This window comes from Melopsittacus undulatus, chromosome 2, assembly GCF_012275295.1.
Source record: "Melopsittacus undulatus isolate bMelUnd1 chromosome 2, bMelUnd1.mat.Z, whole genome shotgun sequence".
Taxonomy (NCBI): domain Eukaryota; kingdom Metazoa; phylum Chordata; class Aves; order Psittaciformes; family Psittaculidae; genus Melopsittacus; species Melopsittacus undulatus.
In genome coordinates this window covers 117,620,366-117,764,544 of record NC_047528.1, presented here as the reverse complement: position 1 = coordinate 117,764,544, position 144,179 = coordinate 117,620,366, and the positions used below count along the sequence as shown (strand labels likewise).

General features: G+C 39.6%; 3 protein-coding genes across 9 annotated transcripts; 1 reads left to right on the top strand and 2 right to left on the bottom strand.

Moving 5' to 3' along the window:
• Positions 1–82,662: 82,662 nt before the first annotated feature.
• On the bottom strand, positions 82,663–106,502 carry PROS1 (protein S). The gene is made up of 15 exons (XM_034059953.1): positions 106,372–106,502; positions 102,395–102,552; positions 101,250–101,274; positions 100,844–100,930; positions 99,251–99,373; positions 98,976–99,098; positions 97,633–97,758; positions 96,160–96,281; positions 94,752–94,870; positions 92,481–92,670; positions 91,353–91,520; positions 90,089–90,257; positions 88,313–88,461; positions 87,347–87,560; positions 82,663–85,107 (listed from the first exon to the last, which is right to left on the bottom strand). The coding sequence occupies exons 1-15, from the start codon at positions 106,439–106,441 to the stop codon at positions 84,962–84,964; spliced, it is 1,989 nt and encodes a 662-aa protein (XP_033915844.1). The 5' UTR covers positions 106,442–106,502; the 3' UTR covers positions 82,663–84,961.
• A 472-nt stretch (positions 106,503–106,974) lies between these two features.
• On the top strand, positions 106,975–143,346 carry ARL13B (ARF like GTPase 13B). Of its 7 annotated transcripts, XM_034074441.1 has the most exons (12): positions 106,975–107,119; positions 110,387–110,550; positions 111,444–111,510; positions 112,922–113,171; positions 132,260–132,365; positions 134,454–134,656; positions 135,420–135,516; positions 136,673–136,904; positions 137,366–137,482; positions 137,931–137,999; positions 139,666–139,709; positions 141,296–143,346. In XM_034074441.1, exons 2-11 carry the CDS (start codon positions 110,482–110,484, stop codon positions 139,671–139,673), a joined length of 1,218 nt encoding a protein of 405 aa, XP_033930332.1. In that variant the 5' UTR covers positions 106,975–107,119; positions 110,387–110,481; the 3' UTR covers positions 139,674–139,709; positions 141,296–143,346. The 7 variants fall into 7 exon arrangements, with proteins under 7 accessions (XP_033930332.1, XP_033930329.1, XP_033930331.1 ...); XM_034074438.1 differs by lacking the exon at positions 139,666–139,709 and having other exon boundaries at positions 110,390–110,550; XM_034074440.1 differs by lacking the exon at positions 139,666–139,709 and having other exon boundaries at positions 110,390–110,550; positions 111,440–111,510.
• On the bottom strand, positions 117,498–118,700 carry STX19 (syntaxin 19). The gene has a single exon (XM_005151832.3). The coding sequence runs from the start codon at positions 118,628–118,630 to the stop codon at positions 117,752–117,754; it is 879 nt and encodes a 292-aa protein (XP_005151889.2). The 5' UTR covers positions 118,631–118,700; the 3' UTR covers positions 117,498–117,751.
• Positions 143,347–144,179: the final 833 nt, after the last annotated feature.

Here is a 144,179-nt window from a genome sequence, read left to right as displayed (position 1 = left end):
GTTCTTTTCTAAAAGAAGTCTGTAGTTGCTTGGGTATTGTCTCCTTGCTGCCTACTCGGTTTCTCACAAGTAGGTTAACATGCAATTACCTTGATATTAGAGCAACCCAACCACTTGTTAACATGACTGAATATTTAAAGTTCATATAGCAGATTAATGTAAGCAAGTTTTCAAAACAGTTACAGTCCAGAAGTACATGGAAATACTGCATCAATCAAAACTAATGGAAGTTGCCATAAATATAAATGGACCGGTGCTTAAGATGACCTAATGTTAAATATGCATGTGCTTTCTGGTATTGACTTGAAATGATTTTAGCCATTTTGAAAGGTGATAATTAAAGTTTTAAGTTCCTTTGACAGATGAATAATAATCATATTTTTCTGAGGTTAAGTTAGTATATGGAACATGATTTTTTTAACTGTAAAAAGCAGTATTTATCTGTAAAGAGAAGCAGCAAAGCAGTTTAAAAACCAGATCTCAGCTCTATTAATTTCTCTTTACATAATGATTGTTCTTGCTTTGGATTAATTGAAAAGAAGTAATATTTTGAGGGGAAAAAAAGCAGATATTGTCTCATATAAGGTGAGAACTTAGGTACACTTAAGGCCGAATCTTCACTTCTGGTGATCACTTATTGCTCCATTAAGAAGTCCTGTATAGGACTCCTTGCACCCCATTTTCTTTCAGATGCAGAAATGGATTCTCCTACACAGATTTCAAAGCAGAGGAAATAAATGCTAGACGGTGAATGTGAAGAATATGACTTGAAGCACCACAGGAAAATCGAAACTAGGATTATCAAACACAGCTTCACACCTAAATACTTCTGTGTTGATGTGATAGCTGGAAAAGAGTTTTGACAGCTAACAATGTCCAAAATCAAGATATTCTTTGGATTTCTGATAGAGAATGCTTAGGCATTCACAGAGTCCACCTTAATTACAGATGATGCTCTGCAGCCTTGGTCCCCTATCAGATTCTCCTGGCATGTTAAGGTCTGATCAGGGTCTCTGGTGAGACGCCTAGGACTATTGATCATTCAGCTAATGATACTGGGAGATGAAGAAATGATCTAGATAGTTTTGCCTTGTGTAAGCAAAAATACAGGCTGCTTTTGACATGCAGTGTTTAAAATAGTGCCTTGGCTCTGAAAGCATAAGGGTTTGTGAAGAGCATTGGCAAGGTGATTGTTTCGCTGAAGCAGAAGCTAATTCCAGGGTTGTGCAGGAAAGAAAAAGAATGTGGATTTCTCCTAGGGCCTTTCAGTATTGGAAAGGCTGTGCAGAGCCTTCCTTGTCCTTCTTGATTCACTGGTGTGAACTGAAGACTAGGAAGAAACTGTCTTCACAAACAGGTCCAGGAAATGTAAAGACACAGATTATATTGATTGGTAAGGTCCTTCCCCCCTAACTCTCCACTCTTCTGCATCCCCCCATTGCACTGCCCACAATACTTAGCACAGTAAAGTGCCTGAACCCTCAATTATTACACTGTGGCTACAGCAGTAATGCCAGCTATTTGGCAGAGGTTAGAAACTCTTGGGAAGTCGCAGAGCAACGAAGTGAAACACCTCAACAGTGTAAAAGAAATCTGAATGTTTTAGTCATTTCACAAGTGGCTGCTTCTACAACAGGATGTTATATGCCATTAAATGAATTTAATAATTGCCTCCACTGAAGTTAATGGAATGATGTGAGTATAAACACAGTGCAGGAACACAATCCAGTCGAGCAGTCAGCCTTACAGAGGGAATGATGTCATCTCCAAAGAGGATATCAGATGCTCCTCTAATTTACAGTGGGAACCTTGTTCTTTCAATGCTTGCTGCAGTTCTGAAAAATGCCTATAGGTTACATTAGCTCAGTGCTGCTGCCACTGCCCTGTTCCTACACTGTGCTCCGTATTAGAACTGAGTTTTCCCTCCTGAGGAAGAGCTCTGTCCCACTGAGCAACTGAAGGGGAACAGAGGCTGAAGCCAGGACTAGGCAGGGGACAAGTGCAAAGCTGTGGCTCAGTAATGATGACCATGTCATTAGAGAAGTGCAGTGTAGTAAATGCATGAAAAGACCCTTTCAAAGCAGCTATGCTAATTCCTTACTATTACTGAAAGTAGAACAAACAAAATGGATGCTCCAGTAAGTTATTTACATTAGTGTGCTTCAAAGCAGATGGAGGGCTTTATATCCCATTATGAAAGGCATGCAAGTTACAGTGACATGGGTCCTAATTATGAGCAACTTAAACTACACCATCTGCATGTAACAAAGCTCCATATGTACGGGTATGATCTAGCTTGGCTGCCTGTATTTGTTAGTAACACGTGCAAAATAGATACCAACAAGCAGAATCTAAAGATATTTTGGCAGGCTTTGTGGGAAGAACTGGAAATGTTTGTGGTGTCCCTTCTACCTTCACTGACCAAACAAAACTAGAGGCAACAATGGTCCCAGGACAGAATTGTTGCCTCTTTTTGAGAGGGTCATTGATACATACACATTTATTTGCCAAATTCAGCATATTGGTCACCCAGTCTTAGTCAATACTTTCTTCTTTTTCTTTTTTTATCCTTTTTTCCCCTTCTTTTATGTTTTGGCAGAAAACTTCACGTCTTCTTCCCCTATGCAATCTGTGCAGACAGTATGTAATTTTAGATGTCCATATTCAAAGCCCAATCCTATTGCCACTGACAGCACACTGCTATGCAAATTTCAGCATAAGGGATACGTAGACTTCAGTTTAATGAAGAATAAGAAAATTAATCCTTTGGAAAAAGAAGTTTCATTGAGCCAAACAGCCTTGGTTACCCAGGACAAAAACCAGCATCCGAATCTTTGACCCATAAGGGGGTTCTTCTGTGCTGTGCAATAAGAATTGTTTTGCAGTTTCTTCAGAGCATTTAACACAGTCTGTAACTGAGAAGGGATTTAGCAGGGGAACACTTATTTTCACCTGATATTAGCAGTTAGTTCCGCTGGAGAAAACTCTAGGACTTGAGCTGCACTTAGCTGGTTCTTCCCCTGAAATGTGAGTACTTTCAATAGATGCTGCTTCTAGATGGTGTTTGGAACTTATTGGTTGAAAAAGGCAAAATTCCAGGTGAACCAAAGACAATTTTTGGTATGTTTTCATGTGGAAAAAGGGTGGAGGTAGTGAGATATGTATGTGCCTTTTGCTGTCACAGGTGATCTCCACTGAACTCTTCTGACTCCGGCTGCATAGCTCTGGAAAAGCAACACAGGACTAAGTCTTCTAGACTTCACCTTCTCACGGTTGTACCCTCACATGTTCTTTCCCTATCCCACGTAGCAAGACTGATCTGAAGCAGAGTGAATTGCTGGTAAACCCTGAGGGTAAGAGACATTTTGCTTTAGGGGGGTTTTGTGAATCATCTTTTAAGGAGAGATGGCAGTAGCTGAGGTAGCTATTCTACTGGATTCACTATTTTCAGGCTGGATTGTGTGTCATTATGAGGCAAACACAAAACACTGAATTATCAAAAGGAAAAATACAAGTGAAGTCTTTCTAGGAAAAGTAAATGGAGAATATAACATGATTGAAAAGTGAGGGAGGGGATACGGAAGTCTGGATGTGAGAGATTGGGCTGACTCTAATAGATTCCCTCCACCCCTGTTTCCCCCCTTTCCATTCTGCTGCCTCTGATATGGAGATTTACGCTGACCTATGGGCTTTTACATCTTGCAATTTGCCAGCTCTTTGATAGAACACACATTCTCAGTGGCCACTTAATTCCTTTCTGATTAGTATTAGATGACACCAGCAATCAGAGGGCCTTTGATTCAATAGGACAAAAGGGAGAATGGAAATGTACGTTTTTCACCCTGCCACAGCATTGCCATAGTTCCATGAGCTGGCTGTAATCCTGGTTTATTTCTTCTCTTGTTCTTTAGTGATGTTAGAAAACCAGCTTTAAGGCTAAACAAGAACAAGATAAGTTCTTTTGCTGTTTGAATACCAAGGGACTAAATCTTTTTATCTCTAACTTCAGCTATGGGAAGTAAAAAACCTTTTCTGTACTGACACAAAATAGGATGGGGCCATTCTACTTTTCCTGAAGCATTTTCATTTCTTAAATGACACACATTTAGCCACATAAAACAGTTAAGAAGTGTAAGGAGAAAATGTGACTATTTTCAGAAAGATGACACTAGAGAAGAGGCAGGAAACACAGAGAGCATTAGATGCTGATGCTTCTAACAGCCTCCTTTATCAAACCAAATCTTGGTTTGGGTGATGGGGTAGAAGTCTCAGCATTCAGCCTTCTGCAGAGGAATTGAGTTAAAGACACAATTATAGGAGGCACAGGCAGTGAAACCACCTTTAGTTAAAGTAGAGGGCTGAGGTAACTGTGGAAATACAGCCACCATTAACACTGGAAGGTTTCTCCAGTAGAATAATCTTCAGTCATTTTGAAGCTGCCAATGTTGGAAAATTTCAGGCAGATTTAGAACACTATCAAAATAACCTGTCCTCATATTATGCTATTTAACCATAATAAAAAATGTTCTCACGTTGTGTGATCAAAGCTGTTGTCAGCTTTGTAATTACCGAAGCGAAGGATTCTATCTCATATTTACAGGAGAGACTTAAGCAGAATAAATAGGTAAAAAAAGCACAAGGTTTTTAATCTGATAAAAGTTCTTTTGACAGGATTCCACCTCAAGAAAACTTTTGGAACATTCTGGGTTTGTACAGGACAAAACCAAGTCTCTAACCTCATAATCTAAGTGTATCTACCAGGTACGTGTAGTTTTTATTTGCATTCCTGTTTTCATGAATGAACTTATGCAATAACCACAGTATCTCTGTCTGTTACTTGTATAAATCATCAGGTACAGAAGAAGTCTTGTCTAGCTGCAGACATGGTGCTTCAGGTGTCAAACTGCTTAACTCTTCAGCAAAGATCTATCTTCTCAAAGGAGCTACTGGGTCATCTGTGACCCTGGCCAAACAGAGCCTGGGAAACTAAGGAATCATTGCTTGTATAAAAACTACACTTGCAACTCCCGTTGTAATTAGAGGCACTTGAGCATCTCCCTACGTATGTAGTGGGAGAAGAAATCCTTGGTGGTTTGGGGTAACTGAAGGAAATAACATGGGAATAGATGCTAGAACTGTTTAGCTATGAAGGGAAGGGAAAACTGTCAAAATCAGAGTAATGGAAGTCACAAATAAAAAAGAATATGATTCATTGAACACTTAAAATGGTGTAAATTTTTTGCTGAGCTCTTCTGTTTTATGTAAACATGCATCCTCCATACGTGTCCTGCAATCTCAGCTCTGCCCCTGTGGAATGCAGTGCATCTGTGCATGGCTGCCTGAAGAGTGTGGGGTCTCATGCCATAAATATTGACTCACACTTTATTCTAAAGTTCACATCTTGGATTGCCTGGGAACAGAAAGAAAGTTCCACAAAGTTATGTGAAAGGTTTTCTTGGAGCTTCTGCCTAAGTAACCAGACACATTATTATTATGAGCCTAGGACCTGGCTTTAACATTCTTGATATCCATCTTTAATTGCAAGGAATGAGAACATGCCATGACTAAAACCACTAAACTGTGGGGAGCTTTTTCTCTCTCATTTTATGTGTTTTAAAACTAAGCCATCCAGGATTCTGTTTTGCATTTTTATTCTTTTAACTGGAATGAATGTGATCCCTGACCAGTTTGGGGTTTTTGGGGGGGTGGGTGTCCATGTTCTCCAATAGAGAATAAAGAAACTGACAGATGATGCTTGTTTGCTCCTACACTTCCTGAAGTAGCTGCTCATTTTTAATAACTTCAGAGTTTTATACTTAGGTTGAGAAGTTCTATTTTGGGTGTCCATAATTTGACAGGAACACTGGTTTTAGGGAATTTTGCAATGCAGGAATACTTGTCCAGTTTCCCTTCACCTCACTGAAGTGTTTTTTGGGAAGCTGACTGCACATTCCCTGCAGGAACACTTCCACACACCCAGAGAAAATGGGAAGTTTATCCAAGCTACCAAGCCTGCACTCTGACTTGCTGTGTTTGTGAAGCTGCTTGACAACTCCTTGTTGCAAGGAGAGGCAGAGATCAGCTGCCTGCTAGAATAAGCTTCCAGCCCTGCAGTGGCTTCAGGGTGAGGGATTACAGGGTCTGTAAGTGTAATCCACCTGCCTGAGTTCCCACTGTGGAGCCAAATCAAATCTATAGTTAATCCATGTGGAGTAATCATTGCTGTAAAGCCATGGCCAGGTGGAAGGATTACAGATAGACTGAGAAAGGTTAAATTCATTTTTAAGGTTACAATTGACTGTTGTCCATAAATAAGCATGTAACGCAGAAACCTGCCAACAGTTTCAATCTGTGTTTTTTCATTCCCTTTCCATGGTAGTAAACAGAGAGAAAACCTATTTTGGCTTAGTTAATGGAATTCATTAATAACTATTAGCAAATTTTGTTTAGGAATGTTTTACATTTCTGAATATAACTGCATGAATATGTACAACTGAGAGAAGAGCATATGGTTTAAGTTGCTAACAGAGGATTAAGATGACGAGAGTCAAGCTACTAGGAAAAGGAGACGCAGCTTAAATCACCTGTCTTGATTTTATTCAGAGCAGTCTGAGTGCTAAATCAGAATTCTGCACAGCATTAGTGAGAGCAAAAAGCAGGTTTGTTTTTAAGATTGTGGTAGTTTATGAAAGGGATTCAATAAGACAGCTCTGCATAATCAGGATCTAGTTGCAGTGACCCAGGAGACCCCTTCTAGTTTTGTGCCCCTATAGCTAATACTTAAAAGGCAGAGCCATAATGGGGTTTTTCAGCTACCTGGAAAAAAAGTATCTCTACTTTATAAACTGAATGCCCTTGTTAAATCTGCTGAGATATGTGTAGGAAGGTATCTACTGACAGTTGAAGATCTTTAACCTGCCAGTGAATCATCCATCACTAAATGCTGGATAGAATTAGCAAAGTCAATATGGTTTTCTCTATGTCCTCTTAGTAGGTAAGACTCAAACATCCTGCATGTGATATACAATCCTCTTGTGTATCTCTACAGCTACTTCTCTGACCTTGACTATGAACTTGTGGTCAATCAGGTGAAGTTCTTTGTGTTTTCTGTGTGGTAAGTAGGGGATATTGTTTTTGAACTGCTCATTTCTTATTATTGTGTTGTAATTAAAAGAATCTTGAAGAGAAACAGAGTTCTTGAAGCACTGTGGAGATCGCACTGTGTGGCCAGCAGGAGGAATAGCAATATATAGTTAAACAACTGAGAAAACACAGGTGAGCCTGGATTTTGTAATGTACTTATGTTGAGCACAAGGATGAGGGGAACAGTCCAGCACACAAACAAGTAATTGTTCCACAGGTGAGGATGATGCATTTACACTGTGTTTAGAGGATCGGTGCTCTTTTAACATAGAAGATTTAAGTATTTTTTAATATGACCTTATTACTTTTTCATTTTGCTATTAAACCCCCAGTCTGGTTACTGAAAACAGACCAACATTAGAAGTTTTCACTTCACAGGAAAGTGTTCAAAATTAGTTTGGGGTGACTTGATTTACTGTGCTCAAACAAAGCAAACATCTTGTCTTTTTTAATGGAGATATATTTAACATTTCAATAGAGTTGAAAAAGAGCCTATTAGCTATAAACAAAAAATGTTTTACTTGAAATTAACAGCTGCCATAGTGATTTTAACCATCTTAGAACTTTCTTAAAACTCTATCCTGCTGGACAATATTTGACTGTTTCATTTGTTATTAAGTAGAATAAAACCCTTCTGATGAATGGTTGGACATGGGCAGAGAAGGGTTTTGATTTCACTCCAGTGATTCATATAGCAAAGCAGTAGTAATGAAACTTGGGCTTCTGTGATGAATTGCAGTCTGTGTAAAAAGAAAACAGTTGTGGTTTTTACCTTTCTTTTTGTTTTTCCTTCGCTTCAACAATTTCATATGAAATCAGGTGATGAAAATATGAAACATTCTAGAACAGTTACTTGTAGCACAAAGATGTTGTGAATTATACAAACAAATTAAATACTATTTAGGAAATATTAATTTATATTCTGTTATCCTTTGATGCATGGGTAGTTAATTTAATCATGGGCATAGTTTATAAAAGGAATTGAGACTGAAGGTGTTGAACCTAGGTCATCAAAAAGCCAATTTTAAGTACTGTTCTTTCTGTAGTCAGTCGCTGTGTGATTATTCTAAAGTGTGTATGGCAGAAACAATAATTGTCTCTTATGGAAGCAGGTCCCTGCTGACTTCCAGTTTTCCACACATCTCCTCTACCCACCAGCACACTGGAACATCCTCACTGAAAGAAGCTGCTGAAGAGATTGTTACATGCTGTGAGGCTGTGCGGGTTGGACCATATTCTACATGGAAGCCTGATCTGTGCCATCATTCAATATGTAGAAGCAAGCAGCCACAGACCCTGGCCACCTGGACGCTTGTGCCAGCCTCATTGCTTTGCTTGGATGTGAACCTAGGTGCAGACACCTTCTCTCCAGCTCAAAACTTCAGACAATCCTCCCCCATGGGTGCTTCTGTGCCAAACCTCCCCCACAGAAATTAAATGGCTCCTCATAGCATTACTAGTGGGAAGGAGTGAGACTGGGAGAAGCAGAGGACCAGCTTTCTGTTGAAAGCAGTGGTGGATTTCCCTATTCAGCTTAGAGGTTATAGCATCCAATGGGGAAAGCCAACACAGAGAATCACTACTTTGGTTTTGGAAAGATAAGACCACCAAAATACCACATGAGGACCAGAGATCTTCAGCTGGTAGAAATCATCACTGGTAAGCTGATGTCAAAGGAGCAGAAGCACTGATTTACACCAGCTGAGGCCAGGGGACAGGCCAGTGTTGGGTCAGAGACTATATAAAGTACAGATGAGCTCCTGGAAGACAAGCATTTAGTTTCACTGATGCAGAACTACATTTCATTTGCCAGCATGGATTGAGGGTAGTTATCAACTTTATTTATAATGGTGAGTACAGAAATTCATCAAGGAGAGCTTTCCTCACAGTCTTTGTTTTATATATGTAGTAGAAGTGAAAAATAACCAGTGGAAGTGAAATGGGTTCCTTTATGTGGCATTGGGTGTTTTATGTTAGTGTATTATAAAATAGCAAACACACAGATAGGCATTATTTATCTGGGTTAATGGTATCATATGCCATTTATAAACTTATGATTTATTAAGCACCAAAGAACAGCAAGCTCATTAGCATCTGTCAATTAGCCTGCATGGATCAAACAGCTTGTCTGCTGATGTACTATTTGTCTCATGAAATTAGAAAACTGTGATCTAACTTTTGCTGTGATTCACCTAACCTTTTCAGATTAACTGGTACAGCTTGAGATGATGTATTTACAACTACAGTATGATTGGCATTGATTTCTAGATGGATTTCTCATAGAGGCCTCCTTGAAGCTGAGGAATATCAACTGCCCCAGGACCACAGACCTCAAGTGCCCACATCCTAACCAGGCTGCCTGTTGTAAGTCCTTCAGAGCTATGACTACCTTGTGTCTTTATAGGGTATTGCTGCAGGGAATCTTAGGGCAAATAACTCAGTGAATTGAGCTATTTCAGCAAAACATTTGGAGTTTTTTTGTTGGGAGGAGCAAGATGAATTTTGAAAATTGGAAATGTTTCCAGAAACCTGAGGTCCTTTCTTGAGACTATTTTTTACAGGTGTTTCTCATCAAGGTAAGATATGTCAGTATGCTTTTCAATGATGATGTGGAAGGTGACTGTGCTTAGCCACAGCTGGAACTGTGTTATATCTGCCCTAGCTACAGCAGGGCACCTGAACTCAGGTGTTCTGCTTCTTACCTGAGTGCCTTAGCCTGTGCCCTATGGAGGTAGGACTTACCTCTGTTCTTAAGTAGGCTGCCTTCAGAGGCACCACAAAGGTTTCAAGAGATGTTTTATTAACAAAGACAAATTCACCGAGAGTTGCTGAGCTCAATGTAGTACAAGTAGTAGTTTCTTCAGCATCTTGGCTTTTCCTGTTTTGGTAGGATTGTTGCTCCTGCAAGGACTGTAAGTAATCTTTTGTTTCTCTCCCTCACTGAGGCTTGTTTTCTCTGTTTAGCCTAGGTACAAGGGAAGTGGTTGCACTCCACACCATTAGAGGAAAGAGGATTTGAAGCTACGAAATGCCCTTACCTCTACTCTTCTGGAACTTTCTGATAACAACTAAGTAAGTGGATGCCTCATGTTCACCATCTGCAAAAGGTACCTGACTTGTCTCAGTACAATAGTGTGAAATAAGTAAATTCTGGAATGTTAGAAATATTCTTGGGACAAGAAAAAATATGTCTATGATAAATTTTACCTGTTTATGCTCTTTTGCATTTTTCCTTCCATTTAATTTTATATACTAAATCTATACTACATATGATATGCTATATATAATGTGTATATTTATATACACTATGTACACTATATTATATACTTATATATTAATTTGATATATATTATATGTAAACTTCTATAAAAGAAGGACAAGGGACCAAGGCTTACTTATGTATTTTATCTATTTCTCTTGGAATAGCCATCAACTGAGTTTGTGCAAACATTATAGGAAAATGGAGCAAGTTTCTGAGGTGATTAACATGGTCTTGAATGTAATACCAGGTAGATTTGCCCTGAAAGGAGTTTTGGTTCTTGACTATTAGTTGGCTATTACTTTTTGGGTTTATTTCTTGGTCTGTGTTTGGTTGGTTGCCAGGTTTGTTGGTTGGGTTTTGTTGTTTGGTTGGTTCAGGTTTCAGTGGTTCTGTTCTTTAGTTGGTTCCTTTTCTTTTTGTAACTGGGTAACAGAGGACCCTGTAACACATTTCAGGAGTAAAATTTAACTGTGTTAACCAGCTAAGATTTTATGTTCTATTTTAAATAACCCCTTCTTCTACCTACTTCTTACAATGATCTGGTATTTCTGGTTTCAGTAAGAGGAAAAAGATTGCATCATGTATTGACACGATGTGACACCACACAACCTTCCAAAATCCTTTTGCAGTGCATCTTTATTGCTCTCTTTAAAGCATGCTTAAGGCAAAGCAGTATGTGCTTGCAGCCGTTACCCTGCTGCTATGCCTCTTGCATTCAAAACTTTGGGATTGCACAATACCAGGTGAAGGTTAATGTGCTCTGCTGTGCATAATGTGCATATACAGAATGAGGGTGTTCTACTACATGCTTTCGTATTAATGCCTTCGTTGTTATGGATAGTGCTAAGTCAGAAGCTTTGTTGTATTTGAGTATCTTTAGTGTTTGAGCAGTTTCTCTTTCTTCATCTCTCTCTGATGTTTATGCTTTTCATCTTCATGGAAGATGATGTTCTGTATCTAGTATGTTCAGTGGAGTTTGTTAATCTAGGATCTCAGAGCTTCCCAAATATTAATGAATTTGTTTCCATATCATTTAGTTTCCCTATACAGACAGGAAAGAATTTAGTGTTGTAACAGTTAAGCTAAAATTACTATATCAAACTTTGTGGCTGAGGAGAAAGGGCAGTACTGGATAAGAAACTCTTTGCACTTATTTGCATATACAAATACTTCATTAAGATTTTTAGTTGTTATAATTACACTGGATTAGAAAACAATAAAGCAAAAGTACTGCACTGTCTTTTGGTAGCTCCCCTTATGTGGTATCAAGGCGCTTATACTGCACAGTCTGCTCCCATGTATTCACCACAAAAGATGATGCTTGTAAAAGAACAATCATGCTAAATGTCTCTATATTTTCCTTAGGACTGTTATTACATGTAATGTAAATTTTATATGAACATATTTGCTTGTGATTTCCAGTGGTTTTCACCTCAAACCATGAGGTGTCTTCCCTATGGACTTAGATATTCTGTATCCTATTTAAATATGCATGCTTTTAGCTGGATAGTTCCTATTACTTGATCACTTTCTAATCCACATGCTTTTATTTCTGTCTAACACTTTTTTTTTGCTGTAAGGCAGAATGCAGTCATAGATCATTTTATATGCCCCTCATTATGTTTACATGACTCTCCAAAATGAGATCTTGCACTTTTCTCAAGGTTATTTATATGTTCTACTTAAATGGATGAACCCTGTGATACTGTGGCAGCCGATGATGTCTGGCATCATTTAAGTTCTAGTAACAACTGGTGGTATTGGCATATTATTGATTGTGCTTACTGAAAATCATGTTTTACTGGTGTGAAGTGATTTGTCTCTCCAAAGTACACCTGTGCTCCAGTTGATCGGTGTACGCATAGCATGTTTAAGGCAGTGATGCTCAGGAAATACAAGGTTTTGATGAAACTGGAACTTCTCTGAACTGAATTCGGGTTTTAAAACCCCCCCAAAAATCCTATTCCCTTTGTTCAGACTATTTTTGTTTATATGTTCCACAGTGCAGTCCCAGAAATGCTGTTTCAGAGTGAGAGGCTGGATTCACAGAGCGCACATGCAGGTGAACAATCTGGCTTGGGAAGCATGTGCAGCCAAGAAGGTAGTAACTTCATAGGTGGTCCAGGCAAATGCTCTGTGTTCATGGTTTATACCATACACTAGATCCTTTGTAAACTTGTGGGTGCTGCTAAGTGTGAGGCACGCAGTATTTTGGAAGTGATTGTGTTTAAAACAAGTACTTCAGCTAGTCCTAAGCAGCGCTTGATCTGCATCAGTGATACTTCGGTTGGTTTTTGGTGTCTGATTTGGTGCAGGCAGATGTAACAACTACTACACAACAGCAGCTTTCCTCAAAGACCAGAAGTTTGCACTATTCCAGTTTCTTGTTTTTGTGAATATTTGCCAGGATCCAAAGAGGAGACCAAAGTCTGCAGTGGTGGGATTTTTGCTTTTAATGTTACTGCTTCAAAAGCAGGGTAAAGAGCCCAGTAAGGTGCATCTCCTTTAACACCCCACATATCAAGTCAGTCCTGATTCCCCCCCCGCTAACCTGCTTGTGCCACCTACTATCCCAGCTAGCTCTTATAAAGAACTTATTCCTTACTGCTTATCATTTCTACTGGAAGGTCATAGCTTTCAAATGAGACTAGTGTAAAAGTCAGTGCAATGAGAAATACTGTACTCCCCATAACAAGTTCACACGTTCAGAGCAGAAACCTATCTCACCATTTGGAGTCATTCTAGTAAGTGAAGATATGTGATATTGAATCCCCATCATATTCCTTCCTGCTTCTGCCTTGCTTGACACTGATTTGACATTTTTCTAGGCCACAGAGGCAAGATGTTTTTAATTACTTTGAGCATATTTTTTTCCCAAAGGTTTTGATTTTCCTGATGAGCTTTGAGGTTCTTGTCTGAATCTTCAAGTTTTATCCCAAATTGTATGGGTATTTGGGGATATTTGCTAGATTACTTTAACTCTAGCATATGTATAAGGAATAACTGCACAACTCTAGGCTTCTGTGCTTAACAGCATATGTCATTGTCAGAACCGCTTTGTACCAGTGTGTTTTCAGTTTCACACTGAGGTAAGCATCTTTGGTGGAGATGGATGGTGAGGTGCAAGCAAATTAGGAGGTGGTATCTACTGGCTTCTTGAGAGTGAAATGTGTTAGTGTAAAAATATTCTAAGTTGCCCTTTCTGACAGAACTTACAACTAGCACTTCTTTTAGCTCTTTTTGGCTTGCGTATAGCACAGTAAGCTCTACTACATCACTGCTCTGTTTCTTCTCCTTTGCAAATACCCTTTCTATTGTTAGCAGGCTGTTCAGATGGTGCACAATCCCCTTTGGATTGTGTTCAGCAGTACTAAATATCACAGCAGCATACTCTCTTGACTTTGCTGATGTTAAAAAAGAAAATGTTTGTTCTAGCATTTCTTTTTTCCTATCCTATTTATTTCTGTGGATATTCTTTAAGCAAGCCTCATAGATTTTACACATGGAGCTTGCCAAAGCAGGTATTTCAGAGGTCAGCTGGTTGGCTACAAAGATAGTGAGGCCTGAAGCAAGCTCCAGTAAACACGTGATGAAAGGAATGGCCTCTTGACAATGTGTATGACAACACTGATGAATGCATTACCTAGAAGCAAATTCTGCAGGGTACTGTGGTCAGGTGTCAAAAATGCTTACCAAGGTACAATTTTACTCTCTTGTGGGGGGCGAGGAAGGAGCCCCTCCATGTATTAACTTTCTCTCTTCCTTATTCTTCTGTTACAATTTCCCTACAGTGACATCCTCACTTACTGCAATAGCACTGATGAAAACCAGTCGTGAGCTGGGTCACAGAGGCACTGGGATTGTACAGATACAGCATAAAATCAGTCCCAAAGGGTTTATTCATTAGGCAAGCATTTTTATCTGTCTCATCTCCTGTCTTAGCTTTTGAGGCCATTGTCTGACATCTTGTCAAACATGCAGTCCTCCAAAGTTGTTTCAAGTCAGTCCCCTTTGAAATATTTATATTACAGTTTCATCTGCAAACTCTGTATGTAGGACAATTGGGCTTTAATATATATGTAACAGGATAACATCTCAATATAGTTTTAATAGGATAAGTCTTCACTCGGATCACGGATTGAAATGGGGTCATGAATTGGCACAGCGCTAATCCATTTGTAAAAGGAAAATGAGAAATGGCCTGTTTGTGACATTCTCATAACCCAAGTGAAGATTGTTATCCTGCTCGGCTCATGTTGATGGGGGATTGGGGAGGACATAATCTAGCAGCTGAATAAGGATGACCTTGGTCTGCAGAAAGGCACTTTTGTTAACAAATTTGTCAGTGCTCACAGTTTCCATTCTCATGCTTTTTCATTCCTATTCCATCCCTCTAAATTGCTTAACGCTTTGTGTCAGGCAGACTGTGAATCCGTCTGCAGTATGTGTCTCAATCCTTCAGGTGAATCCTGCAGAGGACCTTTTCCTCTCCCTGGACACATGAAATCAGGCAGATAACCTGTCTGTTATTCTGGACAGCATTATCAGCTGTCCTGGTGATGCTCTAATTTAAAGTGTTTGGTTGGGGTTTTCTTATTGTATTGGTGCTTCCTTTATTAGTGGGGGTTTGATTTGGGTTTTGTTTTCTCCATCATACAGCACTACTGGTTTTTCTCTTACTGGCACATGAAAGTTGATGCTCACTTGACTAGGGGGAGCTGCTTAAAAATTGAAGTGCTATTATGTCACTGCTGCAAGCAGTAGTACTCTGTCAGCTTGTAGCACATGAAGGTCTGCCTCATGGTTTAAAAAAAGGCCATGAGTAATAATGATTTCAAAACTCAGTTAACGAAGGTAGTTCTCTTTCTTTAAAAGGGTTGTAGTGTTCTGAACTGATTCCTGTCATAGCGAATGGAAGTGTTCATTTGAATGTTGTTAACTAATGGTTGCTGAAACCATTTTTACCTGTATCTCACTCTCACTATTAAAACATCTTCATTTTTTATGAAATGCTCTCTACACACACTAATTTACAGCAAAATGTCCCTTATTTTTAGCAATTATTAAGCCAAAAGAGTACATTTGTGACATTATTAAAGCATCATCAACCTACAAATTAGTTACCTTATCTGTTCTCTGTCTGCATAATCCTCATACCCCCATCACCGTGTTTACAAATCCAAATGAATATTATGCAGCCCAGATCTAATTAATTTTGGATTAGCCTTCCAGACACATGTAGTTCTGATCAAAACAATCTGCATCCTCTCTTTTCTGATTAGGATGAAGCCTGACCCCTGGAGTATTCCAGTTGTCAGGGGACGTGCTGGAACATGAATACCAACAAGCAGGTTAATCCTTAGGCTGTCACTCTCTCCTGTATATGCAGTATCCTGTGTTTTGTTGCAAGAAACCCTGGGGATCTAGGTAATGTCAGTGAGCAAATCAGTATTGTGTGGGGCTCAGGTGAGACGGATATCTGACTAGATGTTAAAGCAATCCAGCATGATGTATAATGAAAATAATCCACTGAAAAAAACCTTTCAAATCCATCTGGCATTCTATCGTGCTCTTCTCGAAGAGAAAGCCAGCTTGAAGATATATTGGAAAGGAAAGCTGAGCTGCTGTAAAGTTCTAAACTGGCTAAGGAGAAATTTGGCTGATGGTGACTGGGTAATCTATTTGGTTTCATGCATCCTCTCATAGGATGCATGATCTGGGATTTCAATGTTCATGGCACAATCAAGGCTAGCATGGAAAAAATGGCTTCCCCCTGCCCCTTATGTCAAAATGGGGTTTGCAACAGGACGCTTCAAGTCTCACAGTTAAAGCTCTCAATCAACCATAGTGTTTTGAAGTTCAGTAATATGGTTTTTGTTGTAAGATAACTTCATTATAATCATTTAAACAGAAATTCTTGCTAGACCTTCTCCTTAGCTATGCTCTCTCGCAGTTTAAAACAAACCTTAAGCACCAAACCCTGTAGTCTTCAGGGTGTGTGTTTACCCTACAGTAATTCAGTGGTCTGGCTGCATGTGACACTGCATATAGACAGAGAGAGAGATCATAAGAGTTTGGCAGACTGGGCTCTTAAGAACAAGCTTTTGCCTTGGCAAAGCACATGCACAAGGCACTTTATTGTTGTGCTTCCTCCTTAGAAACCTACTGACCTCCATGCCTATAAGTGCTTTAGTAAGTAGGGCAGTTCAGTAAGAGTAGCACTGGAGAGGAAAACACTCGGTGCTAGGAACCTGATGTCAATGTTAACCTATTTCACAAGGCTGCTTCATGCTAGCTGCAGCCTGGTCCTGTGGCCTAATTGTTGAATCGCATTAGATGTGGTGCTGAAATGGATCTTCTCTTTGACTTGATCTAGACTGGATCCAGTTTGTGTGTTCCAAGTCTTCTGCAAAATGTGAATCAAAGTTCAGTAACTGCAGAAGACTGACAGATTCAGTTTAAAGCTGTATTCCTAAGTCATCTAAAATACTAAGGCAGATAGATACACCTGTAGGTATAAAGCTAGCTCCTTACAAGACTAAATAATTTTTATAACCATTTTTACAATACCTGAACTCCCCATAAAGGGTCTTACATATGGCTTAGTCTTATATATGGCATAATGTCCAATCACATATAATGAAACATGAACTAACAAACAACAGAAACCACTTGGTATTCTGTTCTAAGCACTAAGGTGATATCTATCCTCCAGGCCTTACCTCAGTGAACTGCACCCCATGACTTGTTTCATACTATGTTGGCAATCTGAGTGTAAAGCCTGCCTTTGGCACCATGTTTGAATAAGGAATTCTTTTGCTGGGATGTGATGGAAAGGACCCTCCTTCTATTTGGCTGAGGAAGCCACTGGTATTAGTAAATTCCCTTTGTTTTTCCTAGGAACAGGAATATTCTGCAATACAATGAACTTCTAAGGCAATAATGAATGTCCAGAGCTAAAAGTTCCCATTCTTGGGTTGAGTATCTTAACTTTGATAATGTCTTGTGTTATTTCCTGTCCAATCTTCACTCATACAAGAGCTCTCCTGCAATTGAAGTTTTTCCATGTTCACAGCAATAAAGAGAAGATTTAGCTTCTTGTGTGCAGGTCTGTATGTGACATCTGTTCATTTGAGTTTCTGATTTGGAGGCAACTGAGCTACTTGATGGCTGGGTTTGAGGTACTACAGCTGCCCAGTGGCACAGCTTAAGTTTGGAGGTTGAAGTAGAGAGCTGAGCATCTCTTTGCTTATCCCATCATCTGGGCTTTCCTGGGAAGATCAAGTATATCTTTTTCCTTTCTAAGTGAAGGTGAAAGTTTAACAAATCTGCTGATAAATGCAAGGCAGTTTATTTGTCTTCCCTACAAACATAACCTTTGTGTTTCATGTTGAGATTAGATTTGTCTATCTTCAATTTCTATCATTGGTCTTGCTATATACCTCTTTGTGAGATTGAACCCCTGCGCCTTACTATTGTTCCTCTTCTGGGTATTGGTAGCAACATGCACTGATTGAGTCACCTTTTTAGCCTTCTTTTCAATAAACTGCATGGATTGAGTTCCTTGATCCTTACTTTAGAAGGCTTATTTTCTAGGATCTCATTTCCTGTATGCCTGCATTGTTCATGACCTGCAGCTGTCAACACTGTATGCAGTGCTTTTAGAAAGACCTGATACTGTTGTGCAGAGGCAAGATGACGTCCTTGCTTCTCTGTGCCCTTCTAGATATAGAAGGGATGAACTTGCCCTTCTCATCCAGTCTCTGTGCTTTAAAGTAGGCTCACAACTGTTCTGGCAGAACAACATTGGTTTTGGTGAACAGGGTTACTTTGGAGATGTTTTTGGTTTGTGTTGTTTGTTTGGGCTGGGGGGGTTGATTTTCTGGAGTTTGTTGGTTTTTTGGTTGGTTGGTTTTAGTTTTGGGGGGTTTTTTGTTTGTTTAAAAAAATCAAAACCCAAAAAACCCACAAAATAAAACCTATAATGCTCCTTTCTCCCTCTATTCCCACTCAATACAATTGTTTAGGATTGATAGCTCTTTACATTGTATAGAGGATTGCTTCATTGATTCTTTGTCTTCAAACAAGAAGTCCCCTTGCTTCCATTTACCTCATAGTTTCTCAGTTACTCTCTTTTCTGTGGCTAGTCAGCACGCTATTGCTCTGTGTTTTTGAAAGCACTTGAGGTAAAGGAAGCAAAATGCTAACCAAGGAATATAACAATGGTCAAATGCATAAATGTAACAATGGTCACAAATACATAAATATGCAATTGAACACATGCAAAAATCAAACCAACTGAGCATTATTAACCTGGACTGAGTTTAAAATTTCATAGCAAAAAGTAATTTTCAATTGTCTACCTTTTTGTTTTCAGCAGTAGAAACTAAATCCTTAGCAACAAGTCAGAAAGTTTCTGTGCTGGGAGATAAATCAGTCAGGATGGGTAATATCTCCAAGCCTCTCTTTCACTGGAGTTTTGAAGGTGCCTGGGAAAACAATAGTAATTGAAAAGTGAAGATATTGTGCATACAAATGTTCCATAAAATGCGATCATGAGTTTGCTGTTAGCATAAAGCCATTTGCCAACATAGGTGGTCTGCAAAGAATTTTCCTTTGAAAGCTGTTATTCCAAACAAAACTCAATTACTTTCTTTTTTTCCCCAGAACAGTCTGTAACCACAGGGTAGGATAGAAGAGGTAGCACATGAATATTTTTGCATTTGAATGCAGATAAAATCCTGTTGGGTTTTCCCATCAAACCAGGGTCATTATCACTCAGCCATGTTCCCTCGGAGCACAGAGCTCATTCACTTGGACTTAAGGTCACCCAGTGGGTCACAGCTACTGACATGAGCTTCTTACCAGATCATGGAGACAGTCAGTGTCAGCAATTAAATGACTTTTCCCCTTTCTATGCCCTGAGGTACCAAACTTGTAGATCAATGTCAGGTTTTATGCCATTTTCCCAGTTACACTGAATTCACCATGACAAGGCAGCTATATTTATATATCATTGAAAACGCTATTGAGCTGCCATCTCTTTTGTGCCTCTCTTTAATGAGTTATTCTCCAAGGCTGTAGAGTAACTGATTAAGCTGGTGTTACAGGTATCTTTGATGTAAGATACCTCTGTACATGTGTTGAGTGAGACGCTGCAGGTCTTTCTCTCTGTATTTCAGTTGGGTTTAGCTTTTGTAAATACACAAATGTACCTGGTAGCTGCAGTGCCCTGCAACTATGGAAAAAAATCATATACCTTTTCTATAAGTAGATTTACAGGAGCTGCAGGCTGCAGTATGCTGTTGGTAAATATATGCAAATCTGCATCTATTTGTATGCTGCCAAAAATGATTAAGGAACAGAGATGCCCAAATACCTTGGGGGAAAAATTCGTCTCTAAGGCCCAGCGGCTGCACATACTTAAGCATGGGCTTAATTCTGTATGTGTGCTCAGCATTACTGTGAGTGTAATAGATGTGGTGTTAGCATATATAGAAGTGAAAGCATGAGTAAATCTTGCAGAGAAAGAGGTTTATGTGTGAACCTCAGTGTAAATTGAACAAACCTTGTTATGCACAAAAGAATGTGACCCTCAAATCTGCTAGGTGGTGGAGCTGGGTTTGGATTGTTTTCCGCTTTGGAGCTAATCTGGAATCAGTCTTTGAATAGGAGGAACTGGAAAGGAGAGGAAATGAGGCTGCAAAAGCAATATAACGATCAAGAAGTGCCAAAAATAAATTGAAGCTGATCGCTCTTGTGTTCATTTCTTATTTTACCTGTGCTGTTGCCTGGTCAGTCATCACTGGATGGAGCAGTTGATTTGTTGGGACTGTAGCAGTATATGGGACTGTACCATATTGCCCCTCACTCTCCCCTAAAGCGACATGGCTGAAATGCTTTTTATAACTAGCAACTTCTGATTTTGTATGAAAAGCAAGGTCTGCAGATATTTGAATTAATGTGGTTATGTTTGGGTGTTCTCAGTATTCAGAATCTCTTTGTGGTCTTACAAACTTTCAGAGAGTCAGATCCATTGTGCCAGACACCATATGGTTACTTTAGTGTGTGACTGTCAGTTCCTCACTGAGAACTACGGAACGCATCTTTCACCCCACTAAAGTGACTGCTCTAATACAGCCATCTACTTGAAGCTTGAATTTAAGCAGCAAGCTAACAAAAGCCTGAAAGAAATTAATGAGAGGAATTAAGATTAAGTGTAAACTAGCAAATATGCATATTGGACAGAAGTGGGAGAAAAAAATCAGCTGAAATTAATGCTATGACAACTCCTCTTTTAGTTTGATAAAACAACCCATGGAAAAGATTAATTACACTGCTAAGTACTGCAGCTTCTAGTAGCTAAAAAACCCAGAGGGCTCAATTCATCTTTGTGTTTTGTCTTTAGAAGTGAGTGTCAAATGATGATGCAAGATATGAAACACTGATGGATAGGATTGAGTCCTGTGCCTGAATGATTATGACACTGTAAATCTGTGCTGTTCTCCTGACCTTGGTGTAACATTAGTTTATGGCAGCTGAGAATTTGGCCCCTTGTTGAGGTTATATAATCTTTCTCAAGAGAACAATCAGCATTGCTCTGTGGAAGGTACTGAAGGAAAACCTGAAATCTAGACAGGAAGGTGAACTCGGTCTCTTGTGTACGGAGCATAAAGGTAAACTAATGTGTCATGATGGGAAGGAACATGTGCTGCTCCATGTACAAAAGAAGGTCTCAATCCCACTGTTTGTTTTACATATAATACATATTTAACCAACCTCCTGACTAAAGCAAAGGGCAGAATTTACCCTGGGGGGTTACATTTTCCATAGGAATGTACATAACTCCAGGTCAAACACCACCTGAGTCATAGGAACCCTGAGTTGTGGTGATGGGCACTGTCTAGCTTAACTGCTGAACGGGGTTGAAGCCTTGGACTTCAGAAACACTTTCTGACCAGCAACCCCAGACATGTTACAGGGCCTGATTAGTCTTAACTCAGTTGTAATTAAAAACTCAGCTCACCCCTTCTATTATTAAAGACTACAACAACAAGAATTCAATTTTAATAGGATCATAAAAACTATTTTTTTCTGAATAACAGCTTCTTTTTCTGGACTCTTGGTCTCTCAAGTCACAGAGGGAGTAAACTAGCATCAGGAACTGGTACAATACAGTAAGAGACGACTCTCATATTAGTATGGTTGCTTTAGATTGTAGTTTATGATACCTGCTTCCCTGTATGCATTTCATAGGAGTTTGGAATTTTGATACCACTGTCTTTTACTGGAAACTTATGAAAAGTCAGCAGAAGTTTGCTTACTTAGATAGAATACAGGCCTTAAACAGAAGTGTTGCTCTTTGGAGGCAGCCTTAAAATGAATGAGGGTCTTGTGATGGGTGAATAAGCACCACCCTTGCTTTGGGGTTACCTATAGGGCTCATGTACTTCTGTCCTCGGAACAGTCTATCACACTGCAGCAAAAAAGGAGTGTCATGAGCTCCAGCACTGTCTTCTATCCACAGGAAAACTGAAACAGTTGCTTCACGTGTATTCTTGCCTTCAAGGAGCAGCAAAAAAGGCTAAGATGCCCCTGAAGAGCAGGGAAGAGGAGAGGTCAAGATATTAAACCCCTCTGATCTCTTTCTCCTGTACATGATATAACAGAGTATAGAAGAAATAGCATTTTGTTGAAGCGATTTAGTCTTTAGTACAATGGCTACCAAGTCTGTCCAGCCATTTGAGTCAGCAGTGAGGACTGTGCCTTCCTTTCTGCCTTTGCCATGCAGTGCAGTTTCACTGAGGCAGGATGTAGAGATGACAACCCAAGAAGAGTCACAATGGTGAGGAATGTCCAAAGTGGAACTACAGGGCTGCTTGGGAGAGGACTTATTTCACATCATTACATAAATGTAGACTTTGTTTTAATATCAGACGGAGTTCAACTAGCTATTCCCCACGAGGTCTTTTTGAGCTCTCCTGTGAGAATACAGCTTGTTCTTGCTGTCTAACAAAAACACCCTAATCCTTGATAAATCTCTGTCATTCTGGTTATACCAGACAGATACTGACTTGTTTCATTTTGCAATCATAATGAAAAGTGCTGGGATTGCAGAAGCCTTACAGCTGCTGCCATCTCATGAACAACTTCGCTAAGTGTTCATTTGAAGCAGTTTATCACTACACCAGAGGATGTTCCTCCTCCCCTGCAATGCTGCGCTGCTATCACAATGTTCTACAAAGACTGTTTCTCTCCCCTTCTTCTGAACTGCACAAGGACATTAGCATGAAAACGAGGACTTTGTTTCTTAAGTGTTCATCCATTCCTCTAGCTTATCCTCCCACCTGAAGTCCTCATCTGTGGCATCAATGAGTTGCAGTGGAAATTGGTTTGATGAGGCTGTTTAAGTGCAATCCACTTCCATATTATATGCAATAATATCTCTATAATTATAGACCTCCCTTTATTATTATGGCATCTTTTAACACTTTTGAAGTTCCCTCAGTCTCATAATTCAGCTTCATTGACCAGAAGACAAAGAAATCCACCAGCTGCAGAGTTAAAATCATGATGCTGTTGGCTTTAATCTCTCTTTAATCATTAAAATATAAATTAGCTTTTGTGCTCACTACTTTCCACACAGCTTTTTCTTCTGGGTTTCTCTCATCCTCTGCCTCTCATCCTCTGCTCACAACTGCCACCTGCGTCTTCTGGTGGCCTGCCTTGTGCCAGGAAGGAGATTCCTTCCCAGTGTTTGTCAAGAACAAGGGTGCAGGGACTGACAGCAAGAAATGATAGTAAAGACAAGTGTGTGTGAACAAGTACAAAGGAGTAAGCCAAAGAGTAAGGACATCTCTGATAAAGAGTCCTCTTTTAGTATGTCAGTTTATAGTGGGGTATCCCTTTAGGTAAGAAGGAAGCAAAGCCTTTTTGGAGCACTGCTGAAACCTTTAGTGCAGCCCCCAAGTGCTGTATTTCCTTGCAGAAAGACCAGTGATATGCCTGACAGTCCCTGAAAAGCAGACTCCCTTGAGTTGAAATCTCTTGTATTGTACTGAGGCTATTTTTGGTTATCATATGTCAATGGCTTAGAATGCATACAGATATGAGGACTGAGTGACACATGTCTTTGGTAACTGCTAAAACTCTTTTTTTAATATATGTTATTTCTAGGTGAAAAATATCTGTTTTTGTAACTTAGCAAAATACATAAATATACATTATTTGGCCACGATTATTGTTGCCTGAGATCCTGTATCAGGAATAGGTTTTTCTGCTTACAGCTGCATCTCCATCCCAGCAAAGAAAAAAACTGTGGAGGTAAGGATACATCCCTTTGAATGGGATGGAACATTTCAAACATCAGAATTTGATGCATGGCTCTTAAGGCTCACGACTCTATACAGTAAACTCTTCTAAAGTCCATGGGACTAATGTCTTCTGGTATCTGAGCACCTCTGAATGTATAAGTACACCAGACAGGAAAATCCAAGCAAAAAGGTCATGGAAAGATGCAACTAGTGCTTAAGTGTGTGACAAGTCCCATTGATTCAATGTGACTCTTCAAGGGCTTAAAATTGAGCATTTGCTTATGTACTTGCAGCTGCTAGTTCAGGATTTCAGACTTTACTCCTGACAGTTTTGGCAATAGGAGAAAACAAATGTATTCATTGTTCAGCTATGGGAAGCAGAGAGGAAAAGTCAGGGAGTTGGGGCGATGGACACCTCTAAAAATGAAGAACAATGTGTGCAAGAGCTCTAGCTAAAGACAGTGCTTTACTGAGTCATGAGAAAGGCTGAACTCATGGCAAAATCATGCAGTGTATTCAACTTAATTGTATCCCTCATGGAGTCCCTAAATGATGTGCAAAGGGATCATCTTAATTAAGAAAGGCTCAACCTGTTGGCTTAAAGCTTAGAAAATTGCAGTTCTTTCTTATGCTTAATATCTGAGCTACTTTCCACATTTCCTAAACGTAAGAGACAAATTTTAAAGCTCAAATCAAGGAAACTTATTCTGTGTCTGGATATTGTGTATTCATGATTTCTCCTCAAACATTGAACATGATATGGTTTGGTTCATGGCCAAGTCTTGAAACCAAGATATCTTCTTATTAAAAGCAAACACAAAAAAAACCTCCATAAAGGCTAAAAAAGTCTATCTTCTGTGATACTGCTCAGGCTACATGAATTAGACATGTGAAGCTATGGTTATATTGAAAACAGATTTTACTCAGATAAATGCTGAGGAAACAATTTTGCACTCTGCCAGAACTCTAAAAATACTTCTCCTAATTTTGACAATAGTAAGAAAATCTTGGTTTGCTTTACCATGAATTAAAACTGGCAATACATAATTTGTGTTGTCCTAAAAGGATATGCAGAACTCTATTTATCTTTTATTTCAGTCAGTATAGAGTTGGAAAAGGACAACAGAAATAAGCGACAGGAGATGTACTTGGGTATTTGACCATAACCCCAGTAAAGAAGACTCAGTGTGGTTTATTCTATCTTGGATACTGAAAAGGCAAGCACATATGGTTTCTAAGGGTGCCAGAGTATTGCCTCCAATGCAACAGGGACATCCTTTGTAGTGGCATGGCCACCTGTGCTGACAGCAAAGTAGTCAGACTTTGTGCCAAAGGGAAGAGCAACATTCAAGGAGTGGTTGGAGGCTGAACAGCCCTGGGCAAAGGCACAGCAGAGCTGCAGGGCTGTGCTTCTGAAGAACTGACCTAGGCACCCGTTTAAGTAACTGCAGTGGGATAACTGCAGTGGAGTGGGACTGATGTAAAGAGGACAAAACTCCCTGCAGTAGAAGACAGTATGAGAGCATTTTCCTATTGAAGCAGGTCAGAAATAGGTACCTATAAAGATTGTGCCTTCATTTCTATCTATTTAAAAAGGTTCTTTGGAGCTTTTAGACAGATCTTTTCTACAATTACTCATTTGCACTAGCAAAAATTACTCATTTTTGCTAGTTTTCCTTACCACTTAATGGTATTACTTATCCTAAGAGGAAGCTTGTCAGCCTTACCTTCCCACACATCCCTCTTAAATACTGGAGTGAAACAAACATAGCTCCATAAATGGCTGTTTGTAAGGGTTGCTTTTGAGTGCAGCGCTGAGAAAAGTTGGTTGTTTCAGTGCATGAAGCTTTCATTTATATGTGGAACAAGCACAGCAGGATTAGTAATGGGAGAAAATAAGATCTCAAACACATTTGTGTTAGAGGGTAGTTCACAGAATCATGGAATTGTGGAAGCAGGAAATAACCTCTGGAGATGTTTAAGCTCAACCCTTACTCAAAACAGGGTCAGCTGCAGCAGGTTGCTCAGGCTATGCTTAGTCAGGTTTCTAGTATTTCTAAGGATGGAGATTTCATAGTCCTTTTGAGCAACCTGTGACAGTATTTAGACACTCTTGAAAACATCCTGAAAACCCAAACCAACCAAACAACACTGAAAATAACCGAATAAGTTTTAATTATACTTACATGTTTACTTGTATTTCAACTTGTGCCCTTTGTTGCCTCTTGAAGTTTCACTGGGCTCCACTGAAAAGGGCCTAGCTTTGGTTTATTTGCTTCTATCAGACATGTTTACACACTGATAAGGTCCCCTTGAGTCTTTTCAGAGCTTAATGGTCCCAGCTGCCTCTGTTGCTCCTTGTCCCTTAATTATCTTCACAGCCCTTTGCTGGACTCAATCCAGTAAGTCCATTTCACTTCCACTTTCCATTATGCTTAGCGATCCTCCCCAGGAATTGAAATGTTGGGTCTGGAGCTTAAAGTAATTCTGCCATCACTAACCATAGTGTTATTCCTATTATTTATCACCCCAGAGTCCCAAGGGTGTTAGTGCCATACAGCTGACCAGTATCTTGGCTTTACAATGAGGAGTATTCTTCTGCAAAAGCAACACACCTGGTTAGCCCTACATGGAGGATGGTTTTCCTCTCAGTCCTAAGGCAGTGCAGGTATTGTTTCACACAGGAGGATGTTGGAATACTTCCCAGAAACATCTAAAAATATTGAATTGCAAAGAATTTAGTTGTGCCTTTGTTAGAAACAAGTGAAAATGGATTTGACCCTTTCCAAGGATTTAATTGAGGCTTGATCAGGTGTTAGATGGGTTGGAGTCCTAAGCTCCAGGTGTCTTTTGTGTTGATGTTTCAAAGAAATCTCAACTCTTAAAACAGGCAAAAAAGAAAGAAAAAACCCAAACAAAACACCGAAAAATCAAACTGAAGACAAAATACAGTGAACTTGCATATAAGTTTGTGTATTTTAGTTGAAGTTATTTTTACTTCATACTATTCTTTCATTTTAAATCTTAATTTTTCTTTGTCCTTTAAGTAGTTTATTTGTCTGGATATGTCAAATAAGAGGGATGCTGCATGCTGCCAGGTGGGATAGTTTGACAGCTACTTGAGTGAAATGTAGTATTCTTATACTGGGTATATTGTGAATAAATTAGGTGTCACTGAGTTTTATGCTTTTCGTGTTTAACAAGAGCTACATAGTGCAAATGGGGAAGTCTTCAAAAACAGGCAAATAGGATATTAATTGAAAATACTAGGTATGTTTTACTTTTGAAGCTTACTTTAATTGTTTTCAATGTAGTATTAAACTGCTGGTTATATGGGATGTTTGATAACTAGCAAGCTTAATGCAGTGAAGAGTGAGTGACTGGTGAATCACTTGTTTCTGTGTTTAATCAGTTCTCTATATTACAATGGGGATGCAACAGAGCAAATGAAGCATTGCCTGCAGATGGGTGAATATACTTCTCTGAATATAACATTGACTCCTACGTATAGAGGGAGGTTCCTGTATTACTCAAAGTGCTAAAATGTTCCCATTTGGTTGTAATAGGTTTTGACAAGTTTTATAAGCACGTCCTCTTCCACAGAAGTGCAGAGGGGGAATCTTGCAGAACAAACAACTAGTCTTTTGAATTCTGAAAGGAAGCACCAAGTGGGTGTGTTTGTTGTGTGTGAATGTATGATTTATACCTCAAACATGAACCCATACATATATGCATTGGTAAGATGGAGAGAATTTTCAAAGTGCCTTTTTTTTCTCTGTAATAAGAAATGCATTTACCATTCTGCAATTCTTCCAGCTGTCTGTAGTATGGTGATTTATGAGAAAGGATTGTTAGTTTGATTTAGAGTGAAGTACATTCACTTTATGGTAGATATTTCCCGTTATCTTTGAGAAGACCACCCCAATAACATGTTTCTATACCCTCCCAGATCCATTAGAACCTGCTTAATGGCTCTCAAGCAAAGTCCCAGGCTCTGATTCCCTTTTGTGTTCTGCCTTCTGGGCCATGCAGGAGGGAAAATGAGGTACAAGAGGGAGCAGGTGGTACAGGACCCAACAGCAAATGGGCTATAAATTTGGGGAGAACAATGTAGATAGAAGCAATTAATTTTATAGTGAAGCAGACTATTCCTTCCGTTAATCACAGCTGCTCAGGTCTCACTGTGAAGAAGAAAGGAAGGATGATAGGCAGATATTTGTAATACAGTGAAATAAACCTTACCTAATTTACTATTTAAAGGGTCCTGTGTTAAAAGGTGTGGCTATTTAAATACCAGCTTTAGGGGAACATTAACTTTTCCTCTTTAGAAAATGTCCTGTGAGCAGAAACTGCTGTATGAAACGGTATGTCCTGTATTTAGAAGAGGGGGGATTACAGGGGGATCATTTTCAGTCCTTTAGACTCTTAGTGGAAGCTGGAGACCTCTGCAATGAGGGAGCATTCCACCCAAGAGCAAGGGAAAGAGGAATGAGGTCATTGAGAGTCATGGGGTTTACAAATAGGCCATGAGACATCATTCCAAGTTATTATGAAAAGCAAGTACATGTTTGCAATGACTGTGTTTATGTGGAAATCCCCTGCCTTAGTCTGAATATTTCTCTTGGAACCATTTGACCCCCAGAGGGAGTCTTCAAGAAATAAGTTTGGAAGAAATATATACATTTGGTCCACTACAGCTTGTTGAGTCAGATGTTTGCATTTGTCACTCCCCTTCCTTATATAAGGACTGGGCTCAGCTGCTCATGAGGGTTTGCTAGCCAGACTGAGCAAACTGGTTATTCTGAGCTATGTTTCCTACCTGGTTTGCTCTCCAGGAGACCTGACACTTTGGCCTCTGTTAGCTGTTGTGTTCAAAGTTGTAAACTGCTTGGGGTAAGTACAGGAGGCTTGAACTGTCTAGTGGCTGTTCAGTGAATGAGCTTGAACCTGAGTGGCAGCTGAAGGGAAAATGGATGGTATCTCCAAATCCCCCCAAGGGAGAAGATATTGAAGTTTAATGACTAAATACTCAATAACTTTGTAGATCAAACCCAAGAGGGAAAAAAATGAAATTAATCATTTTAAACTGTGGTGGAAAATACAGTGGCCCAATAGAGTTTTACTTTCCTTTCTTTTTTGTTTTTTATTAGCTAGTAAAATAGAGTAAGGTTTTCCACCAAAGGTGAGGCACCATTTTCAGCCCAACAATAGCCCAGTTGTTGCCAAACAAGAAGCATCAATATTATATTATTATAGTCCAGGAAAATTTGAAATTATTAAATATGAACCAAAATAGTCTCATTTTTATCCATTTTACATATAGTTAGGTGGGTTTTTATTTTCTCATATGATTTTCTTGTGTTGTTCTCCACTCTCTGCAAGAATCTGGCTGTACCTAACCTGCCTTGAGGAAGGTATTGTCTAATTTAAAAGGCTTATGTAGACTATAGAATTCAGTTACAGGTTTCTCATTGTTCTGCACGAGTAATACATTTTTTAACTCAGCCTATTGGGAAAATAACTGATGTGGCTTCCATAAGTGCCCCAACTGACTCAGCATGAGCCAATGAAGTAGTTCAGAATCATAAATGAGATTTAAACATCAGTTTATTTGATGTCCCAGAAAATTATGATACTTATTTTGTGCCTTCTGCTATCCAAGTGTTTTGGATTGGATTTTGTCCATGTCCCTGAGCATGAAGGGTGGAAAGATACTATTTTCAAAAAGTCTTCTTTTTATCTTTGATTTCCAGAAAGGTAGCTTTCAAATACCTGGCATTGGAAGGGCAGCATCATTATCCAAGGTGATGGGTGACATAGCAGCTGCCATGATTTGCCTAATTAGCAGGTATTTTTCCTCCTCCTATACTTTGTGTCCAGTCTGCTCCTCTTATATCTTCAGGATTTAGCATGACCAAATAGCTTGGAAAATACATCCTTACACACATGAGGAATGGAGGGCTACATAAGACCTCTCAGAGCTGAATGCAGCAGCAACAGCATGCATAAAGGAATATGTCACAGTCACTGCCAAATCATTCCTTTACAGCTTGAGTTTCCTGTTCCAAGTATACACAGTTCTGCACATTTGCATGCTCATTTTTCAAGCTCTATCTTTTACATGGCTGACTTCTACTGTTACCTGAATGGCACATTTGATGTAGGTTATGTCCCTTCTCTGCACAAGAGAGAAGTACTTCAGGGGCTCTCATGCAAGTGTCTACCCAGCCAGTCATGACTGCATGCTCTTGGAGGCCCACACCACTTTACTGAAAAGAAGGATGCTGCAGTAGCCAAGGCCATGGTAGTGATCTGGATAGCCTGCTGTCTGCTTCCACCTCCTTACCTTTTTCCTATACAGTAATAACAAATTATAGCTATTTTGGGCATTATTCTCAAAGTAATGTAGTTAGAGATAAGGTGTGTATTGTGTCTTGGACTTCACTTCCATTTTAATGCTATGAGATTTCAAGCCTGCCACACTGGGCTTATAGGTACATCTTAGTCTGGTGCTTATTTTGCACATATGCAGGGTGGTTCTTCTGGCAGCTGTGTGTGCTCTGTGCAAGCTGCACTGCTTTCACTTAGACAAGAACCACCCAGTTAGTCTGAGACAGTTGAGCCTCGGCATTTTAATAGATCTGTGTGCTTTTAGCCCTCATCACGTTGTTATACCCAGGAGAAGGCAATTTTAATTTTCATATTGAATAGTAATGCTCTAAACTAAACATATTGCTTTGAATCAAAGCAGCCCAAACTTGAAAGCATTCATAAAGTAGAAACAGGTGTAGTCAGCTGTTTAAATACTTCGCAAGTTGTTTGACACATTGCCACAGTAGTCTGATTCACATTTGAAAGTTAGGCATTTGCATAAGTGGAGTGAGATCATAAATCATTTTGGACAGTGTGTTATTATTTTGTTAGTTCCTGTGGATTGATGGAAACAAGTAGCTGCACCAAAGCAATGTAAGCCGGTTCTGAACATGTATACGTGTTTATGATCATTAAAGCAAAGAAAGTAAGAGAAAACAATTTTTCATTGACAAGGATAATAAAAATCAGACGAGTTTATTCCCCAGTAGTGTTATTTTTGTGTTTCCTGTTGGTAAACTGAGAGTTGCTGGGTTGAAGTGGCTCAAATGTTTATTTAAATAGTCAATAGTTAATATGACATTAAAGAAAGTCCAGGCATTGTGTTTGCAGAAGTGAATTCCAGATGCTACAGAGCACTCTGAATCATGCGCTATCTGGATTTTCTCGTTGTCTCTTGAATAAATGTTCCACACCATGACCTATGATCCTTGTTTCCTAGAAGTACGCACTACTCTGTGTTTTATGACATGCTGCAGAATGGCTGAAAATATTAATCTTAAAAAAAGATAATTTAATAGAGGAAGAAGGGAGAGAGCCAAGCATTATGTTATAGTTTTTTTGATGAATGGTCTATATTTCATCTTTATGCACTCGAGCCAAGAGAGTAACTCATCTCTTTGCATAAACATATGGTGGCTTTGTTTTTAGGCAGATCTGTGACAGTAGTGAGTGAGTGACTTTCCAGGCTCTGACAGTTGTCATATTCATGGGTAGCAGGACTGCCAATGAACATACATATTAACATGGTTATTCAAATTCTCTGTAACACCAGAGTACTGGATTCATAAACTGGTTCTCCTAAAAAGTTGAGTGCTATTGCAGTTCTTTTTGCTCAGGGGTTTCTGTTTGGGGCTTTTTGCTTGCTATTTTTACAGTTTTTGAACTCTTTATTTTGGAGCCAACATATACAATAGAATCTGATTGCCTTTGATCCAAAGTAGTCAAAGATACAGGATTTCAACAACTGCAGTCTTTTTTCTGGGGAATAGATCTGCTTGTGTTGTTTAACACTGGGGGCTGACTTGCATATTTACTCAATAGACAATAAATACGGGAGACTGGGAAATGGAAAGCAAAATGAACATCATGACTGTCTTTTGCTTTACAAAGACCATCTGACAGATTCACTCTTGCTTCCTGATAGGTGAAGTAGGTAAGAAAGGGAAAACAGTGCAGGAAACAGACTTGAATAACAAGTTATAATGTTAAAGATTTTCTGGAGAAGGAAGAGCCTATGGCATGCTGTGCTGAGAAACCTTTATTCAAACATATAAAAGGAAAGGAATATTTTTATTAGGCAGTTAGTGTTTTACAGTCAGTAAAATAGGATCAGGCAATTGAGATCAGGTATAAAGAAACCCAATCCTCCATTTCTTGAAAACACTCTAACATTTCAAAAGGGAAACTATCATTAAAAGCAAAACAACAGCTTCATCATGCAGAAAAGGGAAAGGGAAATTCCTATCTTTCTTTTTGTGATGAAAAGAAGGATATGTCCTTGCCTTCTGCTCACTTCTGCACTTGCATGTTGTCAGTGCTGGTAGCCACCATCCATACAGTTGCAGCATGCTCAAACATGATTAGTCTCAGTCTTGCTAGTTAGATTTCAAAACACAGATTTTCCAGGGGGGAGATATGAGTACAACAGTTAACTTGACTGTTAACTGTTATACTTCACTGTTTGTAAGTGCTGCTTCCTGAAACTTTAATACTGCCTACCCCGTATCCTACTTTTCCACAGGAATTGACAATTGGATGGTGGGGCAGAATTCTCTGCTTCCAATCTCCACGTGTCAAAGCTTATTTAAATGCAAATAGTAACCTTAAATGCTTTTTTGCTATCTAAGAACCCCAAAAGGTCTAACTGAACCGATAGGCTGAAGATTTTTCTATCAGTTTATGACATTTCTTGGAATCAGATCCAAAACAAATCTGGGTAAAAACTAATAAACTATGCATTTCTAGATGGTATAAATATCACTGAACTTATAGTTTATCAAGTTAGCAGAAAAGGTAAGTGTAACAGATAGCAAAAGGTGGCAACCAGTTCTGTTGCCATCTTCCAGCTCATTTTGTTCCCAGCACATTGAGGTTAATCTCATTTGTTCCAGACCACTCTTGTGCATAAATTTACTTCTTCTTTGGCATCAGGAGGTGGATTTGCTTTTGTGTGCAGCCTTCGCCCTAAACTGTGGAGTTAAATGATCACAAAGAATCACAACTGAATTAGAAGTAGCAGCAGAAGTGATGAAGTTTTCATCTCAGGTAAAATTAGAACTGATGCAATGAATAGCAGTACTTCAGGCAACAGCTAAACTGGGTAAACTTCCCATGTTCTGGGTGGCAAGATCAGTGGTATAGTTTGTAATTTTCATCTTAATTCTGCCATATATACCTGTATGGACAATGATCAACTCACAGGGCAAATAGGAGGTATGTTCTTCTTTTAGAGCTTCCAGTTTCCTGAATTTTCACAGCTGAAAAAGTGTGGTTTTGGTATATTGTCCATTTTTCTGATGAGGAGATTGGGTTGAATACAGGGACATGCACTAAATTAGTGTAATAGAGAGCTTCAATAGCACTGGGTGCCTCCAAATTTTACTGTCACTAAACAAATGTAAGTTTGCTGAATGCAAATTATTTTAATCAAATCAGGATGTTTTAGAGACCAAAAGCTTAAATGGGATCAAAAAAGGATTAGGCAAACTTACAAAGGAGTCATGAATTATTAAACACAATGGTTCACCAGTTCATTGAATGAAGTCCTTAATCTGCTGTTCAATAAGATAAGGAACACTGTACATTTGCTTTGATTCTTCAGTATTTCCCTTAAGTACCCAGTGTTGATCAGACTGCGAGAAAAATATCTGGCTCCGTGTTGGATCTGTTGGCCTGACTTTATAGCTAGTACACTGTGATGTTTTCACCGTCAAACCAGGTAGATCTCTGCAAAGGGAAAGCAATTTATTGTCATCCCATGTGTGACTGTTGAGAAACAGTTTGCTAGGGTTAAGATGATTGAGAAGTCTCCTACAAGCATCCAGAGAAGCTATGCTGCAAAGCCATGGTTTAGGACATGGTCCTTTCTTCCTGTTGTTCTTATCCAGGGCATTTAACTGAAATATTTCTGTCTTCTACTTTTGACTTTCTCAGCAGCTCCAGTTACCCAAATTAGATCACTTCTCTATTAGAGTTATTCCTCCATAGAGGATTTCTGAAAGAGGTAATGTGTATGTCAGCCCATGTTTTCCTCTGAAGGAAACTGCCCTGTACTTGCTTATAAGCAAATATAATCCTTGGTTTAAGTGATGGTTTCCTAAACAATTAAGCAACATAAAGATTCAGGGATAAAACAGAAGTCTGGTTTAGATGTTTCTTCTCTGTAGCCACAGGTCAAATCTGTATGTGTTCTTTGGGCAAATAAGGCCACAGACAAGTCCTAAGAAGCATTATTGATGACTGTGAGTTTCACTTTGGAGAATAACTTCTAATTTCTTTCTAACTAAAAGGAAATTGTATGGGATCCTTCTTCTAGAGACATAGCCAGACAATGCAATTGTTTATTCCACCTGGGACGATTCCACCACTGGCATCAGCCAATGACAGACATTCATATGATACATTAATCTCTATTTTGACCATTGCAAAAATTCCTTTTTTCCTCTAAATCTGTTTCATGGTAGCTAAATTATACCTGAAAACTTCCAATTTTTCATTTGCAATATGAAACATGAGAGTCTGTAAATGGATTCAAGTTGTGTGTGTTGACTGACCCTTACACAGGCAGTAATTACTATCACTAGTCAGCAGTTTCTCTGGCAATTATTCCCCATGCTGTGTTAGTTGAGCTCTTATAGCTGAGATAGACAGATGTTCTATGAAATTTCGAGTGAAGATTATGCTTTTTTGCCAGACCTACTGGTACAATCAGATCTAAAGCATAATTTGCTAACCTCAACTTTTATTTGACCTATTAGCTGATACAGTGGAAGATACTATGTCTTCCCATGAGCTAATTAAACTAATAGCTTGACTACTGTTTTTCATGCTACTGCCCTCATCCTTTGACACACACAAAGTGGATCTGTATAACTCAAATTCATTGATAATCCATATAGATTTAGGGGGGGTTTTAGCTCAGATTTTGGCTGGACAGGACACAACTGAGATTGGTAGCAAGATACTGATGCTTCTAAGAAACAGAGAACACACCTGTAAGAGGCATATTTCAATAAACCAATGTTTGAGTGTATAATGATTGGCTGTACAATGAATTTAAGTATAAATGTTGTTAAATCAAAACCTGATCGCAGTTGTCCTGCAGCATTACAAGATGTCCTCTATTAATTTCACATCTAAAAACACAGCTGTGATAGAAATCATTTAAAGTTTGAGATACCCAAATTTGAAAGTATCATAAAAATACAAAGCAGGAATATTTGTAACAGTTGTCTTCATTTGAGCCATAAGTCTTAGCTCCAAAGAACAGGCAGCTGGGCACACTAGTGACACACTGAAGTCTTGCTAACATATCCTCATGAGAAGCTCTGGATTACCTGCCTTTGTCTCTCTCTCTTTGCAGTGTGACTGTGTATTTTGTAGTGTAGTTACTGTGTTGTTTCTCACATAAATGGAGGCTGCCATATTTCTGCATGTGATGGTATCTTGCCGCGGAATGAGGCAATGTAACCAGCTCTGCACCTCAAGGTACATCTTGGGTTTTGTGCTTATTCAGCATCCTCAAGAAAAACAGGCCATCAGGCAGGTGATGAGCATCCAGAATAACAGTGATTTGAGGGGCTGGGGGCTCTATGTTGGGAGTTGAGGCAATTAGGAACCTGATTGGAAAATGAGCTTTTCAGACAACTTAAATTTGATTGGGCTACTGTTGGGCTCTCTGTTAAGGACTGTCTTTCACAGAAGTTATCCCCAGTGCTTTGAGGCACAGAGCAGGAGAAGGTAGGTCTCTCTAAATCAACTCACATAATCATCTCTAGTTTGTGGGCAGAGTTTTCCCTGTTCCTTTGAGAACTTCAATTATGGGAAGATTACAGAAGTAGCTGTAGGAGATGTTCTCCAGTACCTTGGGTATTAATTCAAAGAGGAATGAGTGAAAAAATAATTTGAAGTCTGACATTAATCTTTGAATTTGTAGAAGAGCAATTGTTAGCACATTCCCTACTGGTTTATTTTCCCTGTTGGATTCAGAATAGGTTTGAACAGTTGGTTATTCAGCACAGAGTTAGCATTTCTGTTCTGTATAGCTGGCATAAAATATTGCTATCAAGAGTCTCTTTGGATCAGTAATTATGTTTCTCCTGCATCTTCCAGTAGGTTTTAAAGGGGGCAGAACAGGGTGAAAAGCTGGTCTTGGAAATAGAACTATTCTACTATGTTTGAGTAACATCAGTCGGTTGATGGATCAAAACCAGAGTTTAATACAGTGAAGCTGAGTCTGTTTATAACATCTAATTCCTTTTTTTTTAATTTAAAAGCCTGGGAGTTTTAAATCCTACCTGTGTGTGTTTAAAGCCTTATGAATGAAGCTGGGTTTACAACTACTGTATGAAGTTCAGGAGCATAAAGTTTTGTCTGTGTGGCCTTATCTCCTCAGAATGATCCTATTTTAGGTCACTGTCTCTGTGACAACAGCATTCAGATCTAGCTCCTACAAATCTGACCCAAGACTAAACTGTATCCTTAGGCAGTCTTGCATTGTGAGCATTAAATCTTTGCAAACTGCAAATGATATTTCCTTCATTAATTTCTAGAATTCCCCAAGTTATCAATTACACAAAGCCAAATGTTCAGTATTGAAAATGCCCAGTGGATTTGTATTTTAATTTCTCTAAGCTCTTCATCATTGTTCAGAGGTAGTATGTGTGATTTACAGACACTTTAAAATCCCTTGGAATTGTGAAATTATCACCATATTGGGAATCACTCTTCCACAATTTACATGAGAGGCAAGGTGGACAATTTGCAAAGGCAAGGCTGAAACAAATGTATACTGTACTCTGACCAAGAGGAGCAGTAACAGCTCAGGATAATATGACAAATGTATTTGTTTCTGGTTTCCCAGCTTAGATGAAGTCTATATGTATGAGCTGGGACCAAAAGGTCCCTTTAGTTCAGCTGTTCTTAATGTTATGCAGTCTCTATACCATGTTGTATAGCAATGGGGAAAAACAAGTTTCCATTTCAAATTGCAAAATACTAGGTAAGAGAGCAAGCACATACAAATCCTGGCTTAACACTACATGCTTTGTTCTTAAACCCTTATTCACAACAAGGGTTCCCATCAGAACCAAGCTATCTTTGAAGACCTGGAAAATTCCCTTTGAAGTTTGATGAAAAACAGACCTTTGCATGAGTTATTTTCACAAGAAGAGTATAGGGCACAAGTCAAATTATTAAACTCCCTTAGGGATGCTCAGACAATTGCAGTGCTGGATTGACTGGGTGTCCTGAAGCGTACGTGAAGAGTTCAGACTGTGTTTGCTGATGGCACTGTCTTGTCCCAATGGAGTTTTTGACTTTTCCATCTGAAGGGCAAGTGAAAGGGAGACCGCATTAATACATCTCAGTATATTGCTACTTGACATTTCAGCACAAAAAATTCAAACAGAAATGAAGAGATATTGCTACTTTTATCTTGGCAATTTTTGGAACTTCACCGACTTGATCTAGAGGAAGCAAAAGCAGGTAGTGTGGTGGCCCTTTTGGACCCTCTCTGGGTTTAGGATTTTCTTGTTGTTAGGATGGTTGTCTTGGCATCCTAAAAGAGGCACAAGATCACTGCTTCATACCCATGTGAATAAATATAAGCAAAGGCTGCATACTTTCTTCAAGATGCTCTGCCTTCAAATTTTTCATTTACTTTTGGTAAGAAACTGGTTTTAAGTATTCCTTCTTTGGGATGCACAGCATCCTTACCATGAGTGTTTTCTGTTCTAAGTCTTTTCACAAGGAGCAGACACACAGGTGCTTTTAAATAACATATAAGGGGTCTGTATGCAGAATTCTGCAGACCTTCAGGTTTGCTCCAGCAGTGTAACAAGTACGAGGAATCTAAACAAAAGCTTTTGTCACCTTTCTGAAGGAAAGGATTTATTCTGGTGTCTTGAGGAAAGTTTGGAAGTCCATTTCCATGGTTTTGCTGGGGGTAAATGGGTGAGATTTGCTTTTTACCTAGGCCTTTTACTCAGTTATATACTAGTAACTAGCAGTGTCTGTACAGCTCTTACTATTTGATTGTTTTAATGGTAAAATGACACAGATGAGCTTCTGATGTACTTGTGCTAAGGAACATTTTCTTTGACAAATAGTCCTACTGAACTGGGAAGGGAGGAAGTAGATTAAATATTGGGGTTTGGAATCTGACCATAAATAAATGGTGACTTTTTTATTGTTTCAAGTTTCTTATCTCTGAAGTTTCCTGGGGTAGATTCAAGATGTCCAAAATTAAGATCATTGCTCCTTAGTGTAAATTCAAAGAGAAATTAATCTGTCTGAATTTATTTCCCACAACTTTAATGTTTTCAAGATGGTGTTCTCCATCACAGTCTGAGCTTCACCAAAGCCAGTGGAATGGGGCCAGTGGTAAATATTGTCTGCAATTCCAAGAAGGAAACTTCCTTCACAGAAGATGACTATTGCAGTTTTTAATTTAAGCTTTAGTTTTTCGAGGCGGAGATTTAGAAAGTCAAAAGCACATCTGGGGATGTTTTATACACTGGAGGATTTTCCCAATGAAAATGTAAAGCTTGTCTTGTGTTATGTCCAAAATTTCATCTTAATTAGCATTTGCATTCCCTATAAGCAGCTATATTTTATGTTTGTTTTGACATTGGAGATATACTGTTAATTAAATGTCAGGAAAAGCAAAGGTGGTTGAGAAAAAGAATGACATAAAATATGTACATATGAAAATATGTATATGTATGTGTGTGCGTGTGAAGCTAAGTAGTTTCTTTTGCTCTCAGAGGCAGCATTGAGCTCATTGTTGAGCTTTTTTGCTTCCTAGAACTCAATGGGAAGAATTACCTTGGGAGTTTAATGGAAGGGTCAATGAACTGAGCAGAATGTTTTTGTACTGTCTTCAGTAACCAGCTTCTTCAGCTTTCGTTCTGAAGGTGAACTCTGATCAATCATTCTTCTCTTTATAGTAAAAGGCTTTTGGGATGTCTTAGAGCTTGTTTGGTTTGGGGATGTTTTTGCTATTGTTTTTATTTTATAATCATTAGCTTCAGTTATCCTTAACCCAGCTGTCAGAAACACTGATATATGGACAAGATGCAGTAGCTGTGACTGGAGTTCTTGTTCTTTCTTGAGATACACAGTTGCCTGAAGTTCATAGGTGCAAACACTCAATTTTGTAAGCCTTACCTAAATTTGAGTTAAAAGTCTGAAATGGGAGCAGTCATCAGCTTTTTTGATCAGTCATTGAATACGGCTAATAATAATTATATACTATGATATGGTGACACAGTATTCAGTTCTGCAAATGTTTGTCCTATGCTTAGTGATCCATTTACTTCCTTGCATAAAATGCTCATTGTGAACTGAAACATATGCAGAAATTGTGAATGTTAGTCCTGAAGGAGATTCCTAAGTCCCTCCTCTTGTCCTATACAGGGACTAATGAGCATAGCAAGGATCATGTAGATGGAGCCAAACTCATTTTCTAGGTACTGGGCCAGAAGACAATCAGCCCACTAGAGTTTCTCATACTTTTGCATGTATGACTTCTTGTTTATCTTTACACTGCCAATGATATTGGCCCAAGTTACATTCTAGCATGTGAACAGGATTATTTTCCATGTACTCTGCCATTATACAGTCCTCTTACAGCAAATCTACCCTGCCACCCCATGCATACACGGAGATACTGTTTTCTTATACCAGCTCTTAGAGTAGAGGAAGCAATACTACCTTCTGGAGAGGGAAAACAGTATTCTACTTGTCCCATCAAGTTATAATCCCTCGAGATAATTAATAACCTACACATTTACTATATGACATCAATCACTGAATTTGAATGATACACAGAGTTTTAAGGTAGGAAAAAAATCCCACCAGAGCATCAAACTATAGCCTTTTTGTAAATGGTTGTTCTGCCCCTGTCTGTATCCTGAAAAGGGAGACAGTCAAGTCACAGCAGTGTACAGATAGGATGAGATTTAGAATGCGAAAATCACAACAGACATCTTATTCAGCACCAGATAACAGTCAAGTGAAAAATTTCATTTAAGAATAGGGTCTTGGTCCAAACCCTTCTGGAGACTGTTTCTGTATACCTGAGGAGCTGCTTCCCTCTACAGGACCATGCCTGACCATGACAGCTATGGAATAACAGAAATACCAGCTGCAAAATGGAAACTAACAGGCAGCAGGAGCAGTACTTTCTCACAGATGGTTTGAGCCATGCTGTTTACTCCTGGAATGTATTAGGGATGCAATCAGTTCAGCTGGAAAAGAAAATGGTTTCCTTTAATTGATTTAACTTTGCCTCAAGTAAATAAGCTTCACTGAGGAGGGGAGAAATGCATAACATAGGTACTGTATGTTAACTGCTTTTACACATGTTTTTAAGCAGTGCTATTGTCAACATGTGAAACAGTTTAAATTACCTTGCAGAAGATTTGGTAGCAGAATATACACGTTTTCCAGTGGGAAAGCAGGTATACTTCACGTGCATTCTGCTTACTGTAATACTGGTGACATCTTGCACATTTGTGGATGCGTGTAGAGTAAGACATCAATGTGGTGGGTTGAGATGGGTTTTGCCACCTCAATGCTGCCAGGCTGCCTGTGGACTTGATGACTTGCCTGACCTCCAGCTCTTTGCCTTTTGCCTCATTTTAGGTGAGATCTCACTAAGAAGGAAATTATGTCTCCCTTATATTCATATGATGTCCATGACAACAAAAAGCTTTTTAAATTACAGCCCCTGGGTTGTACATAAAGAGTACATAGATAATCTTTGTCTTTTGGGGGAACCTTATGTGTAATACACAATTTATATTGGTCTTTTGTAATTCTCTTGTATTCTTTAGATGCCTGTCATAGACTAAGTCTTTGCTGTCCCCTATATATAAAGATGTGGGATACTCCTTTGAGGAGCCAGTCTGTAACTTTCAAAGCTCTTGCCTTTAAAGATTTACTCAGCTACTCACACTCTGTTCCTTGTTTGTAAGTAGAGTTAAAATGTTAGTATTTTTTCTCATATTAAGCACAGGATATTAAGTACTTTTAGGAATGAGCAGCATCTTAAGTTTAAAAATTAGGACAATCACTATATGGTGTCTAAAGAAAGCTTTTCTCTCCGTAAGCTTCATAGTCCTTTGCCATACAGTAATGAAGGCATTAAAAGAGATATAGAAAATAACTTTGGATTAAATGATTGATAATTGAATTTGCAATGTTTGAATTGAGAATTTAACAAATAGCAGAGCATGCTTTTGAAGAAAGGCAAACTTTAGTGCGCTCAATGACCCAAAGTTTAAATAGCTTTCTAATGTTGGGTTGACCCAGAATGTCTGTAATTGCCCCAGTGTTGTGTGATCTATGTGATGTTGTGGGGATATGAGAAGACTCTTGTTTCAAAAATCTTTGTTGGTGATATATGTAAAGATAAAGCAAGAGTTAATGACTAACTCTAACTTGGCTAGAATCTATGTATTAAAATACATAGGAAAAGGCTTTGCAGCTATATAAATAAATAAATAGGACTGATTTCATGCTGCAGTGAGAGCATGACTTGACTTCCCCCATTCCCCAGAACTAAAGGAGGTAATCAGCTTAGGTAAGATGAACAACCTTTGTCCCAGGAGTGTGAAACAATTGGAAAAGGTGTAATCCTGGTAGCAAGGAGTGTGTTGAGACAGCCAGCCAGATATGTCTGGAAAATATCAACTATAATACCTATATTGCAAACTGGGTGAGAGAAATGATCCATGTATCTGTATGCATCTGTAGTATTGAGGGATTAAAAGAAGAAAAATTTGAAGGAACTAAATGTATTGAAATACATAGAAAACATCTGTCATTACAGCACAGGGTGTAGATCAGTACAGATTAATCACTCTTATAAATTAATAAGATTAATAATAATTAATAAGGTTAAATATAATTAATAAGATTAATCTATAAATTATAATTTATAATATGTATTTATATTAATTTATACTATATATTCTTGGGCTGATATAGGTGCATGAGATGGACATCCATAAAATTCAGTTGTGAAAATTAGTAAAAAATTGGAAAAAACATTTTAAAGAGGAGAATTGTAATACAAATTGTCATGTAAATGCATCATAACCAGATGATATAATGACAGGCATTGTTGAAAGGTGGATTACAATGTAGATTAGATGTGAAACTCTGATTCAATTTTGGGATTAATCCTGTTTTCTCTTTTAATAGAAGCTATTCCTGCTGTATATAGCTTTATTTGCTTTAAATCCAGGAGGAAAAAAGCTTCTCTAGATGAAAGATCAGTGGACAAACAGAAGCAGACATAAACCATTCATAATTACATATTGACTGGAAACTGGAAGAGTTGTGAAAATATGCAATATTCTCCAGTAGAATTAATGAGACCAAACCAGACATGTTACTGTTAAAATAAATGCCTGCATCAATAGTTGCTACCCTTGACTATCTTTTAATCTTTATCTCCTGATGTCTGGTAATGAAGCACAATGATTGTTTAAAACAATATAAATAGACTGAAATGAGAATTTAAGCTGTATGCAATGAAAACAACACAGGACCTCATTCCAAATAACAAGGATACAGGCAAATGTCAACTAGTCAATTTTCAACACCACCTCTGTCCTGTGTGATGAATCTGGGTGGTATATTGTTATGGGAGAACATATAGTACGTAATTACAGGCTGTATCATAATGCAAATGTTATCAGTCAACACTGCAAATGGCAACTCTAATTCAGATATTTTGCTTTTAGTTTTCATGCTGTAGTAGTAGGTTTGGTTTGGGTTTTTTGTGTGTGTGTTTTAATTCCTATTTACATTAAGACAATGCAAAGTATATATTCTGATCAAAATAAATAACTGCATGTTGAAAGTATTAACTCTAGGATAGTCAAAGCAGTAAAAGTGATAGAACTTTAACAATGGTTTTTTCTTCTCCAACCCAGCAAATATTAAATTTCTGATTAAGAAATCACCAAGGAAGTTTTCAAGCATCTTATAATCTGTCCATATTAAATTTTCAAGACACATAAAGGCTAATACAGCTGCTAGTAGCACTTTGAAGCTGTTTAAATCTCTTTGAGTAGCACAGAAGGATCTTGGTCCATCAGTTGTCTACAGCAAATATGCCACCAGTGTAAAAGTGCTAGCTCCCTTTAAGGCCAAACTGGCAGTGAAACTTTTTACATCCTTAAGGAGAATGTTGAAAATATTCAATTCTATATGGAGATTAAAAATGAAAGAAGCCTGCATAAGGAAGAAATCATTTACTGTGAGGGTGCTGAGGCACTGGAATGGGTTACCCAGGGAGGCTGTGAATGCTCCATCCCTGGCAGTGTTCAAGGCCAGGTTGGACAGAGCCTTGGGTGATATGGTTTAGTGTGAGGTGTCCCTGTCCATGGCAGGGGGGTTGGAACTGGATGATCTTAAGGTCCTTTCCAACCCTAACTATTCTATGATTCTATGTTGCAGAGCAAGTCGGAAAGAGAAGTTGTGCAAAGAAAGGATTAACATTACTTCCTGTAACTTAGGCTAGTAGAGATTTGGATGATTATGGAGCCAGGCACTAGCAGAAGCTATGCTGCAGCACTATCCTCTTCAGTATCTCTCAAATAGGATAAATAATCAGTAAGTACTTGTGCCCCATTAAGTCACCAACAGTAAATCAGAGGAAATATGAGCTTCAGAAGTTATAAACACAATGCATCTATCATATTTTCTCGTTCATATGGTAATACTTATTACAGGGTTGGGGTTTCTTTTTTCAATCCTGTTTTCATAAAAATTCCTAACCATCGAAAGTATTTGGAGCTCATAGCCAGCAGTTGTCCTATCAGGTTTCCAAACTGTCATTTAACCACCCTGCTCTCACTTGGACTTTAAGCATTGCTCAGAATCTCCTGTGATAGTAACTCCCCAGCAGACCTCTTGTAATTGAAAACAGAAAATTGCACCTTTGGGTTAAAAAGTTTGGATTTCTGTTATTTTCTTGTTGGAAAGCCAGCAAAACAAACACATCTCTGAAGGGAGCTCTTTACACGTGTTGGAAATAACAGAAATCAGACTGTGGGTACTACTGAAACAGAGCAATGTTCTTTATTTGATACAATGACAACTGCACAAAATCATCAGCTTCTCAGTTAACTCTCTGAGGGATGTCATTTGTGTTGAAGTCTCTACAATGGTGACAAATAATTTGGTGTCCCTTATTGATTCCCCTGCTGTCCCTAGGGGTTTTACCTCATAAAGGTTAATTTAACAATACTTCCTTTGATTTGCCTCAAATCACTTTTGAGCTTTGCAACTCTAATTAAAATGTTTCAAAAAGGAAACAACAAAGAATGCATCCCTGGATTTTACAGTTTTAATCCCAACATGGGACTGTTATACTGAACCAAAAAAAAACATATGGTTCCTATCAGAAGCGATCTTCCTAAAGATAAAATGGAAAATGCTTTGCTCCTAGGAATGAAATTGTATGGGATAGTCGGATGAAACACATTTTTTAGGACAACCATCTAATTTCATTTTCACCTTGAATGGTCTTACCTAACTGCCCTCTGTGTATCTACCAGTTGAACATACAGGAGTCTTGCTGGTTGTGTGAGTATATAGCTGCCAGATTTATGAGCACAATCAGACATTCTCGTATATGTAGGCATATCCTAGTACAGGTCATCCTTTTTCAGGGCTTCCTCACTTAACAGCCCAGATATACATTTTGTCTAGGCTGAGGTATTTCCAGGTATTATCACCCAGAAGTGGTCTCTGAATATGTATTTTATCTCCTTCCTTAACCTATCAACAAAACTAGTTGTGCTTTGGAGGTCTCAAGCCCAAATATGTGTAAGAGAGAAGATACAGTAGTTTTAAAAGGAATTGAAAGTAGAATAATTCATACAGGATGGGAATGTCTTAGGAAGGTAAATCTGTCACAGGATGTGCTTCCATGAGAGTTTTCTTTATTAAAGCTGGCTCGTGGATTTCAGATCCCATGGTGCAGTTTGCTGATCGAGAACTCGAGCTGTGCTATTCTGTGGTGATACAAACTGGAATGCTGGAAATACCCCTCCTTAGAATAAACTGCCCAAATTGTACATAGAATATAAAGGCAGAACTGGGATGAGAGACACAATTGTGTTGTCACCGGAGGGGGGAAAGAAAAAAGGGTATTCAGTTACCATGATGACAAGCTTGCAGATAACGCAGACATATGAGGAAACCAGCACTAGCTTTATTTCCCATTATAGTTTTGGTCTCTTCTCATGCCTCCCCTTCAATGCAGATTAAGGTTAATTAAAATACTTTCAAATTTGCTTGGGACTTCCTGGCTGATTGAGCTGGTGCCTAAACTCACTGTAAGCTTCAGCCAAAGCTTAACCCATGACTGAGCTGTTTTAAGGTTCCTCTGCTGTATAGTATGTTTTAAGCTGTGGACTGATTACGCATCCTTTCTCTTAATGAGGATGCAAATAATGCTTCTATCTCTCTACCTATTTAGTAAATCTCATTACTATCATGTGCTGCCATCTTTAGTTTTCCTGCATCCTTAGCACAGCTCGACAAAACTGCCTGATGGATGCTAGAAGCAATCTGGAGACACTGAGTCATGTAAGCCTTGTAAGAAGGGGAATTTAGGTTACAAAGAGAAAAGTTTAATGAATGTCTTTTGTCATCAAAGGGACTTAATAGAAACATTTGCTTTCACCAGAAACAGAAAGAATACAGGGTTCCACTTACTAAAATGAGATGCAGGGGAGTTTATCTATCTGCTTTTTGCTTTTCAGTAGCAGGGCAAGTAGAGTCCCATGATTTCTGGTGTAATTTGCAGTTTCCAAATTCCTTCTTTTGCCCCTGCACCTCTATGATCCTTAGTCTGCTAAAAGTACTTTTAAGAAGCCACTCATCCCATTCCCATTAGCCTGGTACCTATGGGAGCAGAGTGCCAGGTCTCCTAAGACTGGAAAACCAGCAGAAGCTTGTTGTTTAGAACAGGGCTCTGTCTCTCTGCAGATCCATAGGGTAAAGTGTAGTGAACTCATGTGTAAAGTGTCAGTTAGGCTGTACCATGTAGTGCACAGCAAGCAGCAAGGTGATATGGGCTGGGAAGTGGGGAGAAAAGAGGGGCTTTTATTTGGCCCATAGGAAGCCTAGGAAAGATGGTGCCTCAAGAAGCTTCCTATGGTGCAGGCCACTGTGCCAACTTTGAGGCAATGAGCTATGAGAGACTGCAAAAGCTGCCCATTCTGTGACAGCCTATAATGCTGTTAGCTCAGTAAATTCATGACAGTAGTCCTCAGTTTAGGCATTTGCAATAATGTTTGTTTTTTAAAAGCTGAAAGGGATATGGATGAATGCAATGAGTAATTCCTGAGTGAATTCTGTAATATTTTCCATGTATGGTTAGAAATGTAAACATGTTGGAATGGGTTCAAGAGACTGAGATGTGGAGGTGTGAGGGATATGTTTTAGCCTGCTTAGGAATCTGAAACAGATATAGCTGTTTAGTTGGGGGTTCACTCTTTGGGGGGTTTTTTACCTGCTGCAGAAGTCGCTGGTACTTCACCCTCCTTCTGGAACAGCAAGGCAGAGCAGCAAACTCTCTTCATCAGGCCACAGATCAGGCAGCAGATGGCAATTTTGGATAGCCTCCGATCGGGCTGGCTTGAATTAGAGATGAGTCCCATCCTCTTCCAAGTGAGCACAATGCTAGCCTGAACTGGGAATTGGATCATGTCTAAACATTGTGTCTGGATTCAAAGCGCAGCAGAGTTTTGCTGTACCTGGTCCAAAGGCTTGGCTTGAGCCAAATCCTAATCAGGGCTAGTAACTTAACAGAGAAATGGTGTGTGTTGCCATCAGTAGCTCTGCATTACCTATGTCTTCTGCTGATAGTTCAGGAAATTTAACCTATCCCCAGGGCACAGCTGGTCTCTGAGGGTTGTTTATAACACTCTGGTTTGACACCTGAAAAGAAGGTGCTATTTGATTTGGTGACTCTTTCTCACCTCCTTATAATCAGCTGGACTTAGGAGACACTTCCTATGAGCAGTGTCCTGATCAGTGAAAACAAGGTAACAACTGAAGTAATCAGCAGCTTATAAGTAGTTGATTGCAAATCAGGGGCAACCTTTTCTTTCCTAATGTAGCACATGGATGAAAAGGGGCAATAACTTGAAAATGGTCTTGAAAACAGCAAAAGGATAGAACTTAGGAAAGGTTTTTGGAGACAGTTGTTAACATAGATGACAATAAACAGAGAAGCCTTTTTAATTGGTTTTCTGAGGCCCTCCTTCTCAGACTAGCTGATTGCAGTTGTGCTGCCTAATGTTACTTTCCACTCTTTGTAATCCCTTGCTGCACAGTGAAGGGAAAAGCATTGTGGGACTGCAAGAAAGGCAGCCCTATTTTCTACTCCCTGACCTTCCACATGCTCTTCTGATAGCAGCTTAAGTTTATTACACATATCTAGGGTCTGCATCTCACTGTAGACTATTCTACTTAATGTGACTCTTCACATTGGACCTGGCCTCAGCTGCAAAAGAATCCCAGCACCTCGTTCTTCTTACAGTTTGTGCTGCCAAACCCTTACACTAGGAGGGGAGGATGTTCTCCATGGCTAGCAAAATGGGAACAGGCACAGAAGGTCTAAGCCCATGCAGCACACTATTGTTTTATAGAAACAATTGCTTTATTCTCTGCACATGCTCACAATTGATGCCACAAATGGACACTGAGCTCGAGGACAGACATCTGAAGCTGTATATTGACTTACTCTGCAAGCCTTTGAACTTTCTTTGTGCAAAAGGCAGGTCTCAGCTACACTTTATCACAGAGCCATGGTTCTGTGCCTGCAATGTGAGGAGGGATGCTGTCTGCAGCTGCTCCCTGCCATCTCCTCTGCAGTGCTGGTAAGATCCCTTGGGATGAAGCTAGAGGATATAAACACAACTTCCTCATCTCCGTCATATCTAGAGGTAAGTTAACTACCCCATGAGGGTTGTGGGTTCCAACCTCTCCTCCCATGTGGGCAAAAGGGCAATCTCATATTCACTCTGATTTCATGGACGAATGTATTGAAAGTCTGAGCTCAGACATAGCAAAGGCTGTGCAATACTTGAGGCTGCTTTAGCATGCATGCCATCCACATCTTGTTAACATGCCAACCTAATTCCACTCTTTTGCTTCACAGACAAGTACCACTTTATTAGCCACAAATCTATTATCTCCCTGTTTGAAGGGCTCTGAATAGGCTTACAGCAACATTCTGCTTTTGTAACACAACAAGGCTTTTCACAGGGATAAAAATACTTGCAGAACCGAAGAATCAAACTCAACAGTGACAGAAATTCCGGTCGCTCCTTTCATTCTCCCTGCGTGAGCCAGCAGGTGCAACTTGACATGCCTTAAACAAACCTTCCCCCTGCTTTGTGGCTGAAGAAAGGCTTTGGCAAACGCTTCTCCTTTGATATGATGTGTACTTGACAAAATTCACAGGGAGATCTGAACTGCTGCTTTGAAGCAAATGCTTATTAGAACACTGGGGCACTAAAGTGCACTGTGATTTGGCTTGGTTGCTAGTAAGGTATCAAGGCAAATGTGCCCATTATGTCAATTCAAAGTCAAGCCTAAACACTCCGGCTTGTGAGAAATCTGAGGAGAATGTGTGGCCGTGCTGCTCTGCTGCTTTATTGCTTATCTAATTTGCATTTCCTTCTCTGTCTGTCAGCTCTCCTTTGCGTTTCTAGCTGAGCAGTTGGTGAATCATCTGGAATTCCTTAAATACATTCCATTACTATATTTTACTTCCCACTTTCCAACCTTCCCCTCCTCTCCCTCTCTTCAAAATGTGCTGCACTTCCAGTGGAACAAAAAGGGGGGGAACTGGCCTGTGTCCCTTTCACAGTGTGAAAGGGTTGTTCTGTACTTGTGCTTGGTGTACAGGAGATAGAATACTTGGTATTCAGTGGGAAATATTTAGGATCTAGAATATTCCGAAAGGTGTCATGGAGAGTGGACCAGCAGTGTTGCTCAGGAAAGGTTTGTAGGTAAAATGAAACGAATGCATCTCTTTCTGCCCTGAAAACAAACCACCACCACCACCAAAGACTGCCAGAATGCCTTTCATCCTTCCTCTCTCCTTACGTCTTGAAATTCCCCATGAAATGTTACAGTTCATTGCAGCATCTTCTCTCTCCTTTCATGTAGCTGGTGGCTGGCTGTGCATGAGCAAGCAGTTTCAGACACGATTCCTGAAGTCTGGAGAGCACAAGCAACATGCCTGACCTTCCTCTTCCACAGCAGATGGCGGATAACACCACCCTGGAAGAGCATCCCTCTGATCCGAACATGCTGTCTAATCTAGCAGAGGTATGTCAAGATGCAGCTTCTGGAAGCTTAGGAAATGTAAGTTCCAACTTGAAATTGTGTGTGAGTTTTTAATGCTGAATGTAAGTAACTATCAGAACAACTTCCCTGAATGCTCAGTTTGTTCACTTGACATATTTAAGGCAAGACTTGGTAACTTCCTCATGGATTTTCTATACTCTCATGAGAAAACATCATCTTGAAACAAGACTTTCCTGGTGTGGTCATCAGGGCCTGAGGTGGCATTCACAGAGTAGACAACCTTAATAGTTCACCCAGGCCTTAAAATGTGCTAGGCTTTTCCTCTATCCAGCCATTCTCAATAGATGAAAACCTGTCTCTAGCTGGGGGCAATAACAGTTCTTTAGTGAGGTGAACAGAGAGGTTGCACTAGTGGTGGTCAGCCCATGGCAGCCTCCAGACCTGCAGGAAATGTCCTAACATGCTCCATCCACCACCTGCGAGCAGGAAGCCTTTCTCCCAGTTTAGACTGTATAAATGAATGCAGGTAATCAGTCACTGCATCAAACATCAGAAGCAAGCAAGGGGAAAAGTGCTCCAGGTTTTTGTTTTCCTTGCTGTCACAGGGAATTGCGCTTGGAATTGTTGATTTGTTGAAATGTTGGAGAGAGGTGACACTTGTTTCTTTATCTAAAAACACAGCAAATGTTGTGTTGAACATACAAGTTGCATCTTAAATATTATACCTTATAGTACATGTAATGGCATACAGATATACATACCAAAGTAAAAACATCTGCTGGCAAGACTAGCTGCCCTGGAGAATGGGTTAGAAGGGCACTTGCATGTAACCCTGGGCAAGGAGTATGGAGGGCTCTGTGTCTAGCTTTGGTGGGGATTGGGGCATTCAGGTGTGTATCAGACTTGCCTCATACATAGAAGTCTGTCTGCTCAGTTTTAAGTGGAATAAAACTGCAGTTTGAGAAGCTGTTTAGGAGAAGCTTGTAGCTTTCAGGTTATCTTGCTGCCAGGTGATGTAATCACCTCGCAGAGAGTGCAGTACAGATTGCAGTTCATACTCAGTTCCTTTTTCTACCTAGATCACTGTAAGAGCTAAATCCCTCAGAAGCAATGAGGGTTAGTTGCTTGAAAGCGTATCTCTTGCCAGTGAGCCTTGCCTTCAGACACTGAAGAGGGCATGTGCCAGTCATGTCTGTGGCCATGTCACGTTTCAGGAAGGACCAGCTGAGCTGTCAAGGTTTGCTAACCTTTTGGCATCAAAACAGTAAACTACACATGTCCAGCGAGAGACCGCATGCACTTTGCCTTAACTCAGCAGGATGAGCATGCTGAGCAAGGGACCTGGGTGAGATGAGTGTGTGGACCTTATCTCAGCAAGCAGAAGTGCTGAGCCAATAACGATGGGATGGCTTTGGCATCAGACTAACAAGCCAGACTTGCTGATGCTAACACTCTCAGGTTTCAGCTCCTGGACATCAGGCTAGCACAGTGGAGACTCTGAGCCTGTAATATCACAGTACCTAATGACTTGGCATCACCTCCTCAAGCTAGAGCTGCCATGCTAATAACCACAGGGGCTCAGCCTGCCACTTAGCTGAAGACCTATTAATTAATGGTGCTAAGCCAGGAACAGCAGAGAGTCCTGCAAAATTCATACCGATGTCAGCCCTGAAAGAGCTTTGCCTCTATTAAAGAGATTAATAGTGGTAGTGTAGAAAGCAAAAAGCTCCCGTTACATCTCCTGGTTTGGCTGCACACTCTGCACCCCTCAGTCTTCCATGTGATAGTGTAAGACTCATCTCTTTGTCAGAGGCTAAAAGGGTCTGGTTTGCCCTTTTTTATGCAATCTTTTTTCAGACAGCCTTCTCTTCTTACATCCAAGATTAGATGCAGCTTCTGAATTCACATCATGCAGAGGCATCTAGGGGAAAAGAGTGTGTGAGGCTCAATCTAGAAGATCTTAAGGAAATTTCCCTGCATGATTGGAGCAAAGAAAAAAAGAGCTATCATTTCTGGGTGTGAGGAGCTCTTTTACATGGATGTATGTCCATGAGACCGTTATATGTTCTTAACGGGAAGCACTGGAAATGGGTAGGGAAAAAACTCATAAAATCCAACCTGATTATGTTTCTCAGACTCATTATTTGTAAAGTAAAATGGATTTCATTTCCTCCAACAGAAAGCAGGGGAATAGAGAAGGTGATTCCTACCACCACCATTTCCCCCAGTTTCAGTTTTTCTCATGTGTAGTAAATACTTCTGTGAGTCTGTAAAAAGACATTTGGGAGGATTCCAGACTATTCAGTTAGCATTTAGTACTGGTACTAGTACTAAAAGTAGTCTTTTCTTTGCAAATTAAAAACTATGTCATTTCCATAGTGACCTAAACAAGATGAGAATCTGAGTGAAGAGGAGCTGATGTAAGTGAAGATGAACCCATAGCAATGTGGGCTTTTTAAATGATCTTTTGGTTGTCTCACTTCATTTGTTTTGTGGGGTTGTTTGTTGTTTTAGGGGTTTTTTTCTTAACAGCTAGATCCTGATGTGAAACTGTTTTGGGTGCTCTTCAGTGTTCTCTGCTAATGCTTCATGGTAGTAAATGGCCAGGAAAGGCTATTCTTTATTTTCATGTAGCTTCATTGGCTCTTTCTTTAATGGCATCGTAGCTTAAGCAGATACACATCTGTGGCCTGTATCTTTGTTTGAAATCTGAATGACAAATGAGTGTCCCTGCAATGCAGAAGGCACTTGGTTATATACCATCCATCCTGCAGTGATGCCACTCTCCCATCAGTGAGATGAGCCCACCATGTATAGAGACCCAGGTTTTACTACAGAAAAGACATATAGCATAAAATTGTGTTCTTTCACAAAGTTCCTCAGTTTTAAACTGAGTTTTAGGTGATGATGAGTAGATACAGACACCTTTATGGTTTGTTGTTCAGGCTTTTGATTAAGGGCTGTGAGAGTGTGCTTAGAGATATGGGGTGAGCCAGAAGTGCAGAGTTTTGGTAGGTAAGCAGATGGTTTTATGCGACATGACATTCAAATTGCAGACTGCAGCATGTTTGTGCAGTGCTCAGATCAATGCATATCATTTTAGAAATAGTGCAATCCTTATTAACATTGAGCTGTTTGTGCAGATAAAGCATTAGAGATGCAAAAAGCCCATGTCCTGTGTTGGTTTTGTAAAGATCAGCCACAGGTATCAAGCTGAGCTTAGAGAAAGTTCCTCAAACATAATGGCACTGTGGTCCCGTTTCTTAGGCTGGTGCCCAATGCTGTAAAACCTCCCACTACACTGGGTTGCTCAGAGTCCCATCCAGCCTGGCCTTGAACACTGTCAGGGATGGGGCAACCACAGCTTCTTTGGGCAACACATTCCAGTGCTTTGCCACCCTCACAGTGAAGAACTTCTTTGTTATATCTAACATGAATATCTCCTGTTTAAATTTAAACCCATTTCCTCTGTCCCATCACTACAGTATCTGATTAAGAGTCCCTCTCCATCATCCTTGCAGGCACCCCTTCAGATACTGGAAGGCTGCTATGCCGTGCAACTGGAGGTTATTCTCTGCCCTGCATCAAGTTCAAGGAGGCAGTTTTTCCCTGCTACAAGAAAAAAAATGAAGGCAAAATGTACTATAATGGTTTATATGCATTTGTATTGCTCTGATATGTCCATAACAGCCCTCTGCATGAGATTCTATATGGTGCGGATAATAAGACAAATTAAGTATTCCAGCTGCAAAAACACACTGTGCAGAGAATGATGTGCAGTTCAGCTGCAAAAATACAGCATTCGTGTGACATTATGTTCAGCCCTCTTCTCCCAAGAGATCTCCCTTCTAGGTTAGTGTGGAAATGACAGCCATTGCCAGCCCGATGCAGTCCGTTTGCTTGGGAATCAGGATGCTTGCCTTTCTGCAGTTGCCAGTTGGGTACTCTTCACAAATATCAAGCTAAAGTAGAGAAAATTGGACTGTCATAATCCAAAGGAGTTAATAGAGGTAAATACAGCTTGATTTGTGTATGTGTGCATGAACATATTTAGTTTCCATTAAAGAGGCACTTCCACAGCGTAGAACAGCTAACACGGGTCTTTCCATTTAGATCCCTTTCAAATTTAAGTATGTATTTCATTTGGCTTTGTTTATTTCCATAAACATCATCACCATCTTCACCTTTTCATCCTGGTAAATTCACTGAATGGAGTAGCTCCCTATTAGAGAAGTTCATTTATCTCACCATAATTTGGCATGGGTATATATACAACTATACACTTGCACCACTTTGAGGTGAGCAGCAAATTCAAGCTTCCTGTGAGGACCACCTCACTGATTTCCTTTTCTTATTTCCAGTGCTGCTGGTAGCAGGCTATGTGCAAGATGCTGGCTCTGCAGAGGTTCCTATCCTGGCACAGTAAACGGCTGGATGCTTTAGAAAGTGTTTAAAAAGGTGAGCTCATAAGTGACATGAAAATCCCCGAATTGCCTAGTTCTGTATTCTGTCAAGGTTTACAAGGGGTTTTATTATTATTGTATAATAATGAAAACAGCTTTAAGGATGCAGATTCAGAAAGTGTCAGCTGGTAGGATTAGGAAAAAAGCCCTGTTGCAGCAAATCTGCTGAAAGAAACAACTGACATTTTGTGTAGTCTCAATTTTCATTAATCCAATACATCCTGTGTCCTATTCAAAGCATCACTTCACAGTGTGATTCTCAGCTAGTGTGCATAATTCATTTACTAATGCAAATTGAACGGTCCAGGCAGCAGCTCTTATTAAACAAAGTGGGAAAGAAAGAAAGAAAGGACATCCCCCCCCCAAAAGCTGGGGTTCTTTGCTGAATAGTTAAGTGGTTGAAAGTTCACAGCTCCATACTTCATTTTCTTACATGCCCTGAGGCAAGCCCCTTAGTTTCATTATCCTGAGAAGTGGCTACTTGCTTAAGGTTCATGTTCTGACCATCCAGCCTCATTGATATCACTTGATCTAAGGTTTGTGGGGCTTTTTAAGCTGTTATGTACTCACAGCTCCAATTTACTTCAGCTGTACAGTAGCCAGGATATCACAAAAAAACCCTGGGATTTATATTCTACTCACAGTAACAGTGGAGGAGCCACGGCCAGAATGGCTCCAAGGACCAAGTTGTGACCTGGTTTTCTGCATCTTGTGAAGATGATGCTCACAAGTTGAAGGTGAGCTGGCTTTGAGGAAGGCTATGAAAGAAGGATGTGCTGTTGCACTGCCTTTGTCCAGTGTTATTTTATGGCCTAAGGTCAAGGCAATTAGGGAAGATCCAAAACTTGAGTGAGACGTAGACCAGGTATGCTAGCAGGACTGTTAAGAGCTGGCTTTGATTATGGACCATATGCCAGTGGTGCACGCAGAGTGCAGAAGGCTCTGGTCCATTCTGAAATTCACATTTGCAAGAAATCCAGACCACAGTAACTAATGTGAATCTGAACCCTGGATTGATGTGGGCAGGTGGTGTCTTGCTAGGTCTTGTGTGTCCCTTAGCTTTGGGATGAAATGGGTGGTTGTGAGAGGTTTGGAAATGGTGTGAAGAACTGTGCTCTTCGTAGCCAGTGATGTTGCAGCATCAATGATAACTGCTCTGTAAACAAAATTTCACGTGGCTTTTGGGCTTATATGGTGTGTCTGTGTCTTCTAGTACTTAAGAAAAGTGCTAGGAGTGCTGCTTACATCTCTTTAAGGGCTGTTACCAAGGGGCTTCTGCTTTGCCAGTACATCTGCCCCTGCTGACAATGTGGCCAGGGAGGGTTTCCTGTGTGACAGGAGCAAGCATCAGTGACTGAGATCTGCACGGCTCTAGGTATACCCTGATGCCCTGCTCCACTGTGTCCCTGAGGACTCTTCACCAGGGGAAGCAGACGAGGGAGAAAAGCCTCTGGCTAAATCACCTTGCAGAGCCTATAGTTCAGCTTTGGGATCTGTTGGCGTTTGTGTTGTGTTGTTCTGTGGTTCTGTTGTTTCATGGGTTTTTTGCTTTCCCCTGCTTAGTGTTTCTGTTGCAGCTGCAATAGTTAATGAAGTGCTGAAAATGGATCTGTTATTCTGTACAGGGGGGAAATTCTTCCCTCTCCTGGCTCCCCACAGGCTCCACAAGTCACTCAGATGGGTCACAAGGGGAGGACTTGGCTGTTAGCTCAAGCAGCATAGCTTGATGAGCAAAGCTTGGGAGTTTCATAAACAAACATCTAGGCAGCTGCATCCCACCCAGGTTGGTGATGGGAGGATGAACTATGAGATGTGGCTGGAGATCTCCTCAGTCACTGTGCTCCCAGCTTTCCTCTGCAGCAAGTGGAACTGCAAGCGTTTTCCTGCATGCAAAGGGGGACCTTCAAGTTAGGAGAAGTGGTGTTGACATTTGTCTTGTTGTGGTTTATGGCATGTAAGTCAGGGCATAGACGTTTTCCAAACTAGTTACTGCTCAGAAATAAACAGACATGTAAGACATTTGCTAGCATGTTTATGTTTCTGGTGTGAAACTAGTGAGTGACATCATATTTTAGCAGCTGCCTTGGTTGTGCAGCCCTTGCCTGCAAAGATCATGTCCTGAGAATGCAAGAGAAAAGCAAGAGATCAAATGCTGGTAGAATGATAGCAAACATAGAAGTATAGCTGAATAATTAATTGAAATAATAAACTGCTCATTGCAGCAAGGGCATGAGTGAATCTGAATCCTGGACTCCCTGTCCTATGCAGAAAGCCTTGGTAATGCTTATTTAAGTGGGAAACATTCTCTGCGAGGAAATGGGTAAATAGGGATCTCAGGAGTTCAAAGCTGAGGTCCTGCAGAAGAGACAGCAAAGCTCAAGGGCCATGCCCTTGATATGTGTATGCCATTGGTTACCATATATATTCATCAGAGATCCGTTTCTCTGTGCTTGCAAATACTGATCCTGTTTGATTTTAGCCTATAGGAGCTTCTGCCTCTCCCAGCTTTAATGACAGGTAAAGATAATTGTGGTATAACCTGATTTGGACAGTGTCCATCTGGTTTTGCTCCTGTCTCAAGACAAAAAGGAGATGTCTAAGCACAGGAGGCATTATCAAAACATTTAAATACATGCATATTTAGGTTTAAATCAAAACTGCTTGACTTGTAGTACTGATGGCTCTGAAGAAACTATTCTCCACAGGCATTTTATAGCAGCAGCAATCAGTAGGGGCCAACTCTTTTATTTGCCAGTGTCTTCAGCAGTGTTTATGTGAGCGCAGTAACAGTGATAATTCTCTTCAGCATGTATGCATCCTGCATCTGTGAGATAAATTTTGCCAAACAAATGAAAGAAGAAGTCATTTTCACAATGTACATGTGAGTTACAACATTGCATTTACAACACACTCCAGGGACAGCCTGTCAATAGAACTGCTTCTCTCTCAGAAGCATGTGAGCCCAAGAAGTGTCAGTGATGCCTAAACCAATGATGAAGTCATCTTCAATTTATCTTCCAAGGAGGTGTCTACTTCTCCCATGGCATGATTATAAAGCTGCCAGAGATCTGGGCAAGCAGTTCACAGCAGAACATAGTGCTCCTGACCTGTGTGTTTGCATAAGTCAGATACAGAAGTTGTAGGACATGTATGTCAGAGAACAGTAGAGATGAGATGTTCTGCTGTGATAATCAAACAACAATAAGTACTCAACACAGAGAGAAACACAGTTTTCTACTGAAAATTTCCACTTTGATTATGGTTTGGAATAGCCTCTGTGGATAAACCTCTGTAGAGCTCTTGTGGAAGCTGAGGAGCTACCATGGGTAAGGGCTACCCACTGAAATAGTTTGGCTTTCACTCTGCTACCATGCTGATAATGCGATGCCCTCCAAAGTTATTTCAGTGGGAGCAGGATGCGCCTGAAAAGAGCCCTTAGACCTATGAGTGGGGCTCAGTTTTTCTCCTGTAAGGTTGTTCTCAGTACCTCTGGCTAGCTCTTTTGAAATCATGTGATTCCAAAATATAGTAGAAAGCAGGTTTTGTTGGGTTTTGTTTGATTGTTTGTTTTTAAACTGCTTTGCATGGGGGAAACCTATTTTTCATCCAGTGTACGTGGAAGTGTCCATGGGAATGCACCAACACAGATACACCTTGAAATGGCCTCAATTTAATGGTAATTTGGTACCAGATGCTGGCTGATTATAATGATTCCAAGAGAGCTGTTCAGTCCTAGTTTTCCTTGGTTTAAATCTAACCCCTGTTAACATCTGCAAGACGACATGGTTACTTATAATGAGGCTTGCATAAAATGGGCTGCTGTTACAGTACAGATTCTGGTAGACTGTGTCATGCTGGGAATATGAACACTACCTGTGTCCCAAAAGCCTGCTCAGAGGCCTGACTCAGCTTGATTGACTGCTTCTGGTTTCCTTGCTGTAAGTGACACCGTGTGTAGTTACTCCAAACTGCTGTGAGTCTTGAGCGCCTGTTTGGGTATTGCTTGACAGGGCAAAATATGTATTTAGAGGGAAAAATACAAAGAGGAAGGAAAAAGCCTTAATGCTTATGCCAGTATGACAGTTATTCACGTTTCAGCAGAGCTGTTTTGTGCTGTAAAGACGGCAGTGAATTTGAAGGCTTCAAAGAGACACAACAGAAGTAAACTGATTCCCCCCATATCTCCAGGGCATTGATTTTTAAACACCTAAGCTCCACTAGCATTTGGGTTCCCATTTTTAGGCAGGAAGTTTATTACTTGCTGCAGGAAGAGAGAGGTTTCTGGTACTTTCCAAGTCAGCATTTACATGCCTCAGGTTTATTTGGAGAGGAATAATTTATAGTGGCATGAATAAATAATAGTGGTGAGTTCTAACTGTCCAAACACGATACATAATACCCTGGGAAAACTTCCTCTGCTGCGTGTTAATGACTGATTGTTGGTTTTTGTGTTGTGAGCAACTAGCAAGTAAATCACTTGAACATAACTGACGTGCTCAGGTCGGTTTGAGCAGCACTTGTCAAACTGCATCTTCAAGCCAACCTGAGACCCAAGTTCAGTTTACTGTTGCAGTCAGTGTGGTCTCTTTGCCCGCATTTGTAAGCAACCATGCAAGATCAGCTGCTGGATTTGAATAATCAGTGGTTTGGTGTGATTTGCATTGCACAGGATTGCCGTTATATCAGTGTCTCTTCTTATGGAGATAAATACATGTAGACATCAGGTGGGTGCTTAGCTCATCTGGGAAGATCATCCGCAGACTAATTGTAAAAGCACTAGTGAAAATATATTCCCCCATGCATTCAATTTGTGTGTGGAGAAACGTTTTCAAGCTGTCATTAATCACACCTTGTTGACTGCTCCTCTAGCTGTATCCATTACATGTAAATGCTTCCTTTCTGCTTTTTCTTATTGCAGCTTTACTGAAATGGCTCTTCTATTATTGTTGTAATCATACAAGAGTGTTGTGTGCTTCTCTCCTTGTCTACCACTGCTTGTTTCTGATATCAGAAAACCTTGAAATGTTATAATGAAAGGAAACTATCTAAAATGCTGCTTTCCCTTTCAGTTGCGTCTGTTCATCGGTACTAGCAAGCGGTCTTTTGAAAGGTAAGGATTTGTTTCTATCTCTCAAAGGGAATCAAATGCTTGAGCCTCCATTGCTCATGCTGGGTTTCTGCACAGGCAGAGTTTTGCAAGTTGTTTTCAGTGAAAAACAAACAACAGCAAAAATAGTGCTAAGTTTAGTGACACAATCCATGGGGACAATACAAATTTCTCTCTGTTCTACCAACTTTCTTATCCCAGGTGACAGTTAAAACACATTCATCTGTCTTGAATTTCTCTTTGGCTATCCTTGTCATAATATCCAGGCACTGAGCTTTATGATTAAATAGAGCAGTGTAGGAAGGGAGTCTTGTCCCTTTTAATTTCTTTTGATAGGGACATAATTCCTTTCAATGTCACAAATGAGATTTAGTCTTTTCATTTCTTCCAGCTGCCTGAGAGAGCAGGTTTAAGTTTTCAATTGCTTGATGTGTACAGTTGCTCTTAACTGGATTAAGAATCCAAACCCAGCTCATGGAGGCTACCAAAACCTCACCCAGGTATTAAAATGGGTTGCCACTGATTTGAAGCCAGTCTTGAAGCAGTGATGTGATTTCAAAGGTTTCCTCTTTCATTACAGTTCTTCGAGCTTGACAGTTCCATTGCTCAGCATTCATTTTAATCAAATCTTCTTGCCTTTTGCATATGTTCATGGAAAGATGTACCTACCCAGTGACCTGAAGGGTGAAGCTACCCCACTGACAGTGGGTAAGTGATTGTATCAGTGAATCTAGTTTTACCTTGCTTTGATTTCTCATAACTTTTACCTAGGTTTTATGTTGAGGAGTTGTTCTCTGTGTGCATTTGTGCTCAGCTCTGATGACTTTGGATCCAATGCACTCATCTCCATTTACTATTCAGTGAGCAATTCTCTGTTGGAGTCATGTGCATAGCTTCTTACCATCTGGCATCGCTATGGCTACTACTGGCCCAATGCAGTTTCCATGGTAGTCAATGGAAATTTTTGAAGCTGACTTCACAAATCCATGCATCCAACACAGGAGAGCAATACATTAATCCAGGAAAGGTACAGACAGAGCTCGTCACTGAATCATACATTGTTATGACTTTGCCCTATTTATGCCATAGGAGAAATGTGATCCCCACCTAACAGATGGGAACCGCTGTTCCCAAATTCATCCAGTATTCATACATGGATGGAGAAATGTAAAACTGGGCCTTCTAAGCATCAAGTTAGCAGCCTAACTCTGGTGCCACCCTGAAGAAAAGAACTGTGGGATGAAAACAAGTATAAGGTAGAGAAAAAGCTAACACAGCATCATGTTCTCAGATTTGGAACCAAAGGTCTCTGCCTTAACAGATCCTTGCTGTGTTGAGAAACAAAGCAAAAATCTCTTTAAATCATTCTCTTCCTATCATAGAATCATAAGTTTGTTTTAATACCAACACATATTTGATACAAGTGTGTGTCTGATATCTGATTCAAGTCCTCCATTGTTCCTATAGCTTGTTCAGGAATCAGATGATTAAAAAATGACATTGAACAAGGTTCTTAAGTGAGCAGAATGACTATAATCAAGGGCAGAAATTGGTCTGGTAACTTGACTTTATTGCTGTCATCTGCTTCATGTGCCTCTAACACATTGGTAATACTAGAGCTAGCAGCTTCAGTCCCTTTGACCCTCTTAGGAGCGAGACCAGAACCTCACCAGGAGAATGGGAGCTACAGGATTTCAAAGCTATTTTCATGTAGACTTTCTAACTATGATGTTTTTTTCTCCTCTCCTCAGTTTATTCTTTTCCTGTGTGTTAAAACTCACTTTCCCTCCTCTGGAGAGATTTTCCCTATCCCATGCCCTCTCTACTCCCAGCTTCGCTGACCCTCTTTTTGCCTTTCTTTTCACACAGTACACAATTTGGGTTGTTTTCAAACAAATGTGAACTTTTACTTTGTTCTGATTTTATTTGTGGCCTGAAAAACAAAGCACATTAACTTGAAACAGACACTGAATTGCCTATGGGGGAACTTGCAAAGTACTGATGCTTGGAAAGGTCCCAAAAGAAAACAAAGCCCAGCAGTCTTGCCTTGTTTGTAGAGCTGATGGAGATCATTGACTCCTAAACCTTTGCCATCTCATTCTAACCAGCCTCCTAAAACAACAAATACATGAGCTATGTCAAACAGTTATGGTCTTCTGAATCATGAGCCAGACATAAGAGTGACATTTAGACTGTTCCTGTACATAAACATTAGTAGCCCAGTTTTAGGGCAGCTCTGTCACGCATAGCAATGCTGTACTGATTTACTGAGTATCCAGCGTGATATCCCATAGCAAACAATTGAAATGATGGATCTAGAAAACAAAGCTCACCCCGTGTGGCATGAAGTACCTCCTTAGGGGTTCTGTTTATTTCTTCCTGATGATATGCTAGGTGTTCTACAAGCAAGGAAGACATTTTTATATATGCCAGAAGTCTAATTTACAAAGTAAAGCTGACAGGGCATGTTGCAGGCAATGGGACCCAAGACCAGGCTAAGGAGAAGAGTGGGACTTCATAGTTGTGATATGCCTGGGTCTCAGTGGCTCAGTACATGTGTGATTTGAATCAATTTGTGAAGCCAATGCAGGCCAGTGATGACACTTCAGCATTGATTCAGCTGAGAGAATGAAGTAAAAAGCTGTAAGTTTAAACATACATCACTCTTTATTGATGCCATGTTGTACATATGCTTTCAAAGTTTAAACAGGGAAAACTTCACAGCCTTAAGGGTAGTCCCAGCTAGAACTTGCACACAGAGACAGAAGAGCAAGAGGGCACCTCTAGATACAACATTGTCCAAAGGCACAGAGGTGGTGGTTGGGTTTTTTCCTGCTGAAATAGGAACATAAATAGGGCTATTATCAGAAGTGTTACTTGTTTCTACTTCTGTTTCAGAAACAGCAGCAGTGTTTCCAATGATGATGCTGGTAAAATATGGAGATGCATCTCATGCCTTTGTAGTGTCCCCCATAGGAAAAATAAAAAGGTGGTAATGTGGATTCTTTCCACTCTCGGTAGGATTTGCCATAAGCTAAATATGTGTGTTTGCTTGCCAGGCTTGATTGTCTTACCTTGATCTGATAGAATGGTTCATGCTTATCACAGAGAGCTGTGGAAGTGCAGTGTAACCAGTGTCCACTGTTCCAGGAATGCCAAGCCTTTCGGTGGCAAGGGTGTCTTCTGCAGTGATTAGCTTGCATTTGAAGGGCTGCATGCTAAGGTACAGTGCATATAAATTTGACTTGGAGCCTGTTATTCACACAGATTAGTGGGTATCTTGATCACAGGATACTTCTTTTGTTGATTTCCCCTTCATGCTTACCTAAGATGTTCTTGCTCTCTTTGTTTGGCTTTCCTTACCCTTCCTTCCTCCCCTCTCCATTATACTTTTCTATGCTTTTGACATAATAAGTTCACCTACGTAGACGCAAATACTCATCTAAAGCAAATAGCATGTAATAGACAGGCATACTGAAGGAAATGGTTTATTATCTCCTACTTGTTGTACACAATAGATGACTTCAGTAAGAGATGGAAGACTGAAAACCTCATTTCTCACTTGCAGCAGCATGGCTCTCTGGAGTGACTCCAAAGCAGGCAATGGAGTTACACTCTTGTAGACACTGACGGGTGAATGGAGATGCCAGCCCTGTGAATTCCCTCTCACAGCACCCTCTCTTCCACTGCATTATGCAAATGCATTACGTGCATTTACTGCTCTCAGCATTTCTTTTTCAGGCCCCATCTATATAGAATTACTCAAGTCATCTAGGTAATAACTTGAAAGAAAATAGACTCATTCAGTGAAAGATGTTGAAATTGCAATCAGCCCTTGAAAGAGGGAGTGATACCAGGGACAAGGAACAGATGGTGGTGGTGCCTAATCTTTCAGCCTATTATTTTACCACATGGGGGTCTGTGCCACAGAATTTCATGCTGAAAATAGAAGAGAAATTAATCATTGTGTGACAATGCATTAGTTAAATAGCTCTGTTGCAGTGACATTTGCCTCCATCTAGAAACCATATGCAAGTGTATAGGCTCCAAAACAACATTCAGCTGCATGTGGGCTGGTTTTGTGGTGACAGACATCACATGACTTTGGAGGAAAAAGAGCTACCCCATTTAGTTTACACAGAGAAAATGAATTTTCTGGCTGTGTTAAGGAGTCTGTGAAAGGAAACCCACATACAAATACCCAGTGGACTATAATAGGAAATGATACTTTCTTGTGGAATTGAATAGAGAATTACATCACATGCATAGGACTCTATAGGATGATTAAAAAGAGAAATTATTCCATTCTGTGTTATGCCAACAGTCTCTTAGCTAGCCTTTCTCTATGGGAGGCAGGAGTGCTTTAATAGCCACAGACCTTTATAAGTAATCTGTATTCAACTATAGTAAACATCTATAAATTTATGTATTCAATTCCTATAAAACTTCATAAGGTTTTTTTCTACAGGATAAATGCCCTAAGAGCAGCTGTAGCTATCCTATTTCTCCTGCAAATGTTTCCCTAAAAGGCTGTCAAGGTAAGGTCATTCCTCTACGATAAACCAGAACTAAAGGTACTAAACTAAGGTACTAAACTTCTAGTTAACTTCCTTGCTAGCTATCTTCTCTATAGTTGAATGTGGTAAGGAGAAGGAATAGCTCAAAAGAACCCTCGTTCTATTTGACTACCAGAGTGTGTTTCAGAACTCACTCAGGCTTTATGTGGTTGTATTGAGCATGATAAAATTGATTTTAAAAATAAACATTAGGCAATAGAGGCAAAGAAGAGGATAGATGGTTCATCTTGAGCTTGCTCCAAGCCCCACAGCCATACCCATCCATCAGCATGCAGAGAAAATCTCCAAGCAGAGATCAGGAGTCGGTGTGTCCATCCTCTAAATGATCTGACCATTTAGTTGACTCAAGTGGAGAAAACCATTCTCAGAACAGAAGATGACTAAATGGGCCAGTTGTGTTACTAATTCATAGCAGCTTGATGTGAACTGTGGCCAGGAAGTCTTCAAGTTATTCCTTGCTCCAGACATGCTTGCTCCCTTAACCAGCTGTTCATCCCTTACCTAGCAAACCATCCGAAAATACCTGCAATGCTTCATTGTTGATGTCGCTGTCCCGATGTGCCATGAACAGAAGGACACACATATGACTAAGGAAACGGCACTCCTATTCTCTAGATCCTACTGCTATGATTGCTGAGAAGCATAATCTCTTTAATGGTTTATTCTTATTGTAGCTGCATGGATTTTGCCTATGAAAAGGAAGTAGATTTTGTACTGTATTCTTAAAGCACAACTCAGGTCTGTAACAGAGGCCAAAACCCCTGTTACTGTACTGTGTAGGATCTTGAGTTCTCGTTTTGCACAGTTTGGACTCAGCCTGACCATGGCTAATGCTCTGAAAATGCCATGGTCTGTGAGATTCTGCCAAGGCCAGGCTCACAACTGCACTATAAATACAACTGTCAGTAATGATTTGGAGGCGCATGCCTATACAATGGAGTTGGAGCAATAAGAAAGCTAGAGGTCAGAAGTCAGCCATGAGAGTTTGAGAGGCTAAAGAAAAGCAGAGGTGAAGTTTGCATCTCTGGGAAGCTGTTTCCCTTTGTATCCTTGATTCCATCTCTGCAGTAAGAGCCTTTTCCTGTGCGTGCATAGTAGGAAAGAAACATGCACAATTTGCCAATGTACTTCACGCCTGAAGTGCTGACAGAATTAATGTAGGGATCTATCACAATTTATGGTGCTACAACTGGCCTCAGTGAATGAGTCCCCTTAGAACTTCTCCTGTGCCTCTGTCTTCCCTTTCTCTGAAGCCAGACAGAGGACACTTTTTAACCTCAAGTCCTCTGAGTAGAAAGAAAACTGGGAGAAAGCCCAAAGAATAAAACCCATCACATAAATACTAATCAGTGCTTAAAAAATTGTTGAAATTAGCCTAATGTTGTGGTTAGTGGTTAAACCAGACATGACTATATCCTCTTTTCATTTAGCTTTCTCTTAACACTGCTCCCTGTGTAACCCAGTGTGCTTGATCAGATTTTATGTTATTAATCAAGGTACAGACCAGTCACTATCTTTCAGATCAAGGAGTTCAAGTGTCTTGAACCACAAAATGGTTCAGGCTGGGTATCGGTCAGCGGGTGATGAGTGGTTGTATTCTCTTCCCTTGTTATTTCCCTTATCATTATTACTATTGGTGGCAGCAGCAGTGGTTTGTGTTATACCTGAGTTACTGGGGTGTTATCTCAACCCATGGGAGTTACATTCTCTTTATTCACCTCCTCATCCCTCTGAGAGCTGGGGAGGGAGGAAAGAGGGAGAGTGAGCAAGGGCTGCATGGTTCTGAGTTTAAACCATGATAGTGGTGCACTGAACCTTCCTGCTGGTTCCTAGAAAGCAGTCAGGAAGGAAAAACAAATGTGTGAGCAGTTTGCTCCCATTTCAGTATAAGCCTGCCTATTGTGTTTGTGGAGCTACTGAAGAGGCACAAGCTGAAATTAGAATCTTATCATCAAAATAAACTGATTCATGGTTTATATGCAGCTAATTGCTTACTACTTAACCCACTTTTAGCTGCATCCCCATATGCAGCCTGCCTCAGTCTTTAGATGCTTTTAAGTCAGTTGAGGAATATTAATTTGTTCCTCAACCCAGAAGGATGCCCAATTGTTGGGTCAGCTGTCAAGAAAGGGAAAATAGTCATTTGCACCAGGCTGCTTGCTTTCTTCCATTTGATCAGATGACAAATGATTAATCAAAGCTAAAGACTTCTTACAAGCAGGCAGTTCTCCGTATTTGGGAGTCCACATTATTTAACTTAATGCATGCTTTTTGTGAAGTATTGTTTGCCATTATTATGTATCATTTATCCAGTAGCAGCCCCTGAATGAATTATCTGACACTCTGCCTTAACTTGTATGATCAGAGTTTGTAATTCAAACAGGAACATTCAGGCCCTGTATTATTTAGGTAAGGGAAGTTTATTACTTCACATTTATAAAGCCTTGGTTCTCCTGTGCCTTATGACTGTGCCTTTTACCAACATGATCAGGAAGTTAACTTGCATCCATTTCGAAAAGAAACCAGACTCTAGCAGCTTGAACATGAAATTACAGCTTCCGTAGCAATATAAGAATATACTGTGACTTTCATCTTAATAATACAGTGTATTTGAAAGCCATTACAGACAGCTGGGCAGGTGCTAGAAATCAGTGAATCACTCTCAAAGCCAAATGAGTTTCACTTTGAGGGTGCTGAGGCACTGGCATAGGTTGCCCCATCCCTGTCAGTGTTCAAGGCCAGGTTGGATGGGGTTTGGAGCAACCTGGTATAGTGGAAGGTGCCCCTGCCCATTGCAAGGGTTTGGAACTGGATGAACTTTAAGGTCACTTCCAACCTAAACCATTCTATGATTCTGTGGTTCACTTCTTAGCAGAGTTTGTTGAGGACTTGACCTCTTCTGATTCTTGCAGAGCAGGGCATTCAGTGTTGTTCTATGATTTTAGAGCATGTCCTGATGATGGTTTCAAACAGGTGCTCCTGACTTGCTCAGTCCATTTGAAACTCCCAACTGCTGAATCAAGAATGAATAAAGAAAACTAATGTGTACCTCTTTATTCAGTGCTGCCAACCTAGAATGGCAGTGACATTTAGATAAGAGGCCCATTACAGGTGACCTGGTTGCTCTCTGAAGGACCTTTATGCTTGTAAAATCAAACAGGTTGTCCTTCTCCTTGAGGGAAGTAATGCTTCCATGTTTCCTATCAGTAAGGTACTTCTGTCTTGATAAATGCTTTTGATTACATCTCTCTGTGAAAATTTGCTTAGTTAAAGGTTCAATATCTCTTAGGAATTTGATCTGGGCAGACAATATGTAGCTTGGCTCTGCAGAGATGCAAGTCATGGGGTTAAAGGCTCAAGAAGCCTTTGCCTGCCTTCAACCTTCTCGATGTCTGTGCATGTGCACAATCAGCATTTGTTCTTAATGAGGTTATAGCTGCCCTGGAGCAAGGATGCATGCTGGGTGGAAAGCCCAGCATCAGCACTCACACTGTGCACTGGGGCTGGCTTTAGACACTTGGAAGAGTAGGTGCATTGCATTTTGAAAGTCTATGGTCACTCAGGGGTTCTGACCCATGCAGTGTGCAAATGAAAGATGGATTTTCTAAGCACAGGCTTTCTCTCAAAGGAGCATGCAGGTCAGTTGCACAGTACTGTATGCAGCTACTGCAGTAAATCAGAATGGTTTCCAAGGGCCTCCGGCTGTGTTACAGCTCTTCTGGTGCTACTCCTGGAATATTACAGGAGGGAAAGGCAGTATCTTACACAAGGGCTATGATCCTATAAATGTTGCTGCTCAGAATCCACCTCCATGGAAGCACTTTTGGGATACAGAACTTTGATTTCTACATCAGTAACCATCTCTAGCTCTCTCTGGCTTGGCTTGACTGACTGCTGCAGATAAGAATAATGAGGGAAAGATCTAAAGGCAGGATTTTTGTTGTTCCCTGTCTGAAATCATAAATGAACAGCTGTGTGATAATTTACAGGGCTAATTCAACATGATGTTGCTTTTCCTTTACCTAACAGAGTCCTGTTAATAGCACCTCAGACCTCAAACTTTAGTGCTTGAGCAGTCAAAAGCACAGAAAAGCAACATAAGGAATAAAGAAGGCAATTAACTTCTCAAGATGAATCACAGTAGCAATAGCTTCTATCTGTGTGCCTCTTGTGTTAATGTACAATCTGATTTTCTAATTTTAAAGTCATTTTGAATCCTGCCTCTTTCAGCTCTGTGAAATTTGTGGTCATGACCTCTGCTTCTTGCGTAATTACTGCTAATGAAGAGCTTAAAATGCCTCATTGAGTTGGAAAGCTATTTAAATACTTGTTATCCAGCCCAAAGTCTGAATTCCCTATTGTCTTTGGTGTGTTTTTATATTGAAGGACAAGTTATGAGTGCTAACAGATTGGCTGCTCTTGAGAATTGGTCCATCTATCAACTACAAGTGGAGGCTGAACTTCATCCTAAAAGCAACCCATGCTCCCTTCATTTGCTGAAGTAATAGGCTGGCAAAGGTAAGATTCTGCAGAATGCAGGGAGGGGAAAATGGCATTGACCCTCTAACCTCTCTTGCCCTTTTTCACCAGCAGTGTTGCCTTCTTTCTGCTTTACATGATTCAGTCTCATATCCAAGCAATGATTGTGATAGTGATTTTGTGCAGGGTTGAATGAGTGGAAGATGAGGGCCCTAACCAGGAATTTTGAGGCTTGACATATAGTTGGGGGTTTTTAACATTTTGAGGTGATGGTGACACATCTTGCAAACTCTTGATACATCACTGTGGAAAAAGCAAGATGTGAAGAGGCCAGATCCTACCCTTAGTACATGTTAGGTGTATTTGGAGCCATATCATGGAAGTGAAAGGGATTACTTCTGGTAAGCAGGGGGGATACTTCTGGCCTCTGGATCTGGCAGAGCACTTCTAATGTTACGTTTTCTTTATGTCAGCTCATGGAACCACAATTACCAGGCACTGGTGGCTCTTATCCCAGTCCCGTATCTGACATCTGTGCAGAAGCCTGAAATCCCGAATATGTTGGTGTGAATCTGTGTGAGTCCTCTGGTTGTGGGAAACCCATTTTTTGTTTTATTTGGGGGATTTATTTCCCTGTTTTTTTCCGGATCAGGTGCATAGCACAGGCCTGTTTCCCACAACGGAGAGGAAGCAGTTTCTTGGTGTTCCCTCTCCTGGGCAGTAATTACAATTTGTCAGGAATGCGGTTGAGTTTGTAATTCAACATTTCCCCATAGCACAGTTGTGCAACACCTATGCAAATATTTGTTCCTGTTAAATCCTTGGAAAATAGTAAAAAACATAGTGGAGATCGGAATAGACTGAAGGTGCTCACAAAACCAAAACGGTTTCTTTCCCATCCTTGAACTTGGTCCATTAAAGTCATCAGTAAGAATTCCATTGACTTCTGTAGGAATCATTCCAGATCCTAACTATTTGTCATTCCTGGAAGATGCTACATCCACAGCCCTAATCTTTTTATGTTGGCACAGTAGAGGTAAACCAGGGCTGTCATCATTGCATCATTGCCTAAGTATAAATCTTGAGGGACAGCAGCTGGGCATCAACACAGACCCAGGTTCCTGTGCTCCTGCAGTCACTGGAATGAAAGGAATAATAAAGGAATGAAAGCAATTTTTTCCTGATTAAGTTTGTACTGAAGCTTCTTTTCATGGTGCCACGCTAGTACAATTTACACCACCCTTTGTACTCTGTCAAACAGCCACAAAAGAGAGATCAACATGACAGATACAGCAGTGGTGGTAACTACTTACAGGGCCTCTTTAAAGTCCTTAACAGTGAGCATTTGGAGCAGAACAAAAAGTGAAATCTGGTAGCTGCAACCCAGGATTTCTTGTATGCAGGAAATATGCATTGTTCTGCATATTTCTCATGCAAAACAGTGGCAACTAAGTTAGAAAATGGAAATCAGAGCAAGCAGCTGTGAGGTTTTTTTCCTCATTTTCTTTTAAATTTCATTTGGAAGGAAAAAAGGATAAGAAATAATTCAGGAAATATTTTTATTGAATATTCATAGCCTGATGGTGAAAAAATGACGTGGTTATTAAAATATCCACTGCTGTCATAAGGAAATAAGGCCATCAGAGGTCTATCCCCATCAGGAAGCAGTGCAATTGAAATGTCTGTCAAATTACACTTCAGTATAATCCATTTAAAGGTAAAAGAAAATATATAGTCTTTTATTTTGAGCCATCTACTCATTTGCATGAAGCTTTATTTATCTTAAGAGTGCCTCCTGCTTGTTTTCTGCATGCAGAATGGGAAGTCACATTAACTTTCTAGATTAAGAGATAAAAGTGTTTTATCTCCCTGTGTCCCACACATTCTATAGTCTTCTAAGTCCCCATAGCAATCTAACTCGCAGAGCCTTCACATTTTATATCAGGGCATAGAGAAAACACAGTCTTAGTGTATTTTGTACCTTTTTTCTGTTTCCTTCTTAAGGAACTAATGCTTTTGGCAGATACAGCACCTTTTCATGTTGAGCAAGATCCCTACTGATATAGGCTTTTTACTTGGTTCAGGATCAAAACCAGAACGGAAGACCTAACCAGTGGAGCAGCAAACATGGAAGCTACGAGCAGCGCTCGGAGGAAGCCCATCTTCTTCAGGTGGTATGAACCAGTGATACAAGTAATGCTTTCCGTTATGTTGTTCATCATCTCACTTGGTGTGTGGGTTACCATAGGACTGGCACTATCAAGACACTGTTGCTATTACATGACTTTGCCTGCATGCTTGAGCCACACTTGAATTGTTGGGGAACCACAAGAGACATGAATTTGTGATTCTTCATCCAGTTAACTTCTGAACCAAAGATTGCCCATTGGGTTCCAAGCAAAATAAAACTGAGATTCACGTTAGCGTTGCAATTTTACAATGCAGCTGGAACTCCATGTTTTTGCATCAAAAGAGTCCTAAAGGTAATGACATTTAAAATTGCTCCTCTGGAGCACTTTGGGTCCATAGGAGCCAGATGAAGCTATGATCTTCTATATGTATGTGTATGTATGGAGCTAACAACAATGAGATGAAATTAGATATAGAAAGCTAGGTTTTGGCTACGTTTACTGGAAAGAAGATAAAAATAACAGCATTCTTAAGAGTTCACAACTCAAAAGCAGTCACTAAAAGCTAGGAAATCAAACCCAAATCAGAAGTTTTAAATTAAGTAAAAAGAGATGCTATCTATTTGGATTCCAGTGGTAAACTCTTAAGCAGCACATTTCCAGTCTTTTTTCAACAGCCTTGAGGTGATATGGCAAATGTGTATTTTATTGTGTTTTAATAACAATAGTGTTTCTGTAGCAGGTCTTTCTTCTAGGTTATCTGATGAAGCAGGTCCTTGGTGGCAAAATCTTTGCCTTTTTTTCCACGCTGTACGTTTGCCTGATCAACCAGCTTGTTCCTATATAAAAAGGTGACTGGAATTTGCAGGTATGTTAGTTATTAGTGATTTCACACTTGCTGTGAAGCCAGACCTTTGACAATTATAAACAGATGCCTCTGCAACACATTTAGTTCTGCTCAAAGTGGAAAAGTTGTTTTATCCCCTATTAGAATAATAAAAACCTATAACTTTACTGTAACTAGCAAAACTTGCATGGTTTTTACAGGAAACAAATCTTTGTGCTAAAACTATTCATATTTCCATTCAATAGCAGTATTTCCTACTTATTTAACTACACTTTATCCAGTGTGAATGTTGAGCAGAAGTGAAACCAGACTGAGGATGCTAAATCTATGATTGCTCATCAAGCATGACATTTACCTGGAGTTACAGGGCAAGATACAGTGGGTCTGCAGAGAAAGACTGTATCATATGAGACATGCTGTTTGTACATCCTTTGGGGGGGAATAGTCATATATTCCATATGATAATCCCTGATCTATACAATCTAAACTTATGAAAACTGTTGTTTTGTAGCAGATAGACACATAGGAGGGTGCAAATTGATGTGGCTTGTCCTGTGATGCCTCTGTTAACTGCAGTCTTCATTAAAGCTTGGCTGTGTGCAGAACAACTAAATGAGAAAAGTCTTAACAAGCTAAAATAACTACTACCATCTAATGTTTAAATGTTGTTATAGTGGCTCATAGTGCTTTGCAATAATGCGTGTACCTCTCTACATTTGCAATCATATACAGATTGCTTTAATGATTGACATAGATACTCCCATAACCTGATGAGTTCATTATAGAATTATGTCTTTAACTCACATGCTAAACTAATCACAGGAAGAATGTTCATGCTGCAGCTGGTTGAAAAGAACAATGGTAACCTAAAAAGCCTTTTATTTGGTATGTTTTTTAATCCCCTGATGCTTTACTGTCTATGAACTCATCGCTAGAGGACATCCAAGATCTTTAAAAATCGAGTTACACAGGTAACAAGACCAGGATGTGCACAGAAATCTAAGGTTTGATTTTTAATTAGCAAGTGCTTTGTGTAGCTCAGTGAAACAAACCTGCTTTGCCCATTTCTCCATTTAATGTACTTTATGAGAAAAGTCCAGGTTCTGAAGCATTTAAATCAATCTAATTGCCTGTGATATTTCTGCTGCATTTTATATTTCTTTTTTCCTCCAGGAACCTATTTCTCTGTTTGGTCCCTGATTCTTCCTCTATCTTTGTTCTCTTTCTCATTGTTTTCAGCTTCCTTTTCTTTCCATCAATGAAGTTCCAGTGGACAACATCCTTTGAATCAAAGATTTAACACCACTGCACAATGAAGAGCCAGACATCATAAGGTATGTGGCACAAGACAGTCGTATGACAATAATGTAGATACCCACACTACCCTTAAACCATCTCACTTGGTTAACAACGGAGGTTTAGGCACCATATGGATCAGCATGAGCTGCTAAGAAAAGCATGCAGAATAGGTGTGCACTGAATCCTGCAAAACCTTCTTTGATGGGAATTCACCCTGTGCAGTAGTTTTGAGGATCCCTGTTTAGATCAGGATCCTCAGACTTGGAAGATCATTGCTAGGATAAAAAGCAGAATCTGGTACATGATTATTTGTAAGCCTTTAGGTGTGAGCTGTGTTCCTGCCATGTTTGCGTCCCAAAGCAGCTTTCCTTCTCCTCCAGTCAGCTGAGGCCATCTGTGCTAGAAGCGCTTTGGTTACAATCTGGATTCACACTTCACGTAAGTGTGGAGATTAATTAAGTGAGGAACGGATACCCAAGACATTTATAATTAACGCCTTAAGTAAGTTACAAACCAGGGCTCCGAAGATGAAAGCTCAATGCTTGACTGATTTACTAAATCACACGTTCCCTCTCGACCACTGTTTTAAGGGCACAGACTTTGCGAGCTCCATGCACATGCTTTGAGAGTTATTCACTTCAGAGCTCCTTGCATTATCAACATCACAGTACTCTTGCCAAGCACTGCAGTACACGCTCATGTTAAGTCCTTTGAACTTGCATCACTTCATAAGATCTGATTAAACCTTTTTTAGACCTGCAAGGAGATGTTTTGCATATTGAAGGACTTAATCTCATACCTAAAATCTTTCTGCCTCCTGGGGTTCCCCACATGAAAGGTATTCCCCATCAGCTTTTCAGATGCTTCTATTTTCATCCTGGAAAGCTATGATGACTTTAGGGGGGATCTAAGAGGGAGCAAGTTACTTTGAACCTCAGTTTGCTGCTACAGGGTGGGCATGCTTTAAAGTTTCAGATTCTATATAAAAAAGGGGGGGGAAAGGATTTTGGCAGCTTTTGGGAACTTTGGTACTTTCTTTGGGCATTTGCAGAGAGAGTGTTTGGAGTCTGGCCCAATACTCCTGAAATCTAAGAGAACTGGGGACAAGAAGGGTAGCCAGCATGCCTAAAAGCAAAGTAAGGAGTAGATCAGAAGTAAAAAAGACAGCCTTCCGTATGTAGAAGTCAAAATAAAGAGCATAGAAAAGGTAATAAACCTTCTGGCAAGCTAAATGGAAGCTATAATAAAGTTGGCCAAAAAAGATTCTGCAGAGCAAAGGTGCAAAATCTAACAATAAAAGCTTTTCTTTTAAATACATCATAAGCAGGAAGTTTGCCAGCAAGTTGATGGGGCCAGTATATTACTGAGATGTAAAAAGACCACTATAGAAGGACAGAGCTGCAGCATAAAAGCTTCAGATTATTACATTTGTGAATGCTCATTATGGAGGGGCTCAAGGAACTTTCTCTGTTGGAGGCAGTTGTTGGGGACTCTCTCGGAACTGCTGATGCTGAAGTGGTTTGATAGTAAAGAGGATGAGGATAAATCAACACAACAACAGGGCCAACTTGCAGTATGATTGCTGTAAGTGTGCAGTCATGCAAAAGCTCTAAAGGAATTCAAAGAGCAGTTAGCTCTTCCTGCATCTTAGCACTGAAGTCATCCTTAGAGATCTATGACATTCTGTATCTAATATTGCTATTCCAAAAGGCTTCAGGACAACCAGGATAATTGTTTCAAAATCAGGTTTTTTTACCATTGCCTTTTGATAGTAGACTACCTTCTATGCTTGCTTGAAGCCTTAACAGGTTCTTCAGTCAAAATCAGACTCATGTACTGCACTGCTGTCATAAGGAATGGAGAGGGAGAAGTAATGCTACCTAAAAGTCGAACAGGGACTGTGAGGCATTTGGTGGTTCATATGTCTGGAGAATAGCTGGTGTTTCCACTTCCCTGTCGTATTAGTGTGGCTGGTTTGAAAGGCTGGCCTCAGCCCTGTTCCCTATCCCTAGTACTCAGGGGAAAAATAAGGATTAAGGTTATTGTAAGTGATATTTTTGGTAAAGACATAGAAGGGCCACCTGGTCCCTGCCTGTTCACCAGCATTAAGTCAGTACAGCCAGTTTATATCCCATTTCCCGGGGTCCCTTTGGAGCTCTGGAAAGCAATGAAAAAGCCTAGATCTGTGCACTTCATCTCCTCTTTTCCTCAATGCTTCCCTCCCTGGTGCAAAATCTGCCATATGCACATAGGGGACTGAAGCACATTTGAGGATAAAAACCCATTCTGCACATCTTGTATGTCCTAAGAAGATTCTGCATCGAGAGTTACTTCATCTGGCCTTTTTTGCCCTCTATTTTTACAGTCACTGGAATAAACAGACTATACATAAACATCCCTACAACCTGTGAATAAGTCAGACCTATGTTGGTAAGGCTGTGTTCAATAACAGCACAGTCAAAACTCTGACTACTGTGCAGCAAAACTCTCACCATCTGTATGGTACAGGGCTATAGCTTTAGAGAGGATTTTGAATGTGAAGATGCTGCCCAAAATGCCTGTTGATACAAAGCAGATGTGCTCATTTCATCCCAGTGCATTCTGACTACAGAGAATATTGTTGATGATAACATGTGGACTTGCTGCTTTCATTTTGAGTTAGGGTTTACTTTTGCTTTTCACACCAGGGTCTTGGCGTAGCTTTCAGAAAGGGGTTAGTTGTTTCTAGCTAGAAACCTTTGATAGACCTATTTGGGACATATAGGAGACCCTTACCAGAAATGGTGGGTGAGAATCCAGCTCTACATAACAGGATCTTAAGCACTGATGTATGATCTCTTAATACACTTCTTTGCCTCTCTCTGTTTTTGCTTTTGCCTTGAATAGCTTATGGAGCCATGTAATTGCATCGTGGGTCATTTTACATGAGCCATATAATTGCATCAATAGCATCCATAACAGTGTATGGATGCTCATGGAAATCAGCATCTCCAAGTGGTTATTGCCTTCGTAATACCTTGAGCAACTGCTTTCAGCTCCCTTCACAGTCAGATAAAAAACACCTTAGTTTGGCTGCTGTGAGTGCTAGGGTTGCCTTCAGGAAGGACCAAATCATTTAGAGACACTTTAAAACGTAACTGGATAGGATCCAACACTTACCTGAGATCACCATGAGGGTATAGCGCTGATTCTTTTTTATGTGTCATTTTGGGTTAGCTAAAAAAGAACAGTTTCTGCCCAAAATACTTACAATCATAGAAGGGTTTGGTTTAGAAGGGACCTTTAATATCATTTAGTTCCAACCCTTCTGCCACGGGTAGGGACACCTTCCATTATAGGAGGTTGCTGCAAGCCTCTGTGTCCAACCTGGCCTTGAACACTGCAGGGATGGGGCAACTTGAGTATTTTTTTCTTTCATTTATGAAGATCATATCTATCCAGACCAATGAATTCTTTGCTTTTACCCTTATTTGCAAGTTATTGGGGTTTTCCCATTTATTTTGTGATTTGTAATTATGAAATCCCTGAGGTAGAGCCTTCCTCATTCCCTTTCATTCAAAGACAGCATAACCAGTGGAAGGGCAGATGACTTTACCCGCACCACTCCAGACGTGCTGCAGCCACTCCATGCAACCTTCAAACGCCGTTCCAGATGTGCACCAAACTAAATGCCTACAAAGGGTGGGGAAGAAACCCCGTTGGCCACAAACCAACCAACAAACCCAAACCCCCTCAGTTCGCTGTGCCCGGGTCCGACTGGGGTGTGCGCTGTAAGTGCTCTGGAAGATGAAACGCAGCCCGTTTATCACGGCAGCGTTTCCGTACCAAGCGTTAACACGGGGGGGGGGGGGAATAGGAGGAGGCGGCGGACCGGGCTCTCCCGGTGCCGCAGCGCCACCCCGCGGCTACCGGTGCGTCCTGCAGGCGCTGCCCGAGCCACGCTGTGCGTGTCCAAAGGAGGGTTTCAGTGAGCCGTGGTGCTCCTGACCCGCTGGAATGGGGCAAATAGAAACCTCAAACGGTGTAAAGAGCCTTAGCAGCGTGTTCGGGACGGGTCCGATGAGAACTGATCGCGTTACGACAAAGGTCTGCTCTATTTCACTCCTCCTTACCCCATCAGCATCCTGGTCGCTTTCAGCTGGGGTAGACTGGGAATTCCCAGGTAGAGGACCTAAACACCCCATCTAGTGTTATATATTAGGCTGTCCTTGGAGTTCCTTCGTCAGGCAGGTGCCCTCGGGCCGTTCACTACTTGAGGAAGAGGGACTACTGCCCAAGAAACCCAAGGCCCAGCTCTCCACCTATAATAATCATCTTTAAACACAGCATTGTGTTTCCCCTAAAGCTGAATTCCATGATATTCCCATTTCTCTGGGATTCCTTTGCTTTCCCCAGTTTCATTTGCAATGCAACAAAAAGCATTTTGGAGGAAAATTAGGGTGGGTTTTCATAGGTAGCAATGCATGTGTGTGCTTTTTCTTACAGCAGACTGTGCATAACCTGTAGAATAGTGACTTGGTTTCTGGAAAGCTGATTTATGGAACAGAAAACGTCTTATATAAGCCTAGCCTGTGTGTCTTCCTTGGTAAGCATGCTGTCTTTAACAGCTTACATGAATGTAATCAATACAAGCATTTCTTTAAGGTCTGGTGTATCACATTATAGCAGAGCATTGAGTGAGAAACTGGCAATAGGTCAACCAAAATAGCGCAGTTTGACATGAAAGGACCTTTGTCAGATAAGGTAGGAATTGTCCAGGGGGTGTTTTGTCCTTAAAATAGCTGATTGTCCACACGTACACGTTCCACTGGCAGCACATCAGCAGTTAGCCATGTGAGAAACATCCATTCCTCACTGGGTTTAGTATCTGAATTAAACATATGTGACCTCCTAGGCCAAGGCAGAGAGACTGAGTGGCCACGTCACTGCAGCTGATTTATGCAGACAGAAGTGCTACACAGGAGATATATCTTACTATATCTTAATATAATAACATAACTCAATATATCTTAATATAGAATCTTAGAATAGTTAGGGCTGGAAAGGACCTTAAGATCATCCAGTTCCAACCCCCTGCCATGGGCAGGGACACCTCACACTAAACCATGTAACCCAAGGCTTCATTTAACCTGGCCCTGAACACTGCCAGGGATGGAGCATTCACAACTGCTTTGGGCAACCCATTCCAGTGCCTCACTGCCCTCACAGTAAAGAATTTCCTCCTTATATCCAATCTAAACTTCCCCTGTTTAAGCTTGAACCCATTACCCCTTGTTCTATCACTACAGTCCCTAAATTATATCTTAATATATCTTAATATATTAATATATGTTACTATATTTTAATAGGGCCCTCACCTTTTGTCATGTTGTAAGCAGCAGCTCCCCCACCCCACAGTGCAGAGAGCTTTGTAGAAGAAACCTTATTTGTGCTGTCTCAAACAGGCATGTGTTTGTGTTCCCTTTCAGATGAACTTCAATTCTGACCCTGCTGAGGGTGTATTGCTTGCTTTGGAAATACTTGCACTATCCCTAGAATGTTTATTTTCCACCCCAATATGCTGCTGCATTCTTGCAAGCTCTCTCTGGTTGTAATGCAATGTTTGGCCAGGAAACAGAGAATACAAATGAAAACCAGTGCCCTGGTCTTAGGGAATTTAGTGAACCTGTGACAGAAAGTGTTTTATTGGGAAGAAGACTAAGCTTTCCAGAGGAATAATAAACAAACAGCTGCTCAGCATCCCTGTAAGAGCATCAACTTTGGATGTGTGTTTCCTGGAAGAATCAGACTATTTAGCTTAATTCTCTTTCTTTGCCCTCAGCAGGTAGGAGAAGCAGAGGGCAGGGCTGGTGGTAATGTTCCAAAGCAGATAATGAGATGTTTAATAAGTGCAGTAACAATACAATTTGCGTGACCAGCAAACTGTAACAGAAAGAGATGGAAGCATCTATGGATTGTTTCCAGCAATGGATCCAAACCACAGGCTTTTTCCAGGTATTTGTTGGAGAACAGCACTTAAACCAACAATAGGCTCCAAAGGGTCAGCAGCAAGAGAGCACTTCTCCCCTGCAGTGCTATGCAGGAGTCTGTCTGATGCCAATGTTGACTTTGTGCAAGCACAGCTCACAGCAGGTGGATGCCCAGTGTCCCTTTGCAGCCTTAGAGGTCATTCCTTCATGTATTGTTTTGCCCCCTGCCCATATAAACACTCTCCACAACTTAGGAGTTCAACCCAGCATTAGCAGCAGAAAAATCCATGCACATAATGAATTAAAAACAATTGGTTCTGGGCAAAGGCACAAAGTGCTTTGGGATCTGATGAATATTCATTGTGCATGTTCCCGAGGAACTGATGTCTATATTTAAAGTTACACTGGTTGGGGTTTTTTGGGGGGAGTGGAGGGTGTTAAGATCAAGCCCTACAATGGGGTGTAAGGTAAGGCTGATTAAACTGATTCCATCCTTGGTTAGCATCAGTTTCTTCAGGCTTCTGTCAGTAGCAGGATATTTGAACTATGTTTGTTCTTACTTTGTTGTAGGTGAGCTGAACTACATTTTCAGCTCTTGAGATCATCAGTCATAGCTCTGCATCACCAGCATCAGCTACATCAGGACATCAGGACACCCAAAAGAGAGCAAGGAACTGCTGAATGAATCAATTGCTGGTATCATTAGTGGTGAGGAACCTGGGACTCCTGGGATCTTTGATGTAAGTCCAAAGCCAGCTCCAAAGAAAGATTGCTGCAGAGCATGAGCATTTAAGTTACCTGCTTTACAACAACAATACAGTAATTACAATAATAATAATAATATATTATTATATTGTATATAAATAATACATATATAAACATTATAAATAATGAATAACTTTAATCAATGATTGAGCTTTTCAGGGCCATGTAAATAGCTTACCAACCCATCTTGCCCCAAATGATTGGGATCAAATTCTGTCTGGTGGTTTGATAACAATCCAGCCTGTGTTTCTAATTTTCATTGGGTTGTTTCTTTAGAGTCTTCCCCATGTAAATAAAGTTCGGAAAATGCAAAAGCAAATCTCATTTTGCTTGAAAAAGACCTATAGAAACTGTGTTCATTTTGCTTGAAATGTTTATTCCCATCTGTTGTATATTTGAAGAGATAATCTTTTTTTATATGGAGCATGCTTGGAAATACTGTTCATTTATCTCTGTCTAAGAAGCTAAGCGGCTACAAAAGCAGCCTTCACTTGTGAAGACAGGACAGCAGTCCCTCTCTTGACTGTTTGACCCAGACTAATCTCCTTTCCCATATGGAGTGGAGCACCCCAAGGACTGAGGTTTTTGGCCCACGCCACCGGATGGAAAGGCAGTTTGGGGCTGATCCTGATGACATCCTGGTTCACATCTGTGGAAAACAGCAAATGCAGAGCAATGACTTCACTATGAGGAGCCTGTGAAGTTGCCAATGAACTACTTAGGAATGCTGTGAAACACTTGTGAGAGCATGTGTAAACCTTCACTGAGACACAAACTTCATCTGTGCAGCTTGCTTAGTGCCTCTTGCCCAACGTGGTAATATAAAGTTGTGAATTACAAGGTGATGGGGTTTCAGGCAAAGAGGTTTGTTAAATCTACACAACCTTCTCCTCCAGAAGAAACCCTTGAAGCAAAAGGCTGGTTTCCACACAGATTTAAGAGAGGAGACTGCTTTTCAATGGGCTGCTTTAGCAGGAGTCTGTGGCCAGCTGATGGGAATGATGAAGCTGCTCTGTGATAGGCTGTAGGAAAGTGAGGCTTGCTCTAATAACAGCTTTTTTCCCCTTTTCTTTTTTACTTTAGCAGAGTTTTGGCTGATAGGAATCACACCAGAACCTGAAGAAAGGAAAATTGTCTCCTGGAAAGGTAAGGTACTGTTGAATGGTAATCAGAAGTATTGGTTGTTTTATACATGAACAGTTCTTTCTCAGGGTTTGTTTACAGCAAAGCCATTTTTTCCTATATCTTGTGTGTGACCCAAAGCTTGCAATAATTCACATATAACTTAGCATGTGTCTTACAGTGGTCATTTTATGTCTTACTAATTAAGGTCTTACCTTTAATATTTATGGTATCAGAAACAGAGCCGTTAGCAAGCTCTAGAAGTATTGTTCTCCAGTCCCATGGCCCTCACCTCCTCTTCAGTTTGTTTCTACTGGGTGTTAACATTGCTATTAGCATGTGCTTCTATCACTAGTGCTATTGTGGGCCTTCCACAGAGGAAGTTTGACCCAATTGGAGAAGAATAAGGTTGATCCTGGTCTTGTCTCTAGAAAAGCAAGTTACATGGCTTTTTGTAACTGTGGAGTTGTGTATTATTGTGTTGGGTCTTGTTTACCTGTTAACTGGAGGATGGGAGTGGAGGGAAACACTGCTTATTTATGCGCATGAAGAAACAAAGCACTGCTTTGGAACTGTTAAAGCTAATGGAAGCAAAGCAAGATTGTTCAGTATCTCAAGTACCTGTTTTGCTTATAAGGAAAGATGAGCGATTTGATCTATAGCAGGTCTAGCATCACAGACTAGAGGCTTGTACTTCAGTTAGTCCTGGAATGGCAGCCTAAAGTCTTTGTCTAATCTCCAGTTTATGTTTGTAAAGCTGGCCTTGGGTGTGTGAGGGGAAACACAGCCCTGGTTTTGAGCAAACAGTTGCCATGTTGGATGATGTGAAAGTGCCAAGTGAGGTTAAAAAGTGAGGTGTGCTTTTAAAGAGCTGTTTATGTGTCTGCAGGGGCATGGAGTGTAAGAGGAAAGGAGGTGAAAACTGGATCAAATTCACTTGTGGATATTGATGAGTGTTGTTTGGTGAGTGGGTGTTCTGGTTGATGTAACTTGTAATGGGATGGGGTTTTTGTGTGTTGGTCCTTCCACACACTGAGGTGGACTGGCCTTCTGCCTTTTTGGTACTTCCAGACTCAAGAGGTGGAAACAAAGCATCATGCTGCTTCAAAAGCCTGGGACAGATGGCTGCATAGGATGCATTTATGTTAGTGTATGATAATGGTCATTATGCCAACAGGCCTTCTTAAAGTGTTTTTGCACATCTGATTTTCCTAAAATGCTTATGTGAGGGATGTGGTGGTTGTGGCTTTTGCTTTACATGTTGTTGCAGTTCCTATGGTCCTTATCTTCAGTGATAATGGGGGTGGAATCTGTGGCTCTGCAAACCTGGGATACTGGTTTCTTATCACTTGTGTTTTTAACACATTCCTAATTTGTTGAGATCATACAAATTCCTTGAAAAACAACCTAAAAAAAAATTAACTTTTTTTTTTTAAAGCTACATAGATGTGGATTACATACAGCTGAGTTGGTTTGCAACCACTAGATTTAAGTGCCCATAAGCAACATCCTAGATTCATTACTTGGAACCAAGGTGTGATTTAGCTGCTTATTCATGTATTCCTATGGAAATATAATTATACTTAGAGCAGGATACACCAAGTGTAACAATGAGGGTATGGCTGTTTTGTGGATGGGAAGCATTTTGTCAAACAAACAAACACTAAACCCTGTTATTGTGAAGGTCTCAACTCTGGATGGAGTTTTTGGTAGAAGTTCCTTTTGATTTCCAATGATAACATTGGGAGTGTTTCTTGTGTGTCTTGTTGGTACTTTTGCAGCAATGTGTCAGGCAATAAGCTGTCTAAAATGACAGGAACTAAGGTGACTTAGCTCTGAACTGCTGCTGCAGGACTGGGTCAGGAAAACAAGGTGGGGCAAAATCAGAGTCTGGGTATCTCAATTCTTTATCCACAAAGCGATGCCTTGCTTACCGCTTTGGTGTTAGCTGTTTTCCTTGTATCTAATCTTTTTGCAATGTAACTGCTCTTTTGGGTAGATGAAACATGAAATTGTTTCTGAATCAGGTGTTATTTTGATATAAGAAGGTTGCTGAGGCAACAAAACATTAAGCAGGTGCATATGACTAATGACGTCAAAGGACCAACATCAGTGCATTGCGCAGTGATAAGCAGGACTAGAATGACTTACAATGAGTTTGGCCTCTTTTTCTTTGAAGACAGCAGCTCTAGAGCTAATCTTGAGTGAAGGTGTTTGCAACTCAATCTAGCAGGAGACATGCAGGCCCTAAAGTATGTAAAGTTGAGTCAGATCAGGCACTTGAGCAGGAAGCTGCTCTAGCATAAATGGTAACCAATTCCATTGCTAGATTTCATTATCAAGGAAATTAGGACATGCTGATTTGTAGCACTTAGTGCACAGGAGATGGAAAAGTACAGAGCAGGCCTAGCTGTTCTGTATAACCACTGATGAGTCCTTGCTAAAATTATTATGTCTAGAAATACAAAGAAATGCATCCAATGAAGGAGAAGAGATAGGAATCAGGAGCTTTCGCTGATCTTTCTTCCCCTTGTAGTTTTAAGCAAAGCTTAATTTCCTCAGGCAATATTAACAATTACTAAACTTACAGAATTTATCTAGAGAATATGGATGCCTATTTGGATAGCATATTAATTTGAGCCAATTCATTTCTTTGCTGGATTATCACAACCTCTTGAGTAAGCAATTTTCCACTAGGACAAGTCTTGCACAGTGAAAATGAACAGAGATATGCAAATACAAGCTAAAATAAAAAGAAACTTGCAAATGTGGCTTTATTTAATTCTTACAAGAGGGAGGCACTTTCACATAAAAAATGCAGAGGTTTCATTATAACTACAAAACCCTAAAATATTATTCTGTGACAACAGAAAGAAATGGAGTATGTGTGAGAAAATGCAGTGATTTTTCTTCTTGTCTTTCATTTCATCTCTATACCATTTATTACACTTAAAATCCAAAACCTAAAAACCAAACAAACAACAAGAGACAACCCCACCAAAACCTCCTTTTTCTTCTATTATCACAGGCCAATATAAGCACTGAGTACTGCTGACACTTTATTTTGTGTCCCTCATCTCTCATCATTTGTATTTGTTGTACAAGGCAGAGAGTGACCCAAGGGCTTTCAAGAATTCAGTGGGTGCTGTTGAGACACTATAAATGATCACGTGTATTTGTCCTGATTCAGCTCTGCCTTGTGTGCAAAACCTGCTTATTTCGGTCAAGTTATTAATCTGCTTGGGCCCAAATGAAGACTGTGTGTGTTGGGATGGGAGGAGAGCAGGGAGGGATGCTTTCCTGCAATTATTTGCCCTCAAATAATCAAATCTTTTTCTACCTGCCATACTAGAAAGCTGAACTAACAAGTCACTGGTAATTAGGACCTGGGTGTCAACTATATGGTATTGCTGGTGATAGGCAGCTATATATGAACCAGTGCTGGGCAGACTCAGAGACATTGCTGAGGCTGGGTGGTGTGCAAGTCAGAGCAAATCCTGTATTACATCACGCAAGTGGGAAGTGAAGTTAACAATAACCTTAGACAAAGCAATAATGTTGAAAGATGGGCTCAGATTCTACAATACCAATGTACTAATGTTAGGACTTGACAATGAAAGAAACCTTGCTAACGTCACTGGGAATATCTCTGGAGAAAGGCAATCCTCAAAATGAATACTGTCACAATCCATCCTTCTGCACATACATTTCCCCTTCAGTGTCTTGAGTGAAGAAAGCAAACCACAGGTCCAGAATCTTGGCAGATAAACGTCTATCCAGTTGATGGATGAGAGTATGTATTCATCGCTTACAGCAATCCTCTTGCTATTTATTTGGTTTGGGGTTAAAAAAAACCACTAGGTGAGAACAGCGTGGTTTCTGCTTGTGTGAAAATGAGATTGGAAGTGGAAGGAATGCTCAAAGGATGCTAAAGTAGTATTAAAATTGCTTCAAATAAGTGCACCTGAGAAAAACAATATTTTTCTAATTACCTGTTCCATTAAAGTGGCTGAGCAGAATATGGCTTTGTATTCTCATGTTCCTAGCAAACTTTAGGCTTTCAAGTATGTCAGAAACACAACTGCAACAGGGCTTACAAACAGATTTCTTCTGGGGCTTTGTGAATGCAAGACTGACCTAGATAAAGGGAAAATGATGGACCTTTAGAGGGTGCTCGGATTGAGGAGTGCTAGATTTGTCCCACATAGAAGAAATGTCTGCCACAATCTCTCAGCTCTACTTAGCAGATTCCAGTTTGACATCCCATGATGAAGACCAGAGCACATTCTTTCCAGCCATCTCCTGTTTTCCAGAATTGCCTGGGGTGCATTTTAACTGACTTTTAAAAGACTTCTGAATTAGGTCAGGTAATTTACTTGCAAAGTCCTAAACTGAGTCCCTGTGATAGAGGGATTAAAGCTGGTATGGTAAAACAAGAACTACCTGCAAAAACTGAGCTACTTATAAAACCATTTCAGTGTTGAAGTTGCTTTACCAATACTGATACAACTTGTAAACACGTTCACAGAGAGCCTGGGCTCCAGATTCTGTTGGGGCTTTTTCCTTTTCCTCTCCCATAAGCACAGATTATAGAATCTGTAGAGGTTTTTCTTTGTATGGAATGCTTGGAGAAGTTTAATGAGACAGGTTTGGTTCAGATTCAAACACAGGACCAAAACTTGCAGCTTTGTGCTAATATATGAAAACTAAGTAAAATTGGTTCTAAACAGAACTTCCTGAACTCTCTCTCTCCAAACTAAATATATCAAGAGCATAGTATGAACATGGAAGATAAACCTAGCTTTAAGATTTATCATTCATATGAAAAAAAGAACATCTTATAGAACTTTATCTGGATTGTCTGTTTTCAGCTGAAAAGAGGGGATTTCCCTCACCCCCCCTTCTATATAAAAGAGAGGAAAACCATGCTGTCGATTATTTTCCTGGCACATGTTGAATAACATAATACAGGCTTCATTATGGCATGAGACTAATTACACAAATTCTATCTGAAAGAGAAAAGTTAAATTAAGAATTGAATGGTTACTGCATAATCTGTGGGCACGAGTGAGATCTAATGTCATTGTGTTTAGAAATGGCTTCATCCAGATCCAGCTGTCTGTTGTTGATCTCCACCTCCATGCAGCCGTTATAAAAAGCAGTTACTAACGTAGCACCCAGAGGAACATCTGCACAGAAACACATTCAGTTTATTAGGCCAAGGCATGCAAATTCTTATGTATTTTAGCAAAACCATGGGGAATACTGTATCCCTATCCATTAGTCAGCCACAGGAGATGAGGAATTTGGCAGGATACACTCAGGTTCTTCTCCTTTCTTTAAGGTTGAGATAAAGTCAACAAAGCTGAGGAAGGTCAGTAGAATTTGAAAGGTGCCTTTGAGTCTATTTCCACCCTGAAACTGAGCTGCATGAATGTTTTTTGTGGTAGCATTTCCTGTATTAAGGAATGATCCAACAGTTTGTTTCTTGAGTCCACTGTTGTTGTCCTGCCTTACAAACAGATGTTTATGGATCTAGAGGTCACAGAAAGAATCATCTTGCTGTTGCCAGAAAGCTACTCTGAATTCAAACCTGCAAGTTCTCAGAGAGGGGACTCCTGGGAGCTCCACACATTTTACTGCTTCCTTACTGCTTCTTCAAAGTGAATTATCTATAACAGACTCACTTTATCTGTTGCTCGTTTAGGTATTGTTTGGATCTGCTTCAGGAAACAATATGTTAAGTATAGAAATCAAGCAGGCATTGTTCTGATGTCTAAGGGTACAACTGGATTCTTACAAGCTAAACTTAAGGTGGCCCAAGTACATTCAGCAACTAGGATGAGGATGATCTCTTTAGCATCATCTTTGGTTTCAGATGTTAATCATCCTGTCTCTTCTAGAAGATACATTTGATTGTCTTGGGAACAAGAAATGTTGCTTCCTTGTGATTTTTCTTCTGCTGTAAGATAAAGTACTGTGCAGTCCTGTGGAATAGTGCTCCATTGCTCTTTTACTCTGCTGCCATAGAGCCATGCAAGTCTCACTTAGCTTGCACTGGTTGTGCTGAATTAATATAAAGGCATGCTCCCAATGCTGGTACTAGTTTGGAGAAATGTGTATAAAAACTGGGGATTTCTGGTCTTATGAAATGCCTATTTTTGTTAGGTGCCTTTTAACTATACAGTTAAGAGCACTGGAGCTCAATGTGGGGATCCTTACCTACTTTTTTTATACTTCACTAATCCCAGAGGCTTTTCAGGCATAAATTACAGTGAGTAAATAAATGAGTGCAGCCAAAGTGGCCATACTTGGGAACCTGAAGTAGTTTTCCTATATTATCTTTTCCTTCTTTGGTAGCAAAGGCTGTTATGGAAGAGGCTTCTTTGGATAATGGGGATGGCTGTGTAGCTTTTTTGAGACCTTTAAGTGGAAACTGTTTATGCATACAGAGGTTTTTTGTATCTTCAACATGCGAATTAACACTTACTTTAGAGAAGCAGAAAGTAACTGCTTTCCTTTCCTAGCCACTTGCTTCCTATCTATTTGCAATGAATGACTGAAGCTCTCAAAATGCCTGTTTCTCTGTGGCTGGCAATGTATTAGCATCATTTAAAGATCACAAAGATGAAGATGTCTAAGGAATTACTGGAATATTTAAGTTACTATGGCTCAGTTAATCTACTGGCTCTCTTCTACTACGTAAATACTGGCTTCATCTCTCTTTTAAAACTGAACAGGTATTACAAACCACTATGGCTATTGCAGTATCTGACAGTACTGCACCTCTAGACAAGTGAGTCTAGAGGGCAGAACCATAATTCCACCTTCTTCTGCACATGCTACCTTGGCAGAAATGCCTAAAGTGATCATCTCCAATGGATATTTAGCTCCTCCCCTCTTTGGATACAAAAGCTTTGTATAGCTTTGGAGCCCTCAGCTGTATCTGAGGCAGTCCTATGACACTGCGGCATACATGTAAAATGGAAGTTGATTCAGAACTATGTAGGTCAAACTCTTAGAACATCCTTAGGAATTGTGACTTATCCTCCCTAAAATAAATAGAGGATACAGAAGAACTCTGCAGTAGTAATGTAACCTTGGTGTCTTTATCAGTGTTCAAGATTGAGGTTTTTAGGCTGTGAAAATTCATCATCTCTGTCAATGCTTTTCTTGATGATTCACCCTGAAGTCAAACTGGTTTATAGATAAATGTGTGCCCTCTCTGTGCAAATTACTGCTTGCACATGTCTTAAGACTGCATACACTTGCAGCTTGCTTTAAACAAAATATCTGAGGTTTCAGCACATTTCTGTCTAAAAAACCTGTTTGTTTCAGTGCAGTTACAGGCTCTCTCTAGCTTGGGTCAAGCTGAATATAACCAGGTTTGTACAAATAATCAAATTAATTAAAAGAAATAGAATTTACCTGGCAGGCCACCCAAGTAGGTAACAACATTTGACATCATTGCTTGGTGCAGGATAGACAGCTGCTCTGGATTGCTTCTGTCTGTGTGAGAATCAACAGACAGTTCAAGTTGTTGTTTGGTCACTAGAAGTCCAACTAGCACTTTCCTGGGTGTACATAACTTCTTTGATTCCAGATGAGCAACAGTGATGTTTCCAATGGTCACAATGATTTTCTAATTGGAAGAATGACAGGTTAGAAAAGGTGTCACATATAACTTTAATGCACAACTATACTTGGTTCTGATACATTTTGTATTTGAAAGTAGAAGGAAATGTTAGAGCCACATTTTAAAACCTGGTACCTTAAGTTGGAGAAGTTACTGACTAGATGTAAAATCACTACCTTTGCTAATGAATGCCATTCATTTATATTCTTACATTTATAAGTGGGGATGTTCACTGTAAAAACATCTTTGTTATGGTTCTGATGTCAAGTCCTATTCCTCTGGCAGTTTAGAATGTAACAGAGTGTTCATTACAGGTTCTTATTTCAGGCAAAAGCATGGATTAACCATGGTGTTTAAACATGGTCTATTTTGGGATGCCTGATGCAAACAGGTTAAACAGATGGAAATATAAGGATGAAAAGATCAGTTTATAAATCAATACTAACATGATGCCATTACTACAGTACCATTCATCTTCTGTCATATTCCCCTTTCTGTTTTGTGCATTTGGAAGGAAAGGTTGATGAAGATGTGATGTAGTGGATAGCTTAATGCTTAGTCACTGATGTAGCAGTTATTAATAGCACTATATTTTCTGCACATCACTATATGGTCTAAGTGCTTTGCAAAATATCAGTGTATTAATGTGAGTAGCTCTTTTTAGTTCAGTTTTGCATAAGCAGAGTAGTAAGTTACGTGAGACAAAAACAAGAGATGTGACTTATGCAGATGGGCTGCCATGGTAATTGTAAGCTCACCTGTGAGTCAGAGGAGTTAGAGTCCACTATGGACAAAGCAAGAGGTACTGTTTCACCAGAAACCAAGGCAAACATAACACCAGTATCTGTGGATGGGCGAATAGTCATAGTCACATTTATTAGCCAGTCTTCAGCATTGTCAAGATCATCTGTTTTAGAAAGAATAATTGAAATGGGTAAATCTTTTTGCTAATAAAAAAGTTAATATAGAGTCAAAAATTAGTATTTAATCTGCTCCCACTGGAAAAACTTGTACCAATATCCAGAAACAACAAAGAAAAACCCAAACAGTGAACCTGGAGCTTTTAGAAAGCAGTATAAGTCTTCAAAAAAACCCCAAACAACCCAAAACAAAAATAAACCCCAAATAAACCCCACACCACAAAAAATACCCCAACCTTCTCCATTCTAGTATGGAAGAGGTGCCACATTCATTAAAGGTCAATTTAGGAAGAACACAAACCCCTACTTTACTCATGAATTGCTGCCACTGAGCAGAAGATGGCAGTTTTCATACTTTACCATTCTAAAGCAGCTCCATTACTAAACTGTGAATATGCAGGTGCATGAAGATGCAGATGGTGGAAATATGATTTCATATGGTACATTCATAGTGAAGTTAATACAAAAGATACTATTTAAAGAGGTATTTGTCATCTTCTGTACCTTTTCTTCCAGTGTCTCTCCTCTCCCTGCCCCTCCCTGTCAAATCTAGTAGTTTCTTGATTTCTAGTAGTTACCTGAGGAAGTTGGAATCCTAAATATATGAGGTGAGGGTACATTCCTACACAAAGCCAAATGGGTAGGGAGACAGTGGGGCTGTAACAGGTCATGGAAGGGCAGCAGTTCAATGTGGAAAGCCTCTTGAGAGGGGAGCAGGGGTGAGACCAGAAAAGAGAGGGGGTGAAATCATAGTACCAGCCCCAAACACGAAGGTCAGGATGAGGCATGGCAGCATGGTGTTTGTGAATGAAAGGGGGGAAAGTTGAGTGGCATAGGAAACTGATGTAAGTTATTTTTGAAGTATAAAATATAGGAAGCTGAAGAAATCTTTTTGAAGCAGGCTACAGAATTTAAAGAAAGGAAATAGAAAAGCAAGAAGAGAATAGGAAGAATAGCAGAATATAAAAGAGAATGGGACAGCCTAGCAAGCCCTGGGATGAAAAGGACTGGGGATCAGAGGAGAGCTGAAGGACAGCACAGTGTTTCAGGTGGGGAAGAGTATAATGACAACAGGATTTGGGATGATGCTCAACAGATTTTACTTTTTTTTTCATTTTGGGCTCGTTTTGGAGATTCTGGTTTGGAAACTTTGAAGTTAGGGCAGGTCAGACAAGAAAGTTCTGCATTCAGGAAGGAGCAAGAGATGCACCTAAAACCTCTAGACAGGATGTTCATTTAGAAGCAGAATTGCACTGATCTTCACACCTAATCTTCTTTCTCTGTCAGTAATATGATAGCTTTCCCCACTGATGAAGAGGAGACAGAATTACATCATTGGAGAGTGAATGTGCTCAGCAGTGCCTGTCCTTTGCAAGTAAAGAATCACTTCCTAAGCCAAAGTACTTCAGAAATTAAACGGATGACATCAATGGGATTGGACTTCTCATTCAAGCACCTTTCTAACAGGATTTACAGGAATCATGGCTGGATGCAGTGGTGTACAGCTTGGTTTGGGTGAGTTTCTTTCTCTCTATCTTTTTTACTCCTTTCTTTTAACAATTCATCAGTTCCATCACCAGCAAAAAACACAGGAATAGACAGCAAAATACTTACTGTAGTTTATCTGAAACATGGCCATTCCAGTGCCAGGGTAGAAGGATCCTCTCCCCACTGCTACTAAACAGTGTTTGCTTTGTTTCTCTTGAATAACTTCTTTTACACCTGAGTGTCCCTGATTCATCAGGTTCCAGGCACGGATGCACCCATCTAGACGAGGGTTAATCTGTAGAAGTGTTATAACATGAGGTGTTTGCATTCAAAGTTGTTTTACAAATGCTAATAATATGGCATTACTTTACATGTCAGCTTATTTCTGGGCAGCCAAAACCAGCCTTATCAATGTGATGGGTTACAGCAATGACGGTGGGAGAAAACAAATGGTATGCACTTAGTACCTTAGCCTTCAAAAGGTATTTCTGATTTAATAACATTTTCTATTTTGATGCCAGCAATCTGTACAAAATGATTGCTTCAATTTTTAAAGGTCACACTGTCCTTTTGTTCGGGGCACAACAGCTTTTCTGTAGCTGAAAGACAACGATCACTAGCACTGCTCCTTGGTTGAGGTTTCGTTTGCTCCTTGTACCAAAGGACAAAGGCACTTCTGAAACTACCTTCTGTTAGGTAACGGGATGTTGTTGTATTGCTTCATGTTTCTTCTCTCTGATTCACTTTGACAAAGATAGGTTTGGTGGGGTGGGGAAAGCTGCAATCTCTACTGTACAGCTACTTCTTGCATCTCAGTTTAGACTGCCAATTAGTTTGGCAACAACTTGACTGTACCCATCCCCAGCGTAACACAGAGCTGAGAGAATCATGGGCCTTGTCTAGCCTGGACTGTTATAAAACCTAGTAGAAAGGAATGCTCATTGTGCTGCCTGCACAGCAAATTCCATACCTAATCAGAGCCTAGCCAAGGCCAGCACCAGAAACATGAATCACTGTGAAATACTCCTGCAGCAGACATGATTTAGGGAATCTTAAAGCTGTATTAGGGAATGGACTACAGAATCCTGAGAGATTAAGGCTGTGGGGACCATGGCAGAGGATCTGGAATTAGATGCTCTTTAAGGTCCCTTCCAACCCAAACCATTCTGTGATTAGATGGTAAGTTTTTACAACTGAAACCTAACTTAAGAGGGGAAAACAAAGCTCCATCCATGTCTATTTTCAGAACAGTGTTTAAATAACGTAACTTTCCTTTTCTAAAAGGATTCCATGCAAATCTTCCTTCTTATGTGACCACTAAGTAAATAAAATAAACCCAAATAAATAACAGACCAGTATTAATCAACATTACTCTTAGTATTTTAGTTACCTGTTTAACAAGAGTGTTGTCTGCTTTGCGAGGTATTCCTGCAATGTACACCTTAGTTTCCAAGAAGCCCTGTGACTGTTTAAAGAGAGTTCCTGGACTGTTAATACTCATCACAGCTTCTTTAGCTATTTTGACACTGATGCTGTGTTCCAGTTCTTCAACTGATATCTAAAATGAAATATAATTAGACATAAACACACAAACATGTAGAACATCTTAAATACTAATTCCATACACACAGAGGAAGGATTACTAATGCTTCTCTAAGCATCTGACTTGCACATTAGTTTTAATGCAGTCAATATTTACAGCAAATTCAAATTTGAATCAGCATGCTGTCCATCTGCATGGACATCCACAGGAGGATGATCACCCATTCCACCCCCATCCTGCCCTTGGGAAAACCCATACAGCTGACTACACAGCTTTATGTGCTATAGTGTTTGCCAGAAGGTGATTTCTACAATTGCTCTGTATCAAGTCCACATTTGGCACACAGTTCACTATCTCACTACAACCTGCTACCAAGGATTGAATCTGCAGATGAAACATAGACAAAATAGGCTCAGTGCTTGCTCCCACTATTATTAGGCATCAAAGTAGATTTTTAATCTCAAGGAAGTTGCACTGAAGTGGGAAAGGAGGTCTAAGTAGAATCCTAGCTTCTCTCAGCCCCCTTTAAAAATAAACCCCAACTGATGTTAATTTAGTATGATTTATAGTCTAAGTGACCAAGGCCTTTCATCTTAGGTATGCAAGCCTGAAGATGGATTTCTGGTCTAGCCAATGTAAAACTTGCACTCTAGATACTTTATCTAATCTAATAATATCTAATCTACTAATGATACTTTATCTAGTAACTACACTTGACCATGCAATCACAATTTTTAATACTCTGCTTCTTTCTTTTCTCATGATTACAAAGAATAATTCCTATGTTGCCACCGAGTGGTAATTTCCTCTTTATTGCAAATAGATGTCAAGATCTTGGTTGATTTTTAAATTGGAGATATGAGGGCATCACTTTTAAGCCTTCTTATTAGCTGCTCCCTGATTTACTTATCAAGACAGAGTGTTCCCATAGTGCGTTAAAGGCAGGAAGGAATGGGAGAAGGAAACTCAGCTTACTATGTGCCATAGTCCATCATTAATGGCTTTGCCACCACTGGTGACTTTTGTTACGAATTCATTCTTGAACTGAACTTCAATCTTTCCATCACGAAGAGCAAGCAAGATCCAGGCTGTATTGTCAAGGGATTCTGCATATAGGATAACTCCCTCTGCATCGTATGTCCGGAAATCAAATTCTGCTGTAAATCTGAGTTATGAACAAGGAATCTTAATAAGAAGATAGGAAACATTAAATACTGTATAGTCTAAGATACCTCATTAATAGGGTAAGAAAAGAAAACTCAATAGATATTAAGCTCTTGGTAACTGTATCTCAGCACCTGTGATATTTGCACACAATTAGCAAAAAACCAGAATCTAATATAAGCCTTGTTCCAACAAATCCACTGTGAAGTTTTGAGATGAACACCCTGAGCTGGGATTTGAAAGAGCCTTGGTTCAGTTCCCAAATCTGCTATGAGCTTTACATATAAAGGCTATCACACTCCCTTGAGTAAGAAGATAGATGTAATATTCCTATTGCAATATCTAGAGCTGTGTTGTTGAAAAAAAATACATGATCTATGATGTGCTTCAGTACAACAGGATTGCCAAGTGTCATCCTACAACAATTACAACCTAGCAGTCTGTTTTGGTTACTGCTGCCTTTTATAAGTCATTCTCTAATTCAAGGATTTGCTGCTTGGACCTTGGCAGTTGGCTGAACTTGTGTAGGTAGCAAAAATGATGGTTTACATTACAGAACCTGCATAGTGGAACAGAGTATAAGTATAGTGAAAACAAGTCCTTGTCTCCTAGAAAATCTGGACTAGATAAAATGGAGCAAGGATTAAAGGAGAAAACAAACCATTTGGAAATTAGGATCTGATGAGATGATAACAAGTAAGGGAGCTGTAATTAAGAACTCGGGTCACATTCACTTTCAATCTTGTTCTTTGCCCACTAGATGTCATTGTCTCTCCTGCAGACCCACAGGACCCATCTCTGTATTTACAGAGATGCTATTAAGGTAGTGTCAAACATTTATCACCTCAGAAAGGTCTTCTAGGAGAGCATTAATGCCTGGTCAACTTGGAATAGTGGCAGGGGAAAAAGTTCTCAATATTTATGTCCTTCTGTAAGGTTCTGAGGCTCTGGGGATCACCAGCTCAACAGCTGCTGCTGCTGTTACCCTCAAATTGTTTGGTCAGTGAATCACAGAACACTACAATTTGAGCTGCTGCAGTGAAGAGGCCCACAAGTAATAAGAGGGTCACTACCATTAGCAATTGTTCTGGCAGCAGTAAAGGAAATCATATAAACAGTGCTCTTGACAAGGTACAGTGTTCTACTGGTGTCCTTGGAACACTCTGTGAGAGGAAGCACTGGGGAGGAGGAGGCCAGGAGCATTGGCCTGGTTTTGTTCCTCAGCTGTATGTGTGTAGCATGTCACAGCTTCTACTCAGAGCAGAAGTATAGCACCATCCAAATGAAAGTCTTTCCCATATGTAACTGGAAGCTGTACAGTTATTATTGTCCTGTAATATCTGAATTTCATGTTAAGAGTTCTGAATGCCTTCCTCTATCTGTATCTTTGGCTCTCACCTTCCCCAACCCCTGCTCTTTCCTTCAGAGGAAGAGTAAGCTTCTGTGACAGGGAAGCACCAATCTTTTTGCTCTCTTGCCCACAAACTAATGAAAACTTACTGCCTTCTATCTTCTTCCTTTCTTGCCCATTCATGTCTGGGTCTCTGAACTTCCTCCCAGTCCATACACTGCTCCCTACCACAGCACTTGTAACCAAGACTATAATGGCTGAAAGACTCCAACTCTGTTATTCGCAGATGCAGTCACATCTGAATGCCAATGGTACATGTTTTACCCTAGCTGTGCACTGTTTCCTGGCTGGGACATAGCTGCTATCACCTCCTACCTGCTTCTGAGGTCTCTGGAAGAAACTTGATGACCTCTTAGCTTTTTTCATGTAAGAGCTGCTGTCTACACTGATGAGGTGGCTCAAGGACATGGTACAACCAGTAAGAGATGCTGTAAAAATTACTCCAGACCCATAACTCATCTGTCCACTTTCAAGTGACTCCAGCTTCCTCTAAGTGCTAGTACCTGTAGGAACCCAAGTTAATTCATTCTCCTTATAAATGTTATCTTAACCTGTGGGAAGATGGTGATATCATTTACTCATGCAATGCACTCTTTCTAAACCCTCAGAAAATGAATGGAAACAAATGTCCATAATTTCAGTGCATACTTTTATCAATAGCAAATGCTTACCTTGTGACATTTGGCAGTTTAAACTTTAAGTACAGAACGGGAATTCCTATAAACTGCTCTGCCAGGTAAAGCAGTTCATAATTCTTTTCAAGGTTCAGTGGGATACACGCAGTAACAGACTGAAAATGGCAGAGAATAAAAAAATGCTGTTAATGCATTGCGATAGATCATGAAGTAACTCCTGTTCCTATTGCTGGCTGCTAGCCTGTCTCTTTTTTTAAGCAGGGAATGATCAAGACTAGGTGTGAAGGGTTTTTCTGTTCTCAAAACAAGCTGTACTTTGGTAGAAGTTAATGCAGTTCCCAAGCTCTGACTTCTGTATTCACAATGCAGCAGTTTCACTATATGTGGAGGTGTTTATCTTGAATTTTATGGCTTGTTTTATGCCTGCTATTGTCACTTGTCTTCTGACTGCAAGTATTTTCTGCTGATTAACCTTTGTTTTTATTAGCCTTAAAAGCCCTGCAACTAACTTCCAGGTAGGAAGTTAATTGCTTTTGAACATGATGTTAAAAATAACATGAAGTTATAAGATGCTCTTCCTATTTCATGAATAAGCAAAATGAACTGTAATAACTTCAAGTGTTGTTCAGATATTAAGTTTAAGAAAGCACAAATAAGATCTAATCCATACATGCTAGGGCTTGTGTCAGACCTTGTGCCTACAGTTCAAGGCCAATTTTGTTATAGGATGTTAGAGGTGGTTTTTCATTGGCAGTTATCTGAGCTCCCTTAGCATAACAAGTCTCATCCTGCCTGCACCTTTCAATGTACACAGTGAATCAGTCACAAGAAAATCCCTGAACTAGGATTCTTGGGAGTTACAGACTTTCTCCTATTAGGAAGTATAAATTCTCAGACTGAGCAAGAACAGCTGGTCCTGGCTCAAAGATGTTCTTCAATTGGCAAATATTCCTAAATACTTTTTCTTAAGCTGCGGCAGATGAGAACTGTGGAAAACAATCCAGGGGTTTTGACCCAAACAAGCAAAGCATAGAGTAATTCTGAAAGAGTGAGCATAGACTTCTGAGCAGTCTAAAAAAAACCTGGGAACACATGGACAAATGGGAGTATTCTGGCTCTGAGTAATGTGAACAGGAATTAGTTGTTTGATAGGAGAAAGCTGGGGCTTCTTCTAGAAGCAGCAGGGAATAAAGATGACTGACAAAGGAAAGCTGGAAAGCTTCTTTTGACAGGATTCCTGTAAATGAGCATACATGAACATCCAAATCCTTACCAGGTCTATTTTGTGAGCCAAACCACAGCCTGGAGTTCCCAGCACTTTCTCAGCAATTTTGAATCCGTTCTCAAATAGCTGCCTATTTTCCTTAATGTAACTTATAGCTGTCATAAAGAAATACCTAATTTTGTGATTTTCCACATGGAATTTTATGTAGTGCAATTTTACCTCGCAATTCTTCAGGTCTTTAGAGAGTTTGAACCCTTTTTTGCCATCACAATAGCAGCTATAACTTCCTGGAGAGTTTACACAGAGTTGAGCACAAACATTTTCAGCACATTCATCAATATCTAGGAGAAATGAAACCATAGAGAAAGATTTATTCAGATTATCCATGGCACAGACTGAAAACTAACACAATAAATCAATGGAATAATGGACATGGTGGGTTCTCTGGCATAACATGAATCCAGTAGGTGACTGCTGCAAAGCTAAACTAATGCTAATTGATGTCTTCTATGTAAAATTTGCAAACTAGAATTACCTGTTGTGTATATAAGACCTAGTAATCTGATAGAGGCCTTGTGTGCAGAGCTGGGGAGAAGTTGGTCTCATTTGTGAGGCAACAAGAAGCTGAGCTTGTAAGGTGGCTGAATTAGTTAAAGGGAATTATATTGGTTTCCAATGGATGTGGGGAGGCCGGGTTTTGTGTGTTAAACAATTAATGTGGGAAGGGGAAACCCTGATTCTTTGTCTCAACTTTTCAGCCTGTGTGCTAGGGAGAGGCTAATGCATAAAATACAGACACACTCTGTGCTGTTTGATTAACTGGTTCAGTCAGCTCTTTAAGAGAAGTTCCCTTTTCAGAGAAGACAGAAGAAAATGGGCAAAGATATACCAAAATTGAGGCTGGTATTTTCCATCAATAGTGCCTCCCAAAAGGAGGGGATGAATAACTGTATCTATATCCTCCTAAGAAAGGATGAGGAAAAAGCCCCAACCCTCTTCTATTCCACTCTACCTATATCTGTCATCATACAGTCGTGCATAAATGCATGTAAATTTGATTTTTCTAATAAGCATAATGGAATTTGACTACCTACATGCAATATGACAATGAAAAGCTATTGTCATTTAGTATTTCTCTAATGCTACGTTCCTGTCAGTTTGCACAATTGTGTCCTTAGGCTGGATTTGGTGACTCAATGTGGTTACAACAAGGGCTGAAAGCTTAGCAGCATAATCCTCCTTCTAGGACTTAAGACTTTGCCTGTTTTCATGTCCTCATCTTGCAGCCTTCAGGGGAAACTATGCTTTGGAAGAAAAACAATGCTTGAATTCAATTTGATGCAACCCATGTGTGTGCAGAAAGTACTAAAAGGAGTAAGAATTGGATTAATTATTGTCAAGTTTTTCTCACTTCAGTGCATGCAGGGACACGTGTCCTGCTGTATGCCAGATAACTTTCTCAGTTGATGGTAGTAAACCATAAAACCTTTCAACATTTGGTATTAAGTCATTCCACTACATGTAACATAGACTAACTGAACCTCTGAAAGAACAAATAATTGTGTCATATTACAGTAAACGATACGAAGGTACATCACCAGGTGAGATGCTGGGATTTGGTTTTTAAAGGGGACGTATGACACGTGGGGAAAAAAGAAAAAGAAATGGGATGGTAGAGAGAGAAGGACCTACCTTCACAGTTCTTGGATGTTGCATTGTATGTGTAGCCTTCTGGGCATTCACATTCATATTTCCCCAGGGTGTTTTTACAGGTGGCAGTCCCACAGATGTTTGGATGTAACAGACATTCGTTTATATCTAGAAATACAAATAAGTTACAGAAAACAAGTAACTCTCTAGCATATAATATTTTCCTTACCCTGTTCAAAACTGCAACTGACTGAGGTGGGCAAACTGGGTTTTTCTTGCTAGAGGTCTACCAGGCTTTCACAGCAGACTATAGTTGCAGTAGCAAAGATCTACAGAGGTCCCTACAAGGTGCTTCTATATGTCCAGCAAAACAAATCCCCTGCCTGATGCTTTTCACATTCTTTTGTCTGTTCTGTGAGTAAGAGGAAAAAGGATGCATGTCCAGGAAGGCAGAGGGAGAAACAGCCTGCAGTTTTCCTATAAACTAAACCAGACTGAATAATAAAATCTTACTTGCAGAAAGACATCTAGAAAGCCAAGAGATAATCCTATCAGGGTTTCTTACATGCTACAATCAATTTATGTCACAATCGCCTGTTAACTGGCTATGCTGACAGGTATTTAAGTCCCACACTGTCTGTACACCCCTCAGACCATTTTAGTGTCTATCTTATGTGGTGTTACCAATTTTTCAATGTCATTTTCAAAACGTGTATGTCACAACTGGATGCAAAGTATAGCATCAATCTTACCAGCAGTCCTGCAGACAGAAAAATAGCAGACCCCTGTTAGTACTTCAATTCCCACTTGTTTGTGCAGGGATCATTCTAGTTATCTCTGTGGCTTTTGGGACTTGTGGAAATGGTGCTGCACAGGGAGAACAGATTCTGCCAGTGGTTTGCTAGGACTCCCAAAGCTGTCCTCAATTTGATCTACTTTTCTCCAGTTATCGTGGGTATCCCAAATTCCTAAGTGTATAATTTTGTAGTTGGATGTAATGAAACACATAAATCTGGTTTATCAAATGACAAAACTAGTACTGCAGGTACTAAGATGTATTAGTGTATTTTTGTATTTGATTAAGTTTTTAACCAACCTTTCCAGTATCTTTCCAAGAATTACAGAGATGCTTAAAAACTTGTCTGCTTGGGCTTTTTGATGAAAGAGCAGTCTTCCATTCTGGAATTTCCTTGGGAATTATTCATTCCAAAAAATACATAGACTAAAGGAAGTGACAGCAGGAAATGACCCTCAAGTCTGGCTTCTTGAATTACTTGATATTATCCAAAACTGTTGTTGACTTAACCCATTCATGATTTCCTCTCTCTTGTCAACAGGCAATGTACTGTCACGTAATGATGGTCTCCTGAAGCCTTACTTCTTACCTCCACAATCCCGTTTATTTGGATGCATGAAGTAGCCATCTTCGCATAAACAACGGTAGCTTCCAGGTAAATTAGAACAACGTTGGCTGCAACCTCCATTTAAGTCATCACATTCATTAATATCTAGAAGGAAAACAAAGTAAGAATGTTTGAGAGGAAGGCATTATTTGACCAACTGTGTGTGGGTATACTTAAAGATCAGATACTATTAAATAACAGTAGAACTATAATCGTGGTTTTGAGAACTAAAATCATCATGAGATTAGAGACTTTACCTTCTTCACATTTTGCTCCTTGCCATCCCGGTTTACAAACACACGTATACTGGGCTTGTCCATCTATGCAATGCTTATATCCATCTTTATGGCATGGCAGAGGGCTACACTGGTTTGAAATGTCTGTGGGATAGAAAACATTGGAAATACTTGTTATTTGGGATTATTTTTTCCTCAGGGATCAGTTTGGCCTGTCTTTTCCTTGCTCCACAGCTACACTTAATGAAATAGGAAAGGGCTTGACATATAACATCAAGTACCCATACAACCATCTTGCTATTAGTTCTATCAGCAAGAATCTGTAATGACTGAGAAAAAGAAAAAGCCACCAGTACTTTGTCAGACAGAAAACAACTAGAAAATGACTTGCTAAACCATGTTAATCCCTGCAAGATGTGACCAAACACAGACTTGATACTATTTTAATTGCTTTTTAAGGACATATTTCACAGTTCTCTGTCCTATTGCATCACCACAAATTTCAGTAGAAAGACCACATTTTCAAGAATATCAGGAATTCAAGATTACAGAGGTCAGTTTCTCTGTTCAAGAAAGGTCCCATGTTCAGAGAAACAATAGTAACAGTTTATTTAACTTGATTTTTATCATGTAAACCCAAATGGAGATACAGAGTGACTATGCAGTAAGCTAGCTGTTTACAGAAACACTGCACATTGACACAACCCTGCTAAATGCTTTCCTCCCAGGACTTCTAATGAGAATGAGAAAGAGTGATATGAATGGGAGTGCATTTTAGTTTTTGACAGCAGCTGTGTTGGTCAAGTGATCTGGAAAACATGTTCATCCATGACTGTGAGCAGTGTAATTACTAAGGAATTTTTTCCCATCATTGTTTTTAATGATAAAACCAGTGTCAGATGGTTAAGTATCCCTATTCAAACTAACCATAAGGTACCTTGATGTAACCAGGCTGTAAAGGTTTAAGAAGTTTAGAGAGATGTTTCAACTGTGATAAATAGGGAATAAATAAGGTACAGATTACTTCCTGTGAATTTAAGAGGGTAAAAACCCCCACAATTCCCACCGGTCTCATAAATGTACAGGTGTAAAAAATTAACTGTTTGAGCAACATCACAAGTTTCCTAATATTTGAATTTTTCAGCTGGCAATGTTACCTGCTCCATGCAGGGATACAGAGTAACTATGGGCCAAGGAGTGGTAGAAAGAAAACTTACCCACACGGTCTTTTCCATTAACTGACAGAACAGGACTTGCCAGATACAAAGAGTCAGGCATAACTATTAAAGATGTGGTAGAGAGGACATATTAGGGAATACTGGTGGGTTGGCATAGGTCAGTCCTGTGTTTCCAAAAGAATTCTACCTTCTATTTCTGCAGTTAATCATTTTTCTTTTCCAATGTTCCTTATAAAGTTAAAATCAGTAATTTACACTGCTTGCTCTGAAAATGCTGTGTCTCACCCATTTATTTTCTGTCAATTTATGGTTTAGATTATGGAGTTTGCTGGAGATTTGTTTCTTTTTCTGCCTATGTGAACTGCTTTCAAGCCATGTGCATGTGTGTTGTTAGATGTGACTGCATTAGGTGAAGTATTGGGTAAGCAGCACTTACCAACGACACAAGCCCTCAGGTCAGCTGGAGAATCTGGAGTAACTGCAATAACCCGGAAAATCCCTGCTCGATGGGAGGCAAGGCAACCTGCAAATGCAAACCCACACAATCTGCTTATGATACAAACACTCATGTAGACTGAAGTTACAACAGCTTATGCATGGCATCTTCAAAGAGTCTGTTCTCACAGCTTGAATAAGGAAACTTGTCTGGGCATATTAGACAGCTGATCACAGACTTCTGAGTGCCTCTGCTAGGATCTAAGCACACAGAACTGCCTAGGAGCTACTATGCATTATGATCGGCATGGAAATCATTCAAGCACTATGTGCAGAATAACTAAACTAGTAGTATCCAAATATGAAGACCAGTGAATGATATACTTGTCCAGGGATCTTGTACTTACTTAAATATTTGGGATAAAAATATTCCTGCAAAAAGAAAAATAAAGAGTAAGAAAAATTTAAAGTAAATAAAATTACAGCAAGATATATCACTGAATGAATACTAAAATATATTGGTATTATTACTACAAAAGAAGTGAAAAAGTCATTTTGAGTCACAGGCCGAGTTTTCTCTATCACTATTGTTTAGGCTAAAATGGCAGGTTATGCAATAAATGCAAGACTCAGTAGAGAGATTAAGATACTGCACTGAGTTGGACACTTTTATAGTGAAAGTAATGAAAATTAACTGGGTGTCAAAATGACTCTGAAAGTTATCTCTTTAAAAGGGAAGATATTGCCCAATGTTGTTATTAGATGCACAGCAGCATCCTTTAATTCTCTTTTCACCCCAAAATAAACAAACCCCCCTGGAATAGATTGAACTTCTTACATGCAATTAGTTCCAAATGAAGTGAAAAGTGTTATTAAACCAGAAACTGTTAAAAGCAACTGATAACTGATTACTGAAACTATTTAAACTTAACAATCAATATAGCTAAATACCTGCAATGGTATGAAAGAATATGGAACTGACACGGTATGCAAAACAAGAATTCATTTTAACCACATATATTGTGCAATAAACCTTTTACAGTACAAAGTTGGATACAATATTAAGCTATTATATTTTATTAAATATATACAAGTATCAATATATCTTTGATAAATATGAATATTATATTGAATGAAATAATAAATACCAACTAATATGAAGTGAGAATGAACTGAGAAACTGATTTCTCCCCACTAGGAAGAAAGCTTGCAGTAATATGGTTAATCCCTTCATGAAAAGGGTTGCACTGCCATGCATCCTTAGCGTAAACTTTTAATTGAAGGCAACAGAGCTTCCCCAGATGGCATGATTGCAGCCAACTGTGGTCTAAAACTGGTATCCATACTGGAAATTAAATACCTGCTCAGCTATTCTCTTTGCTTTACAGCCTTTATTACTCATTGTGAAAGTTCCATACACAAAGGAATTTCAAACTGGTTCTTGGTCTGCATGGTGCAATCCTTTTAGCTTCGTGGTGTGAATTCTATGTGCTTCCATCTTTCCTCTGCAAGGAACAACTATCTACCTTGTGGGTATTCATCAGATACTTACCGTTTCAGGATTGTTTTCAAAGATTTCCCTGGCTTCTTCCTTATTGCATAACTCTTCAATGCACTCTCTTTCTAGATTTCCTTTCTTACTTTCTTCCATAAAAGAATTTGCTCGACGTTTCCTCACCAGGAACTGAGAGGCATACTGCTGGGATAAAACTTAGCAGAAACAAAAAGAGCTCTGTTATGGTTTGTTTGTTAGTTTAACAGCTGAAAATCGGTGAGTACTGACCAAATACGAGAATCTAACACAAAAAAGTGAATTAAATCCTTAATGGGGAGTTGCTGTTTGCTATCATTTGAGATGTGCCACCAGCCAAGTGTCAGAGAAGAGATTCCCACTGTTTGTGCACTAACAGGAAGGAAAGAACTTCAAAGGCTTATTAGAAAGAACAGCTAATGAGAACCAGAACCTGCAGCAAGAATGGCTTTCAGGTGACAGATGTAATGAAAATCATACCATCCTAAACACATTTCTTAAAGGTCTTTATCAGGTGACAGGGAACACAACTGAAGCACTGTGGTGTGTATCATTGGATAATGCCCTGAAGAAACCTTTCTGTTACAGCATCCTAAATGTATTTAATGTGGGATAAGCTTGTGACTCCACACTGATCTACCCACTTTTACACCAGGAAGAATGATCTTCCTGGTAAGGCAACAGGTAAGATGTCCTGAGTATAAGGTGGATGCACTACAGCATACCTCCAAACTTTTGAAGCACACCTATGTCTCAACAAGCAACCAGCAACTTGCTTAGAAATGCAAGAAGCCAGCTTGCGCCCTTCCCCAGTAATACACAGTAAGTATATGAGCAGGCAGCAGTTAGGTAGTTGAAGATTCATTTTTTCTTATATACATGTTGATCTACAGCATGGTCTTACTGGAGAATGGGAAGTTACTGGCACAAAAGAAAAGATTCAAGCCTGCTTTCCTCTTCTACTCTTTGCCACTTCCACAAACCTTAAGGTACACCTTAAGTACATCTTAAATGCTGTTAATGTCTTTCAGGAGCTGGATTTGGATTCTTGGGTTGTTATGTATCCTTCATACAGCAGTTAGTAAAAGAAATGAATTGGAAACTGCTGTAACTGTGGATTCCCTAGATCTTTTTGATCAATCCATGAGTCCATCACTAACATACCATAGAAGAGCCAGGCTGGAAGGAACTTCGAAAGATCATCTGATTCAGCCTTTCATGGGAAATGGAGCCTAGAGGAGATTATCTGACACCAAGACACACCTTGAAACCCTCCAGTGATGAGGATTCTACCATGTCCCTGGGGAAGTTATTCCAGTGAGTGATTTGTCTCATTGTAAAAAATTAACTTCCTTATATCGAGGTGAACCCTTTCCCAGTACATCTTGTACCCATTGCCCCTTGCCTTTCCCATGTGGCTCCTTGCAAAGACAGCCTCTGCCCTCTTCAAAGCAGCCCTTTAATACTGGAATATGGTGATGAGGTGCTCCAAATCTTGTCTTCTCCAGGGAGAACAGGACCAACCCCTTCAGTCCCTCCTCACAGCACAGGTTCTCCAGCCCTTTGGTCATCTTGGTGGCCCTCCTTTGCACTCTCTCAAGTCTGTCTGTGTCTTTCTTGAATTGCAGAGACCAGAACTGGACCCAGTACTCCAGGTGTGGCCTGACAAGCACTGAGTGACTGGGATGAACATGTCTCCATCGCTGCTGGTAATGAAGACTGGGAAAAAGCATGGCAAGAAGATGGGACACAAAGGACCTTATGAAAGATCTGAGCCACACTGAAAAGCATACCCAGAAGAACATTTTGATAATGCTATTGCTAGCAGTGTCATCTTAATTAACTTGGGTAAGTGCCTGCATTTGTCATTACATAAAAGCAGACTAATAAGAAGGATGTTATCTGTTCTGAGGCAAAAGGAGTGACAACAAAATGATACAATCGTGCATTGCAACTGCTGATTTTGCTTACACTGCGGATTTCTACCAGTGTGAGCATGCTGACATAGCTTTAGGGCAGAGGCTCTGTGGGGTAGATGAGGCTTAATCCACAACTGACTGTAAACAATCTTGTTTTGTCCTTTAGTGACAAGGGTTTTGTAGTGAGTAACACACAAGAAAATTCTAAGCACATGCAGTGTTCTTGAGGACATTACACTAGATATAACACTGCTGACCTCACGTCTTCAGTTCAGTGGGGTAATGGAAACGGGTCTTTCCCCTTGCATTCCAGCAGTTCAGCCTTCTCCTAAACTTGTTTCCTATGACTTCTGAGTTTAAATGAACTATATAACTCTATATGAATTCCATATTTTTACTGCAAGTATTTAAACTCTTATGTACAGAATTAGCAGTGTATTTAACTGTTCTTTCCTTACCAAGATTATGATAAAACCTTTGTTTTAAAAAGTAATCCTGACTGCTGTTGCTGCCAGTTTGATTACCGGAAACTCCAGCCCACTTCTGACCCTGCCAAATTAATAGTTAACCCTTAATGAGCTGTGTGCTTCATTTGGTACTCCCTCAAGTGCTATGGATTTCAAAAACCTTACAATTGCAACAGCTGTAGTAAAGACACTGTGTACTGATTACTTATCAAGTACCTGTTTAGAAGTTATGGTACAGAAAAAGAAAGAAAACTGGGGGGAAAAGGGTGAGATTCCATGGTTCCTTACAGCTGTTTTGTAGTGCAGATACAACCAGAAACCTACCACAGCTGGCCTATTTAAGCATAGCTTAGAGCTGCGTACCTCATATCCCAGTTATGGAAAGCAGTTCTAGCCTACTAGTGCTCTCTCCCAGAAGCTCCTTATAAACTGAACAGTGAGTACATGGCCTACCACTGTAGAAAGTGGCATCGTCTTGTTTGTACAGCTGCTATACTGCAATCAGCTCCCTAATTCCGGCAACTACAGTCTCCCAGAATGCTCATCAGTGACATAAGCTTTATGCAGCCAACAAAACAAACCAACTGCTGATATTTCCTTGTTTCTTCTCCATCTCATCCAAAAGATGTCCCTCGCTGGATGCTGGACCAAATGAAGCTGAACTATCAGAGAAGCAACTTTCCCTTATGACTGAAAGGTAAATGCTGCATTAATAAGATCTTTCTGGTTTTTGTTTGTTTCTTTGGGCTTTTTGCTCCCTAGTACAGAAATCTCTGGCTATGTTCAGAGCCAATGATAGGAAACTGGGCCACATGGACCATAGGAAGATTTTGTGAGTAGGACAACTTCTAGTTTCCCACTGTTATAAAACTGACAAGTTATGCAGTGAGCAAGATAAATGGCACAGAAAATGTGGTGAAAACAGGAGAAAACATTACGAAACATTTATCACAAGATTTATTTTTAGGACTTGTTCAACAATAAATTAGAAAATGAACTTTCATCTTCCCATGCTGCTCCCTTCACACTCACAATCCCTAGCATCCAGACACACGTCTGAACAGCAAACATTAGGTTTTTCTTCTGTTTAATCATTAGTAAACCACGTCAGAAACAGGCTTACTTTGAGCTGCAGCTCTTCTTGTTCCTTACACAGTCTTCTTTCATTATTATCTTTGTGTTCAAGACATAAGCTTTGATTTTATTTTTTATGTCAAAGTAGTTCTTATCTAGCCTGATAGTCTGAACTTAACAACAGCCAGGGCTCTTTGCCTGGACTCCACAATAATGCCACCCTCCTGAGACAGTGATCTACCGAGTTTTTATCTCCTAGGCGACTCAAGCCCTATCCGAAGGCACAGCTTCCCTAACCTGCAGCTTCACACGAGCCCCAAGTTACAGCTCAGCAACCCTATCAATAACCACTGTCTTTCAGCGAGCAGCCAAACCCGACGGGACCAAGGCGCTCCGGTGGCACCTACCCGGGGCAGACGGGCCGCCCCACGACCGCCTGCAGCCCCCCGTCCCACGGCCACAAGTCCCCGGCGCCAGCCCCCGCCTCGGCCCCGTGGCTCCCGGCCCTGCTCGCCTTCCCCCCCGATGCCTCACTCACAGGTCGCGGCCTCGGCGAGGGCGATGACCACGGCCAGCAGCGGGAGGCACCGCCGGCCCCACGGGCTCATGGCTACCGGCGGGGGGCGGCCGGGACTGCGCGGCGGCTCCGCTAGGCCACGGGCAGAGGAAGCGCTGGGGGCGGGAGGGAGGGGCAGCGGGGCGGGGGGAGGCTGGGCCGTGGCCGGGCGGTGTTGCCCTACGGTCCCGGTCCGCCGAGGGCCGGCTCCATGAGGGGAGGGGGGCAGAGGGGGACGCGGGGGTCACGGGCATCCTCCACGGCAGCGGATACCGGTACTGCTGCCGGGAGGGGAGCTTCGCAGCCGTGGGTACCGGGGGAGCGTTCTGCCCTCGCCCCGTTATCTGATTGGCTGATGATCCGCCGGCACCGGGGCAGCCGCGCCATTCGATTGGCTAACGGAGGGCCTGCCCTTTCTTGCTTGCCTTCGCTGTTCTGGTAAGTTTGTCCTTCCCCGGTTCCCGTTACCGGTAACCAAGGGTTACCGGTCTGGTTACGCGTCCCCATTGGCTCGGAGATCCCGGTTTCGACCAATGAACGCGTTCCCGTGAGCAGGGGTTGCGGGGGGAACCGGGCACGTGACTCGGGAGCGGCGGAGCCGGGCGGAGTGGTGCGGCCTCCGCTCCGCGTTCCGCCGCCGGCTCCCGTCACCCGGGGCAACGGCAGCTCCTCGGTGCGGCCGAGCTGCGGGAGCAGTTAACGGTGGGACTGAGCCGCTTCATCGTCTCCGGTGAGTAACCGGTAATGGCCACAGCGGGGGGGACCCGGAGGCTGACGGCCTCCGCCGTTGTCGGGGTGAGGTGGAGGTCCCCGCCGCGGCCTGCTTTACCACACGCTCCGTGTGCGGTGGCCGGCGGGGGTGCCACGGGAGCCAGGCGAAGATGGCAGCTGTGGGTCGGTGGGATTGCGCCTCCGGGGAGGGCCTGGGACATCTTCCGGTGGGTGAGGTGGAGGGGTCGCCATGCTCAGTTGGTCCCGGAGCTTGAGGCGAGTTTGTTGCAGCTCCGCTCCGGTCTCGTTGTGTAAAACGCGTCGGTGTGTGTCCGCTGTGGTAGCCTCGGGCTGTGGGTCGTTGGCAGCCTGCGTGGTAGGACTTTAAGCAACAGGGAGTAGTTTTCCTCTGAAGTCCTGATTTTATAGAGCAAAAAGCAGACTCCCATAGTGGAAGAGAAAAACACAAGAAACATGCCCAAAATAAAGGCTGGATTTTAGGGCTGCTGCTTTTTTTGGAAACAGAGAAAGAGGTGTGAAAGTTCGCTTGAACTGCTAGTCTCATGGTAACTTTTCTTTCTACTAGAGCTTGGCATTAGGGTTATCTACATGGCAGGAGGTTGGAAATAGGTGATCTTAAGGTCCTTTCCAACCCTGACTATTCTATGATTCTATGAGGAGGGTTAGCCTTAAATGGTTTGTTTAAATATTTTTTAAAGAAAGTGAAAGCATGATATGATTGAGAGAAATCACTACTGTAAAAGACTCTTCCAAAGGCAGAACATCTGCTGTGAACTCTGGCAGTGAAATGTGTAAATGGTGCTTGTTTTCTACTTTGATATGGAAGTAGATAAACTTACTCATTAGATGTCTTTAGATGGTGGCCTTGCTGGTAGCCAGTACTTCGGATCATATAACATATGGGCTGCTAAGTATATGTAAGATGCTGATCTTAATCTAGAGTGTTAATGTTAATCTAGAGTCTGTCATGTTTTTCTCAGTCTCTGTAGTATGCATCTTCTGTTCTCTTACCTAAAAACAGGGTCTTTGACATTCTTAGTCCTTGACACTTGTGCTGACTTGCTACCTAAATGGGATACTGGCTTAACTACAGTTTTATATCTTTCTGAGCCTGTGGGCATGTTGTTTTGCTTCACCTCAACAAGCATAAAGAAATTAAGCTGACTGACACTATATCTGCAATGACTTCTGAATGTTGCTAATGCAAGGTATAAAATATATGTGTTGTGTTCCATATGTGTTTCAAAGGTCAAGTCTCTCCAGAATGGCATAATACACTGTGATTTGCCTCCCTACCATAATTTTCTCAGCTGTATTGAATGCCCTTTCCTCCTACAGTGGCATGGTTTGGGGATTTTGTCACCTCCTTCCCACCCCCTTTAGGGTTTCATTTTTAAACAAGATTCTTCTGTTTTGACATAGCCATCCTCTGCTCTTTAGTATTTAACAAAGTTTTCTTCATGTCATGAATCCTATTTGAACAGTATGGCCTAATATGTGCTTTAGAGCAATTGTGTTAAGATTTGGAAACACAGCAAATCTGTATGATGTTGTTCTCTGACGATGCTCAGGCACTGAAAATGTTATGTTTTTATCAGGGCATTGTTCATTGAGCTGTCAACGTTTTGCTTTTCAGCAGAGCTAGCTTGTGTAGCCCTTCTCAAAGTTAGCTTTGTTGGTACTGCTTGTGGGCTGAGGTATGTGGGTTTGAGGGGTTTTCTTTGTTTTGTTGGGGTTTTTTGTTTGATCCTTCAGAGACTGATTTTAATAGTGGTAATCATCTTGGTCTCCTTTTTAGGAACTCTGTTTCTCTTACATTAAGTTGTGTTGTGGATAGCTCTTCTCAGGTGCTCTTGCAGAACTATATAAATATTTAAAGAGTATCTGTTGTCCCTGCTCAGGAAGAAAGGAAGAAATCTGACCTGTTTCTGACATTGAATGATGACAGATCCACACAAAAGCATCCTTGAATACTGCAGCTTCCTGAGATGGGAGGAGTTCTTAGTTTTGACCTGTATAAATTACCTAGACCATCATAGTTTATTAGGGACAAATATGTTTATTAGTGATAGCTCAATTTTGTCCCACTTGTATTGATATAGACTGGGGAGATGAAATCTTGTAGAAGGTTGTTGTCATCTTAGTTTGAAGTTAGTTATAATTGAAAATGAAATGAGTTTCTTTAAGAACAAAAAAGCATTATGAGAAACAAACTTTAGGAAAGTTGCCATGGTAATTCAAAGTGTCAGTATCCTCAGTTAATCTATGCATGGAGGCAAGTTAGCAATAGGGGAACATCTGTCTGCATCTCAGCTGCTCTAATATGAATCTAGTTAGTTTAACTTAAGCTGCTGATCAAAATGGGATTTAAGATTATATGAGCCTATGAGCTGAGGTGATACAGCATCTGCCAGGGAGGTTATGGATTTGAACTCCTGGAGTAAAATTGCCCAAAGCTTGCTGGTGGAATGTCTTTATTTGCATGACTGCAGTTGTTTGCAGTAGGATTATTGTAGATGAATGATTAAGGGAGTTCTAAAGCTTTTGCATTGTTGTGCACTTGACAACATGGTTTGTGTAAGCTTTGCTGTTTCATAGCTTAAGTGTTGCATACAAAGAAGTAAATACATATGTGATCAAACAGTTTTTCTCTGCTGTTTGTTCCCTAGAGCAACATCAGAAAGATTAATATTGTCTGTTTCTTTATCCTGCTTGAAATGTGGGAAGTGGGATTGTAAAATTATGGAAATGCTTGGTACTTAGATTTAATTTAGTGACAATTACTAGATATTAAAGTGCCGGTTCCTCAAATTACTCACTAGAGAACCCAGTTTCCTTGTTGTGGGATCTCTTCATGTAAAAGGAATTAGCAGTTAAATGACTATATTGAACAGGTAAGACATTCTTTGTTTGCTCTTAATGTCTTCTCCCATAATGTTCTTACAAGCCTTACTCATGCTTGAAATTGGTCCTTACATTTTTGTCAACCAGCAGAGCTGTGGGATGTGTTAGTGAGGCAGTCACTGAAATATCAATGTCTTATTGCTCTAGCTTGCAGGCTTCCTTCTGCGCCATAGTCTAGCATTATTTTTTGTAGGAGTAGTGTGTTAATGCCCAGATATGTAAAATGGGGGCAGATGAAGCATGAGACTATCATGGGACTGACTGAATATGACTCACTGTGAATAGACAGGCTGCTGCTAGGGAAATGTCTTGCCTTGGTTAAACATAAGGGATAACTAATCATTTCTTTCTTTTTTGCTAGCAGTGACAAGACAACACCTGCACCTCTGCAGCCTCTCCTGGGGTATTCTGCCCTGTCCACATTGTTTCTGTAGCTTTCATGTCTATTGATGGCTAATGAAGAGGGATGTTCAGTCTAATGGCCAATTGCTGCAGCTGGTTAAAACGGTGGCAGGAGCCTGTCAGGTAAACATGTGAAAGTATTTTACATTTCTGTAATGACCTTTCCAAACTGTATTTCACCTCTGTTTTACTTTATCTACTATGTAATATTGTTTCAGACTTCTTAATTTTGTGACAAAATGCATGGAATTCTACTGTTCTCGTTTGTTTCTGTAGCTTTTACTTTGACATCCTGCATCTTTTTCCCTCCAATTAGCAGACATGCAGAGGTACTATGTAGTTTGTTTCAAACTGCTTGCAAACTATGGGGAAGGGAAATAAAAGCTGCAACACACTCATTTAGACTTCACAGTCATGTAGAAGGATTTGTTGTCTTCTTCAATGCTACATTAGTTACGTTTTACAAAAGGTGATGCTGTTCAAAGAACTATATTGGATTGAATAACTTTCTGACATCATCAGTGTGTTGTAGACAATTGTGAGTTTATAAATGTCCATGGCTATTCAGATTTTAGCTTACTGTTAAGTATAATTTTCTAAGATCCTACTGTTTTTAGGTTCTTTCCTTGGAGGTTTTTGTCTTTCCTGAAAGAACCATCATAAATTATACTTCTTATATGATGCTATTACAGTTTGAAGTCCAGAAATAACAATGGTTTTAGTATTCTTTCACTTAAAGGGGCATAAAAAGAAGTGAATTATTATGACTACTCTTAAGTCTTTGTGAATAAGGGGAACAACTGAGGTATACATGTAGATATGTTTTTCCTCTTGCTGTGTTTAAAATCCTATTGTCGTATCAATTTTAACCTGTATACCAGTTTGCTTATATAAAGTACTTACTTAACACCACTGGTTTACACATAAGTGATGTCTATGTAGAAGGAAAAAAAAGGTTTGAAATATCTTTTTTATTTTTTCTTGTTTTTTCTTTTTTTTTCTCCTTATGGAGGAAGGTGACACTAATAATGGTGGGTCTTGATAATGCTGGTAAAACTGCTACAGTCCGAGGAATTCAAGGAGGTAAGCAATTCATTTGTGGATCACCTAAATGGAACATTGAAAGTGAGAATATAATTACTAATTTTCCACCATTAAAAGCTTTATATAGTGCTTTATCTCTTAATTCATCTCTGCCTCCCATATTGTTGTAAGAAAATTTAGTTATCATACTGCCAAAAGTGATATGTGTGCAGTTGCCAAAGTAAGCATGTCACAGGCCCTGTTGTGTGAAGACCTGCAGATGATAAAAGAATGAAGGGATCTTACTTCTGAAACATAAAGATCCTCAATTTTGGTTATCTGATAAATCATACTAGGGTGACTTAAAAAGTAGGTGCTCCTAGTCATGTGCTTTATGATCAGGAGAACTAGCAGAGCGAGCTCCACATCTGCTCATTGGCCACTGCACTCCATATCATGTTGAGCTAAGGTAGACCAGGTGGTGGTCATTCAACAGAGTTGCTACCTTTCTGCTACATCATTTTCATGGGTAATAGTATGGTGTCCCTTTTACAGGGCTTACAGAGATCAGAACCTTCAGTTAGGCTTCAGGGTAGATAAAACAGTATTTTTGGCTGTGTACCATCCATACAGACTATAGGAGAAGGCTGCAGTTATGTCTGCTGCGTTTTAGAACTGAAATATGTTTCAGTTACTGGGTGTCTTAAACCTAGGTAAATCAGCATGGTTGCCAAAGTTACATTTACCAGAATGGATCTGTGGCTTATATGGCAGACCTTGTTTTTACACTGAAGATTGTACATCATTGGAGACTTCACCGTACCATAGGAGCTGATGTTTCAGCAATATCCCTTTATATTCAGCACCATCAATAACTTTGACCCTTAACCAACCCTCATGTTCACATTGTGCTCTTTGGTAAGAGCGCATACTTATGGCTCACAGTGCAAATCAGTCTTCAGAGTGAAGTCTGCTGAGTTTGAAGCTGTAGTTTTTCACAAACCTGAATTTTACATCTGTTTCTCTCATCTTGTGCTACCAAGCACATAAAACAGTTAGAGAGATAAAAGTAACTCACCTCTACAGTAGACAGCTTAGTGGTGTGAGGCAGATGCAGGGTTTCTTTGCCCTCTGAAAAGGGTGACAGCAAGCAAAAGTATTAAATATAAATCTATAGATTTTTAACATATGGCATGACAAACTAAAACAAGTTGGAATTTTTTGTCCCAGTGCCCCTACCTAAATTAATGTGAAGTAACTGTTTGATAGACTAGTGTGCTAATTTGAAGTTACCTAAGGAGAGGGAAAATATGAAGGTAAAAACCATGTGGTTAGCAATATGGTGTCACTTAACAGGGATGGTTTGCTCTGTGTCTTTAAAATAGTAATCTTGCTGCACAAATCATGATGTAAAAACCCCTTTAAACAACTAAGGACACTTCTTACTGAAGCCTTTCTTTGAACTCTGCAGAGTCTCCTGAAGATGTGGCTCCAACAGTTGGGTTCTCCAAGATTGACCTTAAACAAGGACGCTTTGAAGTCACCATCTTTGATTTAGGAGGTGGAAAACGAATTCGGAATATCTGGAGAAATTACTATGCTGAGTCCTACGGTGTAATATTTGTTGTGGATTCCAGTGACGTTGCAAGAATGGAAGAAACGAAGCAAGCCATGATAGAAGTTTTAAACAGCCCTAAGATATCAGGAAAACCCGTGTTAGTGTAAGTAACGTTAAAAAATGCTCTCCTAATGATCTGAAATGTTGTGAATTTTGACCTTGGATACATCTTCTAAAGAAGCATTGATGTATAGGATAAATATAGGTGTAAGTAACAGTAATGTTACTGTAACTTCAGTGCTAAACAATAGTGCAGTTAGTTTGACAGTATTTCTGAGGTATTTATATATGCCAGTCTTAGCATCATACTAGTGGACAAAGCCTTTTCCCTTTTCCCCTCCCTCTTTCCCAACTTGCATGCAGTGATATACTGAATCCATTTCCTGCATCTGACATTAGATCTTATTTAGTCTTTCTCAGGGGTATTTCTCAATCATTAGTTGTGTAGGGTTTTTTAAACTCTTTAAAATCCTAATATTACTCAAAATGGGATGATGGGTTAAAGGTTTTTGCAAGTTTGGCACAGCAACGTGGTGTATAAATATTGTTAGTGTTTAGGCCTGCATCAATTACTTGACTTGTAAATGGTTGGTTATATTCTGCCCAACTCTAGTAATCTCTCAGCAATAAATGTCTTGTTTGCTTAACACATGGTGGTGCTGCTGATACGTGATCAGCAAAATCTCATTAAAGAAGGCTTACGGTAATAGCATTTGGCATATGCTTTTGTTTCAGTGCGTGCATTTAAAACCAGGAAAGTTAGAGTTTATAAGGTCTGGAGATATTGTCTCACAGAATAGTAGATCCATGAATTTCTCTGCTTAAAAATCTAGTTTTCGTGAAATATTGGAAATAGCATATTTTATTAAACTCAGCCACACACCAAAGGTCTTTGAGGAAAAGTACCCTTTGGAAGGCACAAAATAAGCCATGAAAGTTTAAAATGGTTTATCAGGACAATATCTTTGGTGGGTGTAAGACCTCCAGAATACAGTAATTACACAACATTCCTGGGATATCATAAAGCATCTGTAAAGTGGAGAGGCCTCTTAAGTAGCATTGTAGGGTGATTTGGCTAATTGTTTTGATCAAGTGGAAAGTAGTTCAGCAGGCTATAATAGTGTTTACTTGCATTGCTGTCTGAATGTTATTAGTACAGGAAGGCAATAAAACCAACGTAATACAGCTAGATTAACTTAAATCTGTCCTGAAAATGAACTAATACAGTTGACAACTGAGCAGTGTTTCTAAATAAATACATCTTTAGGTTTTTCTAGCTGTTGGTTTGGTTTTGTTTTCTCATACAGATCTCTATGCCCTAATCCTATAATAAAGTTTATCTGGGTGACTGGCAGTACCTGCAGAGAGCCCACTCAGGATTAAATCCCAGGGGTTTTGATTCATTGCAGTAGCTAATTAGAAAGCAGGGTGTATTAACCATTAGAAACAAGGACGTCATGCAGGAAATCATGCTGAATCATGAAGTTCCTTCATCTAAACATACCTTCTCCTCAAAGATATAGAAAAGAAAATTGCATATTCCCAATTTAGGTAACTGTGTGCTTCTTCCTGTAAGAAGATAATGTTGTTTATAACTGTGAGGTACAGCAAAAACATCTCTGATGGTAACATTTAAATAATCTTAAGGAAAAAAGTTGAAAATCTGTTTGGTAAATCTGTTTAGGAGGTGGTATTTCTGGTTTGTTTGGGGTTTCTTTCATGTTAGTTTTTTCCCAGTATTTCAGTTATTTCTTTGACTAGAAATAGAACATTTCCCCAGCATGTTTTTTCTATTTTGCTTTACGTCTGCCAAAACAAGCAATGGTCCTTTCTGAAAAGTACTGGGAATTAGTGTCACTTGACGTCACTGCTTGTTTGTAATCAACTTTAGACTGAGTAGTGCTAGGAAGATACTGCCATGAATTCCTATGGGTAAATGGGTCTCATTTCATAATGAAGAACAGGATCTGTTACTAAAGGGTATGAGATGCACTCTTCGTTACAGAGCAAAGTCGAGATGGAGTCACTGGTCCTCCTTTTGCCATCTTTTCTTTCATGCCAATTAATTGTATTACATTAATGCCATAAAAAAAAGTAAAAATGAGGATGACCCTTGCTCCTTGTCTTCCCTGACAGAGGAGTGGATAGCAAGCCTGAGCGATACTCAGGGAGAAGCGGAAGCTCAGTAGCCTGGAGGGAGAATAGACTGAATTGTGCAATGTGGCATTAGATTGGTATGAGATACTATATTACAGTAATATGGGAGTATAAGAGTTCTGGTGTTTTTCTATGTGATACTTGCTTCAAATTTAGTTGCTTCTGTGGCATCTTAGTGTCTACCACCACCCCTGGAGGTATCACAGTATCATTTTAAGACAGTTCTAATGTGCTGATGATATTGGCTGACTCTTGGTACAAATTACTTAAATTTGTTAAACTTTGCATTTGGCAATTGTTTTTATTGTTCTGTGTTGCTACTTAATTTATGTTTGCTTTGCTCATGTAGGCCTTGCTTAACACTAAGTGCTTAAGTAGGTTATCAATGTTATGTGTGGGGAAATGGAGCTGTAGAAAGCAAGGGTTTGTGCAGTTCTTTCATTCATGGGTCAACTCTTCTGACAGCATACTCAAGACTTACAGAGGCAGAGAAGTTCAAACTTTGTTTTTCTGTTGCCTTTTCTTTTTACTTTCACATGAAATACATGTGAGAGGAAATAAATGTGCATGTGCTATGGCTGATATTTTTATGCCAGATTGCTGGGTTGGTATCTTTCTTTAGTAGAATGCCAATTTCTGCCTGTTATTTTGGTGATGAGGGATTATGGATATTAGTATTTCGCATTTCTCATTACAGCTCTAGCAGCTCTGTGTTAATGTGTTTGCTTTGTGTGTAACTATGGAACTAAAAAATAACCCCAGCTGCTGGAAAAGTCGTTTTAATAATTCCTACAAAATTTCTGCTCTTAACATTTTGGATGCTCAATATCCAGTTCTCAGGGTATTGTAAGTTGTAGCTAATACTATTTACTTTCAGTTAATAGCATCTCACATTAAGAAAAATCTTTCCACAAGCCTTTCTGGTTTTCTTTCTGTTCAGTTCTTCTGCAGTGTGTTGTGTATGTTTCTTTTCTGCCATTTCTAACCAATATACAGCTTAAAACTACATGGATTATTTACTTGTGTGTGTGCAGGCAGCTGTCTTCCTGAGTATTAGCAAAACTCAAGTTTTCTTCCAGGATTTCAAGTACAGCTCTTGTTTAAGACCAAGTTAACTTCAAAGAAGCATATCTGTTTTGTGAAGAGGAAGGGCTAGCCCAGCCCTATCTCTCTCAGATAAGGTAGCTTGCGTGAACACTTCTGCGTGGCGGATGCTGTGCAAGCAGGTGGTGTTGGTTGTATTTTAGTTCTCTCCTGTAACACTGACTGCAATAATACTTCATAGACATACAGTAATGCCCTTCTGTTTAAGGGGCCAGGAGAGAAGGAAAGGGTTATGAACATTTGTTTTCTTCTATAAGAAAAAACAGGAAAAGAAGGGATGGTGTTTCTGTGTAGTGCATATTTGTAAGTATTATTTACATCTATATACACATATATACATATACACATCTGAAAGGGCATATTGGCCACAGCAACTTTTTTTGTCTGTATTGCTTATTGGCTAGTTTCTGCCCTTGGAACATAAAAGTAGCTTCCCTTACAGTTAAGGGAAATTATTTAATGGAATAGTATCAGTGGTGCCATTATCTACTTTTGTCATTACTGTGTAAAGAATCCTTTTTACTTTAAGGTTCAGACCTCTGGTTGTTCTTTGATAACATACAATAATTTCAGCTGAGATTTTAGGCTGCAATGGAAAGGATCCAACTATTTATAAATATTTCAATGTGAAAATAATTCAGTAGTGCCTTTTGATAGCAGGTTGACTTTTAATGTATTTTTTTAACTAGATGCAGGTAAAGACATCTAGCATCACTTAATGTCAGGCAGACTTGCTGTGCTATTTGCTCTGACTTCTCTGACTGTATCTAGTACAGTGGTATTGATTGTGTCTTTGTGTGGCATAAAGGAGCTCAAAAATGCATTGCTAGTTTGATATTTGGGTTTAGCGTGGTACACTGTAGTTTTCTTTTCTTTTTGGAAATAACTCTTTTTGTCTCAGTTCCATTATTATTATCTGTTAAATTGTGTTAGAGCACTGTTTGTCATTCAGTTCCAAAAAGGATGGATTACAGGGCAGAAATCTGCATGTGTAGTTTCAGATTCATGGAAGAATAACCCCTTAGATTTGAACCAAGTAAATACAACTCCTAAAATCCCTCAAGGCAGTTAAAAATACTATTATTTTGTAAAAGGTAACTAAACCGTTTTGAGATTAACAATATCTTCAGTGCTTTCCAAAATCACAGGTAGTTTGTTGCCTCATTGTTCTAGTTTGGGTGGAAGAGCAAAAAAGTGGCACTTGTGTCCTCTAATCTTTCACCCTAGCTCATATGTTTCTGTGAAAAACAAAGTAGCTTTCATCCCATTCTTTTAAGTCTATTTGGAAAAACAGATGCAGTTTTTCCTGAGAACTCTACAGAAAGGGAAATGGGAAGAGCAATTGAGGGATCCTGAGGCTGCTTTACAAGATCACTTTACTAAATAGGAGCCGTTTGTATTTCAACCAGTTTATTTCTTTCATCATTTGCAGCATGGACAACACCAGCAGCATAACACTTTGCAAGGGTTTCTTTTGCGATACTTGACTGCAAGCCCAAATTTTTCTTTAGATACTTGAGTGTATTCTTGAGTATTGTTCATACTGATTTCAATGTTGTTGATCATGGCCCCTTGCTCCTCCACCAGCACTGATATCTGGATGAAAAGCTCCTTTAAGTCTTTGACCTGGTTCTCCAGATTGACTAGTTCTTTGTGTCTCTGCTCAATCTCTGAAAGCTGAGCTTTGGTAATTTTGACTTCAGTGAGTAGGTTTTCATTGAAAATTTCCCATTTGCCTTGTTGGAGCATGTCATTGACTTCTTCCTCAGGCAGTTCTTTACCAGCTACTTCAAGCTGGCGGAGAATAAATCGTCTGCATTTCTCTTGCTTAGCAGTTATAGCATCATTGTATGCGAGCATAGCATTTAGGTAACGCTGGGATAAGAAGGAATGCTGGGAAGCTAGAATTCTTACTGTGGCACGTGATGGCCCATGTTCATTTTCAGCTTTCTTCACTGTTTTTGACAGTTCATCCAAACTCTTTCGTATGTGCTCTGCTTGAATTTTTATTTCTCTTGCTATGTTGGATTCCTTTTTAAGAACACTGAATCTTCTCATTGAAGATACCAAGCTTTTTTGCTGTTGACTGAATTTATGGACTTCATCCACCAAATTATTGATGTCGTTCTGAAGCTTCTGGATTTCGTGCAAGTGCCTTTCAGTTATGGGCTCTTGTTCATAAATAATGGCCTGCTGTTCAAACTCCTCCTGCTCTTCTTCTTGCACAGTTGTACCATTGTTTTCTCCAGCTATCTGTAGTTCCTTAGCCCTCAGTTTGAGCTCTTGGAGGCGGTCTCTCATGGTTTTTGTGTTCAGAGGCTCTTTTACTCTTGCAATGCAGGGAGTTCACTCCGCTATCTTCTTGTCTGTTTTTCCTTCTTCCACTGTAATCAAAGTGTAACAACCATCAGTGTTAGCAGTTATATATATATACATGTAAAGTAGTTTTGGAGAATAAAGCTACTTCCCTCTGAACTAAGCTGAAAGTAGAAATCAATTGCAAGTGGTAGGTATTCTGAACAAATGTACAAGGTAGGTGGTGTCAGTATGCTCCACCATTTAATCCAGATTCAGTAGGACTTAATAACCTAAAGTTTTTCATTTCTTTTCAGATGGATATGGTTTAACAATCTTTCCTCAGCTCCTTCATTGTAGTGTTTTTTCCACACAGTGATTTGTAGCCCAATCCCTTTTTTGTGCTGGACTTGTGGTGTAGGGTCCAGCATTTAGAGCAATGAGGAATATGGCACATGGACATGACTTTTGTTTTGGAAGGAGGACAGAAGTAACTCAATTCTCGTTTTATTCTAATTCCTTATTCCATGAAAACTAATCAACTTTTGAATCTTTAAGGAAATAGAAGTGAATCTGCTGCTGCATGTTGGGGTTCTCAGTAGGAAGCATACACTTGAGCTTTTGAGGTTATAAGATAAGCTATGTAATGAATCAGAGTTCTGGTATGAGTAAGCTACTTCAGCCTTTTAGTTTAGCCACACTGAAAAACCTTTCTCTATTTTTCCTTTCCTTCCTTTGCCTGGGGAGTTAAACTGAGAGTAACTGAAGCAATTCACTCTAGAGCAAGACAGAACAACAGAACTCAAATATCATTTAAGAGCTCTAACAACTTAGCATGAAAATACTTTTTTATTTATGAAACGTATTTTGTGCACTTTAGTGGGATACAATTCATTACTGTTTATTTACTAAAAAGTAGATTTAGTACTGTTTTTTCTGCTAGCTGTTGTGCAAGCCTTATTGGAGGTATAATTAAGAGATTCTATTGTGCATGCTTTAGGAAATATCAGAATTCAACTATTTTTAATTATAGGGAAGAAAGTGTTTTCCTCAAACTCCTATTATCAAGAATGGAAAGCTTCAGTACAAAGATAAAACGTCTGGGACTAGAAGATGTCGGGGTCTTCTGGTTAAATATGTCTTTCAAAAGGCTGTTTACGCATAAACATTACACAGTATAGCAGTACCTTTTGGCTGTTTTCAGAGGGTTCAGGCAGTCTACTGAAAGAGTAGTGGTTTATAGGTGCATTTCTTCTTAAATCTCAGATCTAAATACTTACTGCATTTTTTTAGTGAGCAAATGCAGTATTAGAATCATAGAATAGTCAGGGTTGGAAAGGACCTTAAGATCATCCAGTTCCAACCCCCCTGCCATGGGCAGGGACCCCTCATACTAAACCATATCACCCAAGGCTCTGTCCAGCATGGCCTTAAACACCGCCAGGGATGGAGCATTTACAGCTTCCCTGTGCAACCCATTCCAGTGCCTCACCACCCTTACAGTAAAGAATTTCTTCCTTTTATCCAATCTAAACTTCCCTGTTTAAGTTTTAATCCATTACCCCTTGTCATGTCACTACAGTCCCTAATAAAGAGTCCCTCCCCAGCATCCTTATAGGCCCTCTTCAGATACTGGAAGCTGCTATGAGGTCTCCATGCAGCCTTCTCTTCTCCAGGCTGAACAGCTCCAACTTCCTCAGCCTATCCAGATGCATTTGTAATAACCACAAAGGATCAATCCAGTCACCTGCCAATATGCAAGCAATATTGGTACATTTTAACAGCTTCAAATGATCCTGCTGTGGTATCTCTGCTCCCTTATGCACTTTTAAAGTCCCTAAATAGACCTTTGCATAATGTAAGTCACAGAGTTGAACAGTGTTAACTTGTTTTCCACAGACTTAAGTCTGGCTTGTCTGCAGGAGGGTTAGCTGCAAAACAAAACTTGAAGTGCTGCAGAGATAAATCAGGAGAGAGAATGTTGACGTTCCACCCACTGTGCTTTTCCCTTACTGCTTTCTTATTACTTTGTTAATGCCTTAATATCTGAATGTAGTGTTTGTTGATTCACATAAGGGGACTTGGTAAAGCCTGGAGGTCATTAGAAGTTACAGTAATGTACTGAGACGTGTGATCAGGATAGTTTGCAAGTAATTTATGGGAAAGCACTACTTGGGGAGGGGAGAAATGCAAGATGTGTTAGTTTTGTTACAGTAATTCCCCTGCATTGCCTAACTTGTGTATCTCCTCTCAGCAGAAGTCAGGCAATTTCTTCAAGATAACATTCTTTAGCAGTGTTTCAGAGCTGCTTGGCACCACTGAGACTGCTATAGGGAAAGTTCAGTCTGGGGCATGTGAAAGGAACCAGGAGTGCTAAAGGAGCCTTCAGAGAAGTGACCTGAGAATCTGTTTTTAGTATAGCCTAATGCATCTGTTGATCCACGGTACTTTAGCATGGCTTGACAAGCCTGTGATTAAAAGCAAGTTCTAAGGGCATCATTAATGCTCATGATATGAGGTGGCAAGACTTTCTTGTATTTAAGAAGATGCAAGTGATTACTGAGAAGCTCTAAAACATGCATGCAGTCATCCAGTTACTCATTCAGAACACAGTATAATTTCTCAAAAGTGAAGTTTCCAATTTTCCATATGATTAATCTCCTGTGGTTTAGAAGTAACTTAAACACAAGAGCATCTTCCGTTTGTGTATCCATTAACAATTGACATTGACTTTTCAATGCTTTAGGTGCAATGGTCTTGAAATAGCTATATTTTTTGGGGGGGGGAAGCAATGGAATTGCAGATCTGCAAATACTCTCAAATATCAAACTTGCAATGAAGTAAGAACAAAACATTTAAGATTTATCTTAATGGATGTATTTTTTTCCCCTTGTTTAAGCATCAGTTTCACAGAAGAGTGGAATGTGGGCATTTGAACCTTAGTTTCATACCTCACACCCTATTGGGTTTGCATTCAAAACCTGCCTGAATGTGCTTGCCAATAAAAGTGGTTGATGATGCTGATAACAGACATGCATGCTGGTTTCAAATAAATAAGGATGTCTTCATGACAAAGATAACCTTGGGAATTTTTGGCTTGAATTCCTGACTGTTCCACAACAAGCTCTGCTCATATATTGAGTCCTTGTTGTTGTCCTTCAGGTTTGTGTGTATATATAGGGGCACATCCTGTTGTTCTTTTGATTGAGAGGAAAGATCTCTTTCCTTGAAGTTTTTGTTAATAGAGGGAGAATATGCCTATTCTTTTAGAGCTGAGTAAAGGGAATATGTGCACTGAAAGCACTCCAGTGACATAGTGTGTCCCCTACATTCAAATTATTGACTACATGTAGAAATGTCCCTAAATGCTCTTACATATATAAATCTGAAGAGCATTAGTGAGGTTTGCCCATGTTTCTAACCATTCTTCAGACATAAATACTGCTGTGTCATTCTTTATCTACTGATACTAAGCCCATATGTTTGGAGATGGAATCATAGGTTGATATCCAGTCTTTAGTTAAAAGACAATCTGTAGAAATTGAATTGCTCTAATAATATAGCTGCAATAATATAGTCAGACTGGTGTGGCACCATGTTTTCTCTGTTCATGCTTAGATGCAATGTAAGATTGAAAACATATCCAAAGAACAGATGGGGCTACAGGATAGATTTGGGGAGGAGGTGGCAGAGATAAGGAAGGGAAAAGAGGAAAAATCAGGCCCAATTTTTCTCAGTACCTAAGTTGTACTCAGAGTTCAAGGATTATAGATGGGCTTTCATACATGTATTTGGAGAGAAGAAGTAGGAGCACACAAGCAGCATTTCAGTTTGGCCACTCTGATAAAGTATGTCCTAAATTCAAAGATAATGAATTTGATGGAAATGAATATTTGTGTATTATCATCTTCTTTATTTTTTAAGGGGGATAAAGGGTGGGGAAGGACAAAAAAAAAACCCTAATCCAGCAAGTTTCAGGGTTCTTTTGCTTAGCTGCAAAGCAGCCACATAGAATATGCTTCCACTTATTTAATGTATTAGTTGACTCAGTAAACAGGGAGCCTGTATCCAAAAATGAGATTTGAGCTGCATTAAGCTAAAATGCATAAATGGGTGTGTGAAGTAGGTAAGTTGGTTGTATGGAACTCTTGTTACTGGTTGTAGTGAGATTTAATGGCTTATTTTTTGGCTTTGATGGTTTTGTTTCCTTCCCACCCTCTGACTTACTAAAACTTCTGTTTTGATTTCTGTAGTCTTGTTACTTCTTGGTTATTCCATTCCTTCATTAAAATAGCTGACACAAAAGGCTGTCAGTATTTGATCTTTGATGCAATTTGTGTGCCTCCTGATATGGATTTCAACATACTGCCATCCATCAGGAGAGGAGGACTTGCAGGGATTTAAGGGACAGAATTCTTTCTTTAAGAGCTCTTTGAGATACATGATCTCTGTTCTGCATCATACTCCTTTCTTTATCTTTGCTGAAATAGCTAGGGGTTTTTTTCTGCAATTCCAACAAAAATAAGGGTCAGTTTGTTTTCCTGTTCCTTAGTTATGAGCTGATTAAGGCACTGGGTAGAGGATACTTGGAGGCAACATGTCGCAAAGGAATTTCAGGTTACAAGTTGTTGTTATTATGTTTATTATACCTATTTCCAGGCTGAAGTGAAGTGACATTATAGCTGTGTTGTATGGTGCCAGCAAACCTGTGTAACTGTCATTTTGGAGCACAATGGCTCCAGTAATGTTTGGAGTCATACTATGGTCTGGAAGGCGATTACTGCTTTAAGTGCCTTAAGTGTAGCAACAAAACGTTAGTGATATTTAGATTGCTTACAGTTAAATACCTACATTGCCTATGTTTAAATGCCTACAGTTAAAGTTCCTTAGACTGTGGGGAAAACTAGTTGAAATTTCAGTTGCTCTAAAGTGCTCTCTTGTATGTTCTCACAAGAATAAAAAGGAACTTGTTTGATGTATTTTTGGAGTTTTGCCCTATTCCCCACAAATATATCTGCAGTAACTAAAGGAAGCAATCTTGCTGTAGTAGGTGATGTTTATTTTCTCCTTTGTTTAAAAAGTTTCCTCTAACTTGAATGCCTTGCACACAAACATGCTTAAACCAAGGATTATCACAGCAAGGTGGCTGATGAAAATATCCCCTGCAAGCATTTCTGTCTTGAGATGATAAGTCCTTGGCAAAACATTTTAAAGTAGGTCTAAGTTGAAGTTGTTGTCTGTGGGAAGTGTGGGAGTGATTCAACAGGAAAATAGCAAAGGCAGAGAGCTTGTCCTGGTTATGAGCCTAAGAAAAAGATGTCATTGTATGTGGAAGGTAGCTAAATTGTATCAGAGTATATACAATATGATAGTGCAAAATCAGTAACATTTTCATTACAGGGGACTTAAGTGCTAATGGGTGTATTATTCCTAATAGTAGAAAATACTAACACACAAAGGTAATTTGTATTTGTCAGCCCTTTTCCTCTGGGAAACAAATAACCTGTAGCACATTGCTTCTGGCATTTCCTACTATATAACATTGTAGAAATGTAATCTGGTTGCTTGTCCCCTTGCGACAATGTTACCCACCATAACTGCCATAAGGCTACCCAGCATGTAGTAGCATGGAAATGCTGCTTTTGAAGCAAGGTAGCTTGGGAGTTCTCTAAGTACTGTGAAATAGATCATGGCTGGTAAAGATATGTTGATACAGAGTAAAAACATGAGGTACCAATGGAATAAACCAGGTCTGAGTATCCAAAGTACAAATGATGGGTAAGAATGAGTCCAAAGTTGCTGGAAAATTATAACTGAATTGTGCTGCTGGAGTAAGCCCTCCAAGGGAGATGTAGAGGGGCAAAAGAGACCCTAGTGACTTAAAGTAATTCAGATTTATTCAGATGGGTGTCTGGACAGAAACTGTAACATAGTCATGTTGTAGATGTAGCTGTCTTGTGTTGATTGTGTGATGCTGAATGATAAAAGAGAGAATGTTGAGAGAGAAGAGAACTAATACAGGGTATGAAGTTTAGCATTTTAAGTGGGTGAATACAGCAGGTTGTGAATCATCTGTATTAAAGCTTTTATACTTTATCTCTACAACTGTCAGTACTTCTTTTAAATTCCAATTAGAAAATAGGTAGGAGGTTGCTATTTTATTCTTTACAATGAAGGTGGTAAAACACTGGCACAGGTTGCCCAGAGAGGTGGTAGATGCCCCATCCCTGGAGACATTCAAGGCCAGGCTGGATGTGGTTCTGGGCAACCTGATGTAGTTCAAGATGTACCTGCTCATTGCAGGGTTTGGACTAGACAACCTTTGAAGGTATCTTCCAACCCAAACTATTCCATAAATCTCTTTTATGAAGTATTTGGTTCAAAGAATACAGTGAATGAGTGGCAAGTCTGAGGTTGTTCCTTGAACTTCTGGAACCTTTGTTGTGTATGTGTGACTGCAGATGTGGAAGACTTGGGAAAGCATCTACCACCATTTCCATGCTTTACAGACAGCAATTCTCACGTTCCCTGCTGATACTTTGATAATGGAGGGTAATGAGTTCATGCTTTCATACTGACATAAGTCCACAGTTATGGTGACACATACTGCACTTACAAGTCTTGACTGACAAATCAGTGCTCTCACTCTGCAAACCAGTTAGTGTGTAGGTTATTCTGTGTAATTGGTAAGGGAATGGAGTATTCCTTGATTAAAAGCAAAACTGAAGAAATGTAATGTTTTGATGGTGGTACTTGTTTAGCTATTAAACCAAAGATTTACTGCCAGTACTGCTCCTTAAGAGCCCTCAGAAATGAGCAGTGGAGAGAAGTAAATGTGTACGTTGTAGATACCTATTTGTGTATTTCCAGCAAGAATAATACTAGAAGTCAGCACCTTCACTTCATTAGCTGGTTCAAATATGATAGCTGCCTGTAGGTCATGGAAATACAGAAAGAAAATTGTAATGGCCTTGGCCAAAAAACCCATAAAATTAAGGTTCAGATAATGATATATTTTTAAATGGTATTTGAAAATAAATTAAGAGCAAGAGAAAGGGCTACAACAGGATAAAGGACATGTGGAGTTCTTTCCATTTGTTAGGATGCATAGTTTGAACTCCTAATTCACAACTTTTTATTGCTATAAATCAGTTTCAGGATCTGTGTCTTACTGACAGTAGAATTGCAGGCTTCAAATCTGTACTGTGCAGCATCCTGCTTTACATTCCCATTTCATGTCTTGTCAGACCATATAGCTACATACCACAGCCTTGGAACTCACCTGTAGTAAACATAAGGATTTCCAGGCAGCTTTTCAAAAGGTGTATCTTATAGGCAACTTTGAGTTCCTTTAATGTTTGCCTGGGTATTGATAGATCAGGGTGAAATGGAGTATAAGGAAATAATTCATATTTACAATACTTGAAATGTATGAAAATATTGTCATTGCTTTTGGAATTACACATCCGGAAGCTGAACTTAATATTGTTCATATGAGCTCAGGCATCTCTTTGGATGCAGCCTATTTGATCAATGGGTATGATTAAACTAATAAGAGAGCAGAAATATGGTTTGGGTAGCTATGAATGTGATTCAGACCTGAGGTGAGAATGAGGCCACTTTACCAAAATGAAACAGATTATAATTGTTAACATTCCTGTGACCACTTCAAAAGGTAATGTGAGAATAAAGGTCCTCTAGAGTTGCCTAGAGATACTATAAACAGGATGAGTTTAGAAACTTATTTCTACCTATTCTGTTATTTAAATGGGACCTGGAGGAGCTGTTCAGGGAAAAGGTTGAATTAGAGAAATGTCTCTCCTATCTCCCAGCAACTGCATGAAAGGAAACTCTTTAATTGACATTTGCAGGCAGATAATCTTGTAGCACTTAATTCACCAGTTTTTCATCATAGCTTACCCTAATATTCAAAGGTTTGTTTTGCATAAGAATTGAAGGCATGGAAAGCAAATTAAAGAAATGAAATAAGCCAGCTTATTTAGGAAAAGAGCCTAATGACAATCAGTAGAACGTAACTGATGGGTTTATCACTGTTGTCAACAGTCTAGAAGGCACAGGGGCTTAGGCTGCTGAAGAAGGCATGTAGTTTAGGGGGCTCGGAGCTTAATCTTAGAATGCCTCATGGTCTCCATAGGAGGCCCAAAGCTCTTGGCTGGGTCTCCTATCTGCTTGTTTGTTAATAATGGTAAGAATTTCTATTTTCTGTGACTTCCTTGAAAAGCAAAAGAACTGCCAGTAAGTGAAGAGGAAAGAACAAACAGAGCAATCTGACAAACCACCATCCTCCTGGCTTTCTGTGGATCAGGAGTTTGACTTTCAGGGGTGTTAACATAAGCAAAACATAGGCTAGCAAACCTTTTCTTGCTATGTCTGCTGAGACCTCGCCTCCATCCCACTGATGCTGTCCACAGGATTGCCCAGGAAATAAGGTAATAGATGAGGGGTGAAATGGATGAAGGAAAAAGAACTAAGCCAGCATTTTAAAATAGAAGACCAACAGTAGACTTCAGAACATGGCATTGTTCTTTTGATTGCATTCACTGCTGTTAAACTCAAAGGTTTAACAAGAATGCTAATTCAGTCCCTCAAAGCTATGGCTTCTTGGAGTAGCCTTAAAGACGAACACACTTGATCTTAGATAAATAATTCTCATTAAACACACATTTTCCTATAGTTGCTTTTAATCATGTTGATAGTTCTGATACTGTAATATTTTAACTTCAGAGATGCTTTCCTTTTCATTTATTCTGATGGCCACCATACAGGTTCAACCCCAAACTATGGGTTTGTGATAACTAGCTCCTATTAAAGAACCCCAAAAGTAGCATCTCTGAGACCCAGATAACCCTCTCTCCCCCCCCCCCCACTGTGTACTCTCAGCAGTATTTAGAGTTCAGTGTTGTGTTACTGTATGAGAATCCCACACAAAGGGACAGAAATGTGTAAGTTGGAAAGCAACAGTGTTTAAAAAACCCCTCCTAATCTGCAGAGCAAGAAAACAAACACACACGTGCACATAACCTCACACAAAAATACCTTCTTCCCAAATAAACCCTGCCTGTAACATTGCTTGGATTTTTGATGGAAGCTGAGATATAAATGTGGCCGTTTTACATTGGATTTTTTTTTGTCACTAAATCTTTTGGTTTGTAAAATAGACTTTAATGCTGATTTATTGGTTGGTTTTTTCCCTAGTATGTCCTCTTTGCTCAGTAATTTATGTTAGAAGCAGGTCCAGGAACACACATAGTTTGTGTTCAGACTTTGTTTTTCTCTGGCATGTCTTCTGGCATCTCTTCTTTGGAGAGAAATATTGTTGCTGAACTGTAGATGTCAGTTGTGCCAATGCACACATACACTCCCTTTCCACAGTGTTTCCCATGACTCTTAACAAAAGCTCTCCAGTTGCTTAAAAAATCCCCCTTGATATAAAAGCAGTTGGTGCCTACCTTTGCTTTATTTCTGGTGTAAAGTAAGTTTGTTACACTGAAAAGGTTCCAAATATACTTTATGTGAGATTGAGATAAACCAAGCATGGTTTTATATGTGAAAGCTTCTTACTCAGCAAACTTAATGTGATAAACCAACAGACACTCTCCTGTGCTTTCAAGTGTGTTTTGATATATACTGCCTACAGTATTTTAAACATGAAAAATTGCTATATATGAAGATCTCCTGACTCGGGAAATTAAAACCAAGGTCTTTCCTTTAGGATAACTCACACGTATTCCCTAAAGGAGAAAGTTTGATGCATAAAACTTGCCTCAAAACCTAGCCTTCCTGTGCTTGAGCAGCAGAGCTCTGAGACTATATTCACTCCGAGAAATACTCGTTTCTTTACAGGGTAGACATCCATTATTTGTTTGTCTTGACACTTAAGCACATTTCCATTCTAAACCACACACTACACAGCCTGTTTCTGCTATTTGTAACTTTATAAATGTTAAGTAAAAGAAAAGTCTTTACCTTTTAATCCTGTGCTGGTGGCTTTCTGGTTTATCCTTTCCAGAGGAGCTCCTCAGGTTAAACTTCAGTATAATCTGAAAAACATTGTTTTGAATGTTTGCCTAAGCAATGCATCTAGAGTGGCATTCCATTAAGTCTTTTCTGCATGCCTTCCGCTTCTAGCTCTTTATATACTTGTCCAAGGGCTCGTCTTCAGCAGCAGTGGTGCGAGAGAAACTGACTTCTGCAACTGCACTAGACAGGCAAATTGATTACTTTCTACTTGGGGAATCTGGTTCTGCCTGTTTGAAACCCAGCCTTGCTGAGAGGCGGATCACTGCTGGAGCTGCCCAGTAGCAGGAAGTGTTTAGGAGCAGCTAGCTCCCTAGATAGAAGCCTTGTAAGCTGGAAGTGGAGCGCTGCCTACTTGTGAAGGACAAGTGTAAGGGTAGGGATTGCTGTCTTCTACACTAAAGCATGAAGGGGAAAGGAAGCAAGGGTGGGTCATGGATGTTTTAATGCATTTACCTGAAAAGGTAAAAAAATCCAGTAGCAAACAATGCCTTTTATCATAGTACCTTCGAGTTATTTAAGCTCCATTTAGATGTTAGACCTAAAGACTGAAGCGGGCAGTGATGTACAGCAGGAAATGTATGACCTGTGCAACACATAAGCTGGAGGCAGCTATTTGGATATGCTGCTTTTCCAGATACAGCACCTCAGCTGTTGCTTAATTCAGTCAGTATTACAACAGGATTGCTGTGTAGAAAATGGAAGCTAGTTGACCAAAAAAGCAAACCTTACACCTCTCAAGGTATTAGACGTTAGAAATCAGCAGCTACTGCATGTCATAGGATGCTGGTGTCACACTCTCGGTGAGCTCTGCAGTTTACCACCGTTTCATTCTGCTTCAGCTGTGCTTTGTAGAATGTGCAGTGCAATAACACAGTAAATAGTGCAGTTACTGAATCTTCAGCTGAGAAGGGAATAGGCCATGGCAACAAACTGTGTTCAGAAGTGCTTTCTTCAATAAGATCTAGGTGGATTGACAGCACTGCTGAAGAATCATTGAATCTAAAGGGGCAGTGCCATAGCATTTTCAGGCTGTAACAAAGGTGGTTATGTGGGAAACAAAGAGTGGAGATAATTGTTTCCAATCTTAATTACTTTCCATAGCTTTCTTGAATTTCATTTCAGTTTTTCCATGGTTTATCTTTGGCCCTGTTTCATCGCTAAGTGCTGAGAGGATATTACTTGTTCTAGCTGGTTGGTGACAAGGAGTAGTGCCAGGGTATCGTAAGCATATTGAAAATGTCATAGGTTCTGTGTATGCATTGAACAAGAGTTAAGGAATCTTTGCACTGATTCATACAAAGCATTGTAGAAGCACTCTTTTAGTTGAGAAGTGGGAATGAATTATCAAAGGGGGGGTGGAGAGGAGAGCCCTTTGAGTTACTAATGATGACTTGAGATTTCAGAATAAAGGTCTGGTTTCAAAGCCATCTGCTATTGTGTTCATAGAAGCCAAATATTTGTGATTTTATCCAGAAAGTTCTCATGTAATGGAAGGAGTGCTGAATTTCAGAACAACATTCATCTATTGGAATTCCTTTATTAGAGAGAGGCAAGTGTGATTTTCATATTCACTAATGCTATGCAATACTCCTTTTTACAGCTTTTGCACTTAGCTTGGATTATTACTGTTGTAGAAGGTGTGAAAGAAGATTGCATTGTATGCTTATATTCCAAAGCGGTGTACAGTGGTTAGAAGTGAACGGTACCAGTTTTCATGGTGAAAAATAGTAACTTCAAACAGGAGTAGTCTGTTGCTCGTAAAATATCATTTAATATCTTTTCATAGTCTCTGGAGTTTTACCATACTTTTAATTAAAAGCAGGTAAGAGGAGAGGAAAGACTATGTGTCCTATTGTCACAAAAAGGTTTTATGGAGGAAGGGAACAACTGTTTTTTGACTGACATCTCACACCCTCAAGAAACAGGAAATACTTCCTATACATGGGGTGTTTTGAGACTCATTTTTGTTTGTTTAAAATAGATACTTTGGATTTCTATCTAAATTCCTCCATTTGTTATTAAAATTTGCTTGTAAGTGAACTCTGAAAAGCATTGACCAATGTGCAAGCTTACTTGGTTAAGTTTCTTCTTAGGGCATACATCTGCTTGGCTAACACATACTTAAATACTTAGGTAAAATCACCTTGTTAATCCATCCTCCCTTCTTCAGTGTTGACCAGTTGACATCCATTTTAACAAGAAATTGAGGTCTTGAGGACAATCAAGTCCTGTGGGTTTCATGAAAACAATTACTTGGATGGCTGAGAAAAACCCCCATAAGGGAAGATTTTGCCTCTGTGAGAGGTGGTTCCATACAGGTTTTAGAAGTTACTCTTGCTTTTTCATACACGTAGCTTGTCACATACCTTTTAGGGCTTTAGATCAGAAGCTTTTCCGGTTTTATTTACTATAGAGAGGAGTTTTCAGTGAAGCAGTAAAAAGTTAGCCTTGATAAAAGGAAGTAACGTTAATTTCTGTAGTTAGAAAGTGGTATCACCAAGAGTTTGCAGAGGTAAGTTGCTTAAGCATTCGGGATGTTTATAATTCTGGGCAGCCCTTTTATCTTTGTAATAGTTACTGATAAGAGTGTGGAAAGGACCATAATAACCTCTGCTTCAGGGTGTATGTCCATATTAAAGTGTGAAATAATGACCAACGTTCTTTGAGTGGTAAAAAAGATCTGGTTTGTGCCTTCTCAAAAAATACACTGGTTTTGGCTGTGGTTTTGGATGCAGTTGTGGAGCATATGGGAAAAATAGTCTGATCAACAGCCCCCCTGAACTTAAGATGTTTATCTTCTCAAGTCTTCTTTGCCACCTTATCTATAAGAAACAAGACAATGATGGCACTTAATCTTACAGAATGCTTCTTTTGTAAGCTGTGTTTCATTCACCTTTTTTTTTTCCCATGCTTCCCTATATTTAATGAATGCTCCATCCTTGCAGTGTTAAAAGCCAGGTTGGATGAAGCCTTGGGTGCCATGGTTTAGTGTGAGGTGTCCCTGCCCATGGCAGGGGGGTTGGAACTGGATGATCTTAAGGTCCTTTCCAACCCAAACTATTGTATGATTCTATGTTTTCAAGAGCCATTCATGCAAGTTCCTCCCTCTGCACTTTGTTTAACTTGTGAAGATCAGGTTCACATCATTGCACATTACATATCAAATTGTTTGGCCTCAGAGAGAAATTCTGGTTAGGCAGACCCAAGATGATCATGAAGCAGTATTATGGGGGGGGTAGGGGGGGAGAAAATGTGCATGGTTTGGGAAGTTGCAAAGTTGGGTGCTTTGGCCTGCAGAGTCCAGCAGAATGTCCTGTGTAGCTTTAGATGTAGAACGGTACAGTCTTTACATCCATCTTCTTAGGTGTAAAATATAATCGCTTTATTAATAATTAAGTATCTTTTAGTTAATGAAAATAGTGTGTGGACTAGCTTGTTTATTAAGTAGAGAGAAGAATTAAGAATTAAAGCTGAAACAAGGCATTTTCTCATTGCTTTCTCCTTCCCCTTCTTTTGTCAAAAACTTAGCTGTTGGAGATCTGGGAATCTTTTTCGTGTCAGGGTGCAAAATGTTTCTTTTGATCTTTTCCTTAGGTTGGCAAATAAGCAGGATAGAGAAGGAGCTCTGTCAGAAGCAGATGTAATCGAGTCCTTATCTCTGGAAAAGCTTGTCAATGAACACAAGTGTCTATGTCAAATTGTAAGTATATTCTAAGATTATTTGTTTTCTAAGATATATGCACATCTTGCAATAAGGTAGGAGAATATGCCACAGAGCATAAAACTGAAACTAAAACCTTGCAATCCCAGCAAAGATACAGTACGTATATCTGCTCTGCAGGCAATTCTCTGCCCACCTTGTTGCTCTGCATCTGGATCTGTTGAAGAAATCTTTAGGACAGGTATTCTAAAAGTGTACCTGCTGGTCCATTTTGAAGCCATATAAGAATAGTTAGTTACTGATGTGGTTTCAAGCTTCTTTAATTGGACAAAAAGCTTAATATTTCATCTTGTAAAAAGAAACAGGGAGGGTCACTGTTCAGATGTGATATGTCTCATTTTCATAGCTAAAACCATCATTTAGTGTGAGTCACCATCTGGCAAACACTACAAGCTTCATCTGATTCCTAGGGCCTCTAATTCCCAGTGCAGTAGTCACCAAAGAGCAGTGGTAGAGCTAGTTGCTCTGTGTTTCTTCTAACATAGTTACATTTCAGATGTAGTGTTCACAGTCACTTTGGGAAAAAAAAACCCAAAATAATAACGAAGGAATGGGAGGATCTGTATGAAAGCTACTTAATATTGGTCAATGTTTCACATAATTTTGGTGTGAATTCATAGCTCCTGAAGTTTTCTTTAAGCCTTTGTTTTAATCAACCAGTCTGTTAGTAATTACTTGTTGGCTTTCCTTTAATGATCTTCTAATGGCAATAAGAAGCATTTTAAAAGATAACGACAGTTTTGCTGTTATTACTCAAAATGAGGAGGCAATTTTGCAAAGCTATTCCTGGCATTGGGGTTTTAGCATTTGAAAAATACTTTTAATTCCTTAAGGAGAGTTGCAGATTTCATAAGGTAATGCATAGTGCTATTATTTTCTCTAGAAAGCTGAGTTACAGCAGGGAACAGCTACATTCATTGTGTCATAACATTCTGCATGCTTTTCCTCAGTCAGTGGCCTTTGTGTTATGCTTATGTAGCAGTCATAAAAATAAAACTTGTGAGTTTGCCTCTATTTTTCCAAGGGACTTCTGTGACATAAATATTTTCTTGCAAAGCATTATCCATATAAAAGACCTGAAAGATTGTTGTGTGCTTTGCAGTACTTGGATTTTCTTAATTTACAATATATTTCACTAAAATGCTGGTTTTGTTCTCCATTTATATCTTGGGTGCAATCAACAAACTAGATCACATGCTCTGAGTCATTTTAGCTGAAAGCAGCTGGGAGTCTTACATACTCAAATGGGCAGCTTCTTGACTGGGCTTATTAAAGGGAGACATGGTCCCAAGTTATCTCAGTATGATGACTCATGGGGAGAATTTAAACAGGGGAGTTGTGAAAGAGGTGCATAGATGTAGATGTTTACGGAACCAGGTGTGAAAATATGCATATATATATATATATATACACATAGGATGTGTATATGTAACAAGTATATATAGAGAGAATCACAGAATAGATAGGGTTGGAAAGGACCTTAAGATCATCCAGTTCCAACCCCCCCGCCATGGGCAGGGACACCTCACACTAAACCATAGCACCCAAGGCTTCATCCAACCTGGCCTTGAACACTGCCAGGGATGGAGCATTCACAGCTTCCCTGGGCAACTCATTCCAGTGCCTCAGCAACCCTTAAGTAAAAAACTTCTTCCTCATATCCAACCTAAACTTCCCCTGTTTTAGTTTGAATCTGTTACCCTTGTCCTGTCACTACAGTCCCTAATGGAGAGTCCCTCCCCAGCATTCTTATAGGCCCCTTCAGATACTGGAAGGCTGCTATGAGGTCCAGAGATAGACATGCAAACATTTTTGTGTGCAGTATTCTAGTATTTTTGAAATGGGAATTAAAAAAATGGAAATTGGTGGAACTAATGCAATTTGTGTCTTGGCAAAAAAAAGCACCTAAACTTAGAATCCCTAAACACAAATTCATTTCCTATGCTTCTTAGTGTTTTGCAAGCTTCACAGTGAACAATAATTGTTTGTCTGATTTCTTGGTTTATAATCAAGGAATATGATTGGAACTGCCAATAATTTTCTTCTCCCTTCCTTATATTTTTGCAGGAACCTTGCTCAGCCATCATGGGATGTGGGAAAAAAATTGATAAATCGATCAAAAAGGGTCTATATTGGCTTCTACATATCATAGCAAAAGATTTTGATGCCTTAAATGAGCGCATCCAAAGAGACACTACAGAACAAAAAGCATATGAAGAACAAAAGAAACTAGAAAGAGCTGAGCGAGTGAGAAGGATACGAGAAGAAAGGTATTCTCTTTGTAATTTCTCCTACCTCCCCTTTCTCTCTTTCTCTAAGATACTTGATTCATTCCTGTGCATAGAGCTTATGGGAACCAAGCTAACAAGGATTTAAAGCTTACTGAGCATACTGAGTGTTTAAAGCAAATATGATTCCCTTACTGTTACTACATAAACTGAACAGTTTGGTACAAGTTCTCCTTTCTGCTTATTAGAATCTAGAACTATGGGAAATTATGGAGGTCTTTTAGAAACAGAATAATAGGTTTTAGTTTGGTTTCCCACCACATAGATTTGAACATAAAATCCAAACCAAAAACACTCCAAACAACTGAAAACCTTGAAACAATTGTTATAAAAGATTACTAGGGTGAAAATTTCAGCATACTCTTGAACAATCAGAACCTTCCACTTGCAGATGTATTCTTGTCCTCAGAAACTGCTGCAGCTTCCTGCAGTGCTGGTTGAACATTCTGGCACATGGCAGTGTGTGTTTCTACCTCTGCTGTAACACATACTTGTGCTTTATTGATGTTACCCCTGGTTAGCCTGCCATTGTGATTTCTGTAGAATGCTTTTCACAATACAGAAGCATGTTGTAAAAACCAGCTGGCATAAATCAGAGGGTGAGTTAAATGACCTAAGAAGTCTGCAGAACAGCCTGGCTTCTTCATAATTCTTTGTCTATCTCCCCTTTTCCTCCCCATGCCTGCCCAAAAAAAACCCCAAACACTGAAATGACAACCACATAAACCCAAAAACAACGATAAAGAGAAAGAGAAGAAGGAAGAAGCGTACCTGATGATGAAGACCCCGAGCCTGGGAACTCTGCAAACCCCTTCCAGCCTATATCTGCTGTAATCTCTGAGGTATGAGAATATGTGGAAATCTGGATCGGTTTAGACCTACCACTAACAAATGTCTGAGAGGTAATAACAAAAATAGTTCACTTAAAAGAATTGTTCTCAGTTTGTATGCACAGCATTCATTTGTTTATTTTCTCACTCTTGTCAGCCTTGTTTTATGTGCATTGAATCAATGCTTTCATGTTAAGAAAATCCCATTACTGCTTTGGTGACAAAAAGGTTTGTAGGCACAGTAAAATAAAGGTATTGTAAACAGCTGACTGAACACATTTCCTGATTAATAGATAATCAGGGGTGGGAAATATTCCAGGTCTATGAGTTTCTTGGAAAGTGTTTTAGTGATGTAGTGAGTCATATAAAACCTCCATACTTAGATTTCTGAGCATAACCTGGTTTCTGTCGAAAACAGGCAATTGGGATGTTTTCTTAGCTCTGACACATGAAAAGTATATTAATATACAAAGTGTCTTTAATAGGTGTTTCTGGGATCAGGAAGTTCTTCTTTACTATACTGTATTTTATTCCGTTGACTTGAGATAATGTAATCTCAAGAAACACATAAACTCTCAGGAATTTTTCCAGTCAGTAGTTCAAACATTTGCTTCTCTTGAGGACAAAAGCAACCATATATATCCATGTATCTTGTAAAGTCAGCTACGTGCACAGTAATACAATTTATAGTGACAGACAGTGTAAGAAAAGAAGGGTATATCTGCAGGTATTGTAGAGACATTGATTCAGTGATATTGAAGCCATGAAACAGCTTATCATTGAGTCTGTGTGTTTGTCCAAATCATGGTAGCAATTTCTGCGTACTTAAGCTCTGTGCATGTGTATTTTGTTTTAACTAAAACCATAATCCAACAAGTTAATAAAAGAGGAAGAAATGATGAGGTTTCTAACCTTCTGCTCAGGAATGTTGTTGATTTTTACTTAGCTAGCTTATTTTTTCTTGTCATATGACCAAAAAGAAAGCAGGAAAACAGTCTATAAACCTAAAGATTATTTCTTTTCCTGCTAATATTTTATGTATTTTTGGATGTGGGACAGACCAAAAAAGTATATTAGGAATATTTTGATTTTTTAAATAGTCTTCCTGTCTTATTCGGCAGGTTACAGCATCACAAGTTGTTAAAAAGATTCTTATCCTTTTTGCCAGAATGAAAAGCAAATTGAAAAGGAAAAGAAGAGGCAAAGGTTGGAGACTGAAAAGGCTACAACTGTCCTGAAATCTCAAACAGAACAGGAACAAATGGATGGCCATCACTTATCAAGCAGCAGTAGCCAAAACACAAATGACAGTAGATTAGAAGCATGCAATTCTACAACTGCACAGCTTTTGCAGCATGAAGAAGAGAACGAGCAGCAAGCCTCAGAATGCCTTGATTCAGGTGAACTGCTTCCTTTTAATGTGTCATTTAATGTTATTTTTCACATAGTTCCTCCATCTGTCTGTATTATTTTTCATGATACATCAGTTCAATCTGTTGAAAACAAAAATGCACAACTAGGTTATTATATTGGAAAATCTGCTTTGAAAAAGCATGTGGTTGTTGGTGTGACTGATACTGTAGCTGAAACTAGGTTCATTTTAATCATAAATATGTGGTGCACTTTCCATCAGTACCAAGATGATTTAAATTTCTTTGTGAAAGCAGAGAGTTTGCATATGTTTTATGTTCCAATTTATTTTCTATAACAAAATGTATAAATTGTACATTTCGTATTATTTTGTGTATAAGTGTGGACTGAAAATGCTGATGTATCTCATCGCAACTACTGGATTAGATGATAAGTAATAGTCTATGAATATGATTTATGGTATGTAATGCTTTATTTCTGTTTGGTACAGATAACAGCAAGAAAAAAAGTAAAAAACCAAAGTTAAAAAGGGGCCACAGAGTAGAACCTGTTAATACAGAGGACGCTGTTCCCAAAAATCCTACACCACCACCAGCTCTTCCACCAGGTAAGTACACTGACAAACAGTAATCAGTGTCTCAGTTTGTGTTATTAATCCTTTAAAATACACATATGTGCATGATGAAACTGGAATGGTCCTCAGAGGTACCTTACTCTCTAGGAAATTTGTGATGCAGTTTTCCACTTCATGGTATAGACTTCCAGCAATATTGGTTTGATTTACTCCATGGAGGAAGATGTTATTTTCACAATAAAAAAACAAGTCCAAAACTTGACTACTCACTGATGAAAAAGTGATTAAAAATATCAGTATTTTAAGGGTAAATCAGTTTACTTTTAAAGTGTTTCATCATTATTCACAGTATATACAATATATTACATACTTCTGGAATTTCTAAATGCTTTCATTTCTCCCAAAGAGAGCTGGCTTCCATATATTTTGTCAGAATCAAGTGCAGTCGTGCCATGTTTTGACTGTCTTTGTTTTCCTTTAGTTGGCTGGGGAACTCCCAAACTTAATAGACTTCGAAAACTTGAGCCTCTTGGTGAAACACATCATGCTGGTAATTGAAAATATTTTGGGTTTTGTACCTTTTTGAAGCATTTTCCATTATTTATTCACTTCTACATCAATTTCATTCTTCATCTCTTTTTTTTTTATATATTTATTTCTTAATGCCAGTTTTCATTGACCGAAAGCTAACCTTTTTGCTTAGTAGAAAGCATCTTTTTGATTTTTCAAGTCTTATTTTTTTACTTAAAAGGGTTAGTTCTCTCATAAAGATTCACATATAGAATTTAAAGCAGCACAGGCAGCAGAACCTATTAATGACCTGAAGTGATTTGCACAGCAGCATTTGCCTGATGTTATAATGTGCCAAAACGACAGGGCCAGTTACTTTGAGTCCAAACACAGATTGCATTCAAAATGAAAATGTCAATGTGTACTTCCATTGTCCTTATGTAGACAGTTCATTGTTTTCTGATGCAATGAGGACAGGACTTGGGTTACCTGGATACTAGAAAAAGTGTGTGACACTGCAGAAAGACCTAAGCAGAGCTGCAGAGATGCAGTAGGGCTTATTAATTTGGCATCCATAGTGGTTCATCCACATCCAGGCTGATCCTGCACTAAGCTGCCTGTTTGTTTCCACACTGATCTTATGATCTGATCTGGAAGTGCTAATCACAGTGCTGAACCCAAATGTGCCCCATGTATTTCTGTAGTTCTTTGAAGCACAGCCCCACATCCAGATGAATTTGCTGTGTGTAAACTGACTCCTTGTGTTGCCTCTTGAGATAGTCCAAAGTTTCTTCTACCTGACACTGTGGTTTCCATATCATTTTAAAAGCATAGTCTGTAAGAATTGTGTTGTTGATTTAGGGGTGTTTTCTTGAGAGAAGGAAGGATAAAGACATGTGAGCATCTATGAATTAAATGCATTATGATAGCTGGCCAAAAGGGGGACTGCAATCCCAGCTATGAGGAAAAGCCTGACACAAATTTGATCATGAAAGTAATGAGTCTTCCAGATGAAAACTAGATTACTGGTCTGCCAGGGCAGGTGTTAGTGATAAAGCTTAGAATCTGCTGCTTTACTTGAAGAGGCAGTGTCCTTGAAAGTTCACAAACTGGTAGGAGAAATAAGTTTAATAACTGGAAATGTTAAGGTGTAGTAGGCAGAGTCAGGATTTCTCTCTTCAATAATAACTATTTTCTGGTTTTGGAAGACCATGTAACATATGGTTTTTTTTATATGCTCATATTCTATCTTTTTCTCATTTTTGGATGATAATTTCTTGATTTTTCTTTCATTTTTATTCTTCAAATTTTGAAAAGTGAAGTGAATATGGAGACGTCTGGAAGAATATGAGAGTTGAGTAACCAAACTAAAGCAATGAGAACACTTACACAAGTTGAACAAATAGAACATTAATTGAGGAACTCGCAGAGAAAGGAGCTCAGTGTGGCTGTAATGATCCTTGAGCTTAACCCTGGCTTGAATTGATTGCACTACTATCATGTAGCACAGCAGCATGTGGACATACCTGCTGAAGTTCTGGAATACCAGAACATGGAGTTTCCCTGCCAAAGAATCAAAAGAGGCCTAAGGGGGAGTTAAGATCTCTAAACCCTAGATATGTATTTTTTGCAGGAACATAATGAACATGCATAAGATGTAATTTGTAGTCTTAATTGTAAAACCATCTTGCTCTTCTTTTTCAAAGGCACATAGAGGGAAGGCGGCAAGGAAGAAAAGCCAGCTGAAGAGGTAGGGAGGGGAAGAAAGGGAAGAGATGGTACTCAGTTTTGATCTGTGCCTAAGGGAGGTGTTGCATTTTGTAGCAATAGCATGGGTGGGTCAAAGAGGGGAAAAAACCCCAATGCTTAAGCTAGGTTCAAAACAGATAGGACTTTTTGTACTGTTGGTTTCTGCTAGTCCATAATAAAACACAGGGATAGGTGTTTCTCAGTATTCACATGAATTCTAGCATGGGTCTTTTTCAGTCAGGATAGCACTTATTCCTTTGGGTTTGTCTTAAATATGGTTTTTTTGAAGTGTCACAAACATGTCGTAGACCTTGCTGGTTAAATGTGTAAACTAGTGCAGTGTGTGAGGTTGAAACAACCTCCAAAGGGCTGGGTTTTAATGCTAGGTGTTTTCAGAGGCATAAATCTGTCTTAGTGATTTAATGTGCAAACTGAAAAAGTCAAGTGTTGGTAAGCAGACTATTTAGTATATATATTAACTCGGGTTTGTGCCATTCTTAGCAGAGAACATTAAGTTGGATGTTTAGGCAGAGTGAGCAGGCAGTGGAGTCAGTTATATAAGTATTTAATTATACACTTATTTTCACTAAAGACTGCCCTATTTCCAGTCATGCTAATGATTTTAGCACAACACTGGGTAATGAGTGTCTATTTATTGTCACTGGAGAATATATTTGCAAGAATGATAAAACTCTCTCATTAGAAGAAGTAAAATTGTCTGCCAGTCCTAAAGCCAGGCTTCAAGAAACTGAGTAATAAAACATCCATTGTACAAGTTTTCATTTACACTATAACCATTTGGTTTGGGGCTTTGTGTTGGCAGGCCCTCAAGGCTTTGTTAGGGAAGAGGTTGTCTCTATAAAGCAAAACTGAGATTTGAATGCTTCAAAAAGCTGCTTTTACTTTTTCTTCATTTCTACCTGTTTCCTCTTACCATCTTTCATGATGCTGTTTTGCTTGTGAGATGCTTGCATGTACCAGTCTGCATGTTGGGATTGTTTTACTCTTAGATCAATCATAAATGTATGAGAATACTCATTCTCTTCTGGTCTTGAACAATTTCACTGCTTTAAACTCCTGTATTGAGAAAAGGAAACATTGCACTTTTATATAAAAATCCTTAGTATAGTTCTTTCAGAAAGTTATTATGGCTTTTCAGATAGATGCCATGTATGAATGGTCCCTACATTTTGGATGTTGCATAGTGTTACTGTCACTTAAAACTTCATTGCAATGCAGACTTGACTACAGCAACATTCAAATTTTGATACTTCATTTCTTCGTTTGTTACTTAAACACTTTGTCATTTCCTATTTTTAGGAATGTTTACAGATCACCTTTGGGCTTGATCTTGCAAATGCTGATGCATGCATTCAAAATGTGATTAAACCCTGTTTTGGCCAGTACACCTCCAGGCATTAACTAGTGTGATGTCTGAAAGTTGCTGGGAGGAATCAGCTCTAAACTTGCAGGCCACCTTGTTTTCATTTAGAAAGCAAGAATTTACCTTATTTAAACATCCTTTAAGCAAGAGAGAGAATAAATGACAGATTAATGTGGGGGTTTTTTTCTCTATTTCTTATACAGATTTCTATGGAAAGCCTCTGCCCCCACTGACTCTACGCCAAAGACCCAACAGTGACACCCACGATGTCATTGCTTAACTGGATCATAAATAGCATTTTATCAAACATCATCAAAATATTATTCCAGAAGTATTTGATTTTTGCTCATACACTTATCAGCTTCTTACAGAATAACTTGGGACAATTAAACATGGAGTTCCTTCTGTCGTACTTGGTACATCGGACTGTCATTTACTTTTCTCATCACCAGCTCTTCTTCAGAATTCAGCAGGAAATCAAGAAAGGTCTAGGTTTCCATGGATGCTCATATGGACATGGTATTGAATATTTGTTGGGTTTACTTGTGAAAATACAGAGCTGTAAACCTGAAGAAAAACATCTTCAAGATCACGTAATCCTGGACTGTACATTCTAACCAAGACCTGTCTCGAGGTGCTGCACAGTTGTTGGTATTTTTACAGCTCATAAGTTATTCTAAGCCATTTTGTAAGATTCATGTATGTTAGGATGAATATAGGAAAGTTATGCAAAAAATATTGAGTATATTTTTCTAACTTTTTATAAAATTATTTGGAAGGTTGAGAGGACACATATACCTGCTACCAATAATACTGTAACTAGAAAGCATTAGAAAGCTGATAGTCAAATGCATACAAATAGAGTATGCTTGACTCTTACATTTCTTTTAAGTAGCAATACTTTTTATTAAGCGTTACACTACCAGATGCATATTTCATATTTCTGGCAATCTGAGGGAGGGGATGGAAAGGTAGAAAGTTTAAGATAAATACTTTTTATACAAACTTAATGCTATTTGGATTGTCTGAAAGTTTTCTTATGTGTTGTTTTCTCTGTTTTGTTAACCAAGTTTGCCATAGGTAGTAAACTCACTTGAAAAAGTGGAGCTGAATATTGTATTGTCAACTAAACCACATGAAAATTGCACATAGTGAAAGTTTTGCACTAATTCAGTCACCAGTTTTGATGGAAAACTGAATTGACCACTATGCAGATAAGCACCATTTGTTTTTAATCTTACTAATACTAAAATACCATCTTGAAAACTAGAGAAACCCCAGATTTTTAAGGGCTTCTGTAATATTTCCATGCAATATGTCAACATTCCATTAAACAAATCACAAGTAATGCATATGCAACAAGGGTTACAGTTGGATATATTCCTGTTTAAGTGTTTTTCCTCTTACATTGGAGACAACCATTGGTATATTGTGTAAGGGTGTATTGTTATGCCACTTATTTTTTTCTCACAGCAAGGATAAAACCCCCATTCAAGGGGTTTTTGAAGAAGCAGCACTTGATTTTCTGTTATGCTCTTAGTCTTTCATAACATGGTATTACCAAATGATTTCTGTAGACGTCAAAACAACACTATGTATATATTCAGCACTTAAATGTTAGCAATCTTTGCCATGCACCCCTTACAGCAGTGAGTTGCACAGATAAACATCTACCTGGAGTGGGGGGAAAGAAAATCAGTCTTGAGAATATGAGTTTGGAATAGGTGGAGAGGAATATTCCAAGTTTGCCAATTTAGTGTAAATTTGAAACAATTTGTATGTGACTGTCAGCATGGAAATGCTTCTGTTGTGTTCTAATAGTGTCACATGGTTCAATTGGTTTATTCTCAGGATTTAGCTATTTTCACTTCAGACAAACACAGTATTAAGTGGAAGGGGGGACACCATAGAAGTTTATGTGTGCAATCTCAATCTTACTCTTTAGCTATGTTTCCACTTCACCTTTTTGGCATAACAGCTTTATTTTGTCAGGCTTGTATATATGTATTTAACAGCTTTGATTTGTAGAAAGGTATTACCCTTTTCTTTTAACACTTACCAAACAATAAATGAATGGAAGTCTTTATTAAAAACCTAAAGCTAAATACTGCTGTGGCAACAAAATTTGAGGAACTGCAATGTAAGATGTTGATACTTACATGTGAAACGTGTTATGTGCGGTGCGTGTGTGGACACATGTATCGGGTTTGTTTCTGCTTTTAAAATAAATGGTACCAATATGTGACCAAAGCACTCCAAGAGTTTTCCTGCAGTTTTGTTTATTAATATGCTGGGTAATTATTTACCAGAGTGGGGTTTTTCCAGTAATTTATACTACCTTTTTATTTCCTCAAGACATTTATATATAGAATAAAACTAATGCACAGCATCATGATTCCCACATGATCATAAATTCACAGGTTTTTGGAAGCAAGTCTAGTCATAAATGTTTAATAGCTGCAAGTCTCATTTGCATTGCTAAAATGTACAAAATTGGGACCTTATAGACAGAATCTACATGTTATTACAACTGCAGTGTGGACAGATTTGTATTATTATCCATTAGGTTTAGTTTTACATCTGTGACTTGGTCTCTCCATGTAAATAATGCACAGTGAGGAGCACTCACTGAGGTAAGACAAGCACTATGATTTTAGAGGAAGCTATTTGATAATCTTGTGATTCTATTTCAATTCCACAGTCCTGATGGAGAATTAGAAAGCCTTAAAGCAAGTACGTGCAGTACACAGCTGATGCCAGCTTTCTAATGCCCCTCTTGTGAGCCCTGTTTACGAGGACCAAGATGAAAGCAGCAGAGGACACCCACAGTGAGGCCTGTGTAATAGGCAACCCTCAAGCACATCCATCACCCTGTTGGCTATCAGTGTAGCCATGGGAGGCATGTGCAGAGGCTTTGAGCCCTTGGTATTGCTCACCTTCTGGGCTATGAACTCTATATGAGCTTTATAGCGGTGGTGGTGATTATCCTTTCCTTGAAACTCTTAAGTACCATAACTCTGTCCTCTGGGGGCCTATGTGACACCTGAAAATGGATTTCTCAAGTTTGCTTTTTTAGATTACACATTT

What these genes read in the sequence shown, in the direction of transcription:
- PROS1 (XM_034059953.1), bottom strand. Translation starts at nt 106,441, where the DNA reads ATGAGCCCGTGGGGCCGGCGGTGCCTCCCGCTGCTGGCCGTGGTCATC. An exon ending in TTTTTATCCCAAATATTTAA is followed by an intron (nt 100,931 to 101,249) that starts GTAAGTACAAGA and finishes TTGCATTTGCAG; the next exon opens with GTTGCCTTGCCTCCCATCGA. An exon ending in AAATAAACGGGATTGTGGAG is followed by an intron (nt 97,759 to 98,975) that starts GTAAGAAGTAAG and finishes TTGTATTTCTAG; the next exon opens with ATATAAACGAATGTCTGTTA.
- ARL13B (XM_034074438.1), top strand. Translation starts at nt 110,482, where the DNA reads ATGAAGAGGGATGTTCAGTCTAATGGCCAATTGCTGCAGCTGGTTAAA. An exon ending in ACAAGTGTCTATGTCAAATT is followed by an intron (nt 132,366 to 134,453) that starts GTAAGTATATTC and finishes ATATTTTTGCAG; the next exon opens with GAACCTTGCTCAGCCATCAT. An exon ending in CTCAGAATGCCTTGATTCAG is followed by an intron (nt 136,905 to 137,365) that starts GTGAACTGCTTC and finishes TGTTTGGTACAG; the next exon opens with ATAACAGCAAGAAAAAAAGT.
- STX19 (XM_005151832.3), bottom strand. Translation starts at nt 118,630, where the DNA reads ATGAGAGACCGCCTCCAAGAGCTCAAACTGAGGGCTAAGGAACTACAG.